We start from the raw sequence: 141,164 nt of genomic DNA, 5'->3' as shown, positions 1-141,164 counted from the left end.
GGACACCTGGCACGGCACCCTCACCTTCTTCAAGAACCGCAAGTGCATAGGTGAGGGCGAAGGACAGTGAACGTGGGGGACGGGGGGATCCCAGGGGTGAAGTAGAGTAGCAAACAGCCCTGGTTGGGCGGGGGGGGCAGGGGTGGGGGTCTTAATTTGAGAAGATCCTCAGGGTACCAGGCTGATAGGTGTATGAAAAGTGAGTCTCTCAGTAATCTGTATGTATGTGTCCCTTTGATTGAACAGAAATCCAGCCTATTCACTGTGTTGCTCCATTAAGATATTTGTTATCCCGAATTCATGCCATAACCCAGTAGCATGATTATGCAAACCTATGCATAATGTATGCTACCAGTATGCTAGTGGTATTTTATCTTCCCCTCTCCTCCCCTCTGCAAATGGACATCTGTTGACCTGTTGTCCCTCTGCCCCAGGTGTGGCCGCCACAGAGCTGCAGAACAAGAAGTTCTTCCCCATGGTGTGCTCCACGGCGGCCAAGAGCAGCATGAAGGTGATCCGCTCCTGCTTCGCCCCCACCTCCCTGCAGTACCTGTGCTGCGCGCGGCTGCGGCAGCTGCTGCCTGACTGTGTGGACACGCTCAGCGTGCTGCCGCTGCCCCCCGGCCTCCGGCACCTGCTGCACAACAAGCTGGGCTGGGTGCTCAGCCTCAACAACGGGGCCACGGACGGGCCTGACCAGCCGTCCGACTCTCCCGTCCCGCCCGGCGCCTATGCCTCCGCCGCGCTCTCTTCCGGGAGCGACTCGGAGGGCTGCTCCTCCGACCCCGAGGCCTGCCAGAGGAAGCGCTGCCGCTGGACTTAACAGCCTCCCCCTACACGTGCCCCTCCCAAACACACACACACGCTCCCCCGCCCCTCCCCCACGCTCACCCATAGAATGGGGTGTCGGACTCCTTGTCTCCACAGCTTGTCTTTGTCATTGTTACTTCTTTCCCTTTTTTTTTTTTTGCTCCAGCTGTTTGGTCCTTTTTTCCTCCTAATTGGTAACCAGTTCTTACTGCTCGGAGTGCAGTTCCACATTCGCCTGTTACAGATCTGTCCCCTGCGGTGTTCTGTGACAGGATGTGCTCACAGGAAGGTGCTGAGGTCACACTGAGGGCCTAAAATCACTGCTGGGACACATCCTGCTGTTACACACACCTTTGGCCCACCTTCCTCTGGCTTTAGAGCCAGGCCCCGTGGCTCAGCTGGAAAAACAGCGAAAGAAACCATGTTGGACTCATCGTATAACTATGTGGGCAGAGATAATATCTGAGCCAATTCTCTTTCAGTATGCATTTAGCATTAGTACAAATAATCAAGTGTGTAACAGTTGTGTGCAGAAAATACTGGAACTTTTTTAGGTTTCTCATAGGTGTGCACCAATACAGACTTTTATGGGCCAGTGCTGATACCTAGAGCTTGCTGTACCACACCTGCCGATTCTGATGCCAACAACAATATTTCAGGAAGTTCGTTTTTTATGCAAGGAGTGGGAATGCTCGGATTCCCCGATAGCCGTGCCTAATCTTCCTAGTAAGACCATAATCAAAGATAGGTTGGTAAATGGAATCAATGCAAGAGAGTTGATAAAGTGTAAAAAAAAAAAATCTGTAATTAATCTGTCATCTGTAATTCCAATGAAAACATTCACGTATTCTGTAATTCCATCTTGCAATTTGCTTCACAACCAGTTCACTGAAATGGATAAACTGGCTCAGTATAAGCATCAAAAATAAGCAGAAACACTAACCCAATATAACAGAGAGGAGTAATGTCAACCAAATGAGCATGTTGTACTCATTACAGGATCCTTTCTATTCCACCTCTAACATTCTCTCAGCAAGTTAGTATTTAAATACACTAAAAAGCTTACATGTAAGCTTGCGCCAGCAGAAGTACAATGTGAAGTTCTCCCACAGTATTTGGGATGCTGAATTCCTGGGTTTCTGTCAGGCTACCTTTTCAAATTTGAAACATGCACCAATCCAGTGTGCTTTCAAGCTGAACATGGACAAAGCCACACCTACATTCCAAATGTCTTGTGAAGCTCACCACTAAAATGCCATCTGTGAGTGAGTGCATGTGCGTAGAGGTGATAGCGTGATGTTTGGGAAGTGGATTCTGAAACAATCCACCAGCTAGAGAAAATAGCCGGGCTCAGCGTATTTGAAAAGGCAGCAGTAACCAGATGCATATGTAACAGGAAATTGATGAGTTCCACCATGATGAATTTTTTTTTTTTTTGCATTATTTCATTTACCTTGTAATGTTGTGTTAGCTTTTTTCTGTGTACAGATAAGAGCTTTTTTTTTCTTCAGTCATTTTTAATGTGAACATGAGATCTGGTCAGTGGGGTGATCTGACTTATTACATCTCCTTGAGCTCCCTCTATTGCTTGAGAGTTTAGAATTGCAATCCATGTTTTGGTGTCTCTTTGGTACTTCTTCCAAAATCCTCCAGAAGGCTGACATGCTAATATTTGCTAGCTCTGTTTAAAAGTGTACAGAGCACTTCATAAGGCGTAATGACAATTGTGCCGAGGTGCTGAGCAAAAATCCGCACAAATACTCTACAGTTAATTACTGTAAACGTATGACCTCTTGTTATAGGCACCTTTGACTTGGAGAAAGAATTGCTGTACAGTTTATGGAAACACACATCATGCACCATGCCTTATGTTAACATGCTCAGGCTAGTTTTGTCAGATTTTTTTTTAAACGTCATCGTAAAGGCTTTTAAGTGGACATAAAGAAGAGCCAGATGCAATCTATGCAGCAAAACATCTGTACCCCATTGTAGAGTGTTTAGTGTGTCTCTATCCAGAGATAGAGGCATTCTCAGGAAAATATAGCTTCAGTCCTCCACGTAATATCCAGCCACACATACACACACATTCTCTGTCCTTTGACCGCTTGTTTAGAACCACTGATCTTGTGAACTGTTGTCACTTTTGATGATTCAGTTTTGTTTTTTTTTGTTTTTTGTTTTTTTTACATGCGCAGTTTACTGTTATTTTTAAACTCTTAATGCATTTGCTTGGGGAAGCTAAGATCTGCTATTTGAGGGCTCCTTATATCTCTCAGCTGAGGAGCTGGGGAGTAGCTTGGCTGTCACTCGCAGTGCAGCAGCTTGAATCTTTGCAGTAGTCAGCAGCTGTACCAGGTCAATTGTCTGATGCACAGTTTGTCAAGACATACCCCCTCTTGCGCAAATAAGTTATCCGTCGATTCTTCACGGAATTATGTTTTGCAGTTGAGGGGATTCATAGACTGTAATTTGTCAAACAGTGCACTTGCTATAACAATCTCCTTTGCCACAAATACTGAGGGTAAAGTTTACTGCCATTGGTAATCATTAGGTTGTTCAATTACAGCTGCAGCAAAAACATTTGTGAGACTTGTTCCACCATACTTTCTAGCATTGTCATATTTTGCAATATGGCAGCGGCCATTGGTAGAACAGGGCCACAATCTAATGAGCATAAATTAACTTTGCTTTGCAGACCCCCTAATCCAAAGTAACTTGGATAGCTTAGGTTTTATTTTATCCATGTATGTAGATATTCAAGGGTTCCTCAATGGTGGAAATACTACGTATGATGTATTTACTATGAGAGTGTACAGTAATTGTTTTAAAATAATCCTGCCCTTTACTGTACCGTACAGTATCTTGAAACTCTACGTACTGTAGAGTGACTCCTGTATTAATGGTGTAATATGGCTAATACATTTGTGAGGTACAGCCGTGAACTCATTCCAGTTGCCTGTGCTCTTTTGTTGGAACAAAACTCGGCTCTAACAACCAAATGGCTAGGACCCAAGCTGACCTGTGATAGTGAGGCTGCACTGTTATTGACTAATGTAATGTTTAGTTTTAGAATATTCCAATATTTAGGGGTTTAGGTCAGGCCCTTGTTGGCAGACTCCTATTGACACATGAGCTGATCACATTATTGAAGATAGCAGTTATGTCTTACTGAACGTTTTTCCAAGCAGCAGATACTGCAGTGGTGTTTCTCTTTTTCAGGGTGGGGTGAGTGTTCAAGACAGGAGGTTGTGTTAGTTATAAATGTATTGTTTTACAATTCACTGTTAAAAGCTTGTTATGCATCCAAGCACTTTTGCTTATTGGTATACAAATTTGATATACCAAGTACTGTATATACTGTATTTCCTCTTTTCTTGTTGTTACATGTATCTAAAATAATAGCCTGTGTTTCAAACTAGGATATATGTACAAAACCCATTTTGCACATATTTCATAGTTTTTTTAACTGCTTAGTTCCCTTTAACAGTTCATGTTTTTTCTAAATAAAGATTGAGAGGCAAAATTTGTCATCAGTGTATTCCGTCAAAGCTCCATTCATAGAGAACATTATGAAGTCTCATCATCTTTCAGTTCCCCCAGGTGAAAAATGTAAATATTATTCTAAGCAGCACATGTGCATATCTTTTTAGTTGAATTGCATTTCTTGTTTAAATGCAAACCATTTACAAATATCTTGTGCAACTTACTGATTTCTTAAAAAGTGACTATTTCATGTTCTTCAAGCGCATTTGTAACTAATTCAGTTCTTTCACTATTTCATATGAGGTTGTGTTCATCTATAGATCAAGATTATTTTTGAAGAATCCTGCAATGCACTGTTGTGAAATGTTCTCTGTGTTCAGAATGTTCAGGGAGAAAAGAGGACAGAAGTTTGGTTCCTGGACAAGCTTGCACCTGGGATCACAAAGAAACATTGGAAACATCATTATCCTTGGACAGGAGGTCAGATACACTGTACCATAGCTTCTGTTGCCCATGTTATTCTGTACTTGCACAGTGAGCTCTAGAACAACAGCTATATATGGAACTGCAAAACTAAGGGCAGTAACACGAAAGTAACAATAAAGAAAGTGTGGCATAAATTTGCAGGGTGTTGCATAGCAAATTGCACCCAGTTCAACATGAATCTTGCATGTAGAATGGCAGCTTGTCACTCTCTGTGAGCTGTCTGTAGCAGATGGAAAAAAATTATAGTTATTACAAGCGTCAATATCACCATCACCTCATCAGGGAGATTTCAGTGGTACTTCAGAGGACCTTTTTGGGACAAAGTCTTGATGACCACATACACACATACATGATCCTGAATATTTTGCCAGTTTCCCAAATTTCAGTAAAAAAGTCTGTGTCTAATTAATGACTTATTTGGCTCATATGGCTAAGCGATGTATTTTAGTTCAGAGAAATTAAAGCCCTGAGAAATATGAAATGTATAATTTAGCCTTAAAATTACTGCAGAAATACATAGTTACGATAACTGAGACTCAAACATACTGTAGGTTGCATATAATCAGGAGATAACAAAGTGGTGGAACTAAATGTACGTTACAATGTTTCTGCACGGAAGGAGGAAACTGTAACACGTTCCATCAGGAGGAAGTTACGTTCACGTGGAGGTCAAGTTAAAAACAGGTGAGGGGGAAAAGGACTAGCCAGAAAAACGGTACGCATTTTATTTCCACGTTTAGCACATTCCAGGCTACCAATCAGTCGATGGCAACATAAATATAATACGCTGAATATAAACATCTGTTTGTTTGCTGCAGAAATGGTGTGGCTAACTACAGAAACGAATAATGATAGTAAGATAGCTGGTCAGCTAGCTAGGTAACCGGCTAGGAGCTTATGTGAAAAGGCATCTTCTCAGTGGTTGAGGAGGTACTGACTAGCAAGTTTTTTGTAAGACGTTTTCCTGCTTTTGTCAGGAGGTCTTATTGAAGACACACAAATGCAGTTGTGGAGGGGCATGAAATCATGAACTGCTGTGTGTGTGTGTGTTGTAATTGTTAAATGCATGCCTGATAGTACTGTCTGAGTCGACACGATGCTCCTCGCTTGCATTGATAGATTCTGTCAGATATTTATTCCATTGTTGTCGCCTTACCGTACCTTATAATTCACGTAATTCGATTATAATTGTTTGAGGTCGCTCAACAGCAGTTATATCTTCAGGACAAATTTAACTGCTTTTGCTACAGCCAATGTCTGTCGTGTTAAAGCTATAATTGACTCCTTCCAAAGTGATGGGCTTTATTGGTTTTATTTGATACTCATTTAGGAGTGGGTAAAATGTTTCCACAGAACACTGAATTTAATTGATACATGCTTGTTGCATTCCATTGATTCCAAGATAGAAGTGTTGTGCATTGTAGGATATGTACAGTATTTTGTCATATGGTTGAACATTTTTCTATCTACCCTACAATTATATTCAAAACATCTGTTTCTGTTTGTCTTACTTGGAGTTTATCTTGCTTCATGTACGCAGTTGTCAGCGAGAGTCAAGTCACAAAGACAAAAGCATGGCGAGGAAGAAGCGAGTCCGCCTGATTGCCGAGATGGCGCGCAAGATCCGCGAATATCGTGCCCTGAAGGAGCGGCCCAGAGACTGGCAGAAGTACGCGCTGGACTATGAGACCATGACGCGGCCCTTTACGGGGAAGAAGCTGCCCGTACTGGCCTGGGAAGACGTGCAACGGGAGAGCCGCCTCTTCCCGCTGCTGGCTGGCCTCCGTCTCTTTGGGGTCGGTCGCCTTTTCACACGCAAGTCATGGCTTACTGAATACCAGGAGCCTTGCTACTGGAAGATCACCAGGGTAAAGGTGGACTACACTGCGGAGGTGAGGGGGACCAAAGAATATGGGAAGGAAGCTGTGACGTTTCACCATTTAGAGGCTGAATTTCATTATAATCATGTGCCCGGTGGGATTGAATGCACAGAATCAGGAAATTTGAAGTGCAATATCTCTGCATTTTCAGGATCAATGTGGACAATTGTACATACTAGCTCATGACATTATATTATTGATTCTCTTATCCAGAGCAACTTACGTAGGTTACAGTTTTACCCATTTATACAGCTGGATAGTTACTGAGGCAATTGTGGGGTAAGTACCTTGTCCAAGGTGTAACAGCAGGGCCCCATCCGGGAATGGAACCAGTGACCTTTTGGTTAACACTCCTCACCTCCACACCACACTGCTGCCCAGCTCGCACAATGACAGACACTTATTCCTCAGATAATCATCAAAATCCCCATCCTGTGGTTTTTCTAAAGATGCTGCTGAAAAAATACAAAATTCAAGTTGATTTTCACAATCCAACTGAACACACTGTGATAGATCCATCAATATTTAATCATGTACTTGATAGATTTATGGTTTGGGTTTGGAATCTTATTTTGCTCCTCTACCATTTTAGAACATGGACCATGGTAAAGCATGGGGAATCCTGACCTTTAAAGGTGAGTAGAATCTCAGACAGCATATTAAATGATTTCATTGCTTGTCATTCATGCATATCCAGATTCATGTGCATGCAAAGTAACTGTACAAATAGACTGGAATGTCTCACTATGGTGTCAGAAATGATGTCCTTTTTATAACCTGTGGTGGAATTTTTTTGTGAAAATACCCTTGCTTTGTGAGTGGCACTTATCACTAATAGCACTGGCCCCAGACATACATGACATATACGTGTCATGTGAGATTATGCTGTGTAAATAATTAGCACATCTATTATAAGGACTCAGTATATCCCCAAGGACCTCATGGATTGCAAAACTTCACACACTTCTGATACTCGAGCAGACACAAGTCTCTTCAACATAGCCTTGCAGTTAGTAACATTAATGGCAAAATAATTCAGAAATGATGCACTTGCCAGTAATGATTAGCATCTAGCACAGAGTACCACTGATGGGTATCTCAGAATCTGCAACAAATTAAAAGGCACTATCCATTGGCCCATCCCCATATCCACCCCAACACGTATAATCCAGATATCAAATGGAAATAGTGAAGAGTACACATTGAATTCTACCTAAGTCTGATAATGGGAAGTTTTTTAGTTCTTATTGAAAAATATTGTCGTCGTCCCCCCCCCACCTCTCAGGAAAGGAGGAGAGCGAGGTGAAGGAGGTGGACAAGGTGATGTACCACGACTGGCGCCTTGTACCTAAACACGAAGAGGAGGAGTTCAAGCGCTTCACACCAGTCCCTGACACCACCCCACGATACGCGGCCTACCCACCCCTGCTGCGCGCCATGATCCTGGCCCAGAGGCGCAAAGAGGGAAAGCCTCTCTCAGAAGAGCCGATCATCGACCTGCACAGGCATGTCCCTCTCAATAAAGACTATTTCCAGAGCCAGGAGAAGGAGAAGCAGCGGCAGGAAGGGACCCCAGTGTGAGCACAGGGACGTTGGCTCACTGACCCATATAATGGAGTACATTGTGCAGAATTTGAAGTGCAAATCAAAACTTGGGTGGTCAGGCTGGTAGGACTGGACTGGCTCAGATGAGAACTGCACATTGCTTCTTTCCTAGTGTCACATGTAAAGAATGTCTCCTATTTCATCGGTTCAGCCTGTCTCTGTTGCATGTCTGAATTGTTGGCTTGCTCACACATGAGGGTACTGGTGCACAGTAACATTTGAATGAAAAATGTTTTTTTTTTCAGTGTAAGCTGGATCAAGTGTTATCGTCTAACAAACCATGCCGTGAAGGTGTGAATCATGCTGTGCAGTTTCATTTTGTTTGTATTACTTTTCTAGTAGTTTTTTCCTGGGATAAGTATTTACAGTTCTCTGTGATGCACAGTATGTTATCAGAATAAAAAAATGGTGAAACGGATCAATTTTTTTTTTTTTACCAATGCCTTTTTGTCCCGCGGTGCTTTGCGTACCCGCTGTCGAGTACGCGCAAGCACCTAAGACGTACGTGTGCACGAGCGTTCGCGCCCTTCATCACCACGGCTGGTGCAGGCTGCCGGTTCGCCCGATCTCACACAACAATGATTTGTCTAGTGTTAAGCATATTTGCATACATTTTCCAGACCGGTGAGTGTTGTCTTAACTATTTCCCTATTTAAATCCTGTTGAATTCATTTGTTTTTGAGGATAGCTTGCGTATTGTTGCGGAGCCTATTTAGCTAGCATAGGTAGGCTAACGTTAGTTACAACTGCATTCAGAAGTTGCTAGCGCAGAACCATTTGCTACGTTAGCTATGTCTGGTGAGCGAACATGTAAATGTAACTTGCGACATCCAATTTTGCGAACAAAATAAATGTTGAGTGAACACCACGTGTCTCGGCGGATTCAGGTCTGCGGTGATCTAGAGGCAGACAGGCAGGGTTTTAACAGGGCGAAGATAATGTGCTCAGTAGGGATAAAGCTGGCAGCAGATGGCTGGCAAACTGCCGTCCTTGCTTGTTCGATGAAAAACCGAATAAACGTTGTCCAACACAAACTCAGTTCGGGGCATTTCCCCTGGGCAGACAACCATGGCTACATGCAGAAAGCTACTTAGCTACCTACGTTATTATTCTTTTATGCAGGCGTGCAGTAACGATAGCATTTACCTATAGTATCATCTGGCTAACGTTAGCCAGACTGTAGTTACCCAATGCATGGTGGAACAGGGATCGTGTTCCTCACGCAGTGAAACTATTACCACTTTTCTACTTTAGAGTAACTTTGTAACTTCATCTGGAGAAGTGGGATCCTATTTATAGATGAGTATTTTTTGTCGATGTTCGTAAAGCCTGTGCCGATTGGTTTCTTGCCGCTTGTCATGTGAAAGTGTTTATAATTGGAAGGCAGTACGAGCCGTATTTGACATGGGAACGAAAAGGTTGCAGTCCGGTCAGCAGGAGATTGGGAATTCAGTTGCAAAGCGTGCAAGAACTGAGGAATTTGGTGAGCTGTCTAGGGTGAATGGGAGAAATAGCATATTTGTCTTCTTAAGGTTTAATTTCTGGTGTCAAAAGAATGCCCTTTTCGATTTGCCAGGCTGTGCTTAAACAGCCATATACCCTCCATTAGTGCCCACATGAAGCGTCTCCATTCCAACAGACCTTTTGGGGGAATGTCCCTGATTATTATGAAGCTCTGGTTGTGATTGCAGTACAATATTATGAAGGTCTGATTCCCCTGCAATACAGGGGAAATATATTTTTTCGCTTTTTGGTTGCAAATGCGCAATGCAATATGTAGCCTTGCCAGGATTCGACGTTTATTTTTGTTCATGGAATGTATCCTCGACACTATTGTATTTGCGTACTTGTGTATTTGCAGAGGTCTTGGACAGCACTTGAAATCCCATTGTAAATGTAATAGAGTGGAATCTAAAGAAGTCCCATCTGCATCTCTGCACTACTGAAGACATTTCAGATGAAAGTACGGTAATGGTACAGAACGCCTAAGAAATTTAATGCAGGTTCAGGTGTGCTCAACTGCACTGGAATTGAGCACTTTGATTAACAAGTGCATCATAAGGACAGGATTTCATATTTGAGTTAATTATATTATAAATGCATGGTACCTACATTAATTATGTAGATGGGAATGTAGTTTCTGGGAAACTCGTCCATTCTAATTGCCTCAAGTTTCAGCATTGACAAGATTTTAGGCTAAAGCCTCATTTTGGATGGTGAGTAGAATAGCATAAACTTATACAGTTGTTTTACTGTAGTTATTGTACAAGATCATCTTAAATAAATAGTTTCACATCAGTACATTTATTTTTTGTTCTCCTGCATTGGAAATTGTTTTACTGCAGTTGACACTGGAATATCTCTAAATAGAGCTTCTGTACCTCACACACCACTGGGAAAGAATCATTTAATTTTTGAACGTGTGTTTTGAAAGCAGTTGAGAACATCTGTATTGCATATTATTTTAGGTACTGTCTTAGTCCCTGAAATAATTCCACCATTCCACTCATCAACAGTGTCTTCAGATTGGCATCAGAACCAATCACTGGCAAGTACATTTCATACAAATACATATATACATACATATGTAATAGTTGCCCAGAGTGGACAGTTGGAGATTTCCATTTCCAATTTTCATTTACTTTTAAAGCCTGTTGATGTCTTGATGAAGGTGGAGATACTGTGAGTCGAGTGTAGCGACAATGGAAGATGTATTGTGAAGTAATAAGCTTAATTCATAATCTTCTGAAGGATGTGTTCCAATACAGGTCCCCTGTACATGGCTGTCCTCGAGCAGATAAAAATTCAGTGGCCCAGAGACTTGCAGGTTAGGCGCTGTGTGCCAGCTTGTTTAGAGAGCTGAGGTTAGCAGGTTAGCTTGCTAGCTAATAAACAAATGTCCAAAGTGTATACAGTCATTGCACAGATGGTGCAGCCTGCCCTTAATGATAAATTCACGCAAGCAAGTCGCAGTCAAGCCAGCCTATAACTGATTGACAGTTCCAGAGTCAATTTTGTTGTGCTGTGCGTAGGGTCTCTACATGTCCCACTGACTTTTGCATGGTTTTGGTCCAGCAGCCCCCAGAAAATCCTGCTGATGCTCTGGGCGAGTGAGATTAGTGGACCAATTCTAGCTAAAGCCAACACCTACCATATTATTTTAATTGTAAATAAATTCCTTATTTTAAAACAGCAGAGAAGCTTTCATTTATGTGCATTGTTCCCTTTTCCATTGAGACTGTCACCTGCCATTTTGAAGTTTTCAAAATTTCTTCAGTGGAGAGATCTGTGGAGAAGTGGACACTATGGAGTTTCTCATTGCATCTGTACACTGCATCAGATGTTATTACTTTGGTCCTTTCAGAAGTTCAGAAAGTGGCTACTAATTTAAAACAATATAAAAATAAACCTATGAATGAGTGCCATCATAAATGAACAGTATAGTATTATGACTTGAACATGAGTATGTATTTAAGAAACATACATTGTCTTATAATCTGCTATGAAAAAGTGGTCATCCAGCCTTTAATTTAACAAGCAGCGTGAACAGGAGACCATTTTGCACTGTGGCAAACTTCATGCACGTGGACCTAAGGTGGCACAATTGTCTGTGCACAGATGCCAGGTATGGCATCCAGCATCATAACATTACAGTGAGAATTGTGAAAGAATGTTCCTTTGAGCCATGCCACTTAAATAAAAAAAAATGTTGGTACACTTTATTGATCCCCGTGGGAAAATTCACCTTCTGCATTTGACCCATCCGAAGCAGTGGGTAGCCGCAGTGCAGCGCCCGGGGACCAACTCCAGTTCTTTTGTCAGTGCCTTGGTCAAGGGCACTGACAGGAGTATTAACCCTAACATGCGTGTCTTTTGATGGTGGGAGGAAACCGGAGTGCCCAGCGGAAACCCACGCAAACACAGGGAGAACATGTGAACTCCAATGGAGTTCCAGTGTTTCTCCACCCAGGAGGTTGTTGACTAACGTAGTGCCGCGAGTGCTGATGTGGGTGTGTCCGGTCCCTCTGTGGCAGGCTGGACCGGGGTCAACGAGCGGACCTTCATCGCAGTGAAGCCGGATGGCGTGCACCGGAGGCTGGTGGGCGAGATCATCCGCCGCTTTGAGCGCAAGGGCTTCCGCCTGGTCGGCCTCAAACTCATGCAGGTGATGATGGAATATGAGAAAATGTGAAATGCAGCAACAGTGGGCATGCATGAGAGCAAGAACTGTAAGACACTAACGTAGACTGGTACCTGCTGTTGAATGCATGGTCAAATAGAAGGATATGGACAGTGAGCGTGCAGTTAAGTCCAGATTCCCACAGCCGTATGTGTGAGGCAGACGTGGGTTTGGGGGAGCAATCCTGAAGCCTTCTCTGTTCTGACTGCCACAGGCCTCGGAAAGCCTCCTGAAGGACCACTACTGGGAGCTGAGGGACAAGCCTTTCTTCAACGGGCTGATACGCTACATGAGCTCCGGACCTGTCATCGCCATGGTGAGAAAGAGCAGGTGTCTCATGACCATTTTTACCTTGAGTCTGGAAATTTTGATATCTTAGGATGTTTTGTGAAATAGGTTACTTAAATTCCTCAGAGTAAAGCTCTGGTTCTGTGCCTTTATTCATTTCTTGTTTGCTTGTATGGGCGCTGCAAGTAGGGCAGATGATACCATCTAAATTTGGAAGCAGAAAAAAAGCTTTCCATGTTACACAGAAACAGAATAACGATTCCCCCTGGGATTGCCGATCAAACGGAGTGCTGTTTGTGTGTGTGTGTGTGTGTTCAGGTGTGGCAGGGGCTGGACGTGGTGAAGACGGCACGCAGAATGCTGGGAGAGACGAACCCCGCAGATTCTCTTCCAGGGACCATCCGAGGGGACTTCTGCGTGGAAGTGGGCAGGTATGTCAGAGCGGCTCTGCCTGTATGCGTGTACAGACCTGAGTGACAGCCCAGAGTTACCACTGTGTGAATGCACAGGAAGAGGCAGAAGTCAGGTGGCAGGCAGGTGGTGACGTGTTATAAGAGGAAACTGCTAAAGACATTGAGGAGGAGGAGGAGGAGGAGGGAGGCACAGTGTGACTCCTGTGTGTAATGCGTGTGTGTGTGTGTCTGGCAGGAACGTGATCCATGGCAGTGACTCTGTGGAGAGCGCACAGAGGGAGATCTCACTGTGGTTCCAGCAGCAGGAGCTCATGTGCTGGGATGACAGCAACCATCATTGGGTCTACGAGTGACACGCCACACACGCGCACACAGACCCATACACACACACAGACACAAAACTCAGTTTCACGTCATTCTGAAGCCAACTCTTGACCTATGAGTGACACACTACCAACACACAAATGCACACACACACACACACACACACACTTTTCAACTTTCAGTTATTGATGCATATTGATGCATATTCATATATTGGGACACAAAGACTGGGGAGCAGTGTGAGCAGAGGATAAAAAAGAAACCTCAAATCTGTCACAACCCACCATTCAGATACATCTGTCTTGCTTTAGCAGCTTTCAGTAGTCTGTAGATGTGTACGCTTTCCTTAAGCCAGTTGCACCAGCTGGGAAAAGGCTTCCAGATAAGATGCAGGATGGAGGTTCAGATCGCTCTGAACACATTCAATACACTGGATGTACATGCATTCATGATTATTTTAGGTTGGTGGAAAGTCAGCTCAGGTCTGGGGGTTCTGGTTTTCTGATTCCTGTAGCAATAAAGGGCGATGGGCGTATGTAGCAGTGAAGACCAATGTTTTTATGCCCAGCTGGTGCGGCAGGCCCTGGAAATGTTACATTGCAACAGTTGGTTTTGAATTGTCACACTGCAGGTTGACACTTTTAACGATACGAATCTGAGATGGATCTGGAACCTCTGTGCAGTGTTTCTATATGTGCAAATGGAGAGACAGGCATCCTCTCTGATCACTCGCATCGTCACGCATCAGATGTTTACTTCAGAGTGGAATGATCGTCACCTCCTCTTTCCATCCAACGCAGCTCCTCCCGGCCTTTACTGTATGTAGCTTCAAGCTAACACTATGAATCTGATGGCTTTGAGAGGTGCACACCGCGCGGCTTGCTTGAATGACTTTATGGCCTATGCTGTGGAATGTACTATGACACTAAAGCTGCACCCGTCTCAGGCCGTATACTCCGTCCTATTGTCTTCAGAGTAGAAGCTTTTACTTGCACTGCGTAGCTGTGGTTCTCATTGCAGTGCAAGGTGACCACGCACACACCTTGCACAAACACAAACTGATAACAAAAAGAGGTCAAGTATGACATGATACATGAGGCCTGGACACAATCCCAGGGGGTCGTTTGTTACATTGATACAGAAAATCATGTAAGTCCTAAAACTGACAATAATATTTTTATATCTCTAAAGTTGAGTCTGCTGCTCACTTTTTATGCTGCAGAATGTTTGTGCTGTCATATGAATGCAACTGTTTCTAATAACCAAAAAAGAGAATGCAACGGTGTGTCAAGATAAAACTTGAATTTGGCAAAAATGAGGATTATGAACACTAGGTAATTTGTAAGGTAATTTGCTTCAAAAATTAATCCTGACTGTAAATTGTGCTGAATCATGTAATTACGTAAGGCTTAATTCAGACGCTTTAACGTTTTAATTCAGAATTCCATTTTTGCCATGCATCATGGAGAGAGGAGTGTGAATGTAAGCCTTATAGATTAATGACAGTGTACTGGTGACCTTTTTTATGTTAAATGATTAGATACAGCACTGCATTTTAAACAATGTCATATTATGAAGTGACAGGGTTTCTAGACAGTGGAAAATTCAGTGTAATTCAGAGAACTCTTGGGCAGATAAAAATGCTTAGCACTTAATGCCTTTTTGAAGAAATGGAAATGTCTTTCTCCTGTCTCACTGAAACCCTTTTGTTCCTGACTGGTGAATGTGGTGCATTGTAATGTTCTGCGATTTGTATGCAATGAGGGGCAAGTGGCCTTAACACTAAATATATTACAGTTTTCCTGTACTCTGCAATATTGTGTGCAAAAAAACTTGTGACCAAAAATGTTCTCACAAATAAATGTCCCAATGAAGGCTTTTGGAGTTGATTTGTCATTTTTTGTCACTTTGCCTGAGGGAATATTTTATCCTTGCTTATCTCTGGTATTTCCAGCATGCTGCTTCACTATGAAAAAAATCTTGAATCAGGAACGTACGACTTGTATTACACACTTGTCAAGAAAAAAGCTGGTTGTCATAGCACGAATATGTTTAATACATGAATACATACAGATAAAGTTCCACGTTTGATGAGTTAAGTACATAGCTGGAGGCAGGGGTGTGGGGTGATGCAGATAACAAGGAAATACCTTTACTGTAGATTTACACAAAACCTTGGGTCTTCTGCTGCTTTTCATTATACAGGGAAATTTACATACAAAACAGGAATATTTGAGCCAATCAGCTCACAGCTTACTAGTGGTCACAGTGGGGTAGCAGGATACTGTCCAATTGTAGTGTAACTACGCTGAGAATGTGTATATTGTGTTCTGTTGATGTATACCCAAGTCCTTAAACTGAACGTGTGTTAACTGACATTCAGTTGCAGAGTCCATTTACGGATTTCATTACATGTGTTACGTCAAGGATATGCAAGTGCACCTATCTTATTTATCTTGACATGTTGGGTTTGCTGCTGAGGTGTCTTGCTTGAATTGAGGTGCTGGTTTTCACGGTTTGGTTAGCTGTTTGCATCTTGGTTAGCGATTGCTTGCTCCTTGTGCTCTCTGCTGAGACGTGTGCAGTGCAAAAGCTGTCACCAACGAGACAGCCAGTATATAGAGGAGAACCCCATTAAAGCAGGAAGTCTTGGTCCCATAAAAGTACGGCATTAAAACAGCGCAAAAGATCCTTTCCCACTTTTCGTTTCAGCTAAAAATTCAGCTTGCTGAACTGTTTCTATCTACAAACTCTCCTCTCTGTCGTTATTTCTTTATGCTTGTACCAGTGTATGAGACCTCCATATACATAGTCAATCTTTAGGTTCTAAGGTACAATAATTTCTTTTTAAGGATTTTGTATAACACTAGATTGTTGTTAGTTTGTTGTACGTTTTCCACTTTACTGAGAAACATGCAGTGCAGAGAGAGGAAAATAAGTAGCCTTGATATCATCTTTTGTGTTTGTGTGCAGTTAAAAAATTGCTAGATCCTCTTGAAACTAGAAACAGATTTAATGGTGTATTTTCATATGGTCTGCACATATATTTTTCATGTAATCTGTATTTTAATATTCAACTTTGGTGTGCATATATTAAAACTCCCGTTTGAAATCTGAGTTTAAAGCTTTGCGATACTGATCATACCATCTGATTTCTTCCCCATTGTGTAAAAGTCAGCTTCCATTACATGTAGCTCCCACAGATGCAATGGAACAGGAATTCGGTCTAGTAGGCTTTCAACATCACCTGCATGTCCCCAAACAAATCAATAACAATCAAACCTTAACTTTCATCTCTAAAACCAGGTTTCCACTGGACCATCAACAAGCTGTAAGCTGAGGAGGGGGAGGTCTAATTAAGTAATAGCAGGTTGGAGTAGATAAGGAGCACAGAAGGGGGGGGTTTCAAAAGGACGTATAATCAGTTGTACTTTCTATGTGTGTTTGTAGCTGGTAGGATGCAGGACATTTCTGATTTTTGGCCAGGACGTGCCTTGGGAGGGGAAGACGGGGATGGATGGAAGGTAGTTACAATGTACAAGGGGATACCGGACACTTTGGGTGTCACTCCGGGACGTAGGACACCTGCCACACAATGATATGGCTCCTCTCTGCTTTAGATAGTGCCGGCTTAATCTGTGAAGCCTCGCTTGAACCTTCTTCCGTTTCATCATCCTCCCCGTCCCCTGAGAGAGAGAACAACACAAGTGTGAATTTGCTATATTTTCTATATTAATATACCTGCATGACTTATTCTTGATTTATCTGCTTATGTCCTAGAATGTGTCACACTTACCTAGAATTGTTGTTCTAAAGTTGTACCCACAGGCTACACTTCAGTGTAGTGTAGTGTAGAGCCAAAATAGGTCATTCCAGTGAAATTCTCAATTGCATTCTAAATCATATTTGATCTGCAATTGACCTTTTGGTTTCAGTTAAATTCCAACTTGATCTTTCAGGACATTTATGTCATTTTTATGCTCACCAATGCGGAAATCGATGTAGCCCTCTCCACCGCTTAGGACCAGCACATTGTTCACACTCTGGGCTTCACCATCAGTGGGCGCTGTTGAGCCAGGGTTCTCAGAGGGACTGTCCAGCACGCTGCCATTCAGGGTGGCCAAAACGTTGCCTTGAAGAAACACAGTCAGCAGTGATTTATAACGCACATTATAAAATTAAAAACTAGAAACTAAATACACAATTACGTGTGGGACATCATTGCATTTTGATTCTGGTTTCAGTGTAGAGGAGACCACTCACGATTGTACCCTTAGGCAAGGTATTTACCCCAGAGTTGCCTCAGTAAATATCCAGCTGTATAACATGTAACTAGTAACTAATGTAAGTTGCTCTGGATGACAACGTCTGCTAAATGCTGATAGTGTAGCGTAATAAGCGTCCCACCACTATTGGGGGACCAGTGTTCGTGGATTTCCCTATTCATGGAGCTCTAAAGAGCATGTCCCTAGTGAATGCAGATGGTCTCCTGTCATTTTTGAACAAAAAAAGAAGATTCACCACACAGCCTGGTCCTCACTTTGCGAGGGACAGCTGTGGGGCTCACCTGGTACAGAGACAAAGAATTTGACGGCGTCTCGATGGCCGTGGAAGCAGAGCTGAGCCTGGGCCATGGAGCAGTAGGGGATGAAGCTGGAGCTCGTCTTCTCTGAGCTGTCGTCAGCGTACACGTGGATCACGCCTCCGGACGAGGTCGGGGAAACCTTATTGGCTGGCGGCGGAGAACAGAGCAGAAGTGAGCCACAGGAAGGCATCTTTTTAAAACATGAAGTCATCTGTCCCTGGTACAAGAGACCCAGCCTGCCTCACCCACCCGAAAGGACCCCCAAGCAGACAATGCTGCATTGTGTGAGATTGCAGCAGAGCATGTCACAGTAAACAACAGATTCTCCTAATGAGAAAAAATAAGAGAACTAAAAATAGCTAAATTGAAAGATGAACAACCCACCATACTTTAAAGATGTTCTATCACACCAGAAAATTCAGAAGGACAGACAGCAGAGAGTCAGGCTTTTTGCCTGAATCAGGTCTGCACATCCATGCAGATGGAACTACTCAGCACCAACTGTGACATCCCCAGACCAAATCTACTATACAGCTACAATCATATGGGATGGATGGGTTATATTTGCAAACAAAAGTAAGCTTGCAGAAATAATAGCAAATGATGTAGCTTTCCCTTCCATACCGCAAATAAATAAGGCCAATCCAAGACCCCCATTTGGCCCTATTTGTGCATCATCTGAGAGGACTCGTTCTGGAATTAGTTGGACAGAAAGTGTACGTAGTTCAGTTTTTCTCCAGGTAGCAGAAGGATCCTCACTTTCAATTTCGACTCCAGACAGGGAGAATACATAGGTGTTTTGAGAGTGCCCAGTGGCTGTCAGTCATTGAGGGGGATGGAAGGGGTAAGCCAGTGAACAAAGGGTGACCATGACGGCATAAGAGGGCTGCTGTCCACAGAAAGAGAGAGGGAGAGACTGCAACTTACCCCTCAAACCCAGGAGCTGTCCCCGATGCAGGACTACAGCTACGGGAAGTAAGGAGTGAAGAAAAGAGGAGAAAGGAGGGAGGAACACAGAAAAGGGGTCAAGAAAACAAGGGATCGCAAAAGGACGGGGGGGCATAAGGAAGCACGGAGCAGACGGAAAAAAGCAAAGCACACAGGAAGATAACAGCTGTTAAAGGGCACCATGGTCAGCTGTGATCAGGTTCTTCTCTTGGAGTCGAACCTCATCTTTCTTTTGCAGGCCTTGCGTGTTTATGCTAGTAGCGAAACAGTTCTTTGTTTCCAGTTCAGGGTTGTTTGAGTGTGTAACACCCGTAAGAGTCCAGGTTTTGGTCGTATCCGCTTTCACAACAGCCATACTTACTCTCTGTCAGCGGGATGGAAATTACCACACCATTCCCTGTCCCCACCCAAAGGCGGTTCCCTCCAATGAGGAGTGCAGTGATTCGCACAAAGGAGAAGCCCAGCTTTCCAGTACCTGCCAATCAAAAGCAAAAACAATGAGTCAGTTTGACAGTTCCCAACCGTAGCACAAACTACATGCTTACAAAGGAGCTGTCCATCACTGTTATGAGAATGAACTTGCTAATTGTGTTGTAGTTAAGTTGTGTGTGGTTTTGAATTGTACTGTAAAAGTGTATTTTTTAAAAGGTATTTTATTATTATTCACACACACAAAGCACAAAGCTTTAATTTCCACTGCATAAATAGTCAGTCTTTAGTGTAGAGTGAATAGCCTGTGCGTGCGTGTTTGTTGGGGGGTTGTAACTCCATGGCAAAACATTTCTGATAAGCTGCTGCATATTACTGTGCTACCTTTTCATTGTCCAATGCCTTCACAAGACAGATTTTGAAAGAAATGCCACTGTAGTGACACTGAGGACACCTATCTGAAGGCCACATTAGACATCTCACCAAGCATCTTGCTGACATAGGGCTCAATGTCCACATCCTGCAAGTGCTGGTGGGTCAGGGCGTGGTACAGCCGCAGGGTGGAGTCCAGCCGGATGGACACCCACACGCCGTCACCGATCCATGCCAGCTGCCGTACCTGGCTCTCCCTGCGCGGGTGTGCGTCGAACGATTTCTGCAAGCCATGAGAGACTGACTTACAGAAGATATCTATTAAATTGGAGGAACTTGCAAAAATCCTCCAAACATTATACATAAAGGTATTTATGATAAAGACAGAGCTTATTTGCACAGGGAATAGGGTGAGGTTGAACTGTTTTTCCTGAAATACAGGTAGAACCAGCTTAATGTAGATGGCATATCAGTCATCGACAAAAGTGTTTTAAAGCATGTATCCATGGAAGGATATGTGGGAGAGTTCTGGTAATCTGGCAAGAGATAAAAACTCATTCTTACATGCAACTGCATGTCCACAGAGCTCAAAAACAGAAATATGTTCAGGTAGATCAACATGTGTATCAGTTCATAGTTGAATTTTGCGAGAAAAGTGGACCAATCAGGATTCAGCATTACCGGACAGAATATGTTTTGGGACTTCTTCCTTGAACCAGCTTGATCTCAACAGGAAAGAACCCTTTTGCACCTTGACGTATAAACTACAATCCAGGTAAGTAAAAATGAACAAATGCAGTGACTTTTCAGAACATAGATATTTTTAGAGTATGGCCTTAAGAACCATTCTTGAGAAATAAACGGTGCTGGGTAAAGACAGTGGAGGGCATTCTTATTACAGTACTGTTTAGCTTCATACTCCAAATGGATCCTCAGAGTCAGCTAAGAGGTTGTGTTGGATGCGGCACCCACCTCGATCTGCATGGTTTTGGGCTGGATGACGTGCACCTTGTTCTTGTAGCCGCACCACACCTTGTCGTGCACCACCGCCATGCAGCGGATTGAGTGGTGGGGGCGCCCCAGGTCCATCAGGTGGTAGTTGCTCAGGTCCCACTGGCCATCTGAACCGACACACACAGATAAGGTTAACATCACGGTGACCCTTAGCATCGTCTCCTTGTTGTTAGTGTTGCACGGCCTGCTGCTGTGATTGATCCACCTCAATTCCCATCCCCTAACACCTGCTACTTGTATTACTTTTACAGTTTATTTTACATGTAGTATCACAATGTGCTTTGGATTCTGTGATCTAGTGACTGTGATGTATGGTAGTATACATGGTATCCCTTCTCTGGTCAGGCTGCACAAGTTAACTTGTGGTAGGGCTTGAATAGCGTTATGCTCACACTCAGTGCACTGGGAGTGGTGTTAGCCTGGTCTGACACTGTTGCTCATTCAACTTGAATGGATACACTTCTGTTCTTTTGTGCTGGAAGTCGCTCTGGATAAGAGTGTTTGCTAAATGAATGTCATGTAATGTATTGCAATGCAATGGATGAGACCAATGAGGTGAACCCATGCTGAGTTTGCACTGTACCTTCAGATCTGTGGAAGATGGCCAGTGTCCCATCCGCCAGGGCCACAAGCACCCTCCCCTTCACATGCCTGGAACAAGAAGGTCACAGGGTTACGGAGCAGGTTCACACAATGGGGAGCCTTGCACAGAAATGACACTTTAAACAAAATCAAAATGTCACATGTTGGACATATTCATCGAATTCATAGCTTTTACTAGTCTTAATATAAAGCGTTTATATAGGTAGCTATGTGCAGCATATATAAAATGAAGTCACTTTTAAATACAAACAATAACCAAAACATATTAACCCTTCCACTGCCATTTTCTAGAACTGGTCAGTGGAAATGCCTATGGAAAACATACTTACACAAGACTGAGTACAGAGTCTTTTAGTTTGATGGAATGCAGACACTTCTTCCAGTTTGACACAGCAGAGTGAACGTACAGCCTGGAAAGCAGGAGAGGATGCCATTTGGTCCAGTGCATCACTCAGCGAGACAAAGGCTAACTCAAATCTCCCACTAATGCAATGCAAACTACTTTGAGGAGATTTTTGACAGTTTAACAGGACACATGACTCGGACACAAACCAGCCATTTTGGGCTCCCAGCCACATGGTGGGGGCTGTGCTGGTACCAGCTCCACTCTCTTCACCCCCATCCTCAGTTTCTTGGGCCGTAGAGTTCGTTTCCTCCTTCGGCTGCCCAGCATCCCTGCGGGAGGAGAGAAGAGATGGGCACAGAGAAACATGGTGCACTAGAGTCCCCATAAGTGTAAGGCTAAATAATTATTTTTGTAAAAGAATGAATTTATGTGCCTAATGAATCACTTGTGCCTCAGGATGACTTTAAAAAGACACATGACAGTAAAGTGCTCCAGGATGACAATGAATACAGGACTGCCCACTGAAATGCACACAGCTCCCTTAGGCTGAGGGCCGGGCTGCCACCTGCCCCACTGAAATGCACACAGCTCCCTTAGGGTGAGGGCCGGGCTGCCATCTGCCCACTGAAATGCACACAGCTCCCTTAGCTCCTTACCTGCCCGCTGAGCTGTCTGCAGCAGGGGGCTGGGGGTCGGTGAAGACGTGCTCGGTGAAGGGCCCCAGCGGACCCAACGCCTCCTCCGCCTCGCTGGCCACGGGCTCGGAAACCTCGGTGGCCTCGGTGGCCTCCTCGGCAGACTGGGTCGGGTTCATCTTCCCGTTGAGCAGCGGTGCCACGTGGCCTGGAACACACAGTCACGCTCACAACCTCACACGCAGCAGAAACACATGGACCGGTACTCACAATATCCTACTGCCAGATCATTTAGAAACCAGACAGACTGGGGCTGACTATAACCTATAATGACAGGAAATTCTCAGCCCATGTTTGTGTGTGTACAGATGAAACCAGTAAACATCCCTGTTTAGATACTGCTGTGGAGAGAAAAAAATGCTTTCCTCTTCAATAATTATATTGGGTGATACTGCATAATCACCGCAAATCTCATGGTTAAAGAAAACACACTGTGGGTACATTTTTGTGAAACAGACCTGTCACATCAGTACTGCTAATGAGGGAATATTATTTTCATGTTACTTTTTTTCTGTGTGATACCATATATAACCACATCTGAGAGAACAACATGAAGAATAGCCACAATAAACACAAAGAATGTTATAAAGAAATGTGGCCTTCCCTCTCCAGAGCAGATGGTGCTCTGGCTGTGTCTTTAAAAATCCTAATTCTGTCTCCAAATCTGTCTGAACAGCAGTGGAGCTATGTCACAGGTTACAGCATACAGTGAATTAAATGTGCCAGCTGATGCATACCCTGAACCCTGTCCCCGACGGGTGTGTCCGTCCGAGAGGAGCAGTTGCTACGCACCACGCTGCAGTTGGTGGCACAGCCCACCAGAGTGATGCCAGCCAGCATGCCCTCCACACCCCCGGTCTCCTCCGAGCCCCCCTCACCCTGTTCCGGAAATATCTCCCCTGCCGGGTAGTCACTGTCACTGGCCGCTGGGGGACAGAGAGAGACTTATTTTGATCAGTCTGCAGTAATCGGAGATGAATACTGCATGCATAAGAGCTATGGTTCCATTTCCATCAAAGTGCCTGTCTGTCTCCTCTAGGAGAAGCACCTTAAGGCATGTGTATTCAAGCTGTGTTATTACTAGATAACCTTTCTGAGAAGCTGTACACACACTTCAGTGTACAGTGTACAGTGTTCAGTGTGAGAATGAGAGGGACTAATAACCTGGCACGCTGGAGATGCACAGCACGTGAGCGTTGCAGACGTTGAACTGGTCGACCAGCGAGCCGGGCTGGTTGGCGTCGATGATGACCACCTTGCTGGCGGAGTGGGTGCTGGTGAGGATCCACACCCGGCTGCTCATGGAGTCCGCCTCGTGAGCCTCCTTCGTCTGGGAGGGGCAGAAGGGGGAGGCCGCTGCGTAAAAGCACTGATACCTAATAGTTCAAGCATGCTGCAGTGGCAGTGTAGCATGATGCAGTGGGTGGCAGTGTAGCAGAGCAGTAAGGAGCAGGGCTCGTAACTGAAAGGTTGCTGGTTTGCTGGGGCACTGCTTCTGTTCCCCTGGGGAAGGTAGTTAACCCAGAATTGCCTAAATGTTCAGCTTCCAAATGGCTAACATGTAAAATTTCACCCTATGTAAGTTGCTCTGGATAAGAGCATCTGCTAAATGGTATTAATCTAATGTAATGTAATTCGTAATACTGCCCTCCCATCTCTGATAATATAGTCATGCACACAACGAGCTTTACAATTCTCTCCCGCTCAGCTTCCACAGCAAAAAGCTGGCCAGGCCACAGCAGCAATTTCTGCAGAAAGGTGTGCTGCTCTCACAGAGTCTGCGCCGTCAGACTTTACAGCACAATGAGCTCTATTACGCATGTCTCTGGGTAAGAGAGCTGAGCACGCAGTGGTTCTGTCACCTTCTTCTTCTCGGGGGAGTTGTGATTGCTCTTGGTCTGCTCTCCGTCCTCCTCCCCCGTCAGAGGGTCTGTGCCATTGCCTGAGTTCTTCAGCGCGTCGCTGGACAGCGCGTCCTGAGTGGCGGTCTTCCACCCGGTCAGGTCCACGCCAGCTGCACACCACAGCTGCAAACACATCGGTCAAGGTCACAAACCACCCTGCTGTCACTAAGGCAGCAGCAATATAATTTATATCAGAAGGCATCAAAAGAGAAAACTGCCTTTGCTAGCTTTGTTAGCCACGTTCATAACCTGGAGCAAAGGCATCGTGAACAAGCGTATGACATCGCTTTACCTTCCTGCTGGGATCCTTCTCCACTAGGGGGCGACAGTACACAGGCACAGGGACATTCTTCATGCGATTATCCTCTTTGTCATTGGGGCCGATCTGAGAGCGGACACAGTGTTGGAGACACAAAGACAGAGATGTATTTTACCCCAAAGCTCAGCTTCAAAGGAGAGGTCAAAACACCTCGCCCAAAAATAGACCAATAAAACAAATTTCTCAAAAGATTTTTTTTTTGGTTTTGACAAATAACAGCAATCCATCAAACAAAGAATCTCCCAGAACTGCAAGGCAATTCTCCACCCTGGGTGAACCTGTAACTGAGAGATTATTATGCCTTTCCCATTTTTTCGGTTGGGCAGATTGAGACAGACAGAGATGTTAAAGCCACATTAAGAGGGGTAAGAGGGACTGATTGAAGAGACAGGAACACATGAATAAATTACAAAAAGTTGGGGTCGAGGGGTCTCATCAACTGGCTGCACAACAGCTCGACGACCATTTCAAAACCACGGAGGGGTTTGTAACAACAGGGACACGATAGCAAACAACTGTCAAAGTTAGAGGGCAGAACTGGAGCGTGCTTGATGGTGCAGGTCTTCGTGAACAGACCGTCATTATGAAGGGCGGGGTTAGGGGAGAGGGTTAGTGATGAGTCAGGCCCGGCTTGTGCCGGGCTGAGAGGGGGTGTTGCAGTGCATGCTGGGACTCTCTCGGTCTCACTTGCCTGGTGCTTCTTCAGGGACCCCTCTTGCGAGTGCTCCAGCAGAGAGCCTGTCTGTGGGAAATTACAGTTAGAGCACACCGCCACACGGGGCGGCCCCGGACACTGTTACCGGGCAACACCACCTCAGCCTTACCCCCTCTCCATCTTCTCGAGAGGATAAAATGGCAGGCTCACTAACTGCCGACGGGCAGGACCCAAGAGGAAGCGCAAGAAGCGGAGGGAAGAGGAAACAAGTCCAATTAGTGGAGCTGTCATAGAGGAAGCCTTGTATTGGTTGACTCACCCCCTTATTTAGGATTCTCATTCCATAATATGTACCTTAGCCAATAAAAGATGGAAGATCAATAATCGAAAAAAAATAAAGCCGCGATAATTAATCACTAAAATGCTGATAAATTAATCCTAAACACAATGGCTTCTTTTTTTCGTGAGAATTTACATTACATGTCCTTCCAGGACACCAACACATATATTTTTTCATTTGTCATCTTTAGCATTGTTTTTTTTTTTATAAAAATACCCTGCTTAATTCTATCCTCAGCATTATGGGGGTTTGTTGTGCCTCCAACACACTTTTCCAAATATCTCCTTTAACCCGTTATTTCACTGAGAGTATTTTGCCAGAACATGCAAAGAACTGGTACCCAGAGCAAAGTGGTACCCTTTCCACTTGGGAAGAGAACGCCATATTCCTGTAAATGCCAGCTTTGGTTCCGTGTAGTTTTCATCAGATGGTGTTTTTAGGCTAACACTTTCAGCCTGAAGCTGAAACCATGAGCACAAGCACTGAGGAAGACAACCACCTTGCTTAAACAAACTCAGTTCCAGTATGAACTGGGCCCTGTGACCGCAGGAAGCAAACAATATAACCGGCAAAGCTGATTTGTTTCACGAGCACCAAAAACTCCCTCAGGAATCTTGTGGTATTAACCCCTTATTAGCCTGCAGGTGGCTTGAATGGGCCGCAGGCCTTACAGAGCTTCAGATGGCGCAACTTAGACACGGGGGGCTGGGGTTGGGAGGGGAGCGTCTGGTAGGCGCCGCCGGAGGTTGGGCGGTGGCACGTGGAACGGGGAGGGGGGGGGCCGCGGGGTACCTGTTTGTAACGGGGCGGCACGCTCCAGCCACAGGCCTGCATGAGCCCGTCCTCCCTGCGCATGTGCTCTCGGACCTGGCGGTACTGCTCGCGCCGCTGTTCCCGCCGGGCCGACAGCGCGCTGTCGCTGAGGAGAGACGCAACACCGTTACTGGCCAGTCTACAGGCAAGGAGAGAAGAGAGAGAGTCAGGGGGGAGAGCAGCTCAGCCGGCCTTCAGCTTCAACACACCGAGCACAGGGGCAGGGGTCACACAGCAGAGACCAGCAGACAGGCAACCTGCGCACACACACAGCATGCCCCAAAAGGGCCTGTGGCGCTCCCAGTGGCTAGTATCACTACACAGATCCACACACACTCTTTGTTTCAATGAATTCCTTTATTTAGATCATAATGCGTGGAGGTGTTTTGACCTCCTCAGGACCTGTTATGCTACTCTGTAGGAAGAGACAACCTTTTGTGAAAGTGTTAATTGTGCAAACGCCATTTTTTAATTAATGGCTGTGGTGGCAGTTCGGCTGCTGTCGGGAGGTTGGGCTGCTGTAGACCCCGTGCATATGGGAGAGGTAGCATAGCAACCATGCAACACAGAACAGGGGAAAACAGTGAGGGGAAAACACCAGGAATGAGGAGAGAACAGACGACCGATGCATGAAAGAGTGCTCCAGATGAACCAGGTCAGCAGTTACCCCTGTAATTAGCGATGAGCTGTATGTGACTGCACCATGCATGTGAACATGCATTCAAGATCTAAAGACTCATGCTTAAATGCCTGAAATTTGTTTCTTAGACAAGCATAAATAGTGAAGTTGATGCCTATGTATGAATTTCTTTCCGAAAAATATTTATTTCAAAATATATTTTTGGCTACTTCAAAGAATCTAGAATAGTTTTGATTTGATTAACACTTTTGTGGTCACTGAATAATTCCATTTGTGTTATTTCATAGTCTTTATGTCTCTATGATTATTCTAAAACGTTGAAAATGGTAAAAAAAAAAATAAGTAAAGAATAAAAGCTGTATTGAAACTTTTGACTGGTACTGTAACCGGCTCTGCAGTGGCTACGTCAGGAGTCTCCTCCACAGCATCCTGACTGACAATAAAATAAATTCACCAAAAAAACATCAACAAAAGTGTTAAAGCAGAGCACAGGGGAGGAGATCCCATTGTGCGTTAGTGCCGGTGTACGGTCTGAAAGGATTGCAACTGGAAATCTCCGGAAAAAAAAGCAGACAGAAAAATAAGAAAACAGCAAATGGATGTGAATATGACAGGAAGTAGGGCTTGTTCTGTAAAGAACTGATATCCACCCAGAGGAAGCATATGTTCAAAGATTATGCATGTAACAGCCGTTGAACATCATCAAAAATGGCTGTGTCATTATTACTATTACTATTATTACATTATATTATATTATATTATATTATATTATGCTATATTATATTATATTCCATTATATTATATTATATTATATTATATTATATTATATTATATTATAGCTTATTACTGCAAATTTAATCATGTACATTTGGCTCCTCTGTATGGGCATGCTCATCACAGGAGGGACAAAGGGCTGCAGGACAGACAGACGCAGGGTGTGGGAGAGGGAGGGGTACAGGGCAAACAGACAGGGCTGGGTTAGAGGGGGATGGAGCGCTCACTCCTCAGGGAAGAACTCCAGCGTGCGGTTGGAGGTGGAGATCTGACACATGGTGTGGCTGCGGCGCTGGGAGAAGCCAGCCGGCGATGGGGACTTGTAGTGGATGTTGACACTGGTGTAGGGCCGCTTGACTGGCGGTGGGCTGGAGGAGGCACTGAAGAGCCGGGCAAAGCTGAGGGAGGAAGAGACACCGGCTGCATTCAGCCATTCTTCAGAACAGAGCCTCAACTAACGGGTTACAACAAGGGCCTCAAAACCTTGAAAATGCCTTTCATAATACGTTTAAAACAGGGTCCTCAGAACCTGCAGAGTACTTTTCACAATACATTTTTCTTCTTAATGACAGCTCACTAAAATTTAAAGTAATAGTTTTAAGTCTTGCCATTATTGGAACGTAGGGTGTTGTATCCTACAGAAAAAAATACATTCGGATAACCTGAAAGAGACACTCACAACTGCCAGATAGTGGATTTCTTCTTCTCTGTTATTTGGGGGCTTTCTCTGGAAGCCCTAAGGGAAGACACCGAAAACAACATCAGAAACTGTTAACATCATCATCTCTCCAAAATGCCTGTCAGAAAAGTGTGTGTGGAATCTAGCAGGCCTATTAGGTGTTTGGCAGGTCTTGCCCTTATTCATAACAGAACTCATTAATCTTAAAGGTGCCTTCAGGCTTTCTGTAAGGAAAATAAAACCCAGGGAAAGTGATTTTTTGGAGTAATCAAGAATTTATAAATTGGCACAGTAAGGGCCACATGTGTGCTAAACACTTCTCCTGATTTTCAAAAAATTTTCAAAGCTGCTTTTTTACCTCTAGACAGTTCATTTTTAATATTTTCTTTAAGCTTTTTCCACTTTTCACCCTATTTGGAATTGTCATTTGTACTGTACTATGTTCACCTCTCTGCAACACCATCCACACCCATTCAGCAGTACTGAAGTGAGACAAAGGTAACCTTCTAATAGACTTGCCTGCAAGCCAAAGACTACTTTTTTGCACTACAAGTCCCTATAGTGCACCTCAGTGGTGTGAACCGCTGGCAAATAGGCACTTCACAACTGATGTCATCCAAGCGACTTGCAGGCACCTCTCAAGCCACATGAGGGTATACACTGGTGGAACTAAGCCAATTATCAGACAGCCGATGCTAAAGACAGCGTATGCACTACAGGCCGACACTGTAGGTGAGCAGGACGTCCTACTGACACACTCGGACGTGAGGAGACCTACTCCTGACCTGATCATCTCGGTCCATCGCACGGCCTCCTGCAGCTCCATCAGCCTCTCCTTGTACTGGTTGCGCTCCATGAGGACGCGTGCCATCTCCACCCGGGTGAAGCGCCGCCGCTGGGTCATGGGCACGTCGTCTTGGAGCGGGGACGAGTACTGCCACGGGCAAGGGTGTCAATTACAACACGACCACCACGTGACTCTGTGATGCAGTGTCAGGCTAATGCGGTGGGGCTAATATCAATGTGATATGTGATGTGCAGTGCTCCATACTTCAGGGCCCGGCCTGCGTTTTTCACACTCACATCCTCGCCTCCTTCATCCTTTGAGTCCTGCAATGCTCCCAGGGCTTCTGCCTTCAGTCTGTCGAGTGAGGAAGAGGACACAAGTTTGGCACAGTCCCTGCACAGCTTTCTGGAATCAATTAACTATGCCAATAGACAGCCATCACGTTTTTGAAGGTGAGGAGGTGGGGATAACAGTATTGTGGCTGTCTCTAACAACGCTGCCCATCTCCGGTCCGTCTCCTCACCTCTTAAGCTCCTCCTCTAGCTCTTTAACCTTTGCATCCACCTTATTTTTGGACTGCTTCACAGTCTCCAGCTCTTCCTTCAGGACCTCGTGTTCGCTAGACAGCTCGTCTACCTTGGCTATCAGGTCGTTTTTCACAATGTTCAAGGCGTTCCTGTAAAAACAGGGAAATTCTCAGCACTCCCAAGAGTGTTAATGCCTGGTGTACTTCAACCATCTGCTCACACATCTACATTTCATTGTGTGTGCTGTACTCACTCATTCACACTACTGTTTGCACTGCCTTCACATTCATACATGGGCAGCAGTGGGCAGCAGGGTGGTGTCGTGGGAATGAGCAGGGGTCGTAAAGAAATGGTTTCTGGTTTAATTCCCCACTTGGGGACTGCTGTTGTACCCTTGGGCAAGACACTTTTAATCTAAAATTGCCTCATTAAATATCCAGCTATACAAATGGATAACATGTAAGAATCATTGCATATATAAGTCACTCTGGATAACAGTGTCTGCTAAAATGACAGCAATGAATGTAATGTCATAACCGCTCTGTCTACACTGCGTTCACACATTCACACTTCTCTGTTTTTATGCTGCTGTCACTCGTTTACACCCATCTTTCAGCTTCCTCACTCATTCACTCACTCCTCTCTGCTGATCTCTCTTACTTGGTCTCCAGGAGCTGTTTGTTCTCAGTGAGCAGGTTTTCCACTTCCTTCCCCATCCCTGCAAGAGATAGCCAGCTGGTGTTATACAGACTCAGACACTGACACACAGTGACGCAGGCATACACAGGCACAGGCACTGACACAGAAGGTGACACAAGCATTGCAACTGACAAAGACACTGAATATGTACAGTGCTCTGCCATTTTGTTTTTCCTTTCCTTCTTATTCCCAAAAAATACAGAAAAGTGACTTGAAATTAAACTGAGAGAAGAAATTTCAAACACATACGAGGCACACTGAAAAAGCATGAAAATATACAGAGAGCGAAGACTGTCCATATATTAATGCAGACAGATCATACATAAAGCGAGACAGATCTGAATTAAAGTGACAGAAACAATCCAGTCTATTGTGTTATGCGGTGGCCTCAGTCCCAAGGCAGGGAGGACAAGTAGCCTGGTGAATGAAACTGACAGAGGTGATGAGCAAAGCCATTCACAGCTTCTTAAACTGTGGCACATCTGTCAGGTATGATTCCTCTCAAGTGACAACAGATGTAAGATAATGTTAGATCAAAGTGGAAATGGTTATCAAAAGAAATGTCTGCTATTTCTCTATCAGCAACCCTCACTATATGATTGATCTTGACTTAGATGATGTACATTTTTTGTACTGCATTGCTATTTTAGCTTCAGCTGTGTCACATTCAGTTTCAGTTATCCATCCATTCAACATTGTATCCAAAATTCATGTGATGTGCTGGGAACAAAATCCCAATTATATTAACATTTTTCACATGATAGTGCATAGCCTCCCTCCTTTGTTTTTCAGTTTATGAGGAAAAAATTAAAAATGCTACATTTTGTTATTCTATTATTTGACATCCAAGGTTCATATGCTGAAATAACACATTAATAAAAAGGAAACCTACTACTAATAAGCTTAGCAAGTTTTGTAACCCCACGTCACACTAATGCACTTTTCAGTATGAATTCTATCTTCCCCACAACATTGTCCAACTTTACTGAGTGTGGAGAAAGGCAGACACAGCCAGAATGCTGCTGGAAACATTTCCTTGTCAAATTAGTGTTGTTTTTGTGAACTATGAAGACCATTCAGGCTTCCACTGTGAGAGGGCAATGGGATATAAACCAACGACATCAACAAGGACAAAAGAAAAACAAAACGTCATTCAGAAATAATTCTTCCATCCATTCTCAGCCAAGACTCCGAGAGCAGCTCACAGCATGGGAGGGCGTGACAGCAGAGCAGAGGAAGGGGTGCACTTCTGCAGAGAAAGTCAAACCCAAACCGCTAGATAAGAGCAGCAATGAAAGCATAAATAAGGCCAAGGTGCCTTACCGAAAAAATCATCACGCACTGAATGTGCAATCCAGCAGGGGGCAGGAGTGGACAGATAGCAGGGATGGGGAGGGGTGAGATACCAAACAAGAGAAGAGAGAAAAGCCAATCAGCAGTTTTTATATATTCAGACAAAAGGAGTGGAAGACCTGCGATGTATGCAGGTCAACTGTTCCAGAAGATAAAGGTAACTAGACTTAAATAACTAAAGATAACTACGACTGCAAGATGGAGAGGGAGATTTTGAGGCTAACAATGATTTGATACAGTGAGATTTTTAAGAGTCATATACTAAGACCATTTTTAAATAGATTTATACTTCTCAGATTTTTGCACTGTCAGGTTGAATTCTTGAAATGAATCTTTACATTCTGTGTTTTGAGCCAAGACCTGAATAATATGTCAAAGCAGATAACTTTGTAAAGAATGTAAATTAATCATTTTACTATATAATGTAGAATTTGTACATTCCTATGGTAACTGTGCATAATGTTTTTAATGTATGACTGAAATATTGTTTATGTATCTGTATATCCTTTTATACTGACAACTGACCATTAGCTCTCAGGAGACAGAAATCTCAGCTCATTTTTTATCATGGATGTCTTCAAGAGAATTCCATTGTCTAAACATATTGCCAAGGTAGGTTTAAGGGACTGCAAAAGCTTAGCTATGATTGGATAAGGGCTTGGGCGGAAGGCGGAGTGTCACATGTGTATATCAACATAAAGAGAAGGAAATCGCATGGGTAGATACACACCTGAGAACTCCCCTATGGACATGTCCAGCCGAAGCGCGTACAGGGAAGAGAGAGGAAGCATAGACAAACGGTCAAACACAGCTCCAAAAAAGGGATAAAAAAAATAAACCACCACCCTAAGAGGAAAATAAATAAATCATAGAAAGACATCCAAGGGCAAGGAAACTGCAATGGCAGAAGCATGAATTCTCAGGAGCCAGGCAGTGAAGAATGACGGGGTTCAGCCGTTTGCCGCGTACATTCTGCTGAGATGGATTCTGTCAGACCTCATGCGGAATTTTGACAACAGGTCAAAGCCACACAACACACTCGCCATACTAAAGCACAGAAAAGGCAGCGATTTAGTATGGCGCTCACAAAATAAATAAAAGAAAATCTGCTTCTTGTTCTCACTTCTATGAAGTGGAAGCACAGGATATGTTGGTCGGAACGTACCAGAGCTTTCAGAGTTTCAGAACCCAGCCTACTGCAATTCCCAGCGATTCTGTCAGTTTCTCTGTACTGATCAGTACTATTACATAGTGATGACAGACCCATCAGTCAAACTGGCATAATTCTCATCAGGTGATTTCCAATGCACAGGACTCGTTGCTTCTGAATCCAGGCTGTAACGCTATTCCCAACCAGGTGTTCCACAGCATCGTCCTTCACGTACCGAGCAGCTCCGCCCCGGCGTCCACATCCCCAATGATATCTGACTTGGCGTCCTTGATTTCGTGGTACAGGGAATCTGTGTTGATGCCAAATGCCTCATTGACGATGCCTTGTGAGGGGCTGAGAGGGAGAAGAAAGGTCAATCTGATTAACAGGAATTTGATGGAGGCCCAAACACAAGGTATTGCACCTGGACACTTTGTTCACTCACGGTTCTAGAACTCTACCCACCAAAATACATACTGCCACTTATAATAGTTCCAATAAGCACGGTTTCCCACACTAAGAGGGTCTGATGCAATGTTGAAGGAGCATGGAGGCAGGTGTACCTGTTACCCCCTCCGTAGATGCGCGGGTCCAGGTACGTCTCAGGCTCTGGGGTGGAGTCGAGAATCTCCGGGAACTCACACCATTCGTCACTGCTTCCCATCCCTACAGGCGGAACCGAGAGGTCACACGAGGCAGGCCCCTACTCCCCATCATCTCAATAATTCATTACTGTCTTCTTTGAGCAGAAGAGTGCACGCATATCTTTAATGTTTAGCCTGCGTGTTTCACAGAGGTCTCCAGGGAGGCTCACCGATGCTGACGTTCCTGGTTTCCTGAGAGACCTGCACCTCCATGTTCCTGCTCCGGTGCTTGGCGTTCCTCCTCCTGTGGCCGCCGCGGGGCACGTCGAACTCGGACGTGGGCTGCAAGCCCTCGTTGAGAGGCGTGACAGAGGCGGAGGGCACAGAGGAGGTGGGCGTGTTCGATTTGGTGCCCGCACTGCTGGGTGTGGCTGCTGCCGAAGACTGCCCAGATTCTGTATCATCCTCCTGCACGGAAGAGGGAGAAACACTAAGTGAAAATGTACAGGAATGCAAACCTGGGCTCTCTTTTAGGGCCAGACAATTTTTTTCAGCCGCAACGATGGGTGAAATTACCCGGGGCTGTGTGTACTGCATCATAGGGCTTTGTACCAGACAGAACCATCATTGGGGAAGGGATCTTTAGCACCAAGATCAAGTTGTGCAAAAACAAACCACAGCTGACATGCTCTGGTGCCTATGAAACAGAAGTGCTAATTTTGCCCTTTCCTACTGGTAGTCTGCTATATATTTCATATCTACATAGATTCAGAGAATGGTGCAATTACATTTGACCTCTGTTGAATGAATTATCCAAAATTCAAGGACATTTTTCTAAAATAACATTGAACTCCTTTCCGGGACTGTTACAAAACAATTACGGGGTGCAAGTCTGATAGATAGTGCTATATCGATTACACACAACAATGCACACGCACTGACAATCAAATTAAGCAGCAGAACAAAATTCTAACTTTGCAATAGCATGATATTGATGTTACACATCAAGAAAGCAGGATGCAAAAAAAACAAGCTGCTCCAAAAACTATGATCAAATTAATCTGCACCAAGAAACAAAAAAAGGAAGCATTTCATTTTGAGGAAGGAAAGGCTGCCATGAAGGCTGATGGTCTTATTTTAGGACCCAAGTGAAAAAAAAGCACCATCCCTCCCTCCATCTGAGTCAGGTCTAAGCCTCTGCATCACATTAAAGCCTGAGCAGCAACAATGTGCTACTCGCTTCCGCTAAGTACGCTCTTTCCGAGAGCTCCATTACTGCCCGCAAAGATGTCTGGCTTATGTTTTTTGACGTGTTCACGTGACATCACCACCGAAACTCTCTACAGACCTAGAAACCATCAGTGATGCTACTGAAATTTATTGATTGTTTTTCCTTGATATAAAAAACCTATAAATAAATAAACTGCCAAAGACATGAGAAGGGCAACAAAAATGTGCACTTTGGTGCCTTCCCATGTCTTTAAAACGCAACAGAAGTCAAGTATGGGGGCGAGTGGCATCCCCCATATAACGGGCATGGACTCAGGTGCATTTTCTAAATAAAACTCCTAGTCAACAGTTCTGCCCTCTCTACACAGTGCGCCTGCATTTCACTGATCACTTACATCCACCGCTGGTGTCAAGCTGAACTGCTTTTCTAACAGAACATTCATGTGCAAAACCTTGCACATATGACAGTTAGCAAATCACGCATGACAGCGAAGACTCAAGAATTAGGGCAAGACAACAATGAAATGCTTCGTGTTGAGATTACAATGTGCTACTGAGGATTGAGAGAGTGCAAAAGAGCAACATACAGGGAGCTAGCTACTTTCCATATGTTGCTCACCACCTGAACATATTAGAACACCAAATATAAATTAACCCCTGATCAAACACAGCAAACTTGAGCCAAATTATTGTTCGTATTATGAGGTTGTCTTCATCAAATAACTGCCTCTCATTGCATCAGTCATATATTCTGCTGTTTCAGTTTAATGGTTCAATTTTAAACATAAAAATCAGCCTAGGACCACTTCAGATGTGAAGTACAAAAAGTGATGCATTTTGAACTTCAACCCAGGGAAAAGAAAATTAAACTAAATCAAATTAAACTGCACCACTAAGACAACGTGGACCCCATTCACTTGCTTGAGTCATTCTCTGAAAGTTTTCATGGTCTCATAATTCTGGTTACAATCAAGATGAATAAAGTCATTTGGAGCTGTTGCCTATTTTGTGTTCTGACAGTTACTCAGACTACAATACAGAAATGTATTTATGTTATATTTAAATCCACGTACAGTAAAACCTCTGATACTTAGACATGGAATACTCAAATGTATAGGAACATAACACTGGTATATTCTGAATGAGTCCATGATCTCAGAAAATAGATCCCCTTTATGAGGGGCTCAGTTGCTATGGCAACTCCTCGTGATGCCCCTGGTTGCGGCCCTTGTCCCCTGCAGAGATACAAGGGACAAAACCTCAGCTCCGCCTCAGTGACGCAAGCAGGCATTTCTGGGGTCTGAAAACTGGCTGGATGTTGGCTAACAGGATGAGAGTGATGTGACCTCCACCACAGCAGGAGACAGGGGGATGCTTCTGTCAAACCTTGTAGCTGGAGGCAGAGTGAGGCTGGCTGAGCTCGCTGGCCTGCCAGACGTCAGACCCGGGGGTCACCTTTGCTCCCCCTAGACACCCACGTACCGTCCCCTCCATGGGGAAGAGGCTGAGTGAAGGGGGGCGTTCCGTCTTACTTCTGGAAGAAGGGAGGGTGGGGGGGCGGGGGGGGGGGGGGGGGGGTACAGAGAGGGAGGGAATATGTCAGACGGGAATACCAGAGTTTCCAAAACCACCACAATATTTCTTCAATTTCCTTTATCAGAAAAGGGGTCCAGAATATTTCCCTGGGATGTATTTGCCGTGAGAAAGTCGACCAAAATTGTACAAAATGGAAAGAAAATAAATGACTTTGACACAAGCTTTACCACCAACTATGACTAAGCAAAAAAACATGTGTGCCAGACATTTTACATCCCACTCAATGGCACAAGCAGTCTGCAGACTCCAGACACCACTCTGGCCAAATAGCTACAAAATCCAGTTAAATGAAAGAAATTCACAGTTAAAGTAGTGAGGCCTGGTGCATATAGGTGGAGCTCTAGCACTAATGCAGTAGCACTTAAGTGAAGAGTAGACAGCAGGGAGAGGATTTATGGAAACTATGCGAGACCAGACAAATTCTCTCAGAGCTGTGAACAGTATTTGTACAGAGATGGTCGGGTGCTGGGGGTTGGGGGTTGGGGGTTGGGGGTTGGGGGCTGGGGAGGGGGGAGTCGGGGCTGGGTTGGGGCTGTGTACAGATTAATTACATGTGGATTTACCTTTTCCTCCAGGCGTGGCACTGACTGCAGCAAAATGAAACACAGCAGCAGCAGCACATAGAGATGCATGTTAGAGATAGCTATAGTGCCACAGTAGCACACAAACACACACACTACACACAGGCAAAAAGCTGAAGCATAGAGGCAGCCAACTCCTACTGTCACCTCCGTCCTACACTGATTCTGCCATAGGTATGCTGCCTTCCCCCACACTAAGGATCTACCAGGGTCTGGCTTTTCCTTTGATCTCCCTTTTTCTCATTCAGTCTATTTTGGGTCTGAAAATGTCTTTGCTTTATTATTGTAGGTTCAAGGACATTTCCATCAGCGCCGAGACACTGGGGAAATGTGCAGTGGACTGAATGGCTTTAGTGCTGCTCCAGTTGGGCACATTTAACAGGATCTGACAATGGTTTACCTCTCTCTAAATTCAGTCTCACTGTCTCAGGGGCTGCCAGTGTTAAATGTCTACTGCGAAGTGTTTTATTGCAGTCCCACCTGCGCTCAACACAACTGCTGGGAAAGCAGCACGAAATGGCATAAATTAGTGCTCCATGAAACACAATGTTCCCGTACTCAGTTATATGTTATATAAAGGAATAAATGCACAAACATTCAGTATCAATAGAAATGATAGGTCCTTAATTCCCACAGACTCTATTATCTTTTTATATGATTTCCATCTAAATCATGTAAATGAAGGCCTAGCTGAATACGCATCCAGATGGACAACATAAAGCAAACAGGGGCTCATTTAACTCTTTTAGGTGTGGAACACTGGCCTCTACAGAGTGAACTAGAACCAAAGCTATGTCATTCTTGAGTGCAACACAAATGCACCCTGATATCCAGACTAGGCCTTATGGTCACCTGCAGACAGTTATGTATGAAAAGGGGAGATAAGGACATTTATTCCAACAATGATAATAACAAACCATACAAACCATGATATTTTAACTAAATTTATTATATTAAGTATATTAAGTATATTATATTAAGTATATTACTCATATTGCAGAAACAATGAAAACATGAATAGATTTTTGACAGGGTCTAATATTAAATATATGGCACGTAGTCTCTTTCAATATGTCTATTCTATCAGTTCCTGAAACATGGGACACACTACACACTCCTGACGCTGTCCTGTCCGTCTCTCTGCTATCAACACACATGCTGCATGCCATTCCATACCAAGAAAGGATCATGCAAAGATGCTCCAGCATGAAAGCAAAAGCGGCAACGTGTCACTCACTTTCGTCCGCACCCGGGCGTCTCCGATTGGGTGTTACTCCCTGCCTGCTGCATCTTGGACCTTTCAATGTGTTCCATGTATGTCTGAATCATCTGAGAGGCACACACACTCGGAATCAGTGGTGGGAATTTTATTTTGCACTGAAATTATATCTTCAAAAAAAAAACTATACTAAATAAGATAATAATGTGTACACAAATATTCTCTGGCAATCTTTATGAATGAGCTCATTCAAATGGAAAAGGTTTCACATGAGAGAATTACATGAAACTTGACTGTTATTCTACTATGTTATTCCCATGAGTATTAACCATATTAAGTATAGTGTTGTTTTCATGATTTTTTTCATTCACAGCGTGCATCAGGGTAAGACTAAGAATGCTAACATGGTTCCTGCACAGGTGAGAGCTGGCGAGAGAGGTGAGAGCAGGTTGTGCTGTCCCATGACATTATGCAGCTTATATTACCTCTGTGTGCCTCTGATGAAGAACGTTGTAGTCCCTCTTCATCTCTGACTCACGCTCCTCCAGGCGGGATACTGGCAGGGACAGGAACATGTTAGTGACTCTTCCTTGTCCACCATGACCGTGGGCCTTTCCAGATCAAATTGGCCAAATGAGTCCTTCTCTTCCTGAGAGGAGACTACTGTAATGTCTCTGTGATTGCATTAAGTCATGGGTTATGCTGAGGGCCTACGGGGTCTCAGGCATCTTGACAATATTCCCAGAATAACCTCAATGGACGTCAATAAACACTCATAGTGTGAACATGGTTCAACGCATGCCTCGGACATATTGAGCTATTCTCAGTATAACTCTGCCAGAGTATTCCTTTGAGTCTAAACTTGTTCCTCAATCTGAGGGTGACAAATTGCACTTCAAACCCCTCTGCACCTATTTGTCATGCTACACATCTACCCAAATTAAGGCCTCGGTCCATTACATTCCACCATATACTTGGACCAAGCCTTCATTTTCACAACGTACCATTATGAATATTGACATTATCGTTCGATTCTCTGCCTGTATTTGATCAAACGTTTTCCACCTTTGACATTTTGTTAAACACATGATAGATGTAGGATACAGTGGTTTATATATAGCATAATATAGTAGAATTCAGTGGTTCTGCATGACGCACTGCGGCTGTCAGGTGTCTGACGCACCACGCCGCAGCACAGTGAAGGTGCAGGGCCTGCTTACTCTGGTCGGCGTAGTTCTTGGTCTTGAGCTCCATCTGCTTCGTTTGCAGCTCCAGGATCTCCACCTGCACCTGCAGCTCCTTCTTCTCTGCCTCCAGCACATCCTCAAACTCAATAAACTTCTGCAAAGACACAAGCGGCACACAGGCTCAAAACCCTAAACTCACTGTTTGAGAGAGAAACTTTTTTTTCCACATTTTTGCGCTGTGAGATAATGTATACACAAAGCAGCAGAGAATTACACTGGCAGTCATTAAGAATTATTTGGCACATATATCAATGTATAGCTGTACTGAGCAACGCATGCCTGACTTTTTCACATGGACTGCACAACTGACATGAAGTCTGGCAGGCCAGCATATGGAATGTGCATAGGGTAACTGTTGTATCTGTATGAGGTTGTGGTTTGTGGAGGAACTAACTGAAGCTCTGAGCTCTCCTTGACAGTCACCTGAGCTCACTCTCATTGAAAAACTCTGGGACCCAACCGCAACCAAGGTACATGAGCAGAATCCTGAGAGTCAGCCAGATGTCTGGACTGCACGGGATATGCTACCACAGGAATGCCCCCAAAACCTGTCTGAAGGCATGAATGGATGTGCAGAGCCAGCTGGGGGAACATTCCTGCCTCTGAGATTACGGAATGAGTAGAGACTGGAACTCACACAGGCTCAGGTTTGAAAATTAAAACTGCCACAGATTATTACACATGTGCGCATATGTAGACTAAGCAGCACAGCACTCCCAGTTGTGTGACATTCAGGCAAAGTCTAAAACATCTGCATCTGTATACCATCCTAGAATGCTTCCCTGCTGCGCTGTTATCTCTGTGTGGTCAGGGAGAGAGACATCCTTCACTCAAGTTCATCCTGCCCTTGGGTTTGGTATGCACACGGGAGATCTCTGTCCCAAAGTACCCCTTTCATTCCCTTCCGCTGGCTGAGCGAAAGATCATCTAGCCACACTGACCTTATCTAACTCTCCATAGCTTTCCTTTATACATACGCTCATGTCTCAAAACCATAATTATTACAGTGTGCTGTCTCGCCTTGGCCAACTGTCACAGCACCCACTCTACCTCTTCTTCCATTGAAAAGTTTGTCTGAATCTCAGCCACATTAATATGTTAAACTAATAATTTGCTGCATGCATGTGGTATCGCAGATGATAACAAGACCAAGATTCTTGCTTGAGGAATTGTAGTGTGCCTGAGGCAATTCCTTTTGAATAATCTGTCTCTTAAAGCAGTTATATCACTACTTTCAAAAAACATTAATATTTTTATTATTTATCAACGTGAACAGTAAGTAATAAGTAATAAGTAATAAGTAATATGTTGCAGTAGTATTTTGTCTGCCCTCCACTGTTACAGCTGCAAAGGCAAAAGGTCACACATTTTGGGATGTAAATCAATACTGTAGCGGGTAAGCACACCAACAATTGGTCAGCATCCTTTCTGACGGCAACTCCAGCAAGGAAATTGGCATGATAACGTCTAAGTGTAAAAACACATGACATCGTCTGCCCTTAGAAACCCTTATTTTACAAACTCAAGCAATGGAGTCCTTTTATTTCTGTCTGAAAAGCAAAGTGCATATGAAATTGCAGTAATTCTGTAATTCTCTGGACCGGCTCACTGCTGGATAAGGTTTGTAATGACTGCACAAAAATTCATCCAGCTGTACTGATGCACCAAACTCTCCGCCAAATTAAGGCCATTTTCGAAGGCAAGAGCTGGAAATGCATCACACAGTGCAGTGCTGGAATACAGTGTGTGCTGTGTTTCATAACAGCTCCATTAAAGGCCTGCTGCTCATCCACTGACAATCACTATAAACAGAATTCAAGAGAAATTCTAACACACTGGACCGAAATACGCAGATATTGATAAGATACGATATACAAGATATTGCTGTTGATACTGACTGAATATTGAAATACAACTTGTTTTGAAACTGTTTTTAAAATGAGAAGCATTTATTTTTCACTGCTTCTCACTGTGTTTTTCACTGTTTGGTCTTAAAGGCTTGTAATACAAGCCCATGGTCATTTGTGGAATCACTTGGGAGAGAGCTGTGCAATCTGTTGTTTTCAGCTGCCCCTGCTCAGATGGTCCGTCCCACTTATAAATGTGCTCAGATGCTTTTATGGAAGCGAACGCTGTCATAGGCAGGGTGTCAGGTTACAGGCCTCACTTGTCTCAGTGCAGTATTGATTTCTCATGAACCCCCCCCATCACATGCTGCTTGTTATTCCAAGTCTTCAAACAATGCAGATCCTCCGGTTTAAACTTGCCCCTCACTCCAGCCTACTTCCTGCACATCCTACATTCACAACACTTGCATTTGATGTCCAATAAACTTGACTGGTTCATTTACTGTTTTTCAGAAAACTAGTCCCACCAACCCACCTCCACACACACACACATATAGAAAGAAAATTTATTTTAAAATAAATTATATTGAATATATGTACTCTATCATTAAACCTCTACTATAAAACACTGGTTCTTTCTGAAAGAGTGTCAAGGCTGGCTGTGTCCATAATAAGGCTCTGATCTACATCCATCACCATGACAACAATAAGAGTTACTCCAGACATAATTCCGTTTATGTGTCATTGTCTTCCACTAACCTACTGTGGTGAAATCGTTTAAGCGTTTAACTAAACTGACACCCCACCAGCCATCTAAAAGGACAATATAGATGATGCATGAACAATATTATGGGTGATCCAGTCAGAAGTCTTGAGGGTGAGTTTTTCTAATTTTTTTTAAAGAGGATTGTCAAACCACCAGGAGAAAGACATTTTAAAACATTTCATTGATAACTCTTCTGATGTTATTTATGTGACAATTGAATGTTTTTACCATATTTTAGCTCCCTACTTGGTGAATAACTACAACATTGGTTACATATGCATCCCTTTCTCCCACTATTTTATATCCACCATAAAATTATTTTTGAAAGGTTGCTTTTAAAAGACAAGTCAATTTTATAGTTTATGACTTCATAATAAAACAGCTTCTGTTTTCAATGTCAACACTATTTTTTCAAATAATCAAATTATATGACCTTGAGAAATACAACATGCCAAATGTGTGTTTCACAATTACATCATTTTGTGTACATATGCACAATCTTTCACAAACATCAATTTAAACTGTGATTTAATTTTAAGTCACTTTCACTTGTTTTGATTTGTAATGTGCTGGGATACATACATGTTAAATCAGTAATAAGGACTAGGCCCAGAGAAGAGAATGTGACCTGGGTTGAGAACTGCAACAGTGAAACACTGACCAAAGACAGACACTCTGCAGACTCACTGTGAAGCTGCAGTGTAAATAACACTTGCAGGACCTTGTTGATACTGTATACTGAGATTGCAGAGGTTTGCACCTTACATCACATGACTATAGTAGTGTGTTAGCCAGAACTGCTATAAAGGCCTGTCACCTTTCCATCATTTTTTCAATCAGAGTGACAGGAAAATCAGTGTGCTGTTGTCACACATGGCAGGCAGCACAGCCCTGGCCATGGATGGCTCCTGCATGTCACCTTACATCACTAAGGGTGCTGTCGTCGGGACTTACACAAGAGTTCTTGAGGTTATAAACACTTCTCATATTCAGTCATTCCACAGAATATCTGGAGCTGTTTCGTTCAGATGTGAAACGCCTCATGCAGTCTGAACAAAAACATCCTCTCAACAGAACTCTTTCCATACCAGAGTAATCTTGCCTGAGGATGCATGATAAAAACAAAACTGAGACAAGTAGCTTACTAAAAAGCTGAAGAGGATTCTCCTTTCATGATTGTCACAGATATTTTTTTCCTATAAACCACAACAACACTGCGGCATAGTGGTACAGAAACTGGGCTTGTAACCAGAAGGATGAGGCTGTGATTCCCAGGTGGGTTACTGCCATTGTATCCTTGAGCACGATGTAATCTGAACAAACTGAGCAAATGTATGACTGGATAATTCTGTAGTATATACTACAACAATACTAATAAATCATTACAACACCATATCCTAACAGTCTATTGAACAAATATTCTGAGTAAGAAAGGTAAAAATGTAGCATCGACTACAACTAAGGCTAGTGAATTGTCTGAATTACTCAGTTAAATGTCACTGAGAGAGATTAACTCTGTGCTAGCCAAGGCTACTTCATTGCACCAAATTCCCAGACAAGACTTTCTTCGCTTCAGATGCCACCAGCTCAAAGGAAAGGATTGCAGCTGATGTATTTCATTTACTGATGTTACTCATTTCAGTGTCACCATTTGTTGGGAGGAGGGGGGGGGGGGGGGGGGGGGGGGGAGATGACATGAAGGGCAGAGGCAAGTGCGCCATTGCTGTTTTGAAAACTTTGCTGTAGGTTGTTACGAAAGGAGCATGGGTCTAACACAGCACAGCACTTGCTGTGATGGATATCCTTAATGTCACATCTTCTGAGATTGACAGCCCACTGTTTCTGCCATACTACACCAAACTGAATGATGCACTAGAAAGTCAGAAATTAAATGAGCAAAACCTAAGAATTACTGTCATGCATTCATTGACGTTAGCATAGCGTTAGCCACAAATAACATGTGGACTATCAGATTTTCTCAGTACACCCATCGGTTGTGATTATAGATGCTGGCAAATGTTAAAGCGTAATGTACTATAGGCATTAACTAAAACAAACCAGTACTTTGTAAAATACCACCTTGTGGTCATAACAATGCCATTGGTTAAACGAGCACTTACAAATAAAGGGTTAACCTTCAAATACACAGCCAATAATCTCTTGATATCATAGACACGATCTTGTAAATATAACAACTCATGTTAAAATGGTAATAAGATAATTCATAAATAAAATGGTAGTAAACAGCGCACCTCCTCTGCCTGTTTCCGCAGCGCCTTCTCGCGCTCGTATTGGGTGATCAGCTGCTCGTTGTCCTCCTTGAGCAGCTCCAGCTCGACCTCATGCTCCTGGTTCTCGGTGAGCACCGAGTCCAGGTTCTCCAGCACGTTCACCACCAGCGGCATCAGCTCCTTCACCACCTCCTCGTCGTAGCTGCGGATGAGCCGCTCGAACTCCCGGTAGATGCTGTTGGCCAGGCCCGACACGCGCTCCGACATCACCGAGACGGAGCCGTAGTCGTCCTGGTACACCACCTCGTCGATCTGTAGCTCCATCATCTTGGTAACGGCGCCTGGTTTCAGCTGCTCGATGCTTCGTCTTCACGAACGGGAATAGGTCTCTCACACGGAGAGGAGAATCTGCATTTAACTATAATGTTACGTTTTTTTGTATCAAACCAGGTGTTTATTTCCTCTTTGGGAGATGGTCTTTATCCGGCTTTATTCGTCTCTAAATTATGATAAAAGAGCAGCCTCCGTTGTATAGATGCTCCAATCCTGGGCCAAAATGCGTATTTATTAGACAATCGTTTTGTTACCACCTTGCACTGTTTGACCAAGGCGGAGTGGATGTCATTACATATTTCTGTTCTTCTATTTTAAATGGATGCAAAGTGCAAAGACTCTCCTGTCCTCCTCTCCTCCTCTCCAGCACCGCAGCTTTGCAAAAAGCTCTCTAGACGCACCCTATTGAGGTTTTCCTTGCGATACCAGCATCCATTTCTATAAGAAACCGACGCGGTTTGTTCCGACCCATCTTTAATCTAAATTAAAATTTAAACCGTGAAAGATTTAAAAATAACAACAATGCACCTGCCGCTCAGCAGCCGTAGCAATGGATTCCATCCATTGCACGAGAATTTTCAATGGTAAAATTAATAAATAAATAATTATAAATAAACTGATACGTCAAATACCGAAATGAAGCCGGTCCTTCCCCGTCCGCACACCAGCCGCCCCGCTAAATCATTTTTGTTTTGGTTTTAGCAGCAATCCTCCACTCCGGGTGGGAAGGGGCAGGCGATGCCTTTCGAGTAATGCAATCGGGACCCTCCCAGGTTAGATGATGGTGCCAGCTGACCGATTGGGATTGACGTCACGCTTTCTGCAGTAAGCAAACTCTATCTCTGATGCCTCATCATGGATATTTCCATGCAGTAGTCCTGTGCGTTTCACATCTTGTTACAAATGGAGCGCCCAGCTTCTCTTTTGGATTAGATTATTGTCTGTGCTGTTTAGTGCATTCGTTTCAGGCGATCTTCGTAGTGTGCTGGATGTCCGCATTAATGACAAATAACAATGACAATTTTCTCATTTGCTATCGCACAGGAACTGAAGTTATGTTTCCAAAGATCAAAAACAGAAGTTTGTAGCCTACATCAATACTCTTAAACTAAAAGTGCGTTCTCATTATTTTGATATAAATCACAATAGCCAACTAAAAACGAACGATTGCAAAACCGACTTCACAACTCTACATTTAGGTATGAAACAGGTGAAAGTTTCTTCACATGCAAGTTAATTTGTGCAAAGTGCAAAGCATTGGTGCCCACACATTACATTCTCATTTCATATCAGCGTGCGTAAATCAAATGACATTTATCATGAACCCAATTGACCACAAAATGAACTTTGCTGGAGAGAAACACAGCGAGTTTGGCAGAGAAATGCAAAAGCGGGTAGATACTGCGAATGCATTCTGATAGGGTTGGTCAGCTTTAAATACGTCCAATGACGTTTCCATCTTATGAAATGGAATAAAATTGTATAAAAATTGATTTACTCCGCTGTTTTGCAGTGCACTAGGGTGCATTCAGTGTTTAATAGGCTATATTTACATCCACAGTCAATATCATTAGTTTGTAACCTATTCTTCCAGTTTGCAAGCAGTGCGAACAATTTTAGTGTATGATCATCAAAGAAAGCACATAGCACTTGTGTTTGTAAAAGACTCACAAAATAGATATGTCAGTTTTGTTTATGTAATTTGAATCACTACGCTAAATGTATCACATACTAAATAATGTTTTGTGCATTATACATTGAATTGGGATTTCTGGTAACTGTTAAGTATCAAAGTTGTTTAGTTCATCACCTATTTTTCAGCATCCTTGTCATCAAATGTGGTCTTTCAGCACAGAGCAGTGAGAATGATGCACATTCATTCCCCAGAATCCTTTACAATGGGATGACCAACGCTCTTTTCTCTGGAAGTTGACAGGAAAGCTCTTCAAGAGCCAGGTTCCACTAGAAATATCTATTTCAGTGCCCAGTGGGGCTCACTCCAGCCTGTGCAATCCAGTGCAGTTTTGCTGTGAGATTGTTGCTTCAGTTATTAGGGCAAATGGAACCTTGTGTCCTTTTTTGATGGTGCCTCAAAAAGAAGATCTTTGTCATCAGAGGCCCTCAGAATAGTGGTAGATTTATCCAAGGAAGGGTAAAATAATTCCAAATAATATGACAAAGTATTGCCAATTCTGAAAAATAATGTGGATCGGTGTTGTTTATTTTAAACGCTTTTATGTTCCTCATTTTCATATTTAGTAAAGCTGTCATCCCATTGCCCTAAAATGAATTCAACAGAAATCCCTTCATTTGCCAGCAGCACCTCCTACTGCCTAGTGCCTATCTTCTCACAGCCTGCTCAAGTGGAGTTTCCACTGGTTAACAGTGGGAATATCAGTGACTCCCTGATTTAATTTAATGTGATCTCAAGATCATTGGAATTCAGGGCAGTATAATTCCTTTTGGTAGTCAAAGTTGCAGTGTGTTTCTGTCTGTGTGGGTTACCCTGTATTGCACAATGAGGACTTTTTGTAGGCCAGGGGCCATTTCCTCCTGGATGCCTACAGGGTCTTTTTGCCTTCTGTGTTTCATTCTGCTTCATCTCTGTAACTTGAGGCGTTAATTTGGCTAGACAGTCAGCTCACCTCCTGTTTCAGGTGTAAAGCAGTTGTTTATGGCAATGGCAATGGCAATTTTAGGGGGTCAATTTCACAAGTGGCTCAGAGAGTGAAGGTGCTTGGTCTTAGCACAGGCTGATGTTTTATGACTGCAGCCTGAAAGCAGTTGTGCTATCTGCCAACAATGATCAGGAGCCCACAGCAGTGGAGCACACTGGCTTTGTTTTGGCAGGGATAGAGGTGGGTATGTCAGTCAGGGCCAGCTTGTCATATTGCTTGTGCCCTGCGACTAGATCGAGTGCCAAAGAGGTAGTCAGATAGCATTGGTTTGGTATCTGCCTCCCGGTCCATTGTGGGCCTTCTTGCATTGACTTGCATGTGTATAGGAGAATTGCATGGGCTTTTAACTGCACTTCCGTTCAAGTGCAGAGGTTCTGACACTAGAAAAAGCTTCATGTTCAACTTCCATTTGTGAGTAGGTGGGTAGAAAAGAAGGGGGGAATTTTAAAAAATGACCTGCAACATCCTCATCCTTGAGGACTGTAATTGCCTGGTGTCACTTTCACCTGTAAAGGGGGTCCAAAAAGGTATGTGACTGTGGATGGACATGGAGGTGAAGAGAAGAAACACCATGTGAAAAGAACAGTCGGAGACGATACAGACCTGGTGATACAAGAGAAGATGACTGTGTCCTGTATAAGAAATCGTTGTGAGGAAGCATTTCTGCAGTAGATATTTCTGCCCTCTGGAGATGATCCATGACTTGCAGTTGCCATTGCTGGCCTGTTTGTCATTCTTTACACCATGTGCTGGCATTGTGCATATCTGACACATATGTGCTTGTGTCTCGAATTTACTTAACAAATCATACCGTGAAACACTGAAAAGACCTAAGGCTTCCTTTCTTTCTCGACCCATGTACTCTCACCTCACTTATCATTTCCCTCTACCAGCTACCACCCCCAATCTCGTTGCTCCTTACAGACCTGATCATGCACTGAAAAGGAATGCAGTAACGCATGACCTTCCATTGTCTTCAGTTTTGTAACACCCCTGTCTACAGTTTAGCACTATCAGCCATAACATTATCTGGACTTGATTAGTGTTGTAGGCAAGATAAGAGTAATTGCATCTGGGAATTTGATTGCGGATAACTCTGCATTTTCTGATGTTGTTTTGAGGCCCTTTAGATAAGGGTATCTGCTAAGTAAGTACTGTTTAAAAAGGATTGTGCTGGACATGTTCAGAGATCAAAGCAATCCATGTCACCCTTAAAGAGTGATGTGCCTGTGAATATGAATTCATCGAAGGTTCAGCTGTTAACAATCATTTTATTCACTAACCGGTAAGAAAAATTTCTACCCATGGGAATCTTACCAAGTGCCCTAAATCAGCATTTTTGACTAAAGACTGATATTTTGGAGAAAAATGTTGATTTCTCTTCTGCACTCATCAGAAAGAAGTTTTTTTTAATTGCATTCCCTTCAATGAGTATTTTTGTACCTCTATCTGGACAAAAGCTAGTTGAGGAAAGTTGTTTAGAAAGCATTTTTTAAGAATGGTACTATATTAAAATATATAAAACTATGTATTATATATAATGTAGATGTTACCTCTAATATAGGCCTAACTAGTAAATGTTTCCTCTAGTATATCCCCAATTATAAATCAGCACATGCAAGTTTCTGTCTACAGCTGCTGCCTGTAAGAGGGTGTGCTGCAGGTAGCAACTTGCTAAAATACCCAAATGGCTTTAGGAAGGCTCCTGTTCTGTAGGTGCTAGAAACATTTCTTTGAACACTATCATTTTGAGTTACCTGGAAGTAAACTCTTTAAAACACTAAACGGTAAGCAATGTTGAATATAACATTTTAATTCTGAAAAATCTTTTTGGTTTGGGTCCTGAAAACATTAGTCTATTTTGGTTTTTGGTTCCCAACAGGGACTAAGATCTTATCAGTAAAAGACACCAGAGGGACTTTGCACACAAAAGTTCCACAGCTTTAATACTTTCTTAATGACCTCACCAAGAACCTATCACTGTATGTGATGATGTGTTTATAATGGAAGGCATCTTACTTTTATTCTTGTATTTGTGCACTAAGCATCTTGTTTTTTCCACCAATTGTTTTTCAATCCTATTTCAATACTGGACACTCAGTTGCAAATACTGCATAGCATATGGATTTTAAAATGTAAACCCTCCCCTTCTGAAATAAACATCAAAACCAAAACTTCACAGTGAAAACCGTCAAAATACAAATTTTATTGCATTACAGTTTTTTTTCTGCTCCACACATCACCTGTCAGGCACGTTCATATATAGAAACAAACAAAAAAAATCCCACAAAGGCTGGCGCTGGGTAAGAGTGAACACATACTTGGAATGTCAGTGGCATGATCCTACCAAGGAATCACCCCATCTTGTTCTTTAGACCCATGTATATTTCACTGAGTGTTCACATTTGTTGTGCTGTTTTAATTTAAAACATAAAACTGCCTTTTCCAGAGTTGGAATACCGTATTCCTTTTTAGAAGAAGCAATGGCAAAAGCAGAATACCCGCATATGTGCTTTCCTTTTGTCTGCTAGAGCAAAAAAGAAAAATAAAACACTATTTTGTAGTGGGGTCAGGACCCCTTTGTCCACTTTTGGCGTTTCTATCCCTGAACATATTTCATGGCTCCTATAGGACGACAATTTGGAGGTACTTTGGCAACTCTGCTCCAATAAAGAGATGAAAAAGAATCGGACAAAAAGAAATGGATTAACAAGGCAGTCCTTATACTGATCAGTGCTAACATACCTAAACAAATAGTGTAACCTTGAACAAGGCAAGGCACAACAGCTGGATTTGTTTGTGACAATCTATAGGTCTTCAATGGCATCTCTCACTGCGAATCTCTGCTCTGCTTGAGGAGAAAATTGAAGGTAATCTTAGGGTGAGAGAGACCACAACGCTACTCTGACTCCAAGGCTATTCTGATGTGAGAAGTAAGCAGATCACATGATTAAATATTTCTGTATCTTGATACAACATTCACAAATTACAGATTACAGCTGTCAAATGTATACATGCTTGATTAAGACCATTCCTGTTGTACTCTCCAGAATAATCATCATCTAGTTTTACATTAACTTGAGATAATCAATACGTGATTAAAATAAACTAGATTAGACAAGAACATCAAGAAAGATTTTGAACCAGGAGAAAACTGTTTAACCATCTCAGTGACTGATGAATGAATTCATTCTGCACTAAAACAAACAAACAAAAAAAAAAACAACCCAGAGGGAGAGACTTTCTTTTAAACTACACTGCAAGTAAAGTTTCTTACTACATAGACAGAGGAGAGTGGGGCTAGGGTAGAAAGTGCAAGAGTTGTTTACAGTCATGGAGGAGAACACTGGAACTTGGATGCACTCAGTAGAAGACCACACTTGATTTCCCCCCAGGGGGCTGAATGACCTTGTTGTGGGACCGAGGTCTAGGTCCCAGACGGGGCTCATGGTCCTCCACGGTGGGTTTATGGGGGGAGGTTTCTTTCTCCTGCACAGAACAGGAGGTGTCCTGGCTGGGTACTGGTGAGGCTGAAGTGTTTTCTTTCTCTGCTTGACGTTCCAATGTCTGCTCCGGAACTGAGAGTAACAGAGTTCAGACTGTGAGACTACAATCATTTCTTATTCAACTAATTAAAAAGTTGAAATTTTCTAACTACAGGTGTGATAAACCAGTTATTTTCCCTTTAACTAGTTGTTTTCCTTTTCTGTTGTGCTGAAAGCCACTCTGGATTACAGCATATAATCCACACTGCTAAATGCATGTGATATAACGTAATGTAACTAATATTCAAAATAATTTTGCAAATCCAAAATGAAACAGGTGGTACAAATTGTCTACTTATGGTAGCAGCAATATACCTCAAATTAAAAAAGTAAAGAAAAATTTTGCAGACAAAAAACATCTGCTTCCTAAGACATATTGCCTTACAAACCCTGTTAATCAAACTGGTTAAGGTTAATAAGCTGATTGGTAAAACCATTCCATCTCCACACTGAATAAGTGGATGACTAAACAAGGTTTTCCCCATATAGCACCTTCATGATGTCCCATTGAGACCACTCACCTTGAGGTGCTGGTGTAGCATTAATGCCAATGTTGTCCTGTGAGAAACAGCATCAGTTAGGAATATTTTAAAAAACGACTTTTTAAAAACTGAAGATTGTCTATCAATCAGTGGATTCAATGCATCAATGTAGAACGTGTATGCTGCACACTGATTAAGTGTGGCAGAATGTAGCTCATTTGCAATGTATCATACACCAGAGTGAAACATTATGTGGCAAACTCAGTGGTTGATGAATGCTTTTAATTTATGAACAAATTTCAACTTTACTACAATTTTTGTCAAGGTAATGCCCCAATTACCCACTACATGCTGAACTTCGTACAAAAAGTAGTAAGACCTACTAACTACTAAAACCAAATACATGGGGCCATAAATCACTACATGCTGCAATTCTTGGCAACAGGCACTTTGGAGGGACAAAACATTTCAAAAAGTCAAGATGAATTAAACTATTTTGCAATGAAAATTTAACTTTTCCACAGACCTCATAAATCATTGCTGAGTTTGTTGTGACAACACAAACTGAAAATGAGGGGAGGACTTCATGCATGGTGCATAAAACCACTGAATTTAATTTTCCAGCTATGAGGGTCCCAAGTTATGCCACAAATAACCGGCTGTTCCCATTCTAGAAAGTTCTGCTGTCTCTACCATAGCTTAATGAACCATTGCCCCTCTCTCAATTATAACCCATTAGTCCACACTGAGAACAGTCTGGACAGGTTAAAGAAGCATTTCCACATGTTTAAGTCTATACTGACGCATGCTTGATAAGGGTGAAGCCAGTACCTTTGGTTTACTGGGATAGCTACGGACAGCCAGTGGATTGCTCTCTGCAGGTCCAAAAATGTTGCTGCTCACTCCGCCAGGTGGCACTGCTCTTTGCTGGGGTGCAAGGGCCCCAGGCTGCTCAAAGATCCCACTGCTTTTCCCTCCTGCACTCAGAGGGGAGGAGGGGCAGTCTGTTTAACTCAAGCTCTTTACATGGCTATTGCAGTCAGTTCCCATCCCAGAGCAAATGAAGTGTGAATGGTAATTCACCATCCAGCTGATGTCACCTGGGCTGTGCACAAGTTCCAACACCATATAAAATACAGAAACAGAGGGCAATGAAAGAATGAATCAAAGCCATCAATACACCAATGCAGTGTTTCTCAATCCTACTCCTGGAGCCCCCCCTTTCCTGCATATCTTCTATCTATCCTTGTGATTAACATGCTCTAGATTAAGTCAGGTGTGCTCAGCTAATCAAAAGTGCCACTGATGAGTTGTCAGGTAGGTAGAGCAGGGAAAGATGGAAAAGGATTGAGAATCGGTGCACCAATCAATTCAAGGTAACCTGTGAAACATTTCAGTAACTGCGGTAGTGACTGCATGTTTTCCTGAAAGAATATTTGACACATATTCTGTAAGGATATTTGATGGAATCTTTCCATAGTCACAGAGGAGTGCAAATTGGATCCAATTAGATCTCCTATACTAGACTCAGGCAAACACATTGAGCTAACCCCCGGTTTCTATCGATCTGACCTTAGACACTCCGGCTCCAAGAACTGCTGTCTGCTTCGGAAATGGCTCACTTGGCAGTAGTGATATAAAATTAGTGATAGCTGCAGAGTTCTACCACTAGCAAGGGTCTTGTAATAAGAAGGTTTAATATGGTCAACTACAGATACAACAGTTATCTATTTAACATTGAACATATTATCCTGAACTGGTAGTGTGTTTAACATAGCCTTTAAAAGAAGAAATAAACTAGTTAACTAGGCTATGGGCAATGGACAGTGTACGTTTACTTCAAGCAGGCCAGTCCACATAGAAATCCTTAAAGAGCCAGAGTGCACATAACTGGCAGGAAGGACAGACTCTCCCTGAAAAGCTTCTTTCATGACAACGTTGCAGTATGTTGGCACTTTCCGCCCTAACGCTTTTGGAAAACAATCGATCAACCATGGCTGAGTGAGCGGAAATCTCTCCTGCTCATCCAGCAGAATGCGTTTACCCGGCGGATTCGTCCTCCTGGGGCATTCCTGGGGCTCCTCTGGAGACGCAAATATGTTGGAGCTCTTAGCCGGCCGTCTCACTGATGGCTCCTCATCACAGCCACCGAACAGGTTACTAGAGCCTCCTCCAGGCGGTCTGAGCACCCTGGAAGTGACATGCGCCAAAACAGCCACTTTTGAGTTCAAAATATTGCGTTCATTGATGGTGACAAACTCGTATTTGGCCGGGAGAAACAGCCTGAGCCAAAAGGGAAAGGGAGTCTTTTCTCAGCCTTATCGCGATCACTGTAACGTGCAATCAGAGGAATTAAGGGGAAGAACAACTTGATCACGACACGTTTGTCTAACAAATGTTAGCTGTGCTATATTGCTAGCGACTAGCTAGCTAGTCGACTACATGGCTATGAGCAGGCTGTTTTTCTTATTGTTTCTAGCTCGATAGTCTAACTCTATAAAACACATTTGCAGGTACAATACAGTTTGCTAACTGACACATTTCCCTATCAATTTACAGAAGCTCCCTTGCTATGAGGTCATAAAACGACTCATTTAAGAAACGGCAGAAGTGCCTGCTCATGTAGCTGACGTTAGCTACTGTTTGTTAATTCACAAGGCTTCATAGGGCGAGTTACCAAGTGACTAGTGAGATTATTCACGGTTGTTAGCGAGCGAATGTTAACGTGGTAGCTAACTTTAACGACAGATGACTTAGATTGCAAACGAAGTTCCCGTTTTGTAGATACCAGCTAACGCTAGCTAACCAGCTAGGTAGGTACAGAAACTTTAAAGCCTGCTCTCGATTGCTTTGTGGTCACCTCGACAACTAGGCAGGTACCCACCTAGAGCTCGGTTTAGCATCTTCATCCAGTCCCTGATACATGTTCGTGGATGTCATGGTTCAGTGTCTTTCTTCCGCTCTCCCGCGTTCGAACCCACACAATGCGCCCCAGCTAAACCACTAGTTACGTAGTCACTGCAGCACACTGCGAAAAGTTTTAACATCTCTTAAACCAAACCCAAAGTCCCTGCCCACTGGGCGGGTGCCTGTGTTTGAAATAAGAGGAAATGCGAGTATTTAATGGTACAGAGGTACGTCTTTCAGGCCTTTGCCGCATGCTATTGGATGTACGAAAAAGACTGTGCGCTACGTTAATTGGTTAACGACGGTGGCAGTTTATCAGCATCTACGAGTGCTGTGATCCGTTCCTTGTTTCTCCACCTAATAACCTCTTAAAACTCCTTTTCTACGGTTCGAGTTCCTTTGTGGTTCAATATCCAATACGGTGCTTGTCCGAGTTTGTCCCACAGAATGGCCAAGCCTTAGAGCGATAAAATGTGTTTGTGTGTTCCTGTTGCCGGCGGATATACACATTTATCTGGCAGAGACCAAACACATTGCGTTGGAATAATAGTAACAAACATGCTAACCATAAATTGTATTTAATGGATTTATAATGAGAAAAGAGGAACTCACCTCAACCCTACCAATATATAAGTTGAATGGCAGCCATGATGGAAATGGTGATGGAGAGACAATGGTTGTTTTTCCTGTTAAACTTATGGACGATTAAATGCTTAGGCCAGGAATGTTTAAAAACCCCAGGTTTTTAAATTTTTAAAACCCCCAGGTTTTTAAAAATGACTTGTTTCCACTAGTCATATTGACCTACACATGTTGACCTGGTGTCTAGATTATTTTATGTTCTAATTATGCTAATTGCTAGAGTGAATGTGATGTCATGTCACAACAGACGTTTGGAAAGTAATTATGATGTCCACACCTTTTGCCTTGATCATGGGATAAACAACCATCAACCAGTCCAACTGCTAGTCAGCTAGCAAAAAATAAATTAGCTCCTGCTCACTTAAAAGCTACCAACCAGCTGTCTAGGTAGAACTCGGTGGATTTTAATATCCTTCTGCATATTTTAGTGTTTGGTGTTAGATAATAATGTTTTCTCTTTTCTCATGTTTTGTAATTTGAATGACAGAGGGACTCCAGCATCAATTAAAAAAAAAAAACTACAGTAATTGGCTACCTCCTGCACTTTTCCTACAAAGTAAAAGGAAACAACCTTTTCAGTACAGCCACCATTTAATCTCAGGCTAACATTGTTGTCATCTAAAAGACACTGTAACATGTCATTACATGAAATGATTTATTTTCCATTTGGTCCAAAGGGAAGACTGCTCTCTGCTGGTCCACCAACATTATATCAAGCAGCAGCTTGGTTCCCATAGGACGTCTACCATTTAAGTACTAATAAAGCCCATCTTTATTTCACTTGAGTCAATACAGGGAATGGATTCCAAAGTTATCCCTTAAGCCTGTAAGCCCTCAGCAAGTGATCACTCCATGTGACCTTGCATGATAGTGTTTAGTAATCACTTCAGAGCAAGGGAGAGCAAAGGGCTGAAAAAATGCTTGCATCATCGATAAAAAACCATATTATCACAATAAAATCATATTATGTATGGTATATTTTGATACTGCATCTTTGATAATAATGTACTAATTTCTAAATTAGAGTACTCCTTAACAATGTCACAGATATAAAGTATAATAAATGTGCTTTAAACATCCTGTACAAACTGTTCACTGTTCACAATTGTTAGTGTAATTATGTAGTATTGTTTGTTACTAGCAAAACTACTGTTATTTTTTTGCATTAATTCTGTAGTTTTAACCAAGAGCAGAAATAACAACTGAACATTGATGCCTCTTTTTGGAAAGTCAGTCTGAAAGGAATCTTGAGCATGTTCAAGATTCCTTCCCCAAAATTACTTCCATTTTTACCATTGTTGAGGGCTTACTTAAGTTTTATTGCACCATGAGTTAACTCCAATTTAAACCCTGTTTGGGGCACATTTTCCTGATATGGCCAAAGTATTTTACCTGATGTCTCAACCTTGGTATCTTCCCACACATTTATTACCTTTTCCCCCATATGTGTGTTTCTTTACTCTTCAATAACACTTTCAGCATACAACTTTCATCATGTGACATACCAACTAAGATTCACCCAATTTTTGATCATTAAAAGTACTAGAAAAACTCAGGTGGTAATTAAAGAAAATGACTCGACACCATTTAAAATGGAACAAGAATCAACAACAGTTCAGAATCTTGTCTGGAGTTCTTCCATGTAAACAGCTTCAAAATAGCTGGTGAAGTCATGAAAAACAGAAAATAAATATCTAGTAGAATAGTTGTCAGGTAGATCACAAAACTTTCCACACCAGGGAAATCACACAGGACAGCCTTTACCAAGATGTGTGAAAGGTAGTAAATACCATACCTTAGGGACCATAGGAATACTAGTCCAGTATGAATAGACTTTAAGGAATGGAAAATCCCTTAGAGTCCTAGACATGTTCATCATGAAAATGAGAACTTAACAAAACTTTAGAATGGGTACAGAGTGGTATGCCTGTAGGCATTTGGTCTTAAAATTTAGATTTTGGCTTGTTCAGCTATTTATCATTATTTCTGAACATGCATAGTAGTAACTTTTTATTCTAGTTTGTTTTTGGTTCTTTTATTTTGCCTATTTTTCAAGGCCTTTTCTTATTTTTTTTTCCAAATAAACATCATATTTTCATATTTGGTGGAAAACTGTGTGTAACTGTGGTTGTATAAAATCTCAACTTTACAAAAATGTCCGGTGCAGAACACCAGTGTGTCAGCTTGTGTCCAGCATATTATTGGCACCTATTAATTAATCGGTGACTGACTGAGTGATCAGTTCTTCCCAGCACTCAACGTCATTTAAGAGTACTCTCTTACGTTTAAACAAATCTTGCTTGTTCAAACTGTTCGCGCTCCTTTGCCGGTTTTGTAAGGGTAGTCATGCGCAATGTAGACATGACATGCGCATTTTTATCCTTCCCTGAAAATACGTTGTGTAATTATCTCGTAAGATAGTACAAACGTTACTGAAAACTACTTATGAGACTGTACGAACTCCCAATGTTACCACAAAATGGTTCAAAATTCTAAAATTATTATATACTCAAATAAACCTATTTATAGTAATTCACAGGGCGGGACTGTTTTTTTTTCCAGAAGTAGTTTCCGAAATGAATGAACTGACGCATGAAAAGTGAGGGGATGAACATCCTCTGACTGGTCAATTGGAACACAATGGACTCTAACCATTGGCGTGTTTTACTGACAATCGTTGGCTTATAATGGCAGCGTGGGCTTAACAACCAATAGCAGCGTTTGTTTTCGAGGCGGTAGTGGGCGTGCTGGCTGCACGAGAAATACAGCTGTGACAGAAGCTAGCTGGCTAGCCAACTAACGTACCAGTTTGTCTATTGTTGGGTACTTATGTAAGTTAGTTGTGTACGTAAATAGCACAGCTGGATTTCTGTTTTCAAGAAGGGACGGGAAATAAAGGGTAAGTACCTAGCTGGTTAGCTGCATATCTTTCAGTTCTCAAAAAGTGGTCCTCGGACCCGCGTTGTACGAGATACTGTCATCGTGATGTGGTAAGCTAGCTAGTGCCATCTGTGGAAGTAGCTAGCTATCTTGCTAAACACTGCTACCAACGGTCACTTAGAAATAATAAACCCTTATCTCTTAGCTGGTTACCTGAGTTAGTTAACGTCAGTTGTTTAGGTAACTCGAAGAATGGCGCTTCTGTAGTTCAATCAGTTGGTTGATTAGTTAGCCATGCACCGCGTGGGACAGCTGGTAGGTAGTTAGCCAGCGCTGTCTAGCTAACGATAGCTAGCTAACTACCCTCACTGAACTGGGACGAGTTTGCTATGAAAAACTGACACGGGACGTTGTCATTTACTGGAAGCCTGCTAACTAGTTAGCTATTGCTTGACACGACACATTTTGTGGCAGCTATTGATATCCTGCGTCTTTTGTTCGATGCAAATGTGTCAATGTCAGAACATGTTTCAGATCAATAAGCAACTGAAAGTCCGAGTGAATACATGGCGAAGTCCGGATGCAGCTGTCGCTAGTTAACGTCAGTTCTGTTATCAAGGTTAACTTAGGTTAACTGTCTATGTGTTAATTGGAACTTTTAACAAATGATAGCATTGTTTCACTTTGAATCAGTTGCTGCCATTACATTGTCTACCTTGCAGGCGAGAAAATAAGTAATGGTCTTAGTAACACACAGCTAATAGTTGCCATTGAATATACTGTGGTAAAAGTTGTGCAACTTGGGATACCTTCCCAAATGATTGAATCATCGGATGGCCACTGAATGACAGACTAAGGCGTTTTGCCTATGCGTATTGCGATTTCCTGACTGACAAATTCCTCTGTGAAATTTCTCTATGACTGGCTAGTTAGTTAGTTACCTAACTAGTCATTGTAACTAACCAACATTTATCTTTGATTAACACTGTTTGCAAGCCTGCATGTGCTGCACATGTTAAATCTTCTACATACGTCTAACAGTCTTAGCTGTACCGCCCTGAAACACGTACATAGCATTCCTTTTTAGTGGATATACCTTCACTTAATCAATCGGACTCCATGCATTGGACTGTCTTATGGTTTAATGCAATTGCGACAGCTCAATATGAATTATTTACATCAGTGAAGTAGAGCGAAACATTGACGCCTAACCGGGCTGGCTACATTTTCAATTAAATGTAGCGAGTGCATGTAGCTATAAATAAAACTATATATCGTATAAGCTAATAAAGATGAACTGTCAAGTGGTTCGGCACGTTTATATAATCAATTTGCATGCGGTATAGTAACTATAACCCGAAAATGATCATTGATAGCAAATTGACAATTTAAAATTTACATGTAGCTGATTTATGTACGTGTGCAATTATGATTTATATAGAAACCATATTTGAAATTTCTTGAAGTGGTGATGACGTAGCTAGCCAACAACAAGCAAAGTTCAGATCAGGAGCGAAGGGATGATCAGTTGCGGAATAGCTAGCAAGCTGTCTTTCGTGTAAAAGTACGTGAAAACAATCGTCATACATGTGGAAAGTTTATTTGTCTATAATCATGGAGCGTAACCTACAGTTTGTCTAACACATATTTGTTTCTCTTTCTAAAGTTATCAGTGAGTAGCTTGGTAGTAGCAGCGAGTTTGGAAAGAGTGAGTTGCTGTTTTCTAGTGGAGCCGCGGTTGTTTCAGCCCCGGAGTAGCAGGAGCGAAGCGAAGATAGTCGCTGGCAGATCACTGATGTTGTTTTGAATATGCTCAATTTTGTCAAATGTTATTCTGAAAAAACCTCGGATCCATGGTGAAGAGAAAGAAGATATCATCTGTTCCCGAAGAGCATGAAAATGGGTAACCTTCTCTTTAAAATAACCACTTTAATTTGAGGGCGATCGCAACGTTAGGTTTTTCGTTGTCGACAGATTGTCGTTTGGGGCTTTTACAGGGCGCTAAACCGAGGGCGCTTGCATTTCAATTTATATCGAATAAAATATGACTTGGTGTGCTACAGAAGTACATAGTCATTGAGATGAAGCCCTGGTTGTCATTCGTTATTTTCTAGATCTTTAGTGGCAGTAACCGAAACACAGCGAAACATTTTCAGGTTGTTTTGTCGGGACGGCGAGAGGGGATTTGAAACAAACAGCGGCGGCCATGTTGAGAGAAATCGAATGTCGCCTTTTCAAGTTAATTAAAATATTGTTCACCAGTAAACGTTAAACATTGGCTTTGATTGTGTTTTGACAGGATGACAGTGAAGCAGGGGGGAGGCAGCGGGGATGAAGGGGTGAAGAAATTGAGCCGAAAGCTTGAAGGTTGCGAGGAAGAGGAGAGCGGAGAGCAGGGGAGCGAGGATCGTAGTACAAAGAGAGATGGAGAGGAAATTCCTAATCCAACACCCACGGGTCCGTCCAGTTCGGCACCGATACTTTCCACCTCTACCCCGAGCCTGCATGCACCTTGCTCAGAGCCACAACCGCAGACCTCGTCCACCTCCGTGCCACAAAGCCAAGACCAGCATCATTTCCTAAGGTCCAGCGTACGACCTCCTAGCAAACGGCTGCGGAAGGATGCCATTGCTGCGGCGACCAATGGTCACAGCGGTGCTAAGGGGAAAGGTAAGCAGAACAGGGGCAATTAGGTGACCACCTGTGGTGGTGGGACCTCCGGGACACCTGCCTGCATGCCCGATGACATTTCAGTTTATGAGAATTACAACTGATTCCGTTCAGCGAAGGTTGGGCAAGGGCAAGGTGTGTAGAATTCAGTGATAGTATTTCTGTTGTGTAGTCCTAGTGCATGTGCATACACCAAATAAGGGGTGTTTATATTGTGCGTCACCCGCCCTAAATTTGGGTTACCTGTACGCATTATTATTGTGGAACCTTGCATTACGGCATCAGTACATAGTAGGGTAACATCTTGGTAGAATCAGAACAGAATAAATGACAAAAAAACCGCACCGTGAGTGAGTGCCTGAATTACTTAAGAATGGCATTTCATTGTGTTTTACGGATGTGCTGCCCACTGTCAACTTATCCTTTCTATCATCTTTTTATTGATTAACTTAAATTTCGTTGAGCTCTAAGAAGATGGTCAGGAGTGTGCTATACATTTAGTACTACTGAAATCAATAAACTCTCCTTTACATCTTAGCTTTGGATTTATCTAATGAACTGCATTGCTGTTGCAAGAACAACAAGAATAAGACAAAAAAGTAATTGATAACTGACTGTCATTTCTCACAATTCATTTTGGTAAACACACAGCCCTTTATCTCTTGTCAGTTACATAAGTGATTTAAAGTTAGAAAAGATGTGAGGCCAACTGATCAGACGTGCTTCTAGTATCAAGCAGTAAATGCTAATCTAAACCTCTACAGAGGCTATGAATCTTCTCAGCTGCCTGCTGCCGTGGTCAGCGAGAATGGCTTTGCGGGTTTTTGTCTGCCAGCTTTAGGCCAGCGACTCCGCTCGCTGCTCCTAGCTCATTGCATGTGTTGTTTTTGGACTTGACCTGGGTTTTCTAGCGGTAAATGTCTCCAAAGCCTGATGAATGAACTTCCTTATTTCGCCAACTATTTTATCTGGAACATTTGTTGCAGAAGAGCAGTCTTTATACTAAGTTACTCTGTGTTGATACTTGATATAGTTCTCCTTTGTTTATTTGTTTTTTCTGGTAATTCTTATAGAAACACTTGCTTGGTTTTAGTTGCAATTGAATAAATAAGCATTCTCTCTGCAGTCATTTCAGAGCTATCATGCTGGGAAAATAAAACACAGCGCCTGGAAAGAAGGAAAGAGAGCAACTGATTCCTGGCAACATCCTGTGAAGTGTCATTGTAGCTTAACATCATAGCTAATTACTGTTATAGTTTCTGTTCTTGGCGAGTCAGCTCTCCTATGTGTTGCTTTTTATATAGTTGCAAAACATTGGTCAGTTGTTTATGTTTTTGTCCTAAAATAGATTTATTTTCTTTTTCTGTGAGAAATCCTGAGGGTAGTGTAGGAGGGACCAGAATAAAAGTCATGTTGCTTTAGTTGTAAATCCTGTGTTTGTGTAAGCACAAGATATTGGAATACAGGGCTGCAAGCATGCCCTGTCAGTCATCTGAACTGAAGCAGTCCCAGCCTGCTAGATGTCCATGTCTGCAGTATGCATACCCATGGATGGGTGGACCATAAATTAGATATTGAGGCTATAAGCTGAACACTGCTGACAGAAGGCAGAAGGGACCCTGCAGTTGCCAAGGACGTGAGCAGGCAGCCGCAGGACCAAGGTGACATCTTGGTTCATGCATTGTTCCAGCTGTATTTTAGCCAGGGGTGGCATTCACACTGAGACCATTGGCTTTACGGTTTCATGTAGTCAAGCTGTTAGGTGTCTGAGCTTTACATGCACGTGTGAACTGTGTGCAGTCTGCAGAAATATCTGGGTTATTCTCTTAATTTCAAAGTCATATATATATCATTTTATTCAGTGTTTCCTGGAGAAAGGCACATGCCAAGCATATTTTCATTCATGCCCTTTTTGACATAATTTCAGCTGGTTGGTATTTAGCAGGTGCAACCTCCAATCCCATCACAGGACCCCACTGCAGTGGGGTAGGGGTGTACCTTTCGAAGCGGTTGATGTTTGTCAGTGTCGGTTGTTATGTGAATCTCTTACTTGATTGTGTTGCATGTAAGTGTGGAGATCAGGTAATGCAATTTACAAAAACCATTACATGTAGACGGCCTTGCATTAGCAAACTGGCAGCAGCAAAAGCTGCTCTCAGATACAGGTCTGGTAGAGTAAGGTGGTTGTCTACTTGCCTACAGTCATTTAAAAACACCTGGGTGTGTTCTGCGTAAAGTAAAGATGAACTTGCATTTGATTTATATTGTAAAATGTACATGCAGCAATACTGTTAAAAATACATGTGTGTGAATAAATACAACGCTGTCCCGTTCCCTGTTTTGCAGGGGCTGAGAATGGGGCCTCTGTGTCCGTCAGCTGTGCTCAGTCTGGTGTCCCGGTGGGCTCAGCCAGCGGGGCCTCAAAATCGGCCCCTCGGAACCTGGGGCCCTCCGATAAGGAGGAGGCGGGCGGCAGTCAGAAGAAGGTGCGGAGGCAGTGGGAGTCATGGAGCACGGAGGACAAGAACACCTTCTTTGAGGGGCTCTATGAGGTAATGTCCTAGTCTTTGGTTTTCCCCATGGGTTTACCCAGGTCCTGAGGTTCTGTCAGCTTTGCAGACCACATTCTCACTGCTGTGTGTTTATAGTGTTCTGACTGAGAATATGAGATGTAAAGACATTGGGGTAAGATGTCCTTTAAACCTGGTGAAATCATTGCTTATGCGATAAGCAAAGAGGCGCGTTACAGTGACTGTTAAGTGTGACGGATGCTCGCAGTGTACTGGGTGCTACTTCAGTCTTCACATTTCTACATCTGAAGCTCCTTTCCCTGTCTCAACAAATTGCTTGTCGCTAGTATTTGTTAATACGGTGAAGTGTGTTGCACGTGCAGACGAGCTGTGCTCGACTCTTTTCCTACAGCACGGTAAGGACTTTGAAGCCATCCAGAACAACATTGCACTAAAGTATAAGAAGAAGGGGAAGCCGGCCAGCATGGTGAAGAACAAAGAACAGGTGCGGCACTTCTACTATCGCACCTGGCACAAGATCTCCAAGTACATTGACTTCAGCAACGGTGAGCGCGCTCTGAATGCACCACAGGTTTCTGCTTTGCTCCCCCAGTCAACATTTTTGTGGCTTGCACGTGTGGTTTACATATTAATTTATATATTACATATTATATTAATATTATTTTCCAAATCATTGCTAATATTGCTAATTGCTGATAGCAGTAGTCAGGAGTGAAAAGATTGTCAAAACAATTCTGTAGCAAACTGTTACTTTTTCTATAGCAAATGCTACAGAAAAAAAGAGTTTTTACTATGTCAACCTGAGGGACAGTTTGTATAGTGACCTTGCGCATTTATTTAGAAACTTGGTTTAAAAAGGTGTAAGTGGTACCAAGAAGGTCCGGCTGGTAAAGATGTTCCAAGCTCAGCAGTGTTTGAGCAGAAGGTGAGACTAATCTGAAATGCAAACGTCCACTTTGGGTGTGATTACGGTGACACACGCATACAGATAAGGTGGGGTCAGTGGGAACAAGGCGTTGATTTCAGGAGAGCGAATTGTGTGGGACCCCAGATGCTGTCACGGTCTGTGGGGTCATCCTTTTCCTTTCAAGCTACTAGCCAACTGTAAACTTTGCATCCACACAGACTGAGGCATATATTTATGATAATGATGACTGTAAGGATGTTTTGTGACGGGAATAATAAAATGGCTGCTGTACTCTCTCTCACCCTGCTGTCCACAGTCTACTCCAGAGTGCTGAAGAAGTCCTCGCAGGAGCTCTATGGACTGATCTGCTTCGCGGAGCTGAGGAAGAAGGTCGGCGGCTGTAAGTGACTGTGACTAAACGACTAAAGTACGGGCTACTTATTTGTTCAATCTGAAGCTTTCAGCGAGTGATGGGAAATTCAACAGGAAGCGGGAGATTATAGGTCTCGGGAATTGTGCGCGGGTGCCGGGAGAGGTTGTTTGCTTGAGAGAACCGTGAAGGGACGTTCAGGAAGTTTCTTACGGTTGTTCTGTTCGTCTCTTGTTTGTGCCTGTCTCCCTCAGTAATGGATGACAAGAACGCTGCCAAGCTCAACGAACTCATTCAACACGGGTAAGAGACTCTCCCCGTTTCTTTTTAAAAAGAGATTTTTACCAAAGCAGGAAAACAAAGCAAAATGAGTGGTTTTGGCTCGTATTTGGTTTCTTGGAGAGCAAAGTGAAACGTGTGAAGTGCGTGCCCTGAGACGGGTTAGAAATGCGAGTCGGGGCCTTGTCTGCGTTCGTTGTGGAGACGGGTGGCAGCCCCTCTGTTCTGATGCATATGGCTCACTCTGTTCCCTTTTGGGTGCAGGGCCACCACGGTGCGGTCCAAGGGCAGGAACCTGAGGATAAAGGCGCCCATGTGTCGAGCGCTGAAAAAGCTGTGCGATCCTGACGGTAGGTGAGGGTGGGAGAGCCGCCGAGAGAGGAGGGTGGCACTGTGGCAGTGTGAGAGTGAAATTTAAAATGTTTACCCTCCAGTCTGCTGTTTTTAGGTGTTTTAAGCCTCAGTATGTGTGTCAAAATGGATGGTGGTTCTCGTTTGAACGTTTCCAATATTTTAGGGGGATGCCTTTTTTCAGCCACTGTTTGATACAGTGTTTCTTGTCACAGTGCCTCATTTCGCTTTTTTATTGGGAAGTTAAAGTTTTAAATGTATCATTTTGTCTTCCACCATGTTTAAAGTTGTATTCCACCAAAATCTGTAATTTTGTGTGTCTTACATTATTAAATAGCCTATATCCTTACTCTGGATGTGAATCAGTCCCAGGACCTCCACTGAACTATGTCCTTAATGTGCAGTAGGCCAGGGCTTTTTTTCTGCACTGTTACATTATCCAAGATTTTTTTTCGTCTTCATTTAAGTCATTAAGTTGTTCTAGGTGTCTGTCTGATCCCAGACCGACCTGCTTTTCTTAAAATAGCCCACTCTCAGCCATGTACTTACAGTGACAAAATGGATTAAATAGTTAAAATAAGGTGATATTTAAAATGGCTGACATCCGGATACATTTTTTATGCATGACTGCACTGCACAGATGCGGTGAACTTGGTATCCCTGAGGATGTTGTTAAAGAAGACATGTCTGAAGAAGACTGTATGTGGAAATGCATAGCACACTAAACCTGGGGTGCAAAGTGCAAACCCATTGAACATTTATGTTCTGTGTTTGAGTTCCACAGAATCTGATAGTACCAGTAAGGCACAAATAATCTTTGAAGATGTTAGGATTGTTGTCCTGCTCCTTTAAATACTTTTATAGGTAGGAAATAACATTTTCTTGGTGGAGAGTTTAGTCTCCTGTGCATGTGGTTAAGTTTGACAGCTGTGTTCTGTTGGACGTATATCTCCAGCAGTGTCTGAATTAAAGCAAGTGAGTGTATTTTTGAATCTGTACTGTGTTAACTCAAATGATGCTCTCACTGCTGATGTGTGTCTGATATACTCTCCTCATAAATGTAGAGTTCTTAAACTTCTTTCTTGACTGCAGTGCAGTGGTAAGTGGAAGATTCCCTATCATTGCAATTTGTCATTGTAATTGGGTGCCGATTGCCTGGTGATATTTTATTTTGTTGGTTGTAGTTTCAGCCAACGCTGGGGCTGAAGAGTGGAGCCTCATGTTGCCTCCAAGATGATTCCAAGCTCACATCATCCTCTGGTGCCAAAAGGAAGATGCATTTGGAGTGCATTGAACTGGAGGCTTTGATGTTGTTGGGAGAGCTTCAGCTAGCATGTTCTCTCTAACCCACCCCCTTTCTCTGTGTGACCAGGTGTGAGCGATGAGGAGGACCAGAAGCCCGTGCGCCTGCCCCTCAAAGTGCCCGTGGAACTGCAGCCTCGCAGCAACCACTCCTGGACCAGGGTCCAGAGTTTGGCCCACAACCCTCGGCTCCGGTGAGACTTCCGCCACCTTCCAGTGTTTGGCCACACCTTGTTTACTTTACATTACGTTGCACTGCATTATTGTCATTTAGCAGATTCATTTATTATCCAGAGTGATTTACAGTCTTTACATGTTATCCATTTATACCACTGGATATTTACTGAGACAGTTCTGAGCTTGGTACCTTACCCAAGGGTAACAAAAGCAGTTCCCCAGTGGGGAGTCAAACTGTCGACCTTTTAGATACGAGATCCTTACCACTAAGCTACACTGGCACCCAGGTTACTCAGTTTATCAGTCATGGGCCTGTTTTGTGTGTGTCCTCGTCCAGGCTGAACGAGGACACGCAAAAGATGTGTGAGATATTGAACCTTACTGCTCAGCAGAGTTTAGTGTCCAGAGCTTATATGTTGTGACTTCATTTTAAATCTTAAAATGAAGTTATAGATTAATTTAGTTGAATTTAATTAAACAACCTTGATGTGAATACTGTTTCAAACAGAATTCTGTGTGCATGTAATTCTGGGATGAGCAAGCTGATTTGATGGTGTAATCTCATGCGCAAACCACCACCTGTACCCGTATCCAGCTGAGATTGTTGGGCTCTTGTTAATTGTGTAACCAACATGATGGTGCTGTTGTAACAGTTTGCTTGTGAAGAGGTGCGAAAGGCTGAAACATTTTACGCAGTTTAATACAGTCCTTTGGGTAATTCCGTTAGACACGGACAGTGCAAGTCAGAAACTGTGTCACGCTTGACTCCATGGTAACAGCTTGTTTCTCCATTTCATGCAGCATGGTGGTGGAGCTCCACAGAAAGGTTTCCAGCCTGATCGAATTCCTGAAGCAGAAGTGGACTGTCCAAGACCACCGCATTGTATCCTTCTAGCAGATCATAATCTTTCTGCCTGTACTTTGCATAACAGCGTCTACTAAACGATAATAATGTAGAGTGACTTGCATGCAATAAGTTACAGTTTTATCAGTTTATTCATCTGAATATTCACTGAGGCAGTTGTGGATTAAGTACCTTGCCCAAGGGTACAGCAGCAGCACCCTAGTGGGGAATTAAACCAGCAGCCTTTTGGTTATGAGCCCTGGTCCCTACCACTACAACACCACTACGCCTGTATGATAGATGTTTGCAGTTGGACCTGTTGTTTTGTTTTCTGTGAATATGGGTGCGGCATCATTGAACACCATTAAACTTTGTTTGGTGGTGCATGCAATTAGAATCAGAATTCCCAGGGGTCTTTGAAAGTCTCACGTGGAAACGGTATTTTCGGTCTGTGTGTGGTTATTCGCCTTGACCTGGCTGCGCTAAGCGGAAGAGCCTGGAGGAGCAGGAAGCTCTGCAGGGTCAGGAGAAGCCCCGCTGGGGCGAGGAGCGTGAGGAACTCTTCCTGTACCCGGCGGAGAGCAGCACGCTGACGCCCCTGCCTGGCGTGGCCCGCGTCGTGCACTCCAAAGCCTTCTGCACCGTCCACTGGCTGGAGAGCGGGAAGTGCCGCCCCAGCGCCAAGGACCTCCCCCCCGCGGCTCAGATACTGGGCATCCAGGCAGCCCCGCGAGGGCCCGGGAGACAGAGCCGCGCAGGAGGCGGGGAGACGCGGCGAGGGGAGGGGCCGGCGGCGGAAGGGGCGGAAGATGCTGTTGCAGGGGGAGCCGATGATAAAAATAAGAGCTCCTCATCCCCTTCTCAGAACACTCCTCCCGTTCTACCGCCCGCTGTTCCTCCAGGACCGGGACCAGCGGACTCGGATCCCCCCCGACCGGAGGGGCAGAGCGGCTTGGGTGAAGGAGTGGGCCTCAGGGGTTCAGGAGGGGACCTGGCCGTGAGAGACTCGCAAGAGAAGGACCCCGGGCTCCAGGTGAAGGGGGCCCTGTCTACTGAGCACTGCCTCTCGCCTAAAAAAGATCCGCCCACTTCCCTCAGGGCGCTTGGCTCACCCGCTCCCTGTGGAGAGGAGAGGACTTCAGGGGTGTACCTGTCTCCGGAGAGACCTACAGCCCCGACAGAGACCCTGCCTCCACACCTACCGGCGGAGGGGTGCACTAAAGAAGACGGGACCCCAGAGCCAGGCGGCCCTGACCCGCCCCGCGGGAGGGCGGGAAGCGGGGCTGCTGGGAAGGAGGAGTCCGGCGGGGGAGCGGCGGCGGGCGGCCGGCCGCCCCAGCAGATCCGGGAGGAAGGCTGGAGCGTGCACAGCGCGGAGAACGTCACCCTGGCCGAGCTCTACCTCATGCTGGGGAAGCCGGGGAAGCTGCAGCTGGAGTACGAGTGGCAGCCCGTGTCCTGGGAGGATGGCCGGCCCCAGCCCTGCCCCCGGCCCCACCCCGCCACCCACCGCGTGCTGCGCTGCCTGCTGAGGCTCGTCTCCTCGGAGGTCAACCCCAAACCGGTGAGCGTGGGTGCGGATACACACCGGTTTCCCGCCGCAGTCAGTGCAACCGTCCGCTGAAAGTGTGGTTCTCTGTCTGTCGAGGGATTGTGATTGTATGCTAAAGGTCTCATCTCAAATCGAGTAACTTTACTCTATAGGAGTTGTCACAAAGCTTTTCAGATTACGCCCACAGAAAATGAATGCAGAATTTTAATACTAAAACTCTTAGGGAAAATTAAATAGGAACCCTTTAACATTTTGGTTAAATTTTAGCCTAAATACCTTCTGATGTATTTCTTAAGTGGGAAGAAAAAATATAAGAAACTTGCTTTTATATTTTTTAAATACTGTCCATTTGTATCCCTTGAGATATGTGACGCTGTTTTGTAGCAAATACACAGGAGAGCTTTATGTACAGTGAAATTGTTGAAAAATGTAACCATCAAAATCCAAAAACTGAGCAATGGCAGCTGATCAGTTTGTGCACACCCTTAGTCATGTGCTTGGGTTAGTACAATGCTGCCGGGCCACGTCACAGCTCACAGCTGTTGCGAAATGTCAGTCTGCTAGTTCACTTTTGTATAATTGAAAATGTACTTATACATTTTTACTTACTTTAAAAAACAGAACAGTTGGTATTGTATGCACAAAGATTCAAGCAATTAAGTTTTTATGTTCCAAAACACATTTCTGAAACAAAGCATTTTAACCGGACCATGTCAGTATTGCAGGAGTTTGGAGCTAATTTGGGGATTCAAAATGTAACTCATCTCTTACTGTAAGAGTGTGGACACAAATAGCCTACTTCCTGTCCAGAATGTGCCTGCTACAGAGCTCGATTTGTCAGTCCACCTGTCTGGCAGGGGGCCCAAATTCAGATGCATCCATTTCACTGTAGACCCAGTGGTTAGTCTTTGAGCACAAACGGAGGCACATTTGAATTCAGAGGGTGCATGTGAGAAACGCTGTAATACAGCGACACATAAAGAGTAGAATTTCCACAGTGATAGTACAGACAGCAGTAGTGTTTAATTTCGTCATGTGGACACAGGGTGATGTTTGCTCTTCTTCCCTAGAGCCCACAGAGCTCGGCTCCGAGATCCAGAGCGGTGAGAGAAGTTAAATTTCACGTCCCTCTTTAGCACAGAATACTTCTGATGTCATTGTTGTCCCCCTCCCCCGCCGTCCCAGGTTCCAGAGCTGTGCTCCATCGCCACGTCCCCACTGAAGCCTCCCTCGGAAGAGCAGTCCCTCACCCCCCCGGGGAAGACCCTCACGCTGGGGGTGCGCAGTCCCAGCTGTGGCCGGCACCAGGCCTCCCTGCGGGGCGCTAAGCTGCTCTCGCCCAGCGCCGGCTCCTCAGGTGCGGTACCACCCCACTTTCTGTCCCAGCACGCCGCTGCCCGAGGGCTGCCGCTCCTCATTACCGAATGGGGTTAAGGTTAATGCATTCGTTCCCTCGCGCTCGCATGAGTGGGTAACTAGGGCAGGATGTATTCATGTCGGCCGTGAATCTGCTGGTGGTGTGTGTTACATTCGGTGTGCTGCGGGCTCGGTGTGTGACCGGCCACCGACGGCGCTTCGTCACCACCGTGCGTTGTATTTGCTTGTCCCTCACCTCGATGTCCCGCTGTCCCCTCCCCTCAGGTGCCCGTAACCTCCCGCGGTCCCTGCTGGTCCCGACAGGGGACGCGGACAGCGGCATCTTCGCCATCCCCACCACGCTGCCCCCCAACAGTCGCCACGGCAAGATGTTCTCCCCAAACAAGGAGGCGGAGCTGGCCTTCCGCCAGCAGCTGGACTCCATCAGTGTGGGTTATCCCTCAGCACACTTGCACAGTCAGACACTCTCCATCACAGTCCTCCCTGTGTTTGCCATACACTGACATACAATGTCATACTCTGTGTATTCTCATAGTATCTACATTATCTACATATCTACATATCTACATTTTGACTTTCTGAAACGGCCTTTTCACAGATGCAGTCGGACATTTTCCTCCCCAAACAGAGGAAGTTTAGAAGTCGTCACCTGCGCAAGCCACTTGTGGTACAGGTGAGCAGGGGACAGGGGGAGATGTAGGATTTCCACAAAACATGTTTAATTGCTTAAATTGCAATAGCATTTTGAAGTTCTCTGTTTTAGAGGTTCCATAGAACATACAGAACATCACATAGAGAAAAGGTTTTAGGCCTAAGAGGTGACACTTCATAACCATGCACTGCCCCCGCAGAGAACCCTGCTGCCCCGGACCACAGGGGACACCCCTCAGCACGTGTGCTCCTTCTCCATCCTCTCCAACTCTTCTGCTGCAGGTGTGGCACCTTTCAGAGCGCCCATTTCCGACCTCCTGCGTCTGCACCAGGCTTCTGCTTCCCTTGTGTGCTGTCAGCTCCATCACAGCTCTTTTTAAAGAGGTCCTAAAGAAGCGTGTGTGTGTGTGTGTGGAATACCACGGGCTCAGCTCCATGAGCTTAAACCTTTTAAAGATTTCCAGTGGTGCTCATGGGATGGGTCTGTGAACGCACATGACCCAGAATAAAACCGTTTTCCTTTAAAGTGCAATCATCATGCGCCTGTTGCTTCAGTGTGTTGCTTGGCCCGAATTATGTCCTTTGCACATTCCTGGCAGTACCAGATCTAAACGAAACCTAGGGTAATTAATTCCAGACATTCTTCAAAACAAACCAAGGGCTAACAGAGACCAAGGTAGGGTGAATATAGCTAACACTTGGGACTTTGATGAATGGCTTTTGGCAGCTCACCTCAGTCTCTCTCTCCAGGCACGGGCTCCTTCCGGCCAATCCAGCCCTCCCTGCCCTCCGCCTCCCGTCCCCTGCTCCCCAAAACCACACTGCTCAGCTCCACCCCTTCCAACCAGCTCTCCAGTAAGATTTTTTTTTTCACTCCTTCGCAAATACAAGGGAGATCATTTACTGCAGAAAAAATGCACTCTGAATTTGGACTAATATACAACACTGAATTTGCATAGTTACATGATTCAAGTGCCATAGGGAGAAATTGTGAATACCCTGCATTTCTGATTGCAAAGGAATAAACATAAATAGAATTTTACTTGAATTCACACTTTTCAAACATTGGTTGTAAAAGTGGTCCTAATGGTTTGTGTTGCCTTGTGCGGCCGGTGTGTCCTCTGTTCTGCAGGTACGATTGATTTGGCGGCCAAGTCTGCGGGCATCATTCCGGGCAGCCCCTGTCGGGACCTGCAGGGGCCCGCAGTGGAAAGCCCCCTCCTGACCGCGGAGACTGTTAGTGCAGATTCAGGGGGGGACCGTCTCCATCAGGACCCTGTGCCCATCGAATCCACAGAGGTGAGTGACCACCATCACCAGTCCAGGTGGCAAGAGAGACAGAGATCACATAAAGGCCAGTTAGCCCCAGCCTGAAGGGATTCCCTTAAAGGGATTCTGCTGAGTGTATCCAGATTGTGTCCTACTTTACTTTACTCTGTAACCATAACAGTGGTTAGTAGTCTGTAATTTAATAATATTTAGTCCATAAGTGTGCATGCAGTAGTTCAGGAAATATACTAATGATTTTACTTAGTTGGCCATTTGTTCTGTCCTTTGTCCTTCAAACCGACTGATGAAAATTAATGATGAGACATCAGTCTCTTTTGCAACCTCTTTATTATGCATTTTCATTTTTCTTTTCTTTGGTTACAGGTCACACTAAGAAATGGAGTCCCACCCCCATCTCCGTCGGGGGACACCGACTCGCTCCTGTCCCCTCCCAGCGTGGCGTCTCTCTTGGACATCTCGCTCCCGGGCCCTCCAGAGGAGGTGTTGTCCCAGGGCGAACCGGCCACCCACATCAGCGACTCCATCATCGAGCTGGCCATCAACTCCGCCCACTACGGTGAGGGCAGTGTGCACACTGTCTGTGTGTCGCTGTAGCGTTTGGGGCGCGCACACGCTAACGCAGCCTGTCCCCCGCAGGTGACACACCCTCCCTGTCCCCCGCCAAACTGAACGGCATCGACGGCTCCAAGAACCTCCCCTCCCCCGTGAGCAGCCCGCCCAGGAACTGGATTGCCTCGCCCACTCACGACCCTCAGTGGTACCCCAGCGACTCCACCGACTCCTCACTGGGCTGCCTGCTTTGTGAGTGGTACCATGTCGGCACACATTACATTACATTACATTACATTATTGTCATTTAGCATGCGCTCTTATCCAGAGTGACTTCCACAGGCTACAGTTTTTCCATGTTGTCCATTTATACATCTAGATATTTACTGAGGCAATTTTGGGTTTAGTACTTTGCCCAAGGGTACAACTGCAGCGCCCTAGAGGGGAACCGAACTGGCAACCTTTCAGTTACATGCCAAGATCCTTACCAGTATACGCTGCACTGCAACCTCACACACACACTCATACACACACTGACAGTTTTTAGAAATGGTGTAATAACATTTGGCATTCTCACTTTTTCCTGTCTTGCACTGTGTAATTTAGCACTGTTCAGATTATTGTGTTAGTGAAGCATTCTGGAATTTGTACTCCTTGTTAAGGCTGCCTTATTATATAGCTTGTAGCTTCCTTTGTAAACTGTGCTGCGTAGGAGTGTTTACCAAATGAGTGAACTTAAATATCATTATGCATGATGATGACTGTGCCGGGGCGCTCCCTCCCCACAGCGAGTCTGATCTCCCCGGAGAAGGAGCGGAAGATGCTGCTCACCCCCTCGGGCCCCTCCAGCGGGACGTCCCTGCTGGGCCCCAGCCTGCTGGACAGCAACTCCCACGACTCCTTCCACTCCCGAGGCCTGGCCGACGTAGGAGAGGTGGGCTGCCCTTTCACCATCCACCTCCTCACACTCCTGTCATTGCGAAATATGCTACAGCCTGCTGCCACTCTGTTTATGGGGGGATATGGGTGCGCTATAAATGGTGTCTTATTTTAAACCACTTAAACCCAAATGACGGTCATTTAAGCCAAATGGTGTAAATCATTGTGCTTATATTGGGTCACATATTTGAATGTCGGTAGGTTGAGGGGAACTGTAGCTGTAGATGTGATGTATTATGATCACTGTGTAGGATAGTGACTGGGGTCCACAGTGTGGGGTCCGCTGAGGCCGTGCCCCCGTTCTTGGGTCTCTCCTGATTGGTCTGCCTGAACCTTTCAGGTGGACTCCCAGCTTGCCTGCATGATGAACGAGAGCAGCGTGGACTACATCGCCCGCTTCAACGACCTGGCGCAGGAGCTGTCCGTCAGCGAGCCGCCCCTGCCGCCGCCCAATCACGAGGGCACCGGCTGAGGGAGGGGCACGTGGGCGCGGGGAGGGGGGGTTTACAGAGAGCTTCCACTCCCTCCCAAAGGAAAGACGGAAGACTGTGGCTCCTCCTGTTTGCAGCGAAGTCAGCAGAGGATATGCAACAGGAAAGGCTAACGACTGAGAATGTGCAATAGAGACAGGCCCTGCGGCCGGGGGCCAGCAGGGAGCAGCAGTCTGCCAGCTGTGTGGAGACTCAGGCTGGTGCGGACGCCCTTGGTTCCGATTTGTGATTTCCACTGCTCTGCCCAGCGCTTGCACAGGTGCTGGGGGCTCCACCAGACGTATCTGTGTTCCCAGGATTCAAAGTGAAGCTCTGACTGTCATCCAGCTTAGAGTCTACAGCAACCCCTCTCTGGAAAACACTTCAGTCTTTTTTTTTTTTCCCTTGAACCTGAACTGAACATTGTTTACAAGACAAAAGTACAGCTCTACCATCTCTCTCTGCATCCTTATATTTTTTTAAAACAATTTCCACTCCTCCTCACATCTGGCATATACTAATAGGGCAACATATTTATTATTTTTTGCAATTTCTTAAAGAAAATGGTACCCCCTCATACCCTACATCTGGAAGAAGGGGCAACATGTCCGTGCTGTCAAGCTTCAGCGGTGAACAGACGCTGATGCTTGGACCTGTCAGCTATGTCATATGCAGATTATAACACAAAGGTTAAAGGTTATTTGCCTCATACTTGTGTAAGTCCTTCCTGCAAAGCAAGTCTCAAGAGAAACTTTGGTACACAAATATTCATATTGAATTTTAAAGGATTTTTTTGTAATTATACCTTACATACAATTCAGGGCAATTGTTTTTGATACAGTGATCTGTAATATAGCTTAAGCTTCCAGTGGGAAAAACGGATGCCCTCTCCTGTGGTGACAGTTTGAAGAGCAGATCCACGAACAAAAAACTGCAAGTGATGTCAGACGAGCCTGGAAAGCTAAATAGGAGTTTTACTCTTGAATCAGTTCCAGGGTACCTGTAGAGTAGAACTCTAGGAACTCAGCTTTTTTTCCCTCAAACTAATTTCTTTCTCAGGCACTGAAGACCATAGCACTAATGCAGGAGCTGGTCACTTTTGTTTTTTTTGTGCTTTTCCCCCCCATCTGTGAATAATTTGGTAAATTTGTGGACTGATGCATACACATTTGCATTTATTAAGACAATGTGCTAACTGAAAAGCCATAAGAGAATAACTCATTTGAATTTATACCTATGCCAGGATTTTGTGCATTTTTTACTCCTTTGATATTTTTCCCCCCCTCAAGATGTCTAATAAGAATATAGCCTGGAGCCCATGTGGCCATTTCCAACAAAGGACAGGTTGGAGAAAGGGTCATTTGTGCAGAAGCCCTAAAATGGAGTTAAAATGGAGAAACAAGGTGAATCTAGTGTGAATGACAGTACTCCATTTTATTATTTTTAATAAGAGCCCTCTTGATTCCACATAAGCAGCTTATCACCTATTTTATTGAGAATTGTAGCATTTTGAAAACGCCTCCCCTACACACGCATACATACGTAATATACACTAAAGATCATGCCATTGTTTATTACACATGTGCCACAAGAGTGCCATATTTTCAACAACTCATGTACAGATGTACATTTGCTATTGATTTCTTCAATATTTCTCATTCCACAACCAGCCAGGTGGCAGCCTCCAGTTTTAATCTGAAAGATGTGGCAGTGCACCTTTGGAAAGTGTATATAACACTAATTTGTGACAGGTCTTTTTTGGTAGGTTAATTTGACTTGGGTATACTAATAATGTGTGTGAACTGAGGGAAACGTGGCCCTTCAATAGGGTGAAATAACTACAGAACTTGATTGGCCCAGATGCAACACTTTCACAACACTCCTCACCTGCTAGTGCTGCTATACTTCTATTAACCACGCTCAAAGTAAAGGTAACATTTTAACAAGTTTTGAACAAGGTGCAGATTTTATGGAGGCATAGACAGATGTACAAACATGGACATTGAATGCATTTGTTAATTGGAAAAATGATGCTATTTTCAGCTTGCATTATAACAAGGGTTAGGTGCATTTTGTATGACTAAAATGATGTTTTCGGCTGGTGTCAACATAGCTGTATTGCCTTTACCTCAGAATTCACACCCTCTGATCATTTGTACAATAGAATGTTTTTTTTTTCCTTCAAACAGAAGAACACGAAGCGAAAACATTGAATATAAGAAAGCATTTTGGGGATCCTCTTGATTTGATGTGGAATCCTTTTTGTGAGTGTGTTTGTAAAATATAAATGTATCATAATTCCAATATTCTCTGACCTTTTTGTAATATACTGTAAATTATTATTTGGACTATTTATTGTTAACAGTTGGAAAAAATGGTGTTTTGTTTTAATTTAATATTCAAAAATGGTTTGAAATGTTAAACCTGCAATTTTAAAACATTTCCCAGTTTGTAAATGGTGTTTTTACTCTTGTGGTTATAAATAGTTTTTAAAAATGAGCTCTCCGTTTTATTCTTCGTGAATCATGCTGGGATGGCATCTCGCGGTTCAGTGCAGCACAGATTATCAAGACTGATTGATTGCTGTATGCACGTTTGAACACCTGCAGCACCAGTCAAATGTTTGGACACAACCCGGCTGCAGGTCTGGACTGCACTGTGTATTCTGTTCTGACCCAAGGCTGTGCCTGTTGATCTTACCCAAGTGCGATGAAGGGGTGGGTCTTACTGGGCGGGATGGTACAGTGTCTGAATGAGAGGATGAGCAGTGAGGGGGGCATACTTTTGTATGAGAGTGAGTGAGAGCTGTGGCTTTCTCCTCGCTAGATGGGTGGTCCTGCCTCACCTTCCCTGCGATCTCACAGGGAACAGGAGTCTGAACCCTTCAGGATTTGGCTGAGCACACTTGAATTACAGGGACAAAAAAAATCCCCCTGGACTCCTCTTTTAGCAGTTCTGGGAGGCTGTCCCAAATGGAGGTGGGCGTGAGAAGTTCTTTTTATACCTAATAAAATACAAGAAGACAATGATTTACTAATGGGCTCAAACCTTTACTGCATTCAATTGTATTATCTTTGGCTCTTATCTGAGGCTTAACTGAGACTGTATTTAAATTAAGAAGAAGTTAGGTAGCTTTCCTTTTTCACTAGTAGTGTAATGGAATGTAATAAGTAGTGTTTTAATGCAGGATAAGAATTTGTCTGGCTCGGCATTTTTCTTACTATTCTTCATAAGATTAAAAGGGTGAAATATTCTGTGCTCAAATGCTGAAATTAAAAAGGACATTTCCATTATGATACTAACATTTATTATTATTATTACTGTTATTGTATTACTGTTTTGCTGTTGTAATAATTTATTTTAGTATTCGTATTTTAGTGTTGTTTTATGCCTTGCTAATAGGATATCTATCTGTGTTCGCTATGTCAGGTCTTTCCGTTTGTGGATGATACTAAAGACGTAAAGAGAGAAAGTATCAAGGTAATGTCACTACATTAATCACGAAAATATTTTTTCTGATGGTCTAATGCGAGATGTTAACAAGGAGGAAGGTGCTTTCGCTTGTAACAGATCAGACTACGACTCCACCTCCAGGCGAATGCGATTGGCCAGCAAAATCAAACGGGCCCTATTTTACTTCCGGTTCTCTTAAGCATGATTCTCAGCTCCCATAGGTAGGTTCAAAGACCATTTATTAAATCTAACTAACCAGTTCGAATGCAGATAGCTTTCCGTTAAATGTAAATTGTTGCCATTTTGAACTCACAAAAAATTAATGTATTTAGCCAGAAATAATGCTGTGGATTTAAATTGCTGGTTAGCAGTCCGAGTCACTATTGGTAGGCGTGTAGCTCACTAGCTTGCTACAGAGGTGTGTTTGTCATATGCAGTTCATGTTCTCCCTCTAGTTTTTAAGCTAAATGACTGGCCAGACGCTACTTTAGAAGACTGTTGTGACAACCTAAATGTCATTTGTGTAGCGAGTCAGGCAGCAAAACCACACTGCGTACAATTAGGCGCTCAAGCTTTAGAAAAACGTCGCCAGCTACTGTTAGCTAATCAACTCAATGTTGTGCAATTGAATGACTGCTCAGTTTCCCAACGTTAGCTGTTTCCTGTTCAATCACAGATAAATGTCACACAGTACTGTATTTCTGGTTAGCCAAGTGATATGGTGAAATGATATTTTATCATCTCAGAATGCTGGCTATAATAAACAAATGGCGGCTGGTACATCCACAATCACAAGAGATTGTCAGTGGTCAAGGCTATTTTTAAATACCATAATAATGTGATCATTTAGTCATGTTGATTAGTGCCGTATTTATATTGAAAGGGATCGTCCTAACCTTCCTTGGTGAAACGTCATCCTGCTCGTTCAGCTACTCGTGACGGAACGAGACTCGTAAATGAAATAATGTATGCAGAGGTATAGCAATGCTCGACAGTGGCAGTGATTTTCATGTGGTTAATAACATTTTGATTTTTTTGATACTAAAAGAATTTCTGTGGATCATGTAGTGTAAAGATGTGTATTTTTTTATCTTACCTCTCACTATCAAAGTCAAATAAAATGTTTTATCTATTTTTGTAACAGTAATGAAGCTGAACACTTGTTGCTAAATCTGTCTCACCAGCAGATGTCATTACTAGTTCTGCAAATATTATGATTTCCATCATTCTGAATACAACGTTGTAGTCTCAAGTTACCAGTACACCAATATAAATGGTTGTGTATTTGAGGTCATGAAGCCTTTGAATGCCGGATAAGGTCCTGAAGTGACTTTGCTTTTGAAAGTAATCCCACTCAGATGAACCCCCTACCTTCTTTGCCAGAATATCTTACCCCATTTGATCTAGGATATCATCACTCTGTAGACTGAGGTTTGTGTGGGTAGGACCAGCTGTCAGTGATAATGGCAGAACAATTGAGTGTCTCTACAAGAATGGCTGCCTCTGTTATTTTAACACCTGACCTTAAAACGTTGTCATTCTGTCATTGGAAAGGGCTTTACCATTTATCTTGGAGAATTAGGCTGACTTTATTAAATCAGTTGAGGGGTCCCTTGTGGGAAATTCCACCGTAATAAGCAGGGCTGACCTCATTGTAGGAGAGGAGAATAAGAGAATGAGAGATACAGAGACTAGTCATTGCTGAGAGAACACACTTTACCAGCCTTGGAAATAAACAGGTGAGTCCAGTTTTGATTTTGTGAATTAGATGATTTGCCGAGGAGGAGAGACGTCTTATTTATGAATCGAACATCGCTGGATCTTTCATAGTGAATGTTTCCTTCGTCTTTTGTACTATCATTCATCTTCATTTTGGTGCTGCAGATCATCATTTCAGGAGATCTAAACATTCATAAAAGACATGGGTTTGTGCATAAATTTACAAAGTTGACTATTTGCCAAGTTTTTTTTCCAAAAGGCTTTTCATGGCTTTATATGGATAGTACAGTTGAAGTAGACATTCTCTGTCCTGACTAACTGGACAAGCAGGACTATATGTACCAACCTCTTTGTACAAAGCTGTTTGTATGTCTGTTTGTGACAGACAGTATGTCTGTTTCAAAAAAACATTTCAGATCAGAATGTTCATTTTGTGTGTATTTCTTATTATTTATTGTTATAAAACAAACAACAGCCGCAACAAAGCCAATTGTTGCTTGAATACATTTTCAGACTTTGAGAGTAGTTTGATATTGGTATTTATGTTGGGGTAAAAATACTCAGATAATAGACTGCATATTTGAAACCCTCCTTGTGAAAAGAAGCATTAAAGATGAGAATAGGAATGTAGGTTACGTAGTTTGGTCATCCTTCTGTTCCTCAGAGGGAGTTTGTTTTGTTATCTGCAGTACGGTCGTGAAGTGAAATTGGACCCTCTGTGTGGTGAACTCATACCTCACATGCTGAGAAACCAGCTGTCACTGGAATCAACAGCATGTGTCTGCCCCAGACCCCTTTTGCATTGTACTGGAAAAGTGGCACAGAGGCAACTGTCACTTTTTCCCCATCTTCCCAGCCACTATGTGCGAAAACAATAATGCCTCAAGAACAGAAGCATTCTTATGCATCAGTTTACTGGTATATGTTATCCTCACCTGAATAGATAGATAGAGTGTGTCATGCTGCTGTAGTGTTTGTTCTGGAACACATGTCACCTGTTCAGTCAAAGAATATACCAGCATACATGGTTAAAATGAAGGCGATGTGGTGGCAGATAAAGTCAATTTGAGCCTTAGGTGCCCTTTCGTGCAAGACGTGACTGATCTGGAATAGGAGGCTTACTTTGATCTGAGAAAGCCCTTTGCCCCCTCACACCCCTGCTGTGGTCATTCCCTCAGGAGGAGCATATCCAGAGGGGGGGCTATGGACCTGATATTTGGGAACGTGGTGCCCCTGGTGCTGGGCAGTCTGGGAGTGATGGTGCTGTACCAGCTGCTGCAAAGGTACCGGCAAAGAGCTTACATCCAGGATGCAGTGGTGGTCATCACCGGGGCCAGCTCTGGCCTGGGGAAAGGTAACACCGCCAACCCCCCCAACACACACACACACACACACACACACACACTCCTCGACTCAACTGCTTGTTTTAGAAATGTGCTCACGTTTTCTTCTACCCTTACATTTGTATGTGGTCCTGTGCTGTATTAGTGACGTTATTGCAGCTGCTTCAGCAGCGTCTGCCCCTCACAGAGCCAGCTCTGACCCTGGCAGTGTCTGCTTCTCCCAGAGTGTGCGCGGGTGTTCCATGCAGCGGGTGCCAGGCTCATTCTCTGTGGGCGAGACCGTGCGCGGCTGCAGGAGCTGGTCCAGGAGCTGAAAGAGGTGGCAGACAGCAAACAGAAGGTATGCCAAAAGGGAAAAAAAGGGTGTTGCTGCTGTGGCAAATGATGACGCCCATGATTTTTCTGTTTTAGTTTAATGTCTTTGTCTGAAGTTTACTGAAGTCTCCATTCATTGAATAGTTGATAGCTGATAGAGGCTTATAATCAAGAACTGTGTGATGAGCAGTTTAAAGCTAAATGAAATGGTCCATGTATAAATGCCAACTACATATGAGATGTCAAATCTGATGATGACATTAAATTCAGGCATTTTAATTGATGTCACTTTCATATACACTTTCTCCACATTGTGTCACTGTTTCTCTGACACTGAATTTCTGATCAGTTCCTCATTGGTGTCTTGTTACTGTAACTCCAGACATACACCCCGAGCACCGTGATCTTTGACCTGTCGGACACAGAGACAGTGGCCAGCGCAGCGGAGGAGATCCTAAAGTGTCACGGTCACGTGGACATTCTAATAAACAACGCCGGGGTCAGCTACCGGGGCACCATCCTGAACACCCACGTCGATGTCCACAAAGAGGTCATGGGCATCAACTACTTCGGCCCCGTCGCCCTCACTCAAGGTATCAGTGCGTTTCTGAAACACTGTCACTACGGGGATGAGAAGTGAAATGGACTTACACTTACTAAATTTGCCAAATTGCTGTTTTTCAGGCAGTGACAGTCTTAGATAGACAAGCACATTCTGCCTAGCGTAGCGCTCTATTCCTCTTGGAGTGTGTCACTCCAGTCATTACCCTGGGGGATGGGGGGTGGGTGGGGGGGGTGTTCTCTTTCAGCAGTGACAGCTTCCTGTCTGCACGACTCTTAGCTCAGCTAGACCTGCCTGAGACTGAGGAGCAAGCGAAAAAACACCACATCGCTCATTATTCTGAGGGCGTGCTGTAGACATTGAGAGGGATCAGCAATACAAGGTCAGCTGTGAGCCTCGATGAGCTGACCGGCACTGTCCTCCCGCAGCCATCCTGCCCTCCATGGTGCAGAGGAGGAAGGGACACGTGGCGGTCATCAGCAGCGTCCAGGGCAAGATCGCCATCCCCTTCAGGTCAGCCTGTGAGTACTCCGGCTGTCACATGTGTAACATACGCCCTTCTTTTCTGCATATATTCCTGTAGGTGGGATCGAAATTTTTGGCTAAATTATAACCACTGGTATTAACATATTTATACCACAGTTTATGAATCCTACAGGGATTACAGCAATTTACTGTAGAGCAAGACGTGAAGATGTAATTTTCCACGCAAATATAAGCACAAGCCGGCTATCTGTTTATCTGTTTGGTACTGAGCGCTATTAAATAGCGCAGCTGCTTCTAGATGTGATGAGGTGGCATTGCTATCTGCCCTCACCACCTCCTTACAGACGCGGCTTCCAAACACGCCACCCAGGCATATTTTGACTGCCTGCGGGCTGAGGCGGAGCAGTACGGACTCGAAGTGTCCGTGATTAGCCCAGGCTACATCAGAACCAACCTCTCCCTCAACGCTGTCACTGGGGATGGCTCCAAATATGGAGGTAAGGCCAAAAGAACTAGCTTCCAGTGCCCAAGTCTCAGTGTGTCCCCACTATATCTGGCATTACATTACAACACACACAGACACAGACACACACACACACACAGAGTTACCTGTACATTTAGGTACATTGGCTTCATTCCTCCAGTTACTGATGTTGTGCCTCGGCTCAGATGAAATGAGTGAACGACACCAAAAGCTCATCAGTCAAAATATTAATAAAGTATGATTGGAGTGTGATCAAAAAAAATCAAAGCAGGAGGGAAAAGCACTGTAGTTCATGGTGAAACACATGCTTATCCAGATTCTGCACTGACCATGCAATTTGATTTATCATTTGACTATTATTTGGGCAACAATGCACATGTGGTAAACCTTTAACAGGATCAATTCTACGGGTAGTACAAGCATTTAATGACATATTGTACTTACATGGAAAACAATAGCTGGCCTTTATATTACCCCATCATTGGCCAGAAGTCCCTAATTCACCAAGTCAAGTTTCCTGGCCATCAAAAACATTCCTAAAATACAGAATTCATGGGAGATTGTGGCTGGGTGTTTGACGTGTAGTGAGTGGGCAGAAGCAGCTGATCCTAGCCAAAGGAGGGTGAGGAGATGCAGAACTTGTTTACAAATCCATCCAGGTGGACAGTGGTGGGGGGGTGGGACACATTAAGAGAGAGAGGGCTATGTGAGACTCAAAGGCAGGGGGAATCGATGGGGCTGGCGTGTTTGGGCCCCATGTGTTTCTCAGTCTGCCTGTTTCTGGCTGTCTGCACGGCGTGCCCCAGTCCTGGACAAGAACACGGCAGAGGGCAGGGATCCACGGGAGGTGGCGGAGGCGGTGCTGAGGGCCGTGGGGCGTAGTAAGAAGGACGTCCTGCTGGCGGGACCGCTGCCCACGCTGGCGGTGTACATCCGCACCCTCTGCCCGCAGCTCTTCTTCAAACTCATGGCCTCCCGCGCCAGGAAGGAGCAGAGACCCAAAGAGGACTGAGCGGACGGATGGCGCTCTCCCGATCAGAGAGAGGATGCGACGCGGCCCCGGATCCCTCCTCTGGACTGGAAGGCAGAGTGCAGCACAAAGATACCGATCTTAAGTTTTAATGTCTCCAGCCTTTCCGTACTCCCGTAGCCCGGTGTGGGGAAGGTTGCTTTTTATTTGATGAGGAAAATAAGATTTTGAAAAAAAGTTGTACATAGTAGCTTCTGACAAATGTTCATGCTTCAGTTAGCAGTTGCTTTTAAAGGGGACTGTTCTGGAGACCAGTTTTAACAGTATCTACAGAAATATCAACAGAAATAACAATAGAGCAAAAGAGTGGAAGTCAAGGTAAAGGATATTTATTCGGTTGTGTAAATACACCACTAAAATTTCACTTCATAGGTGGTACATAATTCAGATGTAACATTGAAGTCTAATAATGTGATTTTTTCCTGTACGTGATTAAAACCACAAATGGAGACTAAGAGAGGTCAACATGAATACTGTCTTTAAAATGTTGATAGCATAAATCAGCTCTGAGAACTGGAAGAAGCTTGGACCATAGCTGGAGAAGAGGGCTGAATTCACCTGAACATCGAATGAAGGACCAAGTTCCATGATGTGTGAAAGCTGCATTTAAAAGTGTCCTCTTTGGAGATGTGGAAATGTGGTTTCCCTGAAGCTTCGCCAAGATGGCTGCATTGTGTTGGTTGTGAAATTAGAGTAGTCTGAACAAGTATTAATAAGGTCAGTGGGAAAAACAGGCTTCATTTGACTTGCTGGTGCTTTTAAAACATGCAAATATGGATTCTGAAGAGGTTCCTATCCATTCATTTCCTGGTCTGAATATTGGCAATAAATTGTTTTGACATTCAGTCAAAAGTAATTAGTAATTATGGCTTGGAGAAATAAAATTTTGTTTAAAAAAATGTAAGATGTAAAACCAATGACTTATTTGCTAAATAAACTGTTGTATAACGTGTGCACACATGGGTATGGTTTTCCTCATGTTTATTGTGTTGATGTATCTAATTGTTTGAATCTATGTGCTTCTGGATAGATGGGGAACAAATCTGACCATTTTGGATTGTCTAAGATTCTGATTGAGAAGCATTTTCAGCAATTCAGGCTGCATTAAAAAATCAATACCAAGCTAAAGAGAATAGCAGATGGAATGGTGCCAAAGGTGATCAGTATCTTCCTAAGTAGGGAAGGGAAATGAAATGTCATCAGCACAACTGCTCTCTCCCTGACAATTTAATAATGATAAGGCATGACTTGCCTGGACATGTCTTGTATAGTTGAAGGGTGTTATATGGTAGTCAACAGGTCAAGATAAAATGCAACCCTGTGCATTTTGTTTTGTGTATAGTTCTTTAATGACTAATGACAGAATTTTATTGTTCCACTGTGGATCAAACGTTAATGTTGTTAAGGAGAGAAAGAAGTGTACTTCTTTCATATTTATTTCACATTATGTTAAATGGTAAAGATTTTATTCTGTGTAAGTAACAAAAAACATGTCCAGCAATGTGTTCCCCAAATTAAGGTCAAACTGCAGTATGTTCTCCATTGCAGCACACTACAATCCAAGTAAATGATGCATCTTCTGTCTGGGTAATTTACACAGGACACAAATACCTGCCCTAGAAAACTTGGGGTGGACAACTAAGTGCATACTTAAATGCACCCAAATCACCTCACCCCCCAGAAAAAGATTAAGATTCCTAGTAAAATGTGTCATAACTTTAACTCCAAAAACCCATCCGCAGATGCTGTATGGTCATTCTATATTTAAGCAGAGCCCCATATTCACATTAAAAGGCTTCCCGTTTGCATGGGTTCTGAACTGTAACAGGCATGTGCAGACTGAGAGGGTACAGCAGTTACCCTCTATACTTTATCTGCCTCTGAACATCTCGGTGTCTAACAGGATATTAGACGCAATCTCCTCTTTAACACAGTACTGTAAGAAGTGAAATGACTTTAATGACTGGATGAAAAGACAGCATGTATGTATTTTAATGAGTAACACTGAAGTGGCTGCACCCTGTCATTCTCGATTAAAATCCTCTGAACCCTAAGCAGTAATACATGCAGGAAACTCCTTGATCTTCAAAAAATTGCTCCATTGTGACATTACTAGGATAAAAGAGCAGTCTTTGAGGGAGGAAAAACCAGGCTCTAAAAATCAAATTATTAAAGCTTTTTTGCAGGGCATTCACCAAGTCTGACCCTTTAAAAAGCTTCTGATTCAACAGTGGAAAACTGGCCACATGCACCCTGATAGACAGTAGGAAAAGATTGAGATCCAGTCTCCACTTGAACACCCTGCCATTTAGCTCATCTAATTTTTTACTAAATTGATGTGCGCATAACTGAATCAAGAAATATTTTAACTTGTGTTAAAGAACATATTACCCACAACTGCAGTGCCTCTAATATGCAACCAACAGACTTGGGACAAATGGACAAGACCTATAATTCAGTGTGAAAGTAGGTATCTGTACTGTCAACTTCAGAGGTCAACTGGAGTGGATTTAATTAAAAAGTAAAATAAAGTACAGAAAGGTGAAGTGAGTTTCAAATATCCTAATGTTTAATGAAGTGGTGACTTTGATCAGCATGAAAGGGTACAATAAAACTACTGAGGACAAAAAAAAGTATCGGCTGTTAATCCTTAAAACACATCTGTCCATTCAGCTGTCATAGTCTCACAATCGTCAAGATACTGACTCTTACCCATATGCACAAGTTTAGTGTATGGATGATGGGGGTGGAAATGTAAATATCATATCAATAAGTGCACTGGTGATGTCATTTACAAAGAAAACAAAGAGAGGGGTAAACAAAGAAAAAAATGCCTCTAGTTTTTAGTACTTCCCTCTGAACCGTTAAACAACAACAAAGCTTGAGTGTCAAAACAGCTGAATGCACTTTTTTTGTCGTTGTTTCTGGGTGTGTTTTCTGTTGCCTGCCCGCCCCTGTCCCCCCAATTTTTTTCATTTTTTTATTCGTTTTTTTTTTCCTTTTTTTTTTGTTTGCATTAAATCATACAACGTAGAGTTCGTAGATCTTCTTAACACAGTAGGCCAGGGCAGCCAGTGCTATCGTGTTGTGGAGTCTCTTTCTGTGGATGTCGTCCTTCCTCACCAGCACCACGGGCGTGGAGGAGGTGAGTGTGTGCAGGGGGAGGCGGGAGAGTTTGTGGCTGTCGTACTCCACTTGGTACTTGCAGCAGGGGTCGAACTGCCAGGAGATGCCGTAGAGGGTGGCGCAGGCCACGCTGAGGGCGCCGGCGGGCAGGGCCACGTAGCGTGAGTACTCCAGGGGCAGGGAGAGCGGGGTGAGCAGGCACGCCGCCCCTGACAGCACCGCCGTCTTGTGCAGGCAGTTGCCCACCGCGATCCAGCGCGCCGTCTCGTCCCCGATGCGCGTGGGCTCGATCACGATGTACTTGTACTGGGCCTCCAGGGCCTGCTCCAGCTCGTACTCAAACTGGTCCTGGGCATTCTCCCCGTTGTAGATCTCGTGCACGATGTAGCAGTCCGTCGAGGCCATCACTCCCCTGTTCGGAGAGGGAGGGAGGGAGGGAGGGGGAGGGTGTGAGGCAGAGAAAGGAAGAGAGAGAGAGCAGGCAGAAAGACGTAGCTCGTTACTGAAATTTTCTGTATGTTCTGACTCCTGCTTCTAGTTCTAGCCCAGCCTATCAGTTATTTATCTAAAAGTGACCATCAGCGACTAACTGTACATAATTTAAGTTGGAGGAGGCATTCTCACTTTTATGACACATTCAACAAAGGCAGGGAAAGAGGTGATAACATTTCACTGAAATAGACTAATAACATGAGAATGATCAGACCTAAAAGTTGCAAGTAGGACTGTTGAAATACGCTCCTACCACTACTGTATGGAAAAATTCAGAACATTTTCAGACGGAACTGTGCTTTGTGTAATAGAAAAGAAAGCCATAATGTTCATGAATGCCCACAGAGAGGTTTAATCCATCTGGGACAGTAACAGTCTTTTCACCTCAGTATACATTCCACCAATGCCTTTTGAGCCATTTAGCACCCACACACAAGAATAATTTGTCAGGGAGATCATGGTGAAGAACACAACGAGAAAAAGAGCTCGCTTTCCACCTTTTATAGATTCCAATTCTTACCATGACTTCTGTTAGGGTCCTCTTTCTCATTATCCTTTTTATATTAGCCTTCAGATGTGGGCTGAAGACGCACCTCTTCAGACTCTACCTGGACTGACACCCTTGCCATTTTGACCTTGTAAATCTAAGATTGTTGGCTTGTACTTGTAGCTCTATCTCTTACCTTGTATTTGTAGCACGTTTTTGCCTAGGTAGCATAGCAGCACTTTATTGTCCCAGTGACTGTATTCGATATATCTAACCTTAGATCAGATTAGTTCTGTCTTGCCACACTGACCTTGCGCTCAGCTTCAGCACTATCTGCGTTGTATGACCTGTACACATCTTGTCCTTGTGCCCGTTTGCCCACTATATGCACTTTTGTACGTCGCTTTGGATAAAAGCGCCTGCTAAATGAATAAATGTAAATGTAAATATGTTTGCATAGCTAATATCTGAACATGAGTTGTGTCCTCTGTTAAATATCTTGCTTATTAAAATAAAACCATAACCCAAATATACCAATTTACAGTGGTGGCATGAAACAGGGAGTGTACTGTGTACTATTTAATAAACATTAATAAAATAATGAAATGTATTTCTAACAGATGTGCAAAGCAAGGATTGTAAGTGGATACTTAATGCATGCAGATTACAATGAATATTAGTATTTCATTTTTGCTCCATGACAACTCCCTGTGTGAATATAGTGTGAATTTGGACTTGAATTCCAAATTGAAGGGAAATGACTACAATCACTTCTGTATCTAGACATAGGAGCAAGCAAAGTTTGCTCCTAGTAAAACTGTTGCAAGACAAAAGAAGTGAGAAATCTGGTAAAGTAGCCTACTATACAGTAGCCTATACTATTTGATTGAAGTACAATATTTGGATACCCAAGGCTTTTCACCTCATAAAATAAATGACCTCTCCTGCAGTTTCAACTTTCACATTCCTATTCCTTTGACTTTGTGATCAAACCCCAACTGTTACAAACAGAATACCTGCTTGATTTATTCTAATTGATTGAAAGTGATTAATAAATACTTTTTAAGACAGCACCAACTTCTTAAACTTATGTGAAAACAGAGCATAGGGGCTTCAATTAATTGAGTATTACTGAATTATGTGGCTCCTAGCCTCTTGGATCTGCATTGTTAATCACTCAATTTCATAGCTCTGTCCTCTGAAAGATGTGAATGACAGTGACTATGCCATGTTTCCATTACAAAACCTGCCCAGACAGCCACACTCCCAAAACATGATTGATTTCCACCCTCAGGTTCTTGTACCACCCTGCAGAGGCAAAGCTGGGTAAAAGGCTCCACTGATGGACAGGATCTGTGCTGCGTTGTGAATGACAGCAGAAGAAATGACTGCAGATTTGTCTGAATACTGATCACGCTAACAGGAAACTACAGCTGGCTAATAAAAACTCAGGCTTTCTTTGTCCCCGGGTGTCCCAACATCCCCTAAACCATGTGGTCTAGTTAATGTAGTTAATGTACACATTAGTTGTCCTTGATGCACAGTAGTCAGAGGTGATTTAAGTTTAAACAGTTAAAGAGAGATGGTGAAAAGCAAAATAAAATGCTATTTTACATAGACCTTGAGCCATCATTCACACTGATCAGGGTTTTTACTCTGTGTTGCTGAGGTAACCACTCTGGACATTGCTCCTCCCCAACTAGGAGTCTTGGTGAGCTGCAACCAATCCCTTACGACACACCAAGTGAACAGCAAATTTTGGTTCAAACTCCACAAACTTGTAGGACTACAATGATATTTGTTAGTGTTTTGACGCTTTAAGTAGCTGTAATAAAATGCCTACCAAATGAGATGGAAGGAAAGTTTTGTCATCAAATTACGTCCTAAAATGGTCCAATACTAAGTACACAAAGAATGCATTCTACCACACACGTCTTCAAACAGGTAAAACAACATGTGAAGCCAGTGACCCTAAACGATCTGGCCAATCAACTGTCTGGAGACCATAGTACAGGTATAGCTCAGTTAACTAACCCTATGGAAACGCAGCTCCTTTATATACACAAGATCAATCTTTCAAATATAAGACAGTGCAAATATAATTGCTTTTACAAAGTAAACGCTGGGAGTAAATGTTGTTTACATCATCTAAAGCTAACCAGTGAAGAGGTTTGCGAGCTTGCCTTCGAAATAAACTGTCGCTGTCTCACTTCTCACTATAATTTCTCCAAGCATCTAATTTGTTAAGTGATAAACTAGAGCACACTTCTTATATGCCATGATATTTAATCTTTCATAACGGAATTTCAGATAGCTGCTTATGCTTTCTGGACCGCATCTAATTCATTAACCAATGCATACCTTTATATTAGTAATAAAATTTAAAGCTTCGGTGAACCTGTAATTACGAGTAATTTTGCCTTTTCCCAAGATACGTTATAGCTAAAATATTAAGGCGAGGAAAAAATAGGCTACGCATTATGAATCCGCTTTCTGCCAGTGTGTTGATTCCACTGATTAATTTGTTCCGATTGATGGAACGTTAACACTGACTTGCTTGCAGAAGAATGTAGCTTGGGATGAAACAAGGCCAGAGAGGCTACGATGCGTGTGCAAGGCATTGCACATTCAGCAAACGAAGGGAGGTCGAATCAAAATGTAAATACTTAGCTAGATAAGCTACCAAATTACTACTAATAACAACAATAATGGCAGCGAGAGACTAAACGCTGAAGGAAGCACTGCAACTAGGCTAACTAGCGACAGTACTACCATCTACGGACTGCCAACCTAGCTAGCTACATCTGTCCATCCCCAAGATCGATTTTTCTCACATTACATTGGCTAAACGGGACTGTTTTCGTTATATCGGACGCGATTACACTTTCACTCAGCCAACAACCCGGCTAAATAGCTACTGTAAAAAAAACATGCGGCCTTCAATGTGCCAGTTAGAGAGATTCCAAACAGACAGATATCCGTAATTTATAATGCTTAGCTAGCTAACAAAATTAATTGTGCATTAGAAACACTGCCAGTTTATACAATTTATGTAAACAGCTGTCTGACTAATTTACACAGTGACATAACTAGCTATGCACACCGAGTCAACTGCAAACATAAAAATCGCTAACTTTACGCCTGACAACAGCTAGCTCAGTGCGACTAACGTTAGCTAACTAACGCCAGATAATTAGCTATCTCGCTAGTGTGGACTATTCCTGGCGTTACTGTAGCAAGATAGTAAGCGGATTTAACACTTCGTGAACTAATTTTAAAAAGCAGGCGTTAGCTATGTTTGTAGCTAATTAATAAATGCTGTTCGTCCTGCCGAATTTACATATTCTAAGCGTTAGATCTAATTTCCCTCATCCGTGTAGACAGCTAGCTCATGATAACGTAGCTTTAGCTAGTCCAGCAGGCTAAACTAGACTAGCTAACAGTTTCTGCTGGAAACTCTACCGACAGCAAGCGAAATACACTTCTTAGTTAGGAAGACCACTCTTAAGAAAGCATGTTCTTTACATGCAACTGCCACCTACTACAGCTTTACGTCTATGGTTTCTGTCTTGGTTAGCTAATTCAGTTTGCGGTATTCTAGCTTGCTTGCTAGCCAGTGTAGACAAGACTAGTTAGCTAATCAAAACATAACACGAGCCGACATCTAGCTAAGCATTCTGTCTGCTGACAACTAACTTTAACTTTGCAGATCTCTCTGTTGAAGGGGTTAAAGATTGACATCACGTTTAACCTCGACTGCCAAGAGTTCTGAGCGAAAACTTCGTTTGATGGGAATACTAAAGTATCACTGACCTCTCCCTGTTGACTGGGACACCGCGCCTCCTTCTCAACGCCGCCATGTTGGAGAGTCAACACACCGCTGTTGTCGTCACAGCGTGCGGCAGTGCATCTTCGGCAATGTAGTCCGTTATATGTAAAACGCTCGCCCGTTCTTATTATGAAAGCCAGTCATGTGAACTATGATTCCCGTCGTTCGTATGTGAAGAGTTGGGCACCACTGGTCTATCCATTTATGCAATTTCTTAATATTTATTACACGAACATCCAGACCGGCAGTATTCGGGTACATCTCTATACAAAAGAAAGACCGTTTAACTCAGTGCTTTTGTGACAATTTTTTAGTTAAACAGACCACGTTTCACATGTTTTTGTTTTGTAACGTTCAGAGATGACCAATCGAACGCAAGGACAACACTATGGGGCACTGAATAGGACAAACCATTCCCAAAAAACGTGCAAACGCTACAATCGTGTATTTAAAGACTGTGCTCTCGTCGATTTTACAGAACGTGCAAGCTAATAGTATCGAGTTTGCTAAATAAGATTTTTCGTATGGTTCTTCATTTTCAAATACTCACCCATAATGTGTCAGTGTAGGGCTTCAACTGTGCAGTCCCTGCAGTGTGTAGCACACTGAGCCGAGCAGATCACTGATCACATGTGCTATAGCCAGCCAGCGCAGACGCAGCTCGTGGTAACACGTGTAGTCCACTCTCTCGCCTCAATGTATATTGCGTAACATGCAGTGTCTAAACAGATGTTTGTAATGTATCTCCTCTTAACCCTCGTTGGCGACTATAGATTACTAAATATAATTTGACTGAATATTGTCCATCAAGGTCTAGCTGAACATCCCGTGTGTGTAAATGCACACGCACACACGCTGAATTTTGTGTTCTAACACAGGAATTTAAAAAATGCAGCGTAATCACTGCCGTACTTTACAGTATCTTAAAAGTGTTTGCTTCACAAAACAATAAAGAAATTCTAAATCCTGAAACTTGCTGATAAAATCATGTGTCGGTCAACATTGTGGTACCGCCGCAGAGAGGTTTTGGGCTCATATTCAAATTCATATTCAGACATTTTTAGTTGTCCACTGACCGACAAGTTCGATTATATAGTAGTACCAAAGATACTGCTATTGTTAAGAAATATGATGACATTGGCAATATCAGCCAACACAAAGGCACAACCTTTTGCAGTTTTCACAAAAGGATAATAAGGTCTGAGAATGCAATTTAGAAAATACACTGTAGTCTGTGGGTGACATAGCATAAATATATTGAACTTATTCTCCCTCTGGACATTTGTGCCTAGAAAGTAACTGTGATACAAAACTGACACCAGCATAAATGAGATCCCTGGTACCTGTATTGGTTGATCCAACAATTAAAATCCAATCAATAGTTAACCCAAATATATTTTCAGTGAACCTTACTCCATTGCTTAATTGCATATACTTACTGGGCTGGTGGCAATATATGTCCTAAATGAAGGATAAACCTTTAGGACAAAACTTTTAATGTATGCCAAAAGGATGCCAATGGAGTCCTGGGATTCAGAGGTCCTGTGCTCAGAGGAACATTTCCATCTCAGCTATTCAATATTTGTTAGAATTGTAATACTTTAGTAATACAATAAATATCAGTAACCCTTTAAGTACTAATTTATAATGTAAAGAAAAATGTATAGTTTGTTCAATTGTTTTTACTGTTTTTACAAAACACTCACTGCATCACACTTGTGGTGATATGTTTGCTTTGAAAATAAATATCAAAGGCAACATCAAAATTTAATAAAATTTATTAATAAACTGAAACAAAGTAGTCAAAAGGCTTCCTATGTAAGGAATCACAGGCAGTTTCATTCATATCTGTAGTGCAAACATACTTTTCTCTTGACTGTTTCACCCCAACAACTCCTACACCTCTGGCATGCTCTACAGAAGCACCCCTGCTGCCTACACTACTAACCAACTATATAGGTGTAATTGCCCAGAAAACACTCAGGCAAGCATACATGTCTGACATATAAGTAGCTGAGACCTTTTAGAACAGATGAGTGACATATTGTACTTTTAAGTCTCATGTTGTTTCAAGTGACAAGTTCAATGTGTTCTGGTTAATATCATAAAGCATTCCACCAATCTAATTTCCCACTCTATGACCCTTGACCATTAAACCCTGAATTTACTGACTAAACAGAAAAGTGTTAAAATAGCTTTAGCAATATTACATGTCATAAAAATACCAACCCCTCCTGCTGTCACCCACAGATTGTCCTAAAAGTAGCGAGACAAAGAGAAGTGCCTGACTGGAGTTCTAAAATACTCACAGAAACTTCTCACTGCCATCTACCCTTTTCAGTATTTGCTTGGCTATCATTAAGACACCCCACGTGTCTGCACCAAGCCAAAGGCTGCATAATATCTTCCCAGCGGTGCTCAGTGAATTAAAGGTTTCCCTCATGTCTGAGTGAATGTGTGGACCACCTCTGATGCTCCACCTCTTGCAATTAGGTGAAACTACAACCATCTCCACAGTCCCCCAAGTTTGCAATGTAAAAAGACCAATCAACAAACACCTTACCTTACACATGCGCACAAGTCTGAGATTCTGCGCACAAGTCTGAGATTCTGATTCTACTGAGGTTTGATCGGTGACCAATCTTGGCCTGTTGAATGAATGAAAGACCTCTGTTGCCACAACAGCCATGAACATAAATAGGCCTTTAAGGAAAGAGGTCTTCTTGCTGCCACTTCTGGTTATGGCTTTTGCTCTGATTTGGTGACAGGAATCGCGTGAATTTTGTAGGATACATGTAGTCTTGGCATTGTCCTATGTGTTCATGCAAGCATGGCTCAAACAGACAAATAGGTTAGGGTCAAGGATGTCTTATGCACACATGCAGTGCAATCCCTTTCCATGCCTAAGGTCACTACATCCCACCCCACAGATATTTTGACCACACCCTCTCAGCCTCCATGTCATTCAAATCAAACAAAAAGGACGCTCTTTCCACATCTTCCTATGTCATAGGATCACCGAAGGATGTGCTCCAGGTACTGAGGATTGGGGTTCTCTTTGACATATTTCTGGATGTACCAGCAGGTGAGGTGGGCCTTCAGATCCTCTTCCACCACAAAATCCATGGCAGCCTTTAACAAAGACGGCATAACACTAAACAGATGAGTTCACGAAGATACTGATAGCACTGTTTTGCATACAACATGTGCAGATTTTTGTTAGTGTTGACTATCTGAAATTTGACACGGCTCTGACTGAGTGGATCCTGGAAAAACCAATCACCTTTACGAATTAGATACAAAAGGTGTATAATGTGGTAAAGAGCATGGACGTTGGACAAGGGTTTTCCCATAATAATGAACCAGCTGAATCTTTTGTGTCAACTGGCATTTTTTTTTTAGTTAAGAGAATTTATTTTCATACTAATATTAAATAAGTAACCAGTCTATCCACCACCGTATAGTATCAACATTTTCTAATGATATACTTCTTAAATGTGTAACACCTAAAATGTTTCAGTGAAAAACAAAACAAAACAAAAAATATCAATGAATAACTGCTGACATCTACATAACATTTCCACTTCAAACTGCACAACTCTACTCTGAGGTTTTACAATAAATATCCTGTCCAATAGGCCAGGCCATTGTGCTTCTCTTTGAATTCTATTACACATTATCATTAAGCTCATAGCCAGTACTGATGTAGATAGGCTTGTTTAATTACTGATACCTTATCTCAGCTGGTCAAATACCACAAAAATAAGAAGCCAGTTTTCCCCATCAGTGGTACAGGGCTAAACTGGTCACTACTAGGATAAGTGATGTTGCATAGATACCCACTGATGCTTTGTTTGCTACAAGATCTGTAATTGGTTTAGTTTATGTTATGTCACAGGTGTAGATTGCAAGATGAGTTTCTCTGAAAGCACAGCTACCTGTAAGCCAACTCTCACTCTGATGAAATGGCATGGAATGTGTTCATAGAATGAGGGCTGAATATTAAATGTGCACTGGCCAATTACGTTTGTGCACACCATCACATTTTCCCAATTGCTTCACCGATAAAGGAAAACTGGTGCTGTTCTCTTAAAAGTTTTATGTTCTTTTCCTTCCAGTTATCATGCAATATATACATCTTGGACCCCTGAAAAAGCAGTGTGTTTAAATGGAAAAGAGGGAAAATGTTTAATTGCATGTACCTGTACCAAATGTAGAAAGTCAATGGATGATTTACCAATGTGTGATTTGTTCAAATGAATGATTTCTCTGGCCTTTATTTTCTCATAGACCCACCTCAGGTACATTTTTAATTGTTGCTGTAATTGTTAGAAGTGCTATAATTTGGATTCAAGGGCCCAAAAGGTGATATTCCCAGGCTCCCAAGGAGCAGAAGAATTTAAAGACACACAAACACCACAACGCTCATACAGTTTACATTAAGGTTCACCTCTCAGTACAGCCAAACTTTATATCCGTTTATATATACAACAAATGCTATTTCTGGCTTTGTGCCACAATCATTGCTCAACTCTGAGGCGACACACTTTCACCTATGCCAATAAACTTCCATTGACCCAGACATGATCTGTACTTTATGCCCTTGTTATACATATTGTTTCTACTTTGATTTAATTAATTTTTATTTACATTTGTTGAACAGCTCTGCCAGGGGTTCATGCCAATATGTAGAGCACCTGATTCCCATGAGAAGTCAAGACCGTATTTTGGACAAATGTCATTTGGTTGAAACAATGTATAAGGACAACTGTCACATTTCAATTTCTGCCCCCGTCTGCTGGTGACATTCCCCCCTGGGAATACCTCTGTATCAGTAGTTCCTGTAACCTCTACCCCCGCTCTTCTTGGCAGTGTGCCAAGCAGCGTTCCTGTCAGAGAGGGGCTGCAGTCCCTGCCCATAAGAGGAGCTGAGACAGGGCAATGCCCTCCCTCGCCATTTCTTGATAAACTGCAGATGTCCACCACACAGCTGGGACAACGTGTGAATGTAAGTCCCCACTAACACAACCCTATGGGAACTCGCACTGCCAGCCAACACGTATTTTTCTTATTTGGCTTATCTCAACAAACACATTTCTCCTAAAGGGCAAGTGTTCATAGGTGATCTAATTTGGCCGACTTAAAAACAACCATTAAGTAAACACATCGGCTGGGTTTGTGGGTTTAGACTGGTGTTTCCAGAGTTTGAAATCACCATGTTCAACTACAATAATATACAGCTAGCAAATGAAGACAAGAAATAAAATGGAGAGTCTCAAGAGGTTTTTATCTGATCCTGGGAATGCTTCTGAGGACTTCCACTACATTAATGTGTAAAGACCTTGTTCTCCCACAGGATAGCACTGTAGAAATGTTGAAGTAATCCTCTTTTCCACATCTTAATGTGTTAAATGGAATGTCCTTTAAGTACCACATGACACTGTGAAAGGATTCCTTTATCTTCAGTTTACCTTTGCTGTTTTCAGGGAATAACACATCCCTTTCAATGTATCCCCTCACTTCTAAGTCAGAGCTTTTTAATGGAAGCCAAGATGTTGTATTTTAGACATTTTAAACTTTGTCAGATCCAAAGATAAAAGGGGAAATTTGTTAAAAAGAGAGGATGCCTGATAGAGCTCTTACTGGGGAGAATGAAACAAAAACCATTGTAGTCACTATTCCAAAGATTTGTACTCTGTAATTTTCCTTTTCTAGTTGGGATGCCAGAGGGAAAAAAAAACCCTGTTAACTATACAACTCAGTCGCTTTGTCCCACACACTTTGCTTATTGTGTGGCGACAGATCATGCCTCTTACCTGTTCCTTCCCCTCTGACCTGGAGTAAGTGCGCAGGTCAGGTAGCACATTTATATTCAGTTTACAAAAAGGGCAGCGTGAAATCTTCTAAAGAAGAAATAGCACATGCACATAGATAAAATGCATGCTTGGCATGACTGTGGAAGGCCGCAGTTTAGTAAGAAGCTGCATACCAGTGGTGAGGCCCTGGAGTCACTGCCAGTGGAGCCTAGAGGAGTGCCTGACCACATCCAGTGCGTTCCTTATGGCTGTGGCTGCCTAAGACCTCTGTCCTTCCCTAAAACCCACTCACGTCTTGCACAATGTGTTTTCTTTTGCAAAAACAGTCAACCTGAATGAGGTTCCAGAGGTGTTCCATCTCCAGCGAAAAAACAGAGTGTTTTAATCTTTATGATAAACAGAACATTGCAAAAGAAGAACCTCCCTCAGGCAATTTACCTTCATCCATCACCTACAGCCCTTTAGGCAACCAATCAGGTTATCAATGCTAATGTCTCTGTCCAGTCAAACTATGTAATGTGCCCTGTCCTGAAATTCTGAGTAAAAAAGCTGAGCAAGACTTATTTTGTAAATGTAAATAACTGTAGGCTTCACTCACACATTTCTGCTGTACTCACAATTTTCTAAACTCCTGAGCAGTGTCTGCCACCATGAAAATCTTGTGATAATGCCACTAGTATGAAAGCTGTATAAATTGAAAAAAAGTGTCTTTTTTTCCAAGTTGTTTGACAAAAAAAAAAAACATCCTCATTACATGCACTCTGTTGAAATGATTTGAAGTAAGCTACCCTTTTGTGCCCAGCCACTGTCTGATGTACCTTTGCCAAATGCTTAGCGATTCCCCTCCCTCTGTAAGCATCAGGGACCTCAGTGTGCTGCAGATCCACAGTCCTCTTGCCCACATACTCATACAGCAGGACTGCTCGGTCATGGGAGCCTACAGAGAGAGAGCGACCTTGTGAAGCTTTGCCACACAAACTGCTGTGTAGCGATGACATAAGCCCTTTCTGAGCTCGGACACCTAACATTACACAATACAGTGTTATCAAATGCATATGCACAACTTTATTCAAACATTATAATGAATTACACATTTTAAATTAGGGATTTTAGTCAACAACATTTTTAATGTTATGCAATATGGCATCAGTGGATTGATCCAATGATTAGTAAGTTGCCTTAGTTGTAAAATTCGTTTAAAATCCAGCAATAACTCTCCAGCCTATTGCCTCACATTGTCTCTAGCGTGGCCTGTTTCTTTCTAGTAAGACATAAGACCCTGTTCATAGACTTGTTGTCAATTATAAGGTCAAGCAATGATGGATTCTCTCAGAGCAGGATTTGAAATCCGTTTTAGATACTTCATTTTGTATACCACATAATTGTAATATATACCATCTGAAAGAAAAAGGAAAGAGATGCTCTTTGGAATGGATTTTTTTCTACCCCCCACTCACTACTAAAACACGATCTTTTTCCAAACTATTTCCAAACTCTAAATCTATCAGTTTAGCGTAAGTTGTTTAATAAAGAAATTATTTTTTAATAAAAAAAAAACTTGTGTTACATTATATGTGCATATATTTTGTGTGTATTTTATACAAGTGTTATTGGCCCTGCTTCATAGAAATTTTGACGTTGTTTGCTAGCTCCAACAAGAATAAAAGCTCAAACAGCGTTGAAATCTAAACAGGCAAACCAAGTTTCGATCAGTACCAGACAGTATTATTTGCCTACTTGACTACATTACGTTAACTTAAATAATCACGTATAAAATCATTGTAGGGAGCTTTCATATATGTATTGCAAGTATGTGAATATACACAGATGAACAGCCCAAACAGCTTTACGCTAGTTCACAAAACACGCATCACTGTTAACTTGTTTAGCCAACGTTGCTTGAACAGAGCACAACACCAACTATATTTAGCGGGCTAGCTCCAGCATTTCGAAGTTACAACGCCGATGTAGCCCATGCATGTTTCGTTCCACTGAGCACAGTAAGAAGCAAAAAGTGGGGATCGTGGTGTGTACAGGAAAGTACACTTAACCCATAATCGCCGTACTTTACCATTCAACGTTAGTCTAATGATGAACTGTCGTCGTTTTCTATCGTGTTCCACTTTTAACGGACTGCTGGCTTCGAGGTCGCTCGACTGTTCCGCTTGAGCCATGTTTTCTTTCCTCCCTTTCACTGTTGCCGAAATTATAATCACTAGGGTATCATGACGGTACATGCGCCCCAAAGAGCAATCATAACCTTTCCAACTGACATAAAGGACTCGACAACATTCTCAGTTCATTCTTTGGAAATCAGCTGTACGATCACATGGGAATGGCTGACCAATGATGGCCGTAGCAGAACGTTCTGACGCGCCGCTTTCTCCTTAAAGGAGAAGCAATTAGATTTTAAGACAATCGCAAGACAAGGCGGTAGAGCGAGGGTGTTGCTGTAACATGCTGAACTCTGAATTCAGTTTTCTTAGATAAATGCATGGAAAAAAACAGGTGTGGGCTTTGAATTTGTGTGGAATTGTTTCACTGAAAGTATAGGCTTGATTGCTTAAAGTATGACCTTGTTGACCTCATCTGTAAAAAAGACAGAAGTATCAACTGTAATGTTCTTAAATGAATTATGGATTTGGATGGATGCATTTGTTTTCTCCAAACAGGCCAGCGTAGTTTACTAGGCCAGGAAACAATTAAAGATTCTGGATGCCTGTGTTGTTATCCATCTAAGATTTAATCTGTCTTAATTGCTGCTATTATTGTACAATATTCTATCACGTTTTGGGCAGGTGAACCAAAGAAACAAGAACCATATAGGTGTTATTATAACTGATTATCTAATTTAGAATGCAGAGCGTTTTGGATGGGATGCAGGGTGCTACATGCAGGCGCTGAGTGTACAGTCACGGATATAGAAAAACGCGGCTTACAAATTACAAGCGTGGCTGCAGAACCAGCTGTCTCCACTAGAGGTCTCAATATTACAATTCATTTACTGGTGGAGTGGGACTGACCCCTGAGTCACATCATTTTTAAAATGTTTTCAAAATGTGAATACTGTATCAAGAGGATACACAAGAGATTACACATGATATTTCACATCTCATTGGCAACTACTTTTACTGACGTATAGTCACGAATATAAAATCATACAGTTATTACCCTTCCTTTAACAAAGAACATGGTTGAATCCTACATTTGGCATGCAGGATACATTTATCTTAAATTTGCTACAAAGCCATCAAATCAATTTCGTGAGACACAGTTAATTGGGATTGTATTATGAAGTTGGTTTGTGGGTGTCCTGAAAAGCACACCCACAAGACCTAAGTCTGTTAGATTTAAATATGCCATAAACCTCTACCAGCAAACAGAATATTGTACCAAATTTAATGTTCCTGTTGGTCTCTGTTTCTCACTACAGTGCAATCATACTGTTGGAAAGCTTTCTGTCAAACTAGCAAACATCTATAAACAGGCATGAATGTGTTGGCCTCTTTTGTAGCATCATATTTCTTTCTCATACATATGGTTTACATGGAGCAAAGTGGACATATATAATGATGATATAATAAAACACTATTCTTAGGTCAATTGTAGAGTAATAATAATCTGCTTGTAAACCAATTAAAAATATGGAGAGGTAATAATATATACAGCATTTTTTTAAGAAACAAAAACAAGATGCCATTTTTTTTCAAAAGAGTATTCCATTGAGAGTGATCTTATTCAAAGTGGTATATTAGTTTTAACATATTGATCATATTCAAAGTGGTGCATTAGTTTTAACAAGTTAGTCACCCATTTTATTTAATCGGTACCAGTGAAGCATCTCTGGCCAACAACAACGTCTCACGTGATGGTTCATCTAACCTTGATAAACTATTTGATAAAAATAAATATTGCAGAATTAGTTGGTATTGTATACATCAAAATCCCTGCATTGTAACTTTGTTTTCTGTTCTTACTATTGTAGAAGTGAGCATACATTGGATAATTTCTTTAAGTTTCTTTCATACATTTTGTATTTAGTATTCGGATTCAGCTGTGACACAAACATGTAGCTAAGTAATCAAAATTTGGTCGGGCACCCAGCTCCTCTTTTCAGGCGCCTCATTGGACAAGCACAATCCCTCGTTTTCCTATTTGCGCAGCTCTTTATTGCGTTTTCAGATGACGTCATTCTTTACTCCTCCAGTCACTGCGTTAGGGAAACGAACAAAGTCAAAAGGCAACTTCTTTTTGCACCGGGGCTGGGGTTTCTGCTGCACATTTATTTTTTATTATTAGAGATTAATTTTAAGCACATTTCAGTAAGTTTTCTCATGAATGACCCAGTGTAGCTACAGAACAAAACCAAGCAATCTAGCTACGCATCTACAGCCAGTAGCTAAAACTTATTTTGTGCAGTGAGGGTGCACAGGTATGAAATTAGCTAATTCTGGTATTTTTTGTTCTGGGACAAACATGGATCTTTGCAGCCTCAGATTCTGACAATACCTGATGCAGCTGGCCAAGCCCTTCTTGCAGTTTCTGTGAATCTTCCGGATTCACTTGTGTGAAGTGAGCAGTATTTATTTGCCGCTAGTTCAATTTTTTAAGTAAACTAGCTTGCTAGTTACGTGCATTTTGTGTGCAACAGCGAGTTTGAGTGCACTGAGCATTCCAAAACGGCTTTCAGCACTGCGTGGGCCGGAGACTCAACATGTCACTGTCTAGAAGCACAGGTAAGAGATAGCTAACGCATTTGTTTTTTGAAGAAAAAAAAATTGCACTGGTCTTACAATTAGTGTGGTACCTTAATAGCCAGCTACAGCTAGGCATGGTTGAGAAAATTTCACTGATCTGTAGCTTGCTAACAGTTACCTAGCTAGCTGGTCTGCCCATTGCCTTGTTGTCCGATTGAGCTAGGTGTTGATGGAAGTTTATTTTTCTATGGCTAACTATATAGCTAGTTCGCTAAATGCACACTAGAAAAGGTAGTTTAGCAGCTTGCTACAGTGCTTTTCAGAACATCGACAAACAAGCAAATTCTGTAAGGTATGCAACTAGCTAGTTTAGGTAAGTTGGCTCGATTTCTGATTTGTTCAGATTCTAACCAGGGGCGTCTAACTTTGGGGCATAATTGAGCTAGCTAATGCAATTGGATATATACGATACATGAAAAGAGTTTGATGTTATTGCCAAGTAAAACGACCGTACAGAAAGTTCCGGTTCTGTTGCGCAACAAGTGAAATTGAAAGGAGAAACCGCTTGCTACCTAACGTTAGATGGTTGTTGAATTTGCTTTACAAGTCTGTCTTCGCTTGCTTGGTAGCTAGCAATCTTAAAGGGAAGGGCAGTGACCGAATCCGGAACTGAATGTGGTAGCCAACCATGAAGTTGAGAATCAGTGAATGAATGGGCCTTGATAGTAATAATGACGCGAACATTTCCCGTAAGAGATTTTCAGATTGCTCTCAAATTATGAGTTGCCTGTTTGATCACACAGACAATGGAGAAATAAAGATAGCTAACAAGGTATCTACACATTTAGCGTACTAGGCTACATGCTGCCTGCTCACTGCCGATTAGCAATGTTAGCTACATAGGATGTTTCTATTCTTTGTGTTTTTGTCCCCTTTATGTCAAAGTCTTATTACCATGATTAAGTGAGAATGAAGAGCATTTATATTAACATTATGCAATATCTACCTAGCTAAGCAGCAAGCATTTTCTCTGGATTCTCTTTCATTAGTTCTACCAAACTTTATATATTAAAAAAACATTTTAAGTATAAACGTTTGTGACATTAAGAAGTTAATTTTTAAACTGAAAAATGTCATATCTGTGTTGAGTACAATTTAAAATTGGGCATTGATACCATAGCAGTACAGTTATCTCACAGTTGGCAAGTAAAAACCATTGTCTTTTGGTATTGCAGAGCACTGCGCACTTTCATCAGTACACTTTCATCTTTGGATGAAAGGCAATATGGAGATGCAAGTTATCGCTTGTATTGCTGACATACTCCATTAATTTGGCCATTATGAGGAGGAGCCTCACACTCATGATGGCCCTGGATGTGAATCCTGACCCACTTGTGAACCTGGAGAATGTATGATATTGTGCTTCGTGAGAGGAGTGCTTGTGTCTTTGCCTGTGTCAGAGGGACGCAAAGCAACTTTTGAATGAATGGTGGAAGTATGGGAAAGAGAGGATATTATTGCCTCATAGAGTTTCAGTGAAATTAGTATCTTCCTTTATGTGTTTGTTGCTAAAGGTATCGTCCTAAAGAAAGCATGGTGCACGTCAGATTACTGCAAGGGGTGAGAACTTTATTTAGGATTATTGATAATAAGCCATACAAAATCTTCGGGACTGCACGTACATAAGCAGTTGATCGTGAATTTTTTTTTTCATGAATGGCACTAAAGTTAAAACATGCCAGGCTTTTGTTTGTCTGCAGAATGTGACCAGAAACAATAAAAAGTAATATCCCATTTTGGACTCAAAATGGAAATTTTTGGCTCTGATGTAATTAGAAGACGGTCAGTTAGAAGATCTTTATGTTTTTGGCCGTTCTGGGCAGGTGAGCAGTTTGGATGGGAGGCCGTTTAGAGCTTTATTTATGCCACTTGATCATGGGCATGGCTTACTTCATCACAGAAGCAGTGGTGGAGGAAGGGAGAGTTTTTGGTTTATGGCATCGTGGCACCAGAGGCAGGATGTTGTCTCCTGTGCTCCCCTGAGCAACAGATGGCACAGACAGTGTGAGGAGGGTCGCAGAGAGAGTTGTTTGTCATAAAAGTTCATTAATGTATACAAAAGTCATAGACCAGGTCAGGTAGGCAAAGGCAGGGGGGAAACTCAGAAGAAAGCAAGCTCTGACCTCTGACATCTGACTGGTCTGCTTTTTGTCTAGGAATTGAAAAGAATGCTGTGGCACTGCTGTTGGAAAACAGCTGGTCTGAGCTGATGCTTTTTTGACTTTTAGACCCCTTGCAGTTTTGTAGAAATCGAGGGAAATGGACTTTCTTTCAGTTACATCTGTTGTTGAACAAGGGTTAGGGCAGTAGCCAGTGGTCACACTGTCAGATGACTGTAGAGACATTCATTCAGCGAAGTCCCGCTTACATACATGGTTTTCAGGATGTATGCAGGATGGGAGTGGATACCATACGTTTACCTGCAGACAAAAGCGAATGACCGGTACTTATAGTTTAGTGTGTCACAGTGAGGCACAAAGTCCTGCAATCTATGCAAAACCTTCTCCCATCAGGCTCTTTCCGCAGGCCAAACTCAGTGCATTATCATTGTCAGTGCAGGGGTCACTGTTAATTGCAGCCTCAAGATTCCCACAGACCAATATTGCACATGTAAAACAAACATCAGCAGGTAAATGTACTTCCTATTGGCCTTTTTTCCCCCCCTCTCTGTCCCTGATTGGATGACAGAGTGTGGTCATAGTAACCAAATGAGAGCGTAAAAGTAGGCCCAGGGATTGCGTGACTGAGCAGTTGTTTGCATGTGGGTTGGAGGCACAGCGTGGCGAGCCCACACACCCATGTGATGGAGCCCAGGGGAATGCTGTAATAGAGGAGGCCTGTGCTTTAGAGTTGAATGCACTTAGCCTGCTCGTTTAACAATGAGCTCACCAACGCAGGTGGTGGCCTGGAACTTTGTTGTAAGAAAGCGACGATCCGCAGTACGCTGCTCTTATCCGCAGATTGAGGCAATGTTGCAATCCTTGCCAGCCGCCTTAATCTTCTGCACATGTCTGCGCGTCTTCTCACCATATGAGTGGTCCTTAAGGAGGTAGAGGAGATGCCTGACCCCAACGACTCCTCGCAGGAGGTCTGCCTGAGTGTGGGAGTTGCTTGGTGTTGTTCGGAGCACGTGCTGCAAGGTCCCCTTCTGCTCAGACAGGTGTGCTGCATTTTGGAGGCGAGAGGACAGGAGGCACACGATTTCCCATTGCATTATTATTCACCACCGTCACTTATTTGAACGATTGCTTTTTTTCCAGCCGCTTTCAAGATGAAGGGGCAGGGTAGGTTTAGGGCTAGGAGGAAAACGTCATCTATTGTGTGCCAGTTTTTTATTTCAGTGGAAGGATGTTTTTTTTTTTTTTGTTAGACTCATTACCGTACACCTTCTTTGGTACTTTCTGTATTAATTGTAAGGAAATGGAACCACAAGCCACAGTTGAATTGGGAGTAAAGAGAGAGCCGCAACGCATTGTGCTACTTCAACATAACAAAAATCACAGAGGCACCAAAGTGAGTTTCTGACCGGAAGCAGAGCTGTTTTTTTTTTTTTTTTTTTTTTGTTCAGTTCTTGGTAATGTTGTGCAGCTGGTGACGCTGCATCCTGCCTGTGGCAGCTCCCCGTTGGTACGCTAGTGGAACTTCATTGCCCCCCCCCCCCCCCCCCTTCTGGTAAGGCAGCCCTCCAGCTTCCTGTGCTGAGGTCACAGCCCTGCTGCTACGCCCTTCCATTGTCAGTGTCTGAGCTCGTTCTGCAGAGCCCGTCAACAAGGAGTTAACCCTGACTCGCTGCAAAAAGCAAGCTGCAAACTGGCGGAGGCCTGCAGGGAGACAGAGGAGAACAGCACGTACTGCTCTGTGCATGGATTTAGCTTTTTGTAGAATCTGAGGGAAAAACAGATTTTATTATTTCTTGTTTTTTTTTTTTTTTGTGCCGCAAGGTTTGTGTGACTGGCGAGCAGTGCACACTTCCTCTTAGAGGACAGCACAGCCGTTCACATCACTGAGTTCATGGAGAGAAAAGAAGGTAAGTGTGCAGGGGTGTGCTTTCGTCGAGGCTGATACATTGATTTCCCGATGCTTTGTTCTCCAGAACAGCATACAACAACAAACTGGCGAAGTGGCATGCCGAACACTTTGGCAGTGCACGCTGGTTTGATAGTGAATATAAATTTTGGCTTTGCACGGTTGGGTGGCACAGAGCAGCAGCCTGCAGCCAGGGTGAGGCCGCGGGCTGAAGACGACAGCTGTCCATCAGGACGTTCTGTACGCACTTCCAGGAGTGGGACAGAGGCAGAGCTGGCACCCGGCCGTCCGCCCACCGTTGACCCTCCCCACTGCACACCAGTGTTTTCCCTTTGGCCCCTCCGCTTTGGTCTCACCCGGAGTTAACGCTCTCAGGAGATAATCCGTGGAATGTCAACGAGCTGCGGGCATCGAGCATTGAAAAAGGAAACAAGCGCACTAAAAGTCTTGCAGTCACAACTTTCATAATGTGTTTTTTTCCCTCTTCTCTCTTCATTTTTTTCTCCCCTTCTCCCAAGTTTGTGTGCTCTGCTTTCCCTGTTGCCGCCGTGAGCGTCAACAAGTCGCTACATGAAATGCATAAATTTTTCGGTTGTCAGACAGTCTTAAGCATGACTTGGAAATTCCACAGATTCATAAAAAGTGCTACAACTTTTCAGTGTCTCCCCCTGTACCAGAACAAAGGTTTCAGTCTGAGTTTCAAGGAAGTTTGAATTCTAGGCCTGCTTTTTTCTGGAACTGCATTCAACAACAGCATGTTCAGGGACTTTTCATTCTAGAATACCGTATTCTGCAAGTGCGCATCTTTAAAGTATACTATAAGATCATGTTGCTCCTTTTAGATTAGTATGTTCTGTGTGCATTTGTATGATATTGCTGTTAAACATAATTATGATCTACTTGTATGCTGTTTTTCAGGGTGATGCTCAGTTACTGTGTCATTAGCCACGTTCTTCTTGTTCTTGAGCTCATGTGATTAAGCATGTATCATGCCATTAGTCACTCTGAATAATAATGTCTGCCAAATAAACATCACAAAAAAGGCTCACTTCCATGTTATGGAGCTCTGCACTTTAAATAGGAAAGAAATAAAAAATGGAGAAAAGGGAAAAAACAAGAGTGCTGACTTTTGCACAAAAGTCATTGTATATACAAGCGTATGTGGCTGCATAGGAGAACAAATCCATAGGAGGGAGGTATGTACAACATTCTTACAAAGGATTGCTTAAGTCAGACAGGGAAGTAGTTTATTAAAGCATTGGGAGGACTCGGGTGATAACATCCTGCCACAAAACACTGGGCCACAGCACCAGCACCTGAATTTGGTTTAGTGGTGTACTGGTGTATTACAGGCCATCACCCTTTCACTTCCCCCTGCGACAGTGTGGTTCAAGAGAGGCCTCAGCCAGTTTGTTAAGGTGTCATTTTTGTATCCTGCTTTCAGAGGTGTGAACCTGTGTAGTTCCCCAGGGTTGGCCATAACCTTCAACTCTACTGCCTGCAGACCTCACCGGGCCTTTTATGCATGGCGTCCCGTCAGGGAAATGTACTGCGTAGGCCTCAGTCAGCATGTTGAATTCACCTTGCTGATACATGCTAATATAGCGAGCCTTTACAGAAAGCTAGGAAATGTTGAAATGTGCTGTAGGCTTGGCTAAGTATCTCAAATTAAAATGCCAAGAGTCTGGTGATGTCAGTGCGTTGCAGGCTCAATGCAGTTTTTGCATTTAAGGGAGATGTGACCAGATACTAACCGTTATACTTGTTTAATTTACTTTAAAATATCAGTTTCCCAGCACTTATGCTCTCCTAAAAAGGGGGACTATACACAGAAAGTACTGTTGTTCTACAGTGTTTAAACATGTATGTGTAGAAATATCCAGAAATAAGACAGTCTGTACTGCCTCATATTAATCTTTTGATGTCAAATGTAAGGACAGTGAATGTCCTTGTATGCATGTATGGTTGAATACATTGTAAAATGTATTCAATGTAAATATGTACAAAAAGTTGCACATTTGATAGTGGCAGTAGTTGATAGTGTACATCTAAGCAATATGTTTTGCCATACAGTGAAATACCTATTCTCTTTATTTTGGATATTATACATTCCCAGGCATTATGGAGAGGTCTTCCAAGTCATTACTTTTGCAGGTCAGTGAGTTGTTTAGCCTAACATCGGTGCTGAAATCCCCGGTTAATCTTCAAAAGAAAATTATGAAACGACCTAGGTGTGTGTCCATGGGCCAGGTGTGGAGCTGTGAGTCTTGCAGAGGTGCGCGTCTCGGTGTGCTGTGGTTCTGAGCGCAGGAGCAGCTGTGATGAGCTGCAGGTTTGGAGAGCAGCTGCGGCAGCGGTGGTGGTGCTGCTGCTGTGGAGCCTTTCGGAAATGGAGCATGTTGCCAGGGCTCCACATTTAAATTTAGAAGTGGGGGTGGGGGTAAATGCATTTGGCTGAAAATGCTGGCAGGGGCCGCCGTCACTTCTTCCAGCCCTATTTGTAGATGCCATTGCTGGGGCAGCAGCGGAGGCTGTTGGTTGTGGTGTGGATTCGCACCTCGTAGACGTAATGACGCCCCCCCCCCCCCCCCCCACACACACACACACACACACACACACACACACACACACACACACACACAAACACACCGCCAGCTCCAGCAGCTAAAAATGCTCTGCTGCCTGGCCAAATTTTCTGAATGAATGAATTCAGCCCTCACCTCTCCTTTTTCTTAATAGCTCACGCCTTCTTAGCAAAAATGAGTATTTGTTTTTATTTGGGTCCTTACACGGAAAGGTGTTCATTAGTATAGACGTATTTTCACACCTTTGGCTCTAGATCAGGAATGGACTGTAACAACTCTGGAACTGTTCCTCCAAAACATTTTTACATGGAGGAAGGCTTAAAGGAACGTGCACAGTTTACTTGTCAGTGGTTTTTAATACTGTTCTGTTTATCCTTTCCTTGGCCCTGGCTGCTCACCTGTTATTAATAATCTGGGATAGTAAACCCTTCTTATAGGGGTAAGGCTGGCCTCAGACTCAGACCCTGGAGGCTCCCAGAGCATTGCAGATGTACTATTGCATTGCATTGCACTGCATTACATTAATGTCATTTAGCAGACGCCCGTATCCAGAGCGGCTTCCGGATTGCATCTAATAAAGCGGCATTAAACGTTGAACAAACAGGACACCACCAATCACATATGAACAAGCGCCAGTGCCAACATAGTGCAGAGATCACAAGTGCATGCCTAGATAAACACGTAAGTGCAGCGCAATATACACGACAGAGGGACTGTACTATTCCAAATGCAATGCACATACCCTGGAGTGACCTGCACATGAATAATTACACATGACCTTGAAGTACATTTCCATGTGTAAATACAAATAAGGGGGATTGTGGAGGATCTGCATGTAACGCCATCTAGGCCTGCAGCACCACCCTTATTTTCAAATCTGTCGGAACATGGAATGTGCTGAAGTCGCCTTCGTGTGAACCAAAAAAAGAAATGTGATCAACTCACTCTTAAGGCTGCTGTGGCCTTTATCTGGTATGACCATCAGCTCACTAACACATCCGGGCAGAATGGGGGCTGTCGCTGACACATGCTTCACAGGCTTGCCTAGATTCTCTTTCCCTGGCTTTTGCAGTCTAACACATGAATGCGTTTCTCCACAGGGAGAAAGAAAAAGCATGGACTGAAGATGCCAGATGAAGCCTTCAAGAAGGAGCCCAACCCTGTGTGAGTGTTTCTGTTTGGCTGCAGCCAGCTGGCGCAGAGACCAGTTACAGTTGAGCAAATTGAGTTATAATGTAAAGTATGAGGGGAAACCTGAGATGTTGGGGTGGCTCTGGCGGTATAAATCTCACAGTAACACTTACCATCTCCTCATTGCACATTATTATTTCTGCTGCCTTGTCCAGAGCTTGAACTCTGGAGAGAAGTTTGTCAATGGAGACTACTAATATGGGCAACTGGAATCAGTCTGGCAATACTCCTTCCCACCTTACTGAATTATTGTATCTGATTGTAGTCTTATTAAATTTCTGCTCTATATTCATACAGCCTAGCTTTAGACTCTGCAGCCTTATAACTGCTGTTCTATTTGCAGGCCTCCTCGAAACTTAGACTCAAGGACCTTCATCACTATAGGAGACAAGGTGAGTGGCTGTTGGCCAATCAGATTGCAGAAAAAATTCTGGAAATGGCACCCTATCTTGAGGTGTAGTTTAGAGGGGGGTATCTCAAGCAGAGCTGGTCTCCATGTGTGAGCCTTGCAGCTAAAATGAAGTCAGCAATCCTGGAGCTGAGTGCGCACACACACACACACACACACACACACACACACACACACACACACACACACACACACACACACACACACACACACCGAGCCTGTGTAAGCACTGGCACTAGCAGGTCAGCTCAGTGATACATGTGGTGGTATTGAGCATATTTATACCTCCTTATTTCAGGGAAGGGGGTGGGTCTAATGCCTGCTGGAAAGTGTGGGATAGAGAGCTTTTTGAGGTCAGGAAGTAATTCAGAACAACCCACAGCAGTACATGCTAAGGAAGTGACAGATTTAAGTGGCTTTTGAAATTCAGTTGGCACAGTCAGTTTTTTCCAGGCTGTGTTCTTTTTATCTGATAAATGGAGCACTTTTTCCAGGCAGGTGATCCAAGTACATCGTTCTCCATTAAGATCATACAGTGACATGAACAGTTGGAGCTAATGCAGTGACAGTTACAGTACTTGTAATGAGCTGTGTCCATGAATGCATCTTAACTGATGTATGATCAGAATGTTTATTATGCAGACATGAGAGGCAACGTTGCAAATGGGAGCAATTAAGAAAACCAGATAATCTCTTATACAACAAGAGATTATCTTGTTTTTTTTTTATTACTCCCATTTTCTGAAGACCTGGAACACATTACTATGTGTACCACATATTTCATGTAGCTAAAGTTGTGGTAAAGAAGTGACCTTACGGAGCGTATGTGTTTGTCGCTTACTGTGATTTACCAGTATAGGAGATGGCCATACCCCCCCCCCCCCCCCCCCCGTCTCTGCTATGATCATGTTGTGATGTAAGTGGTTGGCAGTAAGAGTGGTAGACAGTAGTTATGGGGCCATAAAACATGATCTTGAATGCTTCTTACCTTTGAAGCCCTAATTTATATTAGTGAGGGGGAAGGACAAGTCAGTGATGTGATTTTACTGGCTACATGCTGGCATATAGTGGAGCTCTATCTGTCTTGCGTGTTTTACTGAGTGACTAGTACTGCTTGAATCCAGAGTCAACAGGTGTGGCTATTGTTGGTGCACAACACAGCAGTTACACTTCTGATAAAACGGGAAGATCACGGTTGTTTGTCTGGGTAGGACAAAATATAAGGATTATGCTCTGCTGAAATCCAGAGAGGACGCTTCTGAGGTGGACGGTGCGAGTGAAGTTCACACATCGCCCGCTGCGTTGGCTGCAGCCTGAGACAGACTCCAGGGACGGGGCAACGTGACACTGAATTCCTGGAATGCGTCACAGAAGGAGGCTTGGGAGTTCTGATCCAACTGGAACTTGGCTGCAGTGCATCTTGGGAAGGGTGCCAGCCTTCTGTGGTTGCAGGCCTCATGCAAACAAATGAACCAGGCTGGTTCTTAAGAGGTTTACATTTTTTCACCGTCTTTCGGAAGCTTCGGAGATTAACTTGATGTATCCCTTTTTGACCTTCCCTCTGTAATTTCATTTTCTTTAAGGGCCCCAAGCTCAGTTTCTCTTTCCTCAAAGCCAGAGCTAGGCTTCCGAACAGAGAAGCTCGTGACTGTCTACATGCTCTGATTAAGGATGGAGTAATTGATTTAAGGACAGTAAGAAATAACCCGGCCCAGGTCTGTAATCTGTGGCTCCATAGAACCTTGAAAATATTTATGATGTACCAAGCCAAGCCAAACAAGGTTAAGGTCAAGGAGGCCAGAGGGAGTGCAAAGCGAGTCAGAGCATCTCATTTTGTAGATAGGTGAGCGTGGTGATTACACAATACGTGCAGTGCATTGTGTAAGCTTTTCAGTTGTGCTTTTGCTCTGTACCGAGGCCCAGACCTTGTATGGACTGCACAAGACCTGACGCGAACAGAGGAGCGGCTTTGTAGCGGAGATGTAGTTTACTCGAGAACTTGCGTATGAGAATCGGAAGAAGGAAAGGTGCACATGTGCAGTGGAGTGTGATCATTCCTTGAACCAAAGGGTGGATAAAGTTGCATTGGCAAAAACAATCTGTTCTTGTTCTTCTTCCCACTCTGACAAACATAACAGGGTGCAGGCCAGGGTTGTAACGGTGTCCGTAATTTAAAACCAGTAAAAGGTTTCTGCTGGAAATGACAAAATTAATATGTGGAAAAACACATATTGAAATCGTTCTGTCCTGAATTGTAATGGTTGCTTACGGTCAAGGATCATTTATAAATCACAACAGTCTGCAGGAAATGTTTGTCTTTATTGTCTGTGTATTACAAGAAATGTCTGCAGTGTCATTCCCTGACTGCACTTCCCCCCAGTATCCTGTGTGACTCATCCTGACTAGGGTGGGCTCAAAACAATTGTTACATTGGTGTAGTTTGTGAATGTGGCTGCAGTATCTGCCTCACTGTCCTGATTTATGAGGCCTAATACATTTACAGGAAGTTTGTAGTCATTGTTTGTGAATACAATGGGCTTTACCTGTTTCTCACAGAAATAAGAATGTCATCATGTAACCTGTAGTTACTACTCCACATTGTAATTTGTAGTTTATAAACATACTAGTGTGGATAGACTATTGGTTACAATGTGGAGTAGTGAAATAACCGGACTTGAACCAGATGGTTACAGGTTTGAATCCTGGTTGCACTGCTGTCGTACCCTTGAACATGGTGCTTAACCTGAATTACATCACCAACTATCCAGCTGTGCAAAGGGTTCAAATGTAACATGGCAGCCATGGATAAAAAAACCTCATAAACATACAATAAGGGTAATGCAGCAGGATGTCATGCGTGTAGTTTTCTCTGCTTTGCAGAATTTCGAGGTGCAGGCGGATGACCTGGTGTCATTGTCAGAGCTGGGACGTGGGGCGTACGGCGTTGTTGAGAGGGTACGACATGCACAAAGTGGAACCATCATGGCTGTCAAGGTGAGATATGCCATCTCACACATACATCCAGCTCTGCTGAGTCTATAACTATTATATACAGTATACATGAGTATAAATCTGTTTTAAATGGTAGTCACCTACTGTGCCAAATAAAAATTATTTTCTGAGGATTTTCAGCTAGAAGAGCAAATGGCAGGAGCCACCTTGTAGCTGAGTACCTGTGCTTTAAAGTGTTTATGTGTATTGTACTTGCCAACGAATTTCTGCAGAGGATTCTACATAATTCATATGACATGTCAGTCCAAGAGTATCATAGTTAGTTTTAATGGTCTTTGTTTTACTCAGACAATAAATACAGCATAGGATTTATCAGCCTCCATATGTTGAAAATTATGAGGAAAGGTTTAGTGGCTTGAGTTCAGAAATGAATGTGCTGACACATGAGTTCTCTGGCATTGCATCGTATTGTTTGTCTTTAAGTATACAGTGCACACATTATACTGTTATTACTTTAGTGCACATGTTAGCGCTACAGTTGCACAGTAGAAATGCTGTTCAGTCTCAGAAAGACAGAGTGATGGTGTCTCCACAGAGGATCAGAGCGACGGTCAACTGTCAGGAGCAGAAGAGGTTACTGATGGACCTGGACATCTCCATGAGGACGGTGGACTGCCCCTACACTGTCACCTTCTATGGAGCCCTGTTCAGAGAGGTGCAGCCGCCGTGACTGTTGCATAAGAGATTGAGGCACAGGAATGCAATGAAAGCATTTCTGAGACACTCTAGTGTTGACTCTCAGGTACGCTGAGGTCATCGGTGATGACTCTGTGCTGTCGTCCTCTCCTCAGGGGGACGTGTGGATCTGCATGGAGTTGATGGACACCTCACTGGACAAGTTCTACAAAAAAGTGGTTGAGAAAGGGAAGAAGATACCTGAAGACATCCTGGGCAAAATTTCAGCGTCTGTGAGTGTTGGCTGGTTTAGAGGTGACATAATGGCTCTAAGGAACCCAGAGGAACAACCTCTGTTCAGCCATACTTATAGCCCATGCTGTTAGCCTGCTCTGACATGATGAACCTTTTTCTAACTAAAGAAAATGGCTAATAAATACAGCACTCCAGAACTCTTGGCTGTTGAAACACTCTCACTGTGTATTCTTGTTCCATCAGTGTGTGTTTTGGACGGACTGTAAAATATCCCCTCTCCCCTGTTTTCTTTTCTAGATTGTCAAAGCATTAGAACATTTACATAGTAAGCTGTCTGTGATTCATAGAGGTAAGTGGTGCCCTCTGATGGTACTTCGTTCTGCTGCAGTTGTCTGGCTGTGATGAATGAAGGCATGTGGTTGTTTCATACATGTATTGGGTATATGATATGGGTTACTCCAGTTCCTGCATTAATTATTCATTTTGGATGCAGCTCCACCTCTCATGTATTTGTGCAGGCTGCAGGTAGCTAGCCCTTTCATGTGTGTGTGGATGAATTTTTACATACCCTCTCCTTATCAGATGTGAAGCCTTCCAACGTCCTTATCAACAAAGAGGGCCATGTGAAGATGTGTGACTTCGGCATCAGTGGGTACCTGGTGGACTCCGTGGCTAAGACGCTGGACGCCGGCTGCAAGCCTTACATGGCGGTGAGTTTGATGCTCAGACAGTACATGCCATCCACTGTAATTGACATAAGAAAAAAGGCTATGCATTTTAACGGTGCACTCCACCCAGCTTTTGGACCAGAAATATTTTGGGTACAAGGCCAGTTCCCTGACCCCTCCCTGACATGTAGCTTCCTCTTTCTGTGACTGTGACTGTCCCTCTCTTCTGTGTCTACAGCCGGAGAGGATCAACCCAGAGCTCAGCCAAAAGGGCTACAATGTGAAGTCGGATGTGTGGAGTCTGGGAATCACACTGGTCAGTCCTCTGCCTCACCACACACAAACATGTATACATGCATGCATGTACGCGTGCGCGCGCGCGCGCGCACACACACACACACACACACACAAACTCCTCCCCTTACTCATTCACCTTCCTTATTCCTGCATACATATCACTGATACATTATTATTATTATTAGCTTATTAGCATAGCTAGAAAAGCAGTTGTGTAAAAAATAAATAAATAAATAAAATCAGAGAATGTCTGGGTTGTGACGCTGAAGCTTTTAAGGAGCCACAGAGCGTCATTCAGAGCAGTTTTGTTAGCCTACACACTTACACCACCAGCAGTTTTAAAAGCAAGCTTATATGTTTCAGGTGATAATGGTAATAAGAACGAAGCTGTTACTCTTTTTCTAACATTTGTTCTGTAGATAGAGGGGGTATGAATGAAAATGCACCTATTATTTCAGCTGTGCTTTTTTAAGACTGCTTTAAGAATAACCCAGCTGAGGTTGCATCACAAATCACCCTGAACACATAAGCCAAAAATATGTCTGAAAGCATTATGAATAAACTCTGTGGTGTCAGCAGTGTTGCTGAAATGTCTTTCATCTCATATTGGTGGATTTGTGCCAGTCTTATGCTCTTTGTGATTTGTTACATCAACATTCTCGCATAATTTTTTCTCATAAATAATAATCATAATATCCACATATTTCTAGCTGCCTATTCCAGGATGCAGTTGCATTTGTAACATCTTGTCTCTGTCAGATTGAGCTGGCCATTCTGCGCTTCCCCTACGAGTCCTGGGGCACTCCCTTCCAGCAGCTGAAGCAGGTGGTGGAGGAGCCGTCCCCCCAGCTGCCCGCTGACCGCTTCTCTAAGGAGTTTGTGGACTTCACAACACACTGGTGCGGGCAGGGCCCTTTTTCCTCAGACCCATCTGTACCATTAGAACATTCGAACATACTGCTGAGCCCTGGTTTGGCCACAGAGCAAATTCTGGAAAATGCGAAACAAAATGTACAGCCAGATTAGATTGGCTGGTGATACACGAACAGCATTTTGTGTTTGCTTTGTAGCTTTGTTCGAAACATGAACAGCATTTTGCGTTTTCTTCGTTGCTTTGTTGTAATCAACCCTAATGTTTCATTTAAAATGTGTGCTTTTTTATAGTTTGAAAAAGAATCCCTCAGAGAGATTGAGCTACCTTGAACTCATGGTAAGTTTGAGCCGAGAACGATGGTGCGTCTGTGTAGGTGCATGGGTGCGTGAATGTTTCTGAATATACAAGGCAGAGAGAAGATGTAATTGTACCAATACAAGTAGCCAGATTCAGTCCAATAATGAATGAACCATGCCCTTTTAGGAAGTGTGACATTTTTATATGTACAGATGGTTTTCAGTGATAAGAAAAAGTGGGGGGGAAAAAAGTTTCAAAAGGAGTTTAATCTGGGCCTTTGTGTTGCATTGGTCTCCCCTGTACAGGAACACCCCTTCTTCAAGACACATGAATCCAAGGAAACAGACGTGGCTTCATTTGTGAAAGAGACTCTTGATGATGGCCAGAACTGAGCCCTGGCCCTCTCCTACTGATCTGCTTTAGCATGAAAGTGTACACGATTCTTTCTTGATTCCCAGTTCAAAAGGGCGAGTATGGCTCACCACACACGATTCGGATAAGTGGAATGACCTCACAGCGGTCAAGCGTTTTTTTTGTGTTTGTTTTTGCCTTTTTCCATCTTTTTTGAAAGATAGGTGATGATGAAATGGCTCTAACAGAACCATAAAATCAAAATATGGAGTTGTAATTTAGCATTTGGTTTTCTCGGGAAAATTAATGCTAAGATTTGAGTAAACAAAATATTCCCCATGATTTTCCAAAAGTGATAACACATGAGTAGAATTACTGCCTGTGCCTATGATGCATAGCACTCTCTTTCATAACACGTCTCACAAACTGCTGTGGGTACTACAGACCAGCTTAAGCTTGTAAGGGGCTACTGTATGTATGTATGGCAGTGAGTAGCTTGCTTATTATTGTCCGGTTAGGAGATTTGGGATTGATCTTCTGAGCCCATTAAAGTTGCCTTTATATATCAGAACCTATCTGCATAGTTTTATGTGGCCAGTCTCTTGGGATATTAAATGTGAAACGCTGCTGCTTATGACACAGCACTGAATTTGGTCCCAAACACAGTCTGTTTCATATGTATTCCATGCCAGGTACCCATAACCACTCTCCTCTATAGGTGTTAAATGTTCATGTCAGCCACACTCATATCCGTACAAAAATGGCGTGTTAAAAGCTCTGACTTCTCTGTAGTAGGGCCTGAGAAGGCCTCTGACACCCACTCTCCTGTATGTGAACTAGCTTCTGCCTACCTTACAGCTCCCCTGTCCCATGCAACTGGCCACCTTGGGAAGGTTGTTTCTTTTCTGAGTGTTCTTTTATTCAGTTTGGTTTTGTAACATTTCCTTCCAAAATATGATAAATTGGGGCCCATTCAGAATGCGGCCAAAAGCACATCTTTTGTGATTTCAGTTTTCCTAAGTCATATGCTCGCCTACCCCTGTGAGATGTTTCTTTAATACAGGGATGGTGCATGTCTGTTTCACCGATGAGCTGATAAAGATATACGCCTCCTTTTATTCAGATGATTGTCATTTTGAATGCGGAGAGGCCACTGCGGCTCATTCCTTGCAGCATGCCTGAGTCACCATTAGCCAAAAGGAGCTCCGCTTTCAGCTCCCATCTCAGTGAGTGTGGACTGGGAGTTCCTGTGATGAATGCTCGGCCGCTCTCTGTGCCTTCACTCACTGGTAGTGGAGCTGTGCTGCTCCAGACATGATTATGGGGTGGGGGGTTAACGGAAGATGTGCTTTCTGCAAGGGGAGAATCACTGGTCACTGTGGGGAACATGTGAGCCGGGGACATGGGGTGGGATTTGGGATTAGGATGAATGTTGAGGGTGGGGTTGTGGGGCTGAAATGTAATGTGCCTATTTTGTGCCTATTGTAAAGATGCATTTTAATTAGATCTCAGTACTTATATGTATAAAATATTACAAAGGAAATTGCCAAATAAAATGTTTTTGATTAATTTGTCCAAAATATTATGAGTGTCTCAGTTTGTCTCTGTGTGGTCCTTCTGCTTTATGACATCACCCAAATTAGGTGTAGTTTACAAATACACACACACACTTACACTTCAACTCAGGTCTTCTTTGGAATAAAGGTTTTACAATAAACTAGACCCACAAAATCAGATGACAGCTGTTTTGACAGTGTCCTGATGATAATGAGAAGGGATAGGGAGGTGTCTGCTGGAAAAGCTTGAGTCGGGCCTCCTTTCGTTGAAGCACCATCTATTTTGAAGACGCGAGACTTAGGAAGACCTTTCTGATAGAACTGTACGTCCTTAGCCCCTGCATTTTCACTTCAGTGTTTTACCTGTTTTTTTTTGTATTTTTGTGCAATGACCATGGAGGGGAAGTGAGCCAGAGTTGTTGCTCACTCCGGGGGTCCTTTGCCGAGTGAGTCAGTTTCCCGCTGGCCGCAGAGGGTGGAGTTTCGACGGGAGAGTGACAGGAGTGCAGTGTTAATCAATGCCTGTGCCGCCTCACTGCGCCCCTCCCTCCTGTTCTAATGACAAGTGACTGTGCTCCTGGGCACAGAGCAGCTCCCCTCTCCCTCAGTTACATAACCATCTGCCATCACCACGGGAGGAACATGCTTTTATCTCCCGGCAACACTGCTTATTAACAGCCTGAATGGTGCGCGCTGTGCTCGGCGGACAATATGACATGCTGCTGCAACGCGTGCCAGAAAGCAGGAGGGGGCAAGATCAATGCCATACATTTCTTCACAGTGGGATTTGCAGGGGGATCTTAGTGTAAGAAACTGATATGTAAGACATGCTTATGTGAAATGTCCTTCAAATGTCAGTGGGTGAACTAAGAGGAGAAATGACCAAACTACTTAATAGACCACCTGTTTTACATTCTAAAGTGGTAACCTCGGTTCTGTGTCCTTTCTTTCTGTACCTTCCTTTCTATATTGTAATGTTGAAATTGACCTTGTCTGAGATGAGAAAGGCTAGAAGCTGGCAGGTATTTATCCTTAGGTATATCCTCCTACAATTTCTCTCACACAATGGAATTACAGGATTTTTCAGTTGCAGTGAACTAGCTGTTTTCAGTTACACACACTGACGTTTATATTCACCTGTCTGCATGACAAAGGCATTACTCTCACCCCTCCAGCCTATCTACTCTGCCTCTGTGATCAGCAAATGCATGTTCCACCGGTTTACTTCATTAGGCTGACAGGGGCTGGGAGCTGATTGGCTCCTTTGTCACATGCCTGTGTTAATGCATTCACGATGATGGGAGAGTTGCGTGGGTTTCAGAGCTGCTCCGCGCTCATGTGGTATATACTGAGTCTCAGGGACCATAAGGATCCTGTGGGTACTGTTTGATCCTTTACACCGTATGTTCATGAAGAATTCATATGAAGGGCAGAGATCGAATTACTGTTAACTACCTGTGAGACTTGCACACCAGCGTATGTCAGTGTCACTCCGTACATGCCATATATGCATACATTATCATCATATGACGTCAACAACATAATTTGTGTTAAACTTTTACAGTCTCAGTATACAGGTTGTAAGCTATTGGGTTAAAATTCACATCATGCTATTTATCGGTAAAAATACACTGAAAGCCTGATTCACTATGACTACAGGGGAATAGTACATCTTAGTAAAGAAGGTTTTTAAAATCATATTATAAGCTGAAATGATCCTAACTTTGTAAGGAGAAACTCAATTCAAATAGGCATTTCTTTTTACATGTTTCTGACTCGTTGTTGACATTTCAAATAATATTGAAATTGGGAATGGTAATGGGTTTACAGTTTTCTTTGCATAGGATACACATAGCATCAGATAGAGGAAAGTAGTGGCAGTTCAAACGGTTCTCACTGCATGATAGCACTCTGACCACAAGAGGTCACTGCATGACAACAAAGACCCGAGGTACCTTTGCCCCCACTACGTCAGGGAGATGGGTCTGCTTTCCACCGCATCCTATCTTAGGACGGATGAATTCTGGTATACAATTGCATCAGTGCTTAGAAACCTAATATTTCATTCCCATATTCAACCGTGTTCTCTGTAGAGAAGCACTCAGGTTTTTGAGACAACAAATATTTCCACAAAAACACTTGCTATTTACTCAAAGTTATAATTTTAGCAACACTGTTGATGTTATAGGTTAAATCCCTAAAGGCCTGCTGGACAATCTGCAAAACTGACAAACATGAACAGGTTAGTAAAAATCTTTGTGGACTAGTAATGTAAGTGAGACAGAGATAGGTACAGTGCATTTGATCAAGTACAAGGCCAGTTCCCTGACCCCTCCCTGACATGTAGCTTCCTCTTTCTGTGACTGTGACTGTCCCTCTTTCGTGCACTACACATTGCACAACCACATGGCATTAACTTTACAGCTGCAACCGGGGTCACAGAAAGGAAAGCAGAAAGAACAAGTCTCATTTTGCAGAATCTGCAAAGTGATAGGTTACACAAATAGGAAATAAGCTTAACCAGATCCAGCTGAGGGCAGCGTTGGACAGATACAGAGCTAGAGGGAGGATTTAGTTAGGAGGATTGAATGAATCACAAAATTAATCTAGGGTGGCCCTGTACTCTTATAAGAGTTTAATAAAGGGAAGAAACTACTGAATAAAGGTCTTATCTTGGCCCACCTCAGAGAACATCTTCTTTTTCCAGCTGTCCTAATGTAGCAGGAGTGTGCCAACTTTCCCTGGCCCCTCTATGCTGGGAATCCGTTCTCTGTGCCGGCTGGGTGTTCACACAAATATCAGTGTCTTTGGAGGATTTTGGCAGGAAGATCCCTGGAGTCTTTGAATGGCACAGGTTTGGCCATCATCAGATTTAGATCAGGGCAGGAGAGTTGTGTGTCAGAGCCCCACGTATCCACTAACCCCTATATGGAGAGCAGAATCCACAGCGCCAGATGTCTGGAACTTCGTGTGAACGGAAAGACTCCTCGGAGCGCCGGGGTCGTGTGCCGCCCTCTCCAGAGTTCCAGGAGAGCAGGCGGAATTTGGGACAGAGAGGGGACAGGCAGGGGACCTCAATGGGCCTGCCTGAAGGCGGGGTTCCCTGCAGTCTCAGAGTCCTTCATTCATACGTGCCTGCTCTTAGTGAACTTCACAAGGCCTCTGATGCCAGTAGTTTTAGAGAGAATGACTTTGTGCTGGGCCTTGGGGAGATCTTTTCAGAGGGCCCAGTCCTCCCCAAAAGGTGCCTTTGCCCCAGGCAATCTCCTATCCCCCCCCCCCCCCCCCCCTGCTTCTGAGAACGTCTCCCCACCTGTCAGCGACAAAGTCTCTGGCAGCACTGAGCAAACCCACAAAGTAACACCTGACACCACTTTCCGGTGTGGTCCCTCCGCAGGAAGCAATACTGACAGTTTTATGGAGGCCAGATTTACAATTTCCTCATTATAGTCCTGATATGAATGTCATATCCATTGCGTACAATTCGAGTGGCAGCATCATCATTTCGAATATGTGGAAAAAACAAAACCATCCCAGAAGGTGACAATGACAAAGAGCCATGTTTTTGATCCATAGCAGTTGTGATGGCTGAAATGACAGGCACTGAATCTGCTCAGGGTGGCCTTAAGTTATGCATCGCAGCTGCATCCAGGATACGTTTGTTCTCTATAAAACACCTTAAATGAACCTACATAACTCGGCATTACAGCAGTACTGTCAGTTTTGACAGAGCAGTGTATTTCATGTTTTCTTGAAACATGCAAACAAACACTTATCCCTGGGTTTAAGTTCAAATATTTCCCTTTTTTCTCAGAAAGCCTCAAGTTTACTTTAAGTTCCAAGAAGACATGAATGTAAACTGCTAATTTGTTGCGAATGTCCACGCAGAGCAATGTTAGTCTAAAAACCTACTACTGGTAATACTGGAAAGTACAATGACAGATGAGAGACAAAATGAGTCAATATCATTATTCTAACACTCCTTATCCCATGTCAGATGATAATAAGTATTAAAGGATATTACAGAAATATTTATTCTGCTGTGATTGTGTATTAGTGATGGAACTTTGGGAAGCTGTTTCTATGAGTATGAAAACTCGCTTTTCCCACTTCTCTCTATGACACCTGTATTTAATTTACTGGCATTATAGTTTGTCAAAAAATTTGTCACAAATTTCAGTAGCATTGTTAAGAAAGTATATTTTTCACATTACTTCCTTACATTTAGAATTTTGAAGCTGCAGAAATTTACAACCTTCAGTAAGAAAAAAGTGAAACTTAGGTGACATTTTTCCCAAAGCACAGCAGGGTTTGGTCTAATTGAATTTGAGCCTGAGCGTGAGTCTGGTTTCTCCTGATATTTCCAACTCCTCTGTCCCTTTCTCCCTTTCTTTGTTTTGCTGATAAGGAAAATTAAGGTTCCATACTTGAAGCGCTTTTTTGGTTCCTACCTGGTGCAACTTATATTCATGAGCACTATGTGAGAGAAACATAAAAGCCACATAAAGTATTCATCATTGTTATTAAATGCTTCACAGAGCATATTGTAAATAATGAGGGGTAAACTTCCTCTGATTTGAATAATGCACAGTGTGTGCTTGACATGTACCAAATTAAAAGTGCTGCTGCCAACTGAAAAATACTAAGGGCTGTAGCGTTTATTTTGATTGACCAGCACACAGTGTTCATTGTTTAAATCATTTTAAGCTTATCAGTCATTATTAATGATATGCGCTGTCAGTAATTAAAGTGTACAATAATACACATAATCTGAGCAAGTTAATGATTGAATGCTTGACTGATTGGCTGCATATCACAATCCTATAGGCAAAAATAACAATAAACAGAAAAAGAAACTGTATTACAGCATGTGTGATAATGCAACATAACAGAATATTACACTGTATAGTTGGACACAGAGGGGAGACAGATAGAAAGAGAAAGAGAGAGATACAGTTCAGAACTGACAGGAAAATGAGCTGGAATCAGAGCATGCAGAGATAGTGTGATGGTCTCATGTTAGGGGGGCATCTATCAAGTTTCAACTTAAAAACAACTGGGGATCTGTGATGAAACACAGGTGCTGAAATACAGCTCCTACGTGAATTTCCTGACCACTTGTTGTACCGCTTCCAAACCAAGACCTTGGATCAGTTACACTCTCAGAAAGGTCAAGTATATAAAAATAATGATAATACAATGTCACCCCCCTTCCACAAAAAGCAAGAGGGACATCTGTTGTGAGGATCGGAGCCAGGGAAGTCTTGTGAGGTGGGTGACAAGACCACCTCCCCGTGGTCAGATCTGGGGTGAAATTCTTTGAGACCGGTAGGGTGATGGCCCAGAAGGAGGGCTGCAGAAGAGAGGTGGAAAGAGCGCAGTATTGATGTAGGAGCATATTGTCTACTTCATCGTGAAATCAAGTATTCTCAAACAAGGAGAGAGGAACCGAAAGCTGACAGAACTAGAGTGTTACTGGATGTACAGTGTAAATCTAAACTTAACTCTCTGGATGCAAGAATCTGCAGAGCAAAATAATTTAATCAACATCATCAAAATAACAGAGATGGGAAAATGAGTTACAAGACTCTGTGGATGTCACAGACACACTCACTTACTTATTGTTACACTATCAAGAGAGAACTGTAAGCCTTGTACCTTGAGCAATGCCCCCTCTAACACAGCTCCCATGATCTACTTCATTCACTGTTACAACAATGATCAAATGCATTTTCCAGCTGTGGCAAGAAGTGGAATCTTAACGGCTGGTTTCAGATAAGCACAAAGACAACACATTAAGAAACACTTACCGGAAGGAAATGCACAAAACTCCCCACTTCATTCTCGGCATGTTTGGTTTTGACTATACCTCACTCACACATCTGTAAATACTGGCCACAGGGGCTGTGGGAGCCTGGCTGCTTCAAAGAGCCTTCTATGAAAGCACTCTGCCTAAAAGATGCTGTGCTTCCAGCACGCTATACTGAGCCAGTGCATTGTGTACTCTCTATAGCTATTATTTTTAGTGTGGTAGAAAGGAAGACTGTAAGACATGCAGCATGCGAAATGATCACATACACAGCGGGTGTCTACATACAATAATATCATAATTCTTGATTTCTCCCAACTATATGTTCTACTTCCTTTAGTTCTATTTCTGGATGTATCTTGCCTTAGCATGTCCTTTTGTCTCACATTGAGTTGTATAAGGCTACATTCATCTCAAGGTGAAAAAAATTCTTTATAGAATTTTCGCATTAACTGACAAAGTTACATTTATGTTATTGGTTTCCCTCCGATCCATTTGACCCAGGAGCTGATCCAATAGCCATATATTTGTCAAAGGCTGCTGTTGTCACTGACCTGACAGTCTGATCTGAGCTTTTAAAATAGGTATGCTTTCAGGATGGCTGCCACACAAAACACTTTTATCTCGTATGTTTCTTTTTTTTCCCTCAGGAGTCAGGCGCGAGTCTTTCTTCCTATTGTGTGGCTCTCACCAAAGGGCATGTGCCGTCCTTGCGTGCATTTATCTGAAGTGGCTAAAACTGTCCTCTCCTCTCCGCATCAAAAGAAGAGATATTTTTATGTTTTACTCCTGCTTGCCTTTTTCTCGTCGTGATGGGAGATGTGTAATCATGCAGGTAATCCATACATTAAGTGCAGTTTAGCATAAAGGGAGACAAATTGCGTAATTACCCCCGCGTGGCCTCGTCTTCCTGAGACCTCAGCTCTCACAGTACAAGAGAGGTTTTATTTTGCATTCGCGCTCAGGTTCGCGAAACCCTTTTGGTCTTACAGTCAGGCACATTGCTCTGAACCCATTGCTCTGTTTCTCCACGCCAGCATTGCTTGCTCCCAGTTGATGTGCCCAAAATTTTCTGAAATTTGAAACTTTTTCGAACTAGGAAAAGCAGAACAATTTTCTAACAGCTGGTCAGACCTTTTACATCACTGATGTTCTTAGTTAAACATAAGACATACACTGAGTTAATCAACACACAGGACCCTGGTAAATTTTAACTTTACACATGAATAGACTAAAAGTAACAGAATGTTCACAGACATATATTTATTCATACGGACAATCTTGTTCCATGTAGCAATAAAATTCTGAATCTCACTTATGTCTTACGATCTTAGTCTCCCTTTCTGTCAAAACCAAAGTGTAATGTGTTTATGTTGCAGACTGATTATTAATATACATATTATGGTAATCTGTCTGCTACAGACATGTTATTATACGTACCATAAAACAAACAAAGAAGCAAGCACAAAGGTGAAAGGTTTTCTTAATGAAACCTTCTTATAAAGATCAGTATGGCATGTGGCTGAACCTTGCTGATGTCTATGGTGGTGTCTGCGTTTCATGGCTTATTAAAAGCCACACAGGGGTATGTAGAAATATTACTAGGAAATGTACTCTGGAATGTTTGGTTGACATACCAAGCTTTTTTAAACCTAAAAATCCTTTTCCTTCTGTGTGCTTGGCATGCCCCTCTGAGCATTCCCCCTGGGATTACGTAACCTTTTTAACTTACACTGTATCAAAAGGAGCTGCTGCTGTCTGATAATCGTTTACTTCCACATATTAGATACAAAAGATACAAAAACAAGTTACATAAATCACTGCTTTTAACATTTGGTCCCCCCCCCCCACCCCACCAGCAAAGCCGATACTGTTTTGGGCCAGGGTGGACAGACGGGATGATCCAGGACAGCTGGTGGTTCTGCCCCGAAGTGGTGCGGAAGGTCAAGAGAACGTGCTCATTGATTACAATGCTTCCGCTGAGCGGGGACACACACAGAAGCCATTGCTAGACTGCACTGATCCACTTGTTTTGGTCGTGTGAACTGGACAACCACCCTGCTGTCATGTAACTGTCACGTAACTGTACCACCCTTATGGTGTCATGGTATGGTACGCTTTACTGATGCCTGTGTGACGTCTCCTTGGTTGAACATATTGTTTCTCCCCATCCACTTAATCACTTCAGAAAGCGATGTCAAGCGTCCATCAGACCATCAGAAACGCTGCAGTATGCGTTCAATAGTCACACAATGCCGATTCATTAAATGAGACAAATTGTACAGTCATCAAACTAAGGCTTCTCCTGCACCTTACCCTGGCTGTTAATGTCACATAAAGTACAATAACCAACCTTCTGCCCCTTTTTATCACTTCAGACTGTGATGTCAAGAACTCCACAGAAGCAACAACCTTGGGAATAGTAATCATACACTGACAACACCTACAATGAAAAAAAAAACAATAAAATTCAACCACAGTGATGCCACAGCTCTCACTGGCCCTGCAACTTTGTCCGCTCCCCCTGTCTCATTACCGGCCTGAATCCGATCTCTGAAGGATACGTGCTCCCCGGGCTGTCTTGGTGAGAGGATCTGGAAAGACTGGACTGCAGCAAAAGAGAGTGGTCTGTACCAGGCTGGCAGGGGGAGGGAGTAGGGGTGTGGGACAGGCTACACGAGGACAGGACCAGGAACACACATGGCACATGGTTCTACTGTTCTGCTGAGGCTGCAGAACAGTAGAACGTGATAACGAGTAAGCTCAGGGGGAGGGAGAGTGCCTGTGGTAGCATGTTTCCATTTGTTACGCCACCTCTTATTGCCTGTGCTGCCCACGCTAACAGGCAATCCAAAAAAAAAAAAAAATGTCGGTTAAAAAAGGTTGCAGCAGGGAGGAAGGCAATCCATTTCCTGCAGAACTGTTCCACAAAGTTCCGCCAGCGCAGTTCCCAGAGACTTTTCTGAGGAAGTCAGCAAAAACGTAAGCAGCAGGCGATTAACGCATCCAGGGGCAGGTTCTGGGCACCAGTTGGCACGGCCTGTACCTTTTGCCTGCTGACTGCCCAGCCTGCTGTTACACAGTGGTCTGCAGTGGTTAGTGACCGTGAGAGAGTTCTGTCGGACCTCTCTATCAGTGCTTTAAGGGAGAGGCCAGGCTGGCACTGGAACTTAGGTTCGTTTCCTTGTCCTCATTTATCAGACAGCCATGGGTCACCCCCACTGACCTTTACCGAGAAATCCAGTCACAGTGCAGGGCAGGTTGGCCATCTGCATGCATGGATTCAGAGAGCAGAGACGTCGCAGCTCTACCCCAAATCGCTAGGACGGACACAGCATTGAATCGTAAAAAAATGAGGCACACACTGTTCGTGCAAGGGTGGGAAACATCTTATTCTTATTGGTACAAAACCGCTATAGTGATGATGCAGTTTGTTTGGCAGGTTAAATGAGAAGCAGTGGCATCTATTCTCAGTGTTAGAAGCCATAATCAGGGGTAGTTTTGGGTCACTCCAGGCTTTTCATCACAGTGCCACTTGAAAATGCATAAATAAATAGCCATGACCTATAACAGTGTTACTTGACCTTGGTCCCGAAGACCCATGGTGAATGCTGACTTTCATTCTCTCTGAGCTCTCTTAAACTGGTTTAATTGAGCTATTAATTGAACACTGATCTGATTCTGAGATCACTTCAGCATCGGCTGTTAGATCTTCTATTGCTCCCAACATGGGTCGCAGGAAATGTGCTAACGGAAGCAAGTAAGCAAGTGTTTCTGTAATTTATTTCAACTGAGTAACCAAGTTTAATGGGAAAAAATGTAAAACAGGCAGCTCTTACCTGTAGCAGTGTCATAACTGAAACAGTCCGTTTCTGTTTTTTCAGTACTACTTGAGTAGCTGTCATTAACTCTATTACTAACGTCTCTTCCCACAATAAAATGCCATCACTTTGAGGGCTACCAAGTGGCTTCATTAACTGGTAGACTGACAATTACACAATTATTAATATTTTATAGCAGGCAACTTGTAATGTGGAACAAACTAATGGCAAATATTAATATTGTGCTACATATTGTGAGCACAGCCCCATATCACTGTTAAATGCAGGTGTAAATATATGACTTTCTATATTCAGCACAGTAAGAGTTTCTCCACACCAACATTTGATCCACTCCTAAAATAATATCCAGAGAGAAAAACCACATTGTATTTTGTTTAAAAGGTAACAAGGTCAATCCGGCCAGCTCTTTGAAGTAGTGTTCTGAAGCACCCTTTGAAGAATAACACAAGGTCTAGGGCTATTTCAATTTGTGTCTAGCGATTAGAACAGGTGGTGAAATCAATAGATCTCTTCTCTTTTTTGAGCCCTGTGTCCCGCCTCAGTCTGTGGTGTTCAGAGCTTGGTCTAGAAAGTGCAAGTGATCTGGGGTCAAACTGCAGTGCCGAGTGAGTAGTCTGAATAAACTCCCTATGTGCAGACAGGGGGAGGATGGCAACAGATAAATCCATAGTAGACAGTGAGAAAACAGAGGGACAGCAGTGGTTAGCAAAAGTCTGTCAAATTTTATAACAAAACACTGACTACCATATTCCTTTCATTGGCACAGTTTCTCACTTTAACAGGAATGCACTTATTGCACTTATGCACTTATTTTGCTCTTTACAAACTGCCGCACCTCTTTACACCCCTGCACCAGCTGCATTGCAAAAAGAAGTATCCTCAAAATGTAACCGTATGTGAATATATTAGAGTGTCAATCAGAGGTAAGAAAGGGCATTCTGCTTTAGTAAAGATGGTGTCACCAGACAGATTATCTCTGACTAAAAATACAGAAACATTTTGACTAGATGCTCTGCTGTTGAAATAAAGAATAGCTACATGATATCGGAACATATTCTTTCAAACCTATAAATAAAAGGCTGTAAGGAAGGTATTTGACAAGATCGTCTATCACACTCAGGTTTGCCATTCTCACCTGTGCAAGGAGATTACCTTTGTGCCCTTTTTCAGTTAAAGGACAATCATTCACCAGATTCTGAGGTGTAAAGGGGCAGTTTTAAGTGATCCCTGGAGAGAGGGGTCAAAGAGAAGAAGAAGCCTTTCATCTCAGAATCTGCCATAACAATCACTATGTGGTGGACCTGGCTTTGTGCTCCGTGTTTTGTCTCCCTTGTAAGTCAGCCTGCTCCTGTGGGTTACGTGATCCTACAACAACCTTGAAATCAATTGCCGCTCTACATGTGATGCCTCATCTCTGCCAGATCCTCCCAGTAAATCTCTCCCATCTGACAGAGGAAGCAATGAGGCAGGCAAAGAGGACTGTGATAATATTGACAATTAAGGAAATGTTTAATGGACTGTACCCAGGGCTGTCCATCAAAAGAGAGAAACAGAGGTTCAACTGACCAGCAGGTATTTTGGTTCCCTGTGGATGGGAAACCTGGACACACACAGGGATATTTCATTTATGGGAAATGCATTCAATTGAGCATGCTGTCAGAAACAATGATGCTGCTCTGCTCTTAAGTTTTATATGAACAGACTTGCAAGCATTGAATTCCCAGAATGCATCAGTCTTGTCCCTTGTGGCATAGCCGGTCACTAGTGGACATAGTGGCAGTGCTTAATCCTGCTTTAGCCCTGCCTGAGTCGCAGTCTTGTTAGATAACAGTTACAGGAAGAAAGTACTTCATCAAAAACAAAACAAATATTTTCATTACTTAGAAAAGAACATGGGTATCTATATAAAATGGCTGGGGTTATCTGCGTTTTCCCCTCAGATCTTGGTGAGAAACCTGCTTTTAGATGCATATACATATTTATTTTCAATTGTCACACAACTGAAAATCTCTGAATAGCTACGGTTGTTATTGTCAATATTTCATAACATTTGGTGTGCAATAGGACATTTTATGGTGTGGTGGTGATTTTCTCACTACTGCTGGTCTTGATTTCAATTACAGTTGATTTCACAAGAAACAAAAAAAACAGCTAAATAATATTTTTATTCTTTAACAGTAGCTGTGCCAGTAGAGTAGTAGGTAGAGTCTAGGTTGAGAATTACTTCCGAAAGTATTCAGGAAGTCTTATGGGGCTAAATGAAAGGAAACTATTCAGGCGAAAGTTAATATTTATGAGTAGCTTGAAAAACTGTTTCAAATGCACATATAGTTTGTGTATTTCAAACTGATAAACCAATCATTCACCCTCATCATTCCCTGTCCACTGACCACTGAAAGAAAAGAATCAGCACTAATGGCTAAAACCATATCCATATGAAGTTATCTGACATTTTAGATCACCTATGACTATGCAGCCAAGCTGAAAACCTTTTTCTTCATGTTATATTGCGTGGGAATTTCAACTCAAATATCACACAGTCTGAAAAAGGTTTTTTTCCCCCCCACAGTGTGGCTCAATATGATTATTGTCATATGTGTCAAACATGACTGTGCTGATATATAATTACATTAGACCCCCAACCAAAAGCAGCAGACGCACTTTGATAGAACAGTCTAGAATGACAGCTAATTCTTTGAGGCCAAATACTGCCTTTAGGCATTTATAGAACAAACCTGCACAGTGGATTTCTTCATGTTAAATCAATTAAATTATTGAATTAGTCAATATTAGAGGGCACCGTTAAATTTAGATTGATCCCCATGCAGCCACCAATTTAAAACACAAAAGATTAATTAGACTGGGGATTGACTAGTTGATAAACTGCAGCAAATTTTTCTTCCTAAAAAAACATAACTGCAAGGAAGACTCAACCTGTTCTGTCCAGACTGAAATATCTATGGCTATATTCATCACAGGCAGAAAAACGCACATGCACGCATGCATGCATATGTGCGTCTCTCTCTCTCTCACACACACACACACACACACACACACACACACACACACACACACACACACACACACACACACACACACACACACGCACACACACACACACACACACACACACACACACACACACACCTTCAACAGCCCTCCTGGCTTTGAAGTAATCCCAGCAGGAGCTCAGATTGATTTAGTCATTTCCACTGATGTCTGGTGTTGTGTGGGCTTGGCTGTGAATTGAATTGCTTTCTTGAAGCAGTGGAATAGACAGGCAACCACAGTGCATGCCCCCAAAGACACCAGCCACAGAATGAAACCAACACACAGACACACCTTCATGTCTTCACACATCTCTTTTCAACAGCATCCACTGAACATCCCAAAGAACATCTGAAACATACTCAATGCATGACAGGTGCAGAATATCAATGTGGAAGCTGTTGCTTTGTTAAGTGTGCAGTCCATTTTTAATGGTTTCATTACCATTGCTTGTGTAAGTGGCTGGAATTACCTATTTTTGCCTTTTAATTCAGCAGTGCAGTGAATTATTTCTCCCCTCAGAACCCCTCAGATTCCTAAGCATTGTTTTACCTTTGGTCAGAGCAACAAACTGAACCCCAGTATAGCTTAGTTTATTCCTATTCATTAATGCATTCATTAGGGTGAGGTGTGGTGAGATCAGAAACAAAGCATGATATTTGTGTCTGGACTCTCAGCAGACTGGCACCAGTTCCTCAGGAGGGGCCATCACAGCCACAGTCCTAAACCCCAATGTCTGTCTTTATTATTGACAATTAATTCATAAATAAACCAATTAATTCATAAATCAAAGAGAATTATTCTGGCATACTGGTGCTCTGCAAAGAGATAGCTACTTTTGGTCTTTTCATCAGTCTGCAATGATTCTCCAAAGATCGAATCATGGAGTCTGCAACCTGTCATTTCACAGTAGAGTCACCTAAGCTACTGAACGCTGTAGATCAAGGGGTTTGATTCCCCACTGGTACTAGACAAAGTCCAGTTCCCAACATGACCACCTCACAAGACTAAGGTCACCATCTCACTGCACCAATCATATTCGCACTTACTGCAAGAGGGATGACAATCTCTGTGGCAGACAAATATGCTCCACTGAGCTCTGTGGAGCTCTGCCTTACCAACTCCAAAACTTGTGAATGACAAAACAATTTCCCACAAAACAAACACTGTGCCAAGTCATAGCATGAAATAACTCAGGTTCCAGTGGGATAGCAGAACACCACCTTGTCCTCAACTTGCACCCACTTCATGACTCCCCAGGCAGACATGCATTTCCTTTGGCTGAAGAAAATACAGAGCAGTTCAGCTGCAGAGGTCTTGTTGACTCTCACACATTACATTACATATTTCTTAGCAGAAACTTCTATTCAGAACGGCTTACATTGCTTATCATATTTTACACATTATCCATTGCTATGGCTAGATATTTAATTTAAAAATTTGAGTTAAGTAACTTTCCCAAGAGCACAACAACATTGTCCTTTAAGCAACTTACCCGATATCCTTCGGGTTGTAAACCTTACCACTTCTCTACACTGCAAGCGGATTAATTAAATTGTGCTTCTGTTAAGTCCCAAAGATGACTAATGATTTCTCCCCATTCCCCCTCTGTTTGTCTAATATGGGTTGAATGTGGGGTACGTTCAGGTAAGGTGCTTTCAGAAAGTTGTCCAGTGACAGCAGTAGAAAATTTTAAACCTTGTGGATCTGGTGCTTTCTTCCATGGCACAGCGGATGTGACAGTCATTCCTGACCTCAGACAGCTGAGAGGCTGAGCTATTAAACACAGCGGGGGCCAAGAGAACACCACACTATGATTAACCTCCAGATCCAGAAACTTTCCAGCTTAACAGGATCTTTGGTTTGGTTTCACACATGATGTCACCTCTCGACTCCGTCTAAATCTCCATGCTCTTATTTCATATTGCCATTTCTCAGAAGACATTTTCACCCCTTAGTAACCAGTGGGGGCCTTTTTCTTGGATTATGATATAATCACCCTGGGTAATGAATCCCAAACCAGAAAACAATTATAATGCATTAAGAGAAAAACAGTGACTTTTATTTTGACTGTGCAAAACAGGCAGGGCTGGAGTTGCCACCCCAGTCGTCCCACTGCCGTCTGCGCCAGAGGAGTGATGAACAACCTGCTACTGAATGAGGGAGCAAGGGGATTTGGAGAATTAGAGGAAGATTTATCACCAGTTTGATGAACTCCCATCGCCTTCCAACAACATATTTTATTTCGAGGTCTTAAAGATAACAACAGAAAGGAAAACAGGTAATCGTCTGAGCTGACCTAAGGCGCAGAGCAGCATGACAATATCTGAATGTAGGCTCATAGATCTACACCTCGGTGCATGGAGAGACATTATAATCTCATGGCACTGAAAACCAGTGTTCTAATAATAATGTAAAGTATACAAACTGCAGTGTGCACACAAACATGTGAATACACACACACACACACACGCACGGGTGCATGCACACACAGACAATCTGTTGATTTCCTGCACTTCTCTTTAAGATTCATTCAGAAACAAAGACTTCATTTGTGAACTATTTGTTTTACTGATAGATTTCATCAGATGCTGGTACTATGCACTGCTGTCAAGCACAGACCAGGAGAACAGACACAAATAAAATCAGTTGCTTTGGAAAGTTTTCAGACCCCTTCACTTTTTGCACAGTTTGTTGTGTTTGTTGTGTACTTAATCTAAAATGGATTAATGTATTCTTTTGGCCTTCAATCTACACACAACAACCCATAATGACAAAGCAAAAACAGTTTTTCCAGATATTTTTACAAATTTCTGGCCTTTGGCAGCAATAACAGCTTCAGGCCTCTACAAGCTTTGCGCACCTGGATTTGCACATTTAATCCACTGTACTGTATTCACTTTCAGCACAACTCCGAGGGAAGCCCCTGTTTGGAAGCAGTGAGAGTGTCTGCTTCCGCTGCTAACTCATCAAGTGCTATTTCTGAGAAAGAGAATGACACCACACGTAGTGAAACAGTGAAGACGTGACCAGTGCAAACGGGGAAAGACATGTCACTGATCCCCTTACGTGTCCTTCGGTGACCTTTGGAAGCATCCTCTGCTCTGCAGCTGACTCCGTGACCACCGTCCCATTGCCTGTGACCCTGACAAAGCCTGACAGTGTGAGGAAAGAGCTGTCCTCCCCTTGCTGTAACACGGCCCGCCAGCTCGCTCTTGACCGAGGGCCGCGTTAGACAGCCTTCCCTCACCCGGGGAAGCTTAATTATCTAAGAGTCACCAGATCGCCCCCGACAAATCACTGAGAAGATAACCTGACCCGATGAAACTCACCTAGCCTGCGCACGGAGGGGAGAGCATGGGGTTATGGCTGAGGGATTAAGTTCAACCCTGACACTCTTACGCCCGATGCTGAAACGCCAAAGCTGCGGGGGAGGCTGGCGATGTGGAGGCCCCACCTCAGTCTCCTCACTCGGTGATTGATGGTGCGTCAGACTCAGGTCTCTCAAGGACTGATCTGGGATCACCTCATGTCACCTGCCATTCAGGTGCAGGTGTTTCCCTTGGCAGACTGTATCATTAAGGGTAAACCTGGTTCCATCGGTATGGTTTACACAGGAAAAAACTAGCATGAGGATCTTTCCATCAAAGTGGAAAGCTGAGCTAGACTCAATCAGGCTGTGGGTTGGCAATCCCAGCTTAAGTTCTGTTTGTACTTCTATTTAAGCTCTAAATTATTTTAAAATAAATTATAGGCCTAGACTAAAATCAGCCTTTTATTGATATTAGGAGCCATTCATAAGATGATTAAGGTTGTATGCGGTATGAGATGGTAATCAGTATTGTACAGAATCTTACCTATGATTACCTATGGTAATCAGAAGAAGACAATCGACAGAAGACAATAATATTCCAAACAGTGAGGTCATCTAGCTGGAGCACCATAGAACCAGTCAGCAGTGGCCTTTATCCTTGCTCACAATGCCCATCTCTTCCTTGGCACCGAAGCCTTGGCATCAGTGTTTAAAGACGACTGTGTGCCCTTGTCAGAGCATGGCCCACGGTCAGGGGCAAAAGGGTGACTGTTCACCTGTAATTTGAAGAAGCCATCAAATATTTAAGTACCTTCCTTTTCATGATCATGGTATGTAAACAACCTTATTATTTGGGCAACTGATACCCAACCCCACTTGGCATGGCCCTGGAAAGCCAATATCTCTGTGGCACCGCAGCTGACGAGGTGGAGAACAATTAATTGAAACTTAATTCATTCGATGTTGGATTAAAACTTCATTGATGCCCACCACTGTAAGGGATATTATGAAAGAATTACAGAAAAATATGTGCCCTTTTTTTAACATGACAACTTTTGTGTCAGTGTTTGTGAAATGTGTTTGAAGAGAGTTTGGAAAAAGCTGACCCTTCCTGGCCCTATCAGTGATTACAATCAACCCACAATCAGTGTGGTTTACCAAGCCAAGAGCAAGACAAAGGGCCTGGTGGCACATGCACTGCTAAACAGAGAAACCCTATCCGGCACTTAACTTTATATTTTCAGTGTCTCCAGTGATTAACCTCCTGAATGTCTAAACACAGGCCTCCTCTTCCTTACTCTTATATCAAGCATGATTTAATGCACCTTTAGCTTTAATGAACTGAAAGGAGATAATGGTATGGAGATGGAAAGGGACTCTGGAGGGTAACTTAACTCTGGCTTTGTTCGTGATTGGAAACTGGTTTGGTTACAAACGTAACTGTGTAATGCAGCTAAAAAAGGAAACATTTTCCTTCAGGTTGAAGCCTTGGTTCAACACTAAGCACAAGAAAGCCTGATGTGCAATAGGGGACCATAATGGTCATAGATGTGATCTGGGCTTTCTTCAGTAAGATGTGGGTGGAATAGATGCAGGCCACATGGTTCTGTTGGACTACCCAATCACATCTTCCGAACGGACTCATTACCTGGCAGGTGCAGAGAATGAGAGGAGAAGGGGGGATGCAGGGGTAAATTCCTTGACTACAGCCAATCTGGAAGTCCAGCCCATAAATTTTGGCTATATTAATATTGATTGTCCTGTGCTGCAGGCCAGACACCTCAAAGGGGCACTTGTGTGAGCGCAGTGTGGAGAACAGTAATTCAATTTGGGGCTTGCCAAGGTTGTTTGAATTACAACCTCGTCGTAAGTGTAATTAGACCCCTGCTGATTCTGTTTTCTCCAAGTCCAAATTGCCCTGAGATTGGCCTCCTCAGTGTAACCCCAGCTCCCTTGCTCAGATCTCGTGTCTGCCTTGGACTGACTGTATTAATGTACTGAACACATTTTATTTTTCTCTACATGTAGTAGTGTCTTTATATGCACAAAACATCTAACAGCGGATTATCAAAGAGTGTCTCTGAAGACCCAAACTCTCTTGCACAAGCTTTATATGTCATAGAACTAACTTGATTCCAGAGGACAAAAACTTTAGTAATCTTTGCTGTTCATGTCTGCTCTTCTCGTCACACATAAATGAGACTTAATGTGTTGCTCCCCATGTGTGGTCAAGTGGCCATGACACTGCCCTGATACCCATCCTTTGCAACTAGGAAATTCATAGTATCACCTTGAACAGTTGGGTTGAATATCTTGAATATCCAAAAGGAAACCTCAGAATTTATTCACATCCAAAAACTGTGTCTGAATTGTGACAGAATTCGTAGAGAATTCCAGAGAGATCACACTTGGAAATCTATGCATTGTATTCTCGAGAGATACACTGTATACCGATTACAGTTTTCCTCAGGTATTATTATATTTACAGTGTAAACCTTTAGAAACACTATTCTCTGATCACCCCCAAAGGGGGGACTCATCATTAGGAACTCATAAGGATATATAGAACAATGAAGGTATGAGAACCAATTCCCTGAGAGGGGCCTAGAGGAAAAGTGAAGAGATTCCCACACTGCAATCAGCACCAGTGTCTTTATGAAAAAATGGAAAGATGGAGATTGGGTTTATAAAATATCGCTACAGAAATATACTCAAGAAACATGGAATATGAGAAGACATTAGAGAGTAGCAACCAACAGTCCTTCGAATTTGATTCCACTTGTGTTTCTTACGTCATTTCTTTGTGACAGTTGAGATTTGAGGCAAACCAAACAATGGTATTGTAGTGTTCTACTCTGCCATCTTACAATCAAGTTGAACACCTGATAAATCCTCACACAAATTCATTTAAATCACTTTTCATGTCACAAGTGTCTCTTTGATGTCACTGTGTCCTTTAATAGCTGTCTCAAAACATCCATTCATCCCATTTTATGCTTTGCTTTTACATGCAGATCTGATCTGAAAATAAAGTAAACTAACATCTGAGAGGTCTTATTTCTGGCAGAACACATGACTTGGAACATGAAATGGAACTTTTCCAGTCCAATATCAGTTATTTTTTTATCTTGGGAGAAATGATTGCCTACATTCCAGTCAGTGATAGAGGAGGAACTCCTTGCCCATTTCTCAGGGGGAGTGAGAAGTAACTAAAGAGCTGGGTCTCTGAGGTCACAGGTAAACTTGCATAACTGTGGTAGAGGGGACACAAGAAAGGAGGCCTTCAAAACGAAATGAAAAGTGCTATATGGAGGCTGAACTCCTACATCAAGAGTGTCTTCATCAAGTTCTGGTTCGGTACTCTAAGGGATGCTCTCTGAACTGCTGGTCACGCAAGCGACAGACCCACCGGCTCCAGCTCAGGTGGCGCGCTGGCAGCGGCGTGTGTGCCCTGACATGAGCCGCCTGCACGCTGCATCGGCACAGGCTATTTGATCATTGGGCGGGAGCGCGGTCAAACGAGTGGCACGTTGACAGGGGGTGGCCCTCCCGCGCACACCAGCGTCACCCCGGGAGCTCCGCGGAACAGACTGTGTCACGGGTCAGTGACCTCAGTTGTGCCCGTCCCATCATGTGCCTGGGGTGGAGAGTCCCATGATGCTGTGCAAGGATTGAGATAATGCACTAAAATGGGACTGAGCTGGCCACGGTAAATACCCCTGTCAGGTGGCCAGTCAAGCCAATGCTCTAATTGTGCTAGTCCAAGACCCACCATTTTAATAGAGCTCAGTCAGTCCAGGTTACACTATAATAAAGGCCTGTTGCTTGAGAATGTCTTGAAGCCTGCCACTGAATCAGCATGGGGCCACCAAAATACTTTGAAAATTGAGAGCAAACCTTTAACAATGTATTTCCTAACACTCATACTTTGTGAATGCAGTGAAAATGTTTGTGGATGATTTTCTTATTATTCATAATGGGAAGAGCCCTGTGTCTGACTATGCCATTATATTAATCTGAAAGAAACAGTATATTTCAGCTTTTACCATCCCATGTTGTCACATCCTTCTGTGCATGCTGTCATCAAAGAATGACTATAACCATTTTGTATTTGTTCTGTTTCCCAAACTGCCTTAGCTCTTACTAATTATTACTCACCCTGAAAAATCTTCCATTGCTACAGCTGCAACACCCTGTGCATATTTATGATTCTGCTATGAATTAAGACAAAATTATACTTTGATAATGGCTCTGAAGCATCCCAAGGAGATGCGCTCATCATCTAAGCGCCATGAATCTTTAAACACTGAGGTTTAAAGGGTTTTAGATGAAATTCTAACTTCGGACCAATTCCTACAAACTTGCAGCAGCCTGGCTCAGAACCTTACTGGAATAGACCTAGAGCTGCGGGAGAAATGAAATGTGGAAAGGGTGGTAACGCTTTTCCTAAGCAAGGAAAGTTCACCATGAGTAACGGGATTGTTGTTTGTTACCATTAAAATTTTCTGCTTGAACAAACAAGATTTCTCATTTCACTTATACAAATAGAAATACCTGCTCCAGCACTTATCATAATTCCATATTCTGTGCTTGCCAAGCGGACTTATACCTTTTAAAATTGAGAGAGACTGACATATCTAATTCTGAGCTAGCATAGGCTCAAGTGGTGTGTCTGGTGCATTATGGGATTGTGCACATAAACCAGTGACAAGAAAACTAATAATTATAATAATAAAGACAAGCAATCCATATTTCACCTGAGTTCCTACTATACTGCTAGCTGAAATACCTTTGTTCAAACACGCTTTACAAAAAAGTCAGAACAAATATATTCTGAAATACTTTATTAATTTAAATGGACATATTTTCATTCATTGCAATTAGCTCACAAGTTTACAGACATTACATTCATGTTGAACAAGGGCTATATTTGTTCTCTAATCTGGTTTAAGATAGGAACAAAGGGATTTAGAAAACATGTTTAAAAATAGCATTGTGACATATTAATGAATGTTGACATTTAGTCCTTATAATGCCTTATAAAGCTTTCCCTGAGACTCTTCAGATTCAGTCATTTCTTCCTCTTTTTTTTGCCTTTTATCCCTCAGCAAAAGTGATTTACCTTCAATCAGGAAAATGTAGCTAGACAGTGGGGAGCGGGTGCCCTACCTGTGGAGTTCTGCGCCTTAAATGTCAGGCAGTGGGGAGGGCTGGGGAGGGGAGGGGCCTGTGGGCTGGCCTGCAGTGCACCGAGCGTGGGTGGAAACCAGGTCAGTGACATCAAACTCAACTGGGAGATGACTTTATAAAGTGGGAAAGTGTTTTTGGAGAGAGTGCAGACAGGGCAACGCGTTTCAGTGTGTGTGACTCAGTAGGAAGCAAAGTCTCTGTGCCTAATGGATAAGGTCTTCTTTGGGTGACCTTAAACGGATGACAAAATGTCAACTGCCAGGCATCAGAGGCTTTCTGTTTTCTTTTGAATGGTGGCACTGCCACAAACTGTCTGTGTTTCAGGGTTAAAAGCCATTGCATTGTAACACTCAGATCACAGCCAGCTGTTCATGGAGAGGAGACAGCACACAGCCGCACCTGATTTCCACAAAAATCCCTAAATGTCAAGTGGCCGGGCCAGTGAAACAGGTCAAATATCCTAAGTTCTTGGAGCTTGCACAGCACATGCACCAAAGTTATAAAAAACACGTTCAGGAACACTCAGAAGACCACTTCTACAACTGACACTCAATTTTCACCATTAGCCGCAAACTATTCTTTTGTTTGTCCAGTGGCAGACTGACATGACTATATAGAACTTTGTTGCGCTCCATACCATGCAAAGTAGGGTACTTTTGTCAACCCCAAGTTGGTGTTGCCTGAGTTGTGTAAGGTTACTGTCTCAGGGGCTAAACACCACTTTGGTAGAAAGAAACGTCCTGACAGAGAACTAGCATTAGTGATGTTTATTGATGGAAGCTGCATGGCAGGTAGTTGTCACAGACAGTAAACATCATCTTTGGCTTGAAGTCTGAGAAAGGATCACACCTGGCAGTCAGGACAAGGTTAGCGACGTGCCCACAGACATCACGGCAGAAAAGTGCAACACAAGGGGATCGTCTGAAAACTCCTCCCCTGAATATTCCTGTAAAACTCAAAGCAGTCATCTTCCCATCATATGGCTGCACATGATGCAGTTTTAGGATAATCTACACTGTTGGTCAAAAATGCACGCCATTAAAATGTTTGTCATGTTTTTTCACCTTCTCCATTTGGTAGCAAAAGCAGTAAGTACAGCACATGTAACACCAAACACCAACACACAATCGAAAAGAAAGGTAGAAAATTATGCTCCACCTAGAAAGCTTAGACAAAAAAAAAACAGCTAAATAATATAACAGTTTCACAAATGCTCACCAAAACTAGCTAGCTACCTGTAGGGACACATGGGAACAATTTCTGCTAGTTGTCAGACCAAGTCAGAGCAAGCTAGCTGTATTTCTGCTTTGACATTATTTGATCTCAATGTTATTTTTCAATGTAAATGGAAACTAAACAATTACAATGATATTTTGGAGAATATCCATACTACAGTTCCTCTCCATTAGTTTGGATGATGGAGGGTTGACTGCTTTTCTACATCATCTAGTGGAGTATTAGTTTCCCATTAAAGTAAGAACTTGCTGCAGTGAGGTTCAGAAACAAAATACCATATTTTTCTTCTCTGGATGTGGGGAGCAGGGTGTATCTACTGTTGCGCAGTGGTTGCACTATTTAATTATTTTGTCAGTGATAAATTATATATTTGCAGCTCTCTGCTGAACTCTCTATTTCTCTGTTACTCTTGCTCCCTTTCCAAGGGAGACACTGTGCTTCATTAGAGCTCCACAGTACCGCCTTCCTCCACCCATCGCTCTCAAGTCTAAAAACACAAGTTTGCTTAAACTTTTATAGATGGAGAGAAATACTAACAGAGTTCTCGTATGGATTTGGTGATA

General features: G+C 43.0%; 10 protein-coding genes across 21 annotated transcripts in view; 6 read left to right on the top strand and 4 right to left on the bottom strand.

The window, feature by feature from the left end:
* The window catches only part of spsb3a (splA/ryanodine receptor domain and SOCS box containing 3a), a 6,505-nt gene extending 5,625 nt beyond the window's left edge, over positions 1-880 (top strand). Inside the window, exons 6-7 of the mRNA XM_036553090.1 lie at positions 1-50; positions 435-880. The exon at positions 1-50 is cut by the window's left edge and continues 76 nt beyond it. Of these exons, the coding sequence (XP_036408983.1) occupies positions 1-50; positions 435-823 (439 nt within the window). The 3' untranslated portion in view covers positions 824-880. The remainder of the gene's footprint in view (positions 51-434) is intronic.
* A 4,550-nt stretch (positions 881-5,430) lies between these two features.
* On the top strand, positions 5,431-8,548 carry mrps34 (mitochondrial ribosomal protein S34). Its single transcript, XM_036553096.1, has 4 exons — positions 5,431-5,494; positions 6,320-6,671; positions 7,252-7,294; positions 7,945-8,548. Exons 2-4 carry the CDS (start codon positions 6,354-6,356, stop codon positions 8,238-8,240), a joined length of 657 nt encoding a protein of 218 aa, XP_036408989.1. The 5' UTR covers positions 5,431-5,494; positions 6,320-6,353; the 3' UTR covers positions 8,241-8,548.
* A 239-nt stretch (positions 8,549-8,787) lies between these two features.
* On the top strand, positions 8,788-13,808 carry nme3 (NME/NM23 nucleoside diphosphate kinase 3). Its single transcript, XM_036553105.1, has 5 exons — positions 8,788-8,888; positions 12,299-12,429; positions 12,659-12,760; positions 13,051-13,163; positions 13,381-13,808. The coding sequence occupies exons 1-5, from the start codon at positions 8,843-8,845 to the stop codon at positions 13,496-13,498; spliced, it is 510 nt and encodes a 169-aa protein (XP_036408998.1). The 5' UTR covers positions 8,788-8,842; the 3' UTR covers positions 13,499-13,808.
* A 1,697-nt stretch (positions 13,809-15,505) lies between these two features.
* mapk8ip3 (mitogen-activated protein kinase 8 interacting protein 3) lies at positions 15,506-45,539 on the bottom strand. Of its 8 annotated transcripts, none has more exons than XM_036553075.1 (34): positions 44,424-45,539; positions 39,532-39,652; positions 38,797-38,867; positions 38,330-38,421; positions 37,075-37,098; positions 36,302-36,449; positions 33,916-34,153; positions 33,665-33,767; positions 33,337-33,455; positions 32,682-32,693; positions 31,922-31,939; positions 30,560-30,617; positions 29,896-30,048; positions 29,669-29,726; positions 29,371-29,519; positions 28,586-28,642; positions 28,134-28,304; positions 26,472-26,631; positions 25,376-25,426; positions 24,658-24,750; positions 24,324-24,488; positions 23,626-23,791; positions 23,199-23,387; positions 22,423-22,609; positions 21,973-22,095; positions 21,750-21,830; positions 21,401-21,468; positions 20,776-20,924; positions 19,915-20,086; positions 19,364-19,477; positions 18,982-19,020; positions 18,037-18,201; positions 17,455-17,601; positions 15,506-17,155 (listed from the first exon to the last, which is right to left on the bottom strand). In XM_036553075.1, the coding sequence occupies exons 1-34, from the start codon at positions 44,727-44,729 to the stop codon at positions 17,034-17,036; spliced, it is 4,089 nt and encodes a 1,362-aa protein (XP_036408968.1). In that variant the 5' UTR covers positions 44,730-45,539; the 3' UTR covers positions 15,506-17,033. The 8 variants fall into 8 exon arrangements, with proteins under 8 accessions (XP_036408968.1, XP_036408971.1, XP_036408974.1 ...); XM_036553078.1 differs by having other exon boundaries at positions 26,472-26,598; XM_036553081.1 differs by having other exon boundaries at positions 36,398-36,449.
* A 5,027-nt stretch (positions 45,540-50,566) lies between these two features.
* Positions 50,567-54,453, bottom strand: jpt2 (Jupiter microtubule associated homolog 2). Its single transcript, XM_036553100.1, has 5 exons — positions 54,325-54,453; positions 53,485-53,630; positions 52,272-52,417; positions 51,480-51,516; positions 50,567-50,991 (listed from the first exon to the last, which is right to left on the bottom strand). The coding sequence occupies exons 1-5, from the start codon at positions 54,378-54,380 to the stop codon at positions 50,777-50,779; spliced, it is 600 nt and encodes a 199-aa protein (XP_036408993.1). The 5' UTR covers positions 54,381-54,453; the 3' UTR covers positions 50,567-50,776.
* Positions 54,454-57,812: 3,359 nt separating this feature from the next.
* On the top strand, positions 57,813-76,381 carry cramp1 (cramped chromatin regulator homolog 1). 2 transcript variants are annotated; one of them, XM_036553084.1, is made up of 20 exons: positions 57,813-57,888; positions 60,169-60,539; positions 62,886-63,091; positions 63,462-63,615; positions 64,294-64,377; positions 64,602-64,650; positions 64,891-64,976; positions 66,350-66,473; positions 67,258-67,339; positions 67,788-68,864; positions 70,038-70,209; positions 70,494-70,657; positions 70,828-70,902; positions 71,081-71,162; positions 71,631-71,735; positions 72,013-72,179; positions 72,534-72,726; positions 72,807-72,971; positions 73,508-73,653; positions 73,999-76,381. In XM_036553084.1, exons 2-20 carry the CDS (start codon positions 60,170-60,172, stop codon positions 74,128-74,130), a joined length of 3,633 nt encoding a protein of 1,210 aa, XP_036408977.1. In that variant the 5' UTR covers positions 57,813-57,888; position 60,169; the 3' UTR covers positions 74,131-76,381. The 2 variants fall into 2 exon arrangements, with proteins under 2 accessions (XP_036408977.1, XP_036408976.1); XM_036553083.1 differs by lacking the exon at positions 57,813-57,888 and adding an exon at positions 59,415-59,772.
* A 1,378-nt stretch (positions 76,382-77,759) lies between these two features.
* dhrs7b (dehydrogenase/reductase (SDR family) member 7B) lies at positions 77,760-83,747 on the top strand. Of its 2 annotated transcripts, none has more exons than XM_036553091.1 (7): positions 77,760-77,802; positions 80,479-80,654; positions 80,868-80,983; positions 81,341-81,551; positions 81,949-82,041; positions 82,351-82,503; positions 83,297-83,747. In XM_036553091.1, the coding sequence occupies exons 1-7, from the start codon at positions 77,783-77,785 to the stop codon at positions 83,500-83,502; spliced, it is 975 nt and encodes a 324-aa protein (XP_036408984.1). In that variant the 5' UTR covers positions 77,760-77,782; the 3' UTR covers positions 83,503-83,747. The 2 variants fall into 2 exon arrangements, with proteins under 2 accessions (XP_036408984.1, XP_036408985.1); XM_036553092.1 differs by lacking the exon at positions 77,760-77,802 and adding an exon at positions 79,244-79,320.
* Positions 83,748-83,833: 86 nt separating this feature from the next.
* Positions 83,834-92,077, bottom strand: tmem11 (transmembrane protein 11). 2 transcript variants are annotated; one of them, XM_036553102.1, is made up of 2 exons: positions 92,005-92,077; positions 83,834-87,058 (listed from the first exon to the last, which is right to left on the bottom strand). In XM_036553102.1, exon 2 carries the CDS (start codon positions 87,049-87,051, stop codon positions 86,542-86,544), a length of 510 nt encoding a protein of 169 aa, XP_036408995.1. In that variant the 5' UTR covers positions 87,052-87,058; positions 92,005-92,077; the 3' UTR covers positions 83,834-86,541. The 2 variants fall into 2 exon arrangements, with proteins under 2 accessions (XP_036408995.1, XP_036408994.1); XM_036553101.1 differs by lacking the exon at positions 92,005-92,077 and adding an exon at positions 91,439-91,518.
* A 1,257-nt stretch (positions 92,078-93,334) lies between these two features.
* On the bottom strand, positions 93,335-99,581 carry natd1. The gene is made up of 3 exons (XM_036553162.1): positions 99,342-99,581; positions 98,089-98,207; positions 93,335-94,586 (listed from the first exon to the last, which is right to left on the bottom strand). The coding sequence occupies exons 1-3, from the start codon at positions 99,505-99,507 to the stop codon at positions 94,470-94,472; spliced, it is 402 nt and encodes a 133-aa protein (XP_036409055.1). The 5' UTR covers positions 99,508-99,581; the 3' UTR covers positions 93,335-94,469.
* Positions 99,582-101,489: 1,908 nt separating this feature from the next.
* LOC118794979 (dual specificity mitogen-activated protein kinase kinase 3-like) lies at positions 101,490-117,078 on the top strand. Of its 2 annotated transcripts, XM_036553293.1 has the most exons (13): positions 101,490-102,006; positions 105,969-106,054; positions 109,739-109,802; positions 110,173-110,221; positions 113,119-113,232; positions 113,786-113,905; positions 114,042-114,158; positions 114,418-114,469; positions 114,703-114,830; positions 115,027-115,104; positions 115,845-115,984; positions 116,250-116,295; positions 116,562-117,078. In XM_036553293.1, exons 2-13 carry the CDS (start codon positions 106,039-106,041, stop codon positions 116,646-116,648), a joined length of 1,011 nt encoding a protein of 336 aa, XP_036409186.1. In that variant the 5' UTR covers positions 101,490-102,006; positions 105,969-106,038; the 3' UTR covers positions 116,649-117,078. The 2 variants fall into 2 exon arrangements, with proteins under 2 accessions (XP_036409186.1, XP_036409185.1); XM_036553292.1 differs by lacking the exon at positions 105,969-106,054.
* The last annotated feature ends 24,086 nt before the right edge of the window (positions 117,079-141,164 follow it).

Source organism: Megalops cyprinoides, chromosome 19 (genome assembly GCF_013368585.1).
Source record: "Megalops cyprinoides isolate fMegCyp1 chromosome 19, fMegCyp1.pri, whole genome shotgun sequence".
In the NCBI taxonomy this organism is placed as follows: Eukaryota; Metazoa; Chordata; class Actinopteri; order Elopiformes; family Megalopidae; genus Megalops; species Megalops cyprinoides.
This window is presented reverse-complemented; position numbering and strand designations above follow the sequence as displayed.

Coding starts and splice junctions, on each gene's coding strand:
- mrps34 (XM_036553096.1), top strand. CDS start 6,354: ATGGCGAGGAAGAAGCGAGTCCGCCTGATTGCCGAGATGGCGCGCAAG. Junction 6,672..7,251: donor AGGTGGACTACACTGCGGAG/GTGAGGGGGACC, acceptor CTACCATTTTAG/AACATGGACCATGGTAAAGC. Junction 7,295..7,944: donor GGGAATCCTGACCTTTAAAG/GTGAGTAGAATC, acceptor CCCACCTCTCAG/GAAAGGAGGAGAGCGAGGTG.
- nme3 (XM_036553105.1), top strand. CDS start 8,843: ATGATTTGTCTAGTGTTAAGCATATTTGCATACATTTTCCAGACCG. Junction 8,889..12,298: donor TGCATACATTTTCCAGACCG/GTGAGTGTTGTC, acceptor CCTCTGTGGCAG/GCTGGACCGGGGTCAACGAG. Junction 12,430..12,658: donor TCGGCCTCAAACTCATGCAG/GTGATGATGGAA, acceptor TGACTGCCACAG/GCCTCGGAAAGCCTCCTGAA.
- mapk8ip3 (XM_036553075.1), bottom strand. CDS start 44,729: ATGATGGAGCTACAGATCGACGAGGTGGTGTACCAGGACGACTACGGC. Junction 33,456..33,664: donor ATCTACGGAGGGGGTAACAG/GTACACCTGCCT, acceptor TCTCCCTCTCAG/CCCCTCACAAGGCATCGTCA. Junction 23,792..24,323: donor ACTCCCCCGAGAAGAAGAAG/GTGACAGAACCA, acceptor TGCCCCTCCCAG/ACGAAGGAGGCTCACGAGGC.
- jpt2 (XM_036553100.1), bottom strand. CDS start 54,380: ATGACATCCACGAACATGTATCAGGGACTGGATGAAGATGCTAAACCG. Junction 51,517..52,271: donor GCTATCCCAGTAAACCAAAG/GTACTGGCTTCA, acceptor TGTTTCTCACAG/GACAACATTGGCATTAATGC. Junction 50,992..51,479: donor TGCTACACCAGCACCTCAAG/GTGAGTGGTCTC, acceptor TGTTACTCTCAG/TTCCGGAGCAGACATTGGAA.
- cramp1 (XM_036553083.1), top strand. CDS start 59,723: ATGGTGAAGAGAAAGAAGATATCATCTGTTCCCGAAGAGCATGAAAAT. Junction 72,180..72,533: donor TGCCCATCGAATCCACAGAG/GTGAGTGACCAC, acceptor CTTTGGTTACAG/GTCACACTAAGAAATGGAGT. Junction 73,654..73,998: donor GCCTGGCCGACGTAGGAGAG/GTGGGCTGCCCT, acceptor TGAACCTTTCAG/GTGGACTCCCAGCTTGCCTG.
- dhrs7b (XM_036553091.1), top strand. CDS start 77,783: ATGATTCTCAGCTCCCATAG. Junction 80,984..81,340: donor TGGCAGACAGCAAACAGAAG/GTATGCCAAAAG, acceptor CTGTAACTCCAG/ACATACACCCCGAGCACCGT. Junction 81,552..81,948: donor CCCCGTCGCCCTCACTCAAG/GTATCAGTGCGT, acceptor GTCCTCCCGCAG/CCATCCTGCCCTCCATGGTG.
- tmem11 (XM_036553101.1), bottom strand. CDS start 91,485: ATGGCGGCGTTGAGAAGGAGGCGCGGTGTCCCAGTCAACAGGGAGAG. Junction 87,059..91,438: donor GTCCCAGTCAACAGGGAGAG/GTCAGTGATACT, acceptor CTCTCCGAACAG/GGGAGTGATGGCCTCGACGG.
- natd1 (XM_036553162.1), bottom strand. CDS start 99,507: ATGTACCGTCATGATACCCTAGTGATTATAATTTCGGCAACAGTGAAA. Junction 98,208..99,341: donor CATTAGACTAACGTTGAATG/GTAAAGTACGGC, acceptor CTCTCTCTGTAG/GCTCCCATGACCGAGCAGTC. Junction 94,587..98,088: donor TCGCTAAGCATTTGGCAAAG/GTACATCAGACA, acceptor TCTTTGTTAAAG/GCTGCCATGGATTTTGTGGT.
- LOC118794979 (XM_036553292.1), top strand. CDS start 101,985: ATGTCACTGTCTAGAAGCACAG. Junction 113,906..114,041: donor ATGGAGCCCTGTTCAGAGAG/GTGCAGCCGCCG, acceptor TCCTCTCCTCAG/GGGGACGTGTGGATCTGCAT. Junction 114,831..115,026: donor GCTGCAAGCCTTACATGGCG/GTGAGTTTGATG, acceptor CTGTGTCTACAG/CCGGAGAGGATCAACCCAGA.